A 144,179-nucleotide genomic window follows, 5' to 3' on the forward strand; every position below is an offset into this window, starting at 1 on the left:
GGAACACTCTAACCCCTAACATACTTTTATTTTAATTTTCGTGTATCCATCAACCTATTGTAATGGGAAAAACAGATTTCTTTTAGAAGGAAAAGTCTATATATTTGTGGAAAGTTGAATAGAGGAAGGATTTAGCCAGACCACATCTCTGCTTAACATCATTCATCAACCAAGAAAGTGGTTGAAAGTGTGATGCAAACACCAGCATTAACCAGACAAACACATCTTGGTACTGAGGCCGGACACACACACACACACACACACACACACACATAAAGGGTGAGTGTAGATGGGCACTCCCTGTTAAACACATGGCTTCAGTTTCCCCTCTTTACTGTGTGGCCTGGCTTACATTGAGACCAAAACATTTGAACAGCCAAATATGGAGTTCATTAGGAAGTGTATTATGCTGGCCACCTTCATCCATCCTTCACAGGCTCAGTCTTCAAATATTAAAGGGATCAGCCAAAGCAGGAGGACAGGTTCAAGTTCAAGTCTGTTTTGATGTGAGCAAAATATCAACATGAGGCTCATTCTCAACAACAAGAAATATGAGACTGTGGAAACCAAACAACTAGATGAATTGGAATTCTCCTTCTTTACCAGAATATCTTAATGGGAATCACTGCATACTTCAATGTCTGGACTGAGAAACAGGAGGAAAAAAAAGCACATCCACTATGTCCATATTTGGTCTGGCTAACTTTGTCAATCCTTTCACTGGAGCATATTTCTCCCAACAGCCACTGACCCCTCTATCTGAACTGTGAAGGATAATCCTGACATCTGCTGGAAAGAATGTAGAATGACGCTTAGTGTTAGACAAAGGATCAGGTCATCTGTTTTGTTTTGGTTGTTTCAAATTGTTTTTATTTTTGGTAGATACAAAAAATACCTTTGTGACCAGATAAATATCATACATACAGCATCAAATCATAAAACTAAAGCAGTGTTAAAGAAAGCACAACACCTATTCATAACAGAGCTAGTAACTGTTTCTACTCCTGTTAATACTCAGACAAATCAGTTAAACAATATATCTCATGATATTTCTTACATTTACTAGTAAAAACGGAATTTTTTTTAATAGTGGTTAGACGATGAAACAATGAAGTTATTCAGTCCAACATTTTGAGGGACTTAAAATTTCAACAATTTCTCAACTTCAAACACAAATTGCCACATGCTCATGGAATGCAGTCTAGTGTTAGTCTTTCAATATGGTCTCTAAATCCTAAGGTATCCACAGATGCCCTTTTATATCAGCATTATAACATTTTAGGCAGATAGGCCACCAGCCAAGGCATTGTATTGTATGGCAAAGGACTAGGTGACAGTTTATTAAGACCCCAGTGGGGATTAGACTGGCATAATGTTCTGATCCAGAGAGGACAAGGCTCAGGCTCCCACCCAGCCTGATCTTCAGCTGCTCGCAGGGCAGACTCAAGTAAGGCACTAGTACACAATGCAAACCAGACACTGGCATGAACAGACTGAGGAGATGAAAATTTCCAATATATTACACATTAATATAGTAAAAAATAAAGAATGCTTTTCCGGAATCAGAGTTTTTAGCCATTTCCTTCAAGAGTGGTAGATTAAAATCCTATATCTGAAATAGTGGAAGCTAAACTTTGAATTGCCTTCTTCAGTGTGTGAAAAACTTCAGTGCATTCTGTAAATCCTTGTTTCATTCACAAGCCCAAAGCCAAGTATGATTACACTCCACTCATCTTACAACCAACAACAGTACAGGCTGTCATTATTAATTTGCTAGAATATTCAGTGTATTGTATTGCTATAGACAGCCATTCTAAAGTAAAATGCCTTTACCATTACAGGACATTGACTGGTGGAAAATAACCGTATGTGTGTTTACAGTACAGTGGGCAAAGGAACAAAATCTGGCCAGTGTTCATCGGACAGGAAATAAAACATAACAAGAGAGAACAAACATGACAATGACATAAATACATATTTCTTACACAACTCTGTGTAGGTGAAAGAAGAGGAAGAAACTCTGGTGGTTTTACAGGAAAAGACAAGAACAAGCAGCATGACATATTTGGTCACATAAAGTCCAGATTCTCTGAATAACACACATAACACCTGTCTGCTCTGTAAGAACTACTATTTTCTTTCAAAAATAATTCAAGAATAAATATCTTTCTAGCTAGTGTTGGCCGGTGGATTGTTATTTATTAAGTTTTTCATCATTTTCTCCAATCAGAGCCCCTCGCTGTTTGGCGTCAGGCTGAACAACACAGTTTCATCAGGATCATTAATTTCTAAAGATTTGCTTGTGTACCAGCAAACCCAAAGTTCACATTTTATTAGTAAAATACAAGTGCCTCTCCGCTCTATACTACTCTATTGGTTAGTAGCTTCATTGATATGTATAGACATTGTGGTGCATGCAAGCCAGTTGTGAAATGAGGCATCCCCCTTCTGTCTTTAAATCGACTCTGAGGTTTTTTATATATAGTGTACAGGCTATGGACCCTTAGGTTTGTTCTGCCAATTGCAGAGATAACATCAGCTCATCTCTACTTCTTCTATTTCCTTTAACACTTATAGGACATTCAACAATTATAGAAGATTTCTGCATTCGTAACACCTTCAGTTTGTGATTGTAACAGTCAGCAATGCTCATGATGCAGTAACACTCAAAGCAATGATACATTTATCATACAGCTTTATCATACTGTCTCAACTTGCTTATATTGACAACTGTCACAGCCTTCTTGATATTAAAGTCTGAATTTCGATGTAAATCACTTACAAGTACATACACACATCAGACACACACACATACACGCACACAAATACACAAAAGAGCACAGGCACTTGTTTTTCTCACCAAACAGGCCTGTTTCAAGTGCTGTATATTCCTCGGTTATATGAGAGTAAAGCAGCCAATAGTACATCGGCAAAATCTCCACAGGTCTCATCAGCGCGGTGCATATCCTGCACGCTCAGACAATCATCCCTCGTCTTCCCTCAGTTCGCTGGGTAGGAACTTGTACTGCTGCTGTCGGATCTGAGCCAGCTTCTTCCGGGCTTCCTCCAGCTCTCGCTCCTTTCTCAGCATCTCCTCCTGAGCTGCGATGATCTGAGGAGAAGGAGAACAGCTGACAGAAAAAGTGCCTTCCACTCATTATAATCCTATTCCTGTGGGCAGCGTGACATGAAAAACCCACAGACAAACTGCACAGCTTGTTAACTCCAAGAATGACGCAAAGGAGAATATACACAAATCAGCATCTTGCAGTGGGAAAGAAATGTCTAATGGCATTGGAAACATGTTGAAGGTATGTGAAGGACACATTTAAATGATACATTTTCTATCACTGTCACATTTTTATTATGGTGAAAAGTCTCCATATAGTGCAAGATTTTTTTTGTGGTTCTTTGCTAAAAGTTGTAAACTATATGGTCTCCGATGTTAGGTTTATATGACAATCTAAGTTTTATAGGTATAAGCATATTTTATTTGGATATATTGAACAAGGCCTTTTTCAGAATGGAGAACTCACAGATTAAGATGTGCAATACACTTACAGTCACAGAAAAAATTGGTAAACCATCGAAAGTCACCAAAAACAATGGCTATGCAATCAAGTACTAACTCCTGTGTGTATCATGTGACTAAAACAGACAGAAAAAAAACATGGAATGCCTAAAAGCACTGTTTTTGTCAGTACAGTGTCATAGCTATTGATGCAAGAACTGAAGTGATTTTGGTTATTATCAAGAAAACATGGAAAATGGATAGATATCAGCTCTGAAATTAAACTCTTATGAGATATTTTTATTGTCATCATTACATTCGTCCAAATAAATGTACCTTTAGTTGTACCAGGCATTAAAATGAACAAGAAATGAAAGAAAACAAGGGTGATCTTATAATTTTTTCTGTGACTGTATATTATTATGGTTTAGTGAAGATTCTCTGGACTTCTGAAATCTGTTTACACTTGTTTTTACCACAGGGTGTGACCTACAGCTCTCCCTTGGGGTAGTGACAAAGATACAGATGGATGCTCAAAAGAAAAGCCCACACATGATTTAAAGAGGAAACACACCCACAGTTTTATACAATGTGAAAAGATATCAATACACCACCGACCTTTCAAACAAGGTGGTTTAGACTGAAAAAGGGAGGCTGTTTTCACACAGTCAAATGTCAAAAATCATTTGACTGAAAAGAAAAAAAGCCTGCAATGGAGACTATGAATGTCTGCATGTATACTGGAACATTATAGAGAATAATTATTTTCTTTAGAAAAAAATAAATAGCTGATTAAAAATATTGTCTTTTTAGCAAAAAAACAAACAAAACAAAAAAAAACATGTAAGATAAGAATCAGCTGACTAGATGGGAATAATTTATTTTGTTTGATGAGGATATTTCAGAGCACTTAGCACTTGAGCTTGTTTACAGAGTATTTTTCTTACCTGAGCTATGCCTCCAACAAATTTGGTCTTCACCACAACGCTGTCATCTTCAGTCTTATCAAATGCTGCTTTCTGAGCTGCCTTCACCAGGTTGTCTGATGCTCGCTTCACTGCGTTACCAGCAGCCTTTAGACACACAATATCAAAGTTAGCATGCATTTAAATCCACACGGACACAGTTTCTATGTACTGTATAATGTACATTTTCTATCATTTTTACCTGTAGTCTTCTCATGGCCTCAGAGTCCTGGTCTGCCTTCACCTTGCAGGCCACGAGGAGCTGAGCTGTGGAGGCTGCAACCTGTTTAGCTGAAGAGATGAGCTTCTCTTCACTTGCGTGGCCCTGCACTGAGGCATTCGCTGCCTCACATAGGTTACTGGTGGCTGCGGCTACCATACGTGCCTGTAGTGAGCAACACATTTACAATCAGACATTTTGTTTCATGCGGTTATCAATGTCATACTACCATTTAAAAGTCAAAGTAACTTACAGCTGATATGAGCCCCTGGGACCACTGGCCATCATCTATCGCATTGGCTAGATTGGATCCCACCTGAGACAAACATTCATTTAGAAAACAGTATAATTATATTACATTATTAGTGATTTCTAAGACTCTGAGTGTCTGACTGGGTTCATAGACTGACCTTTCCTTGTGCCACCAGTTCTCTCTGAGCTGCTGATGCCGATTTAACAAGAGCACTAGTTGCTGCAGCGATGGACTTTGCTGCTTCTAAGATCTGTTCCTCAAAATCCAGCGTCTCATCTGCCTGCTGCAAGTAAAATCAGATTTCAGCTTAGATTTATGAGAATTGTACCCTCCATTAAAAACAGATAAAAATTAATCTGCAATAGAAAAGTATATCTAGGGCTACAGCCATGATTTAATGAGGTTATGAGTGCCCCTGCCATCACAAATATTTGATAAAACCCCAAAGTAAGGTCTCTAATTATTCAGTTTCTGGAATTCTATCATTTTATTATCTCTACAATGTTCAGTGACAGTATATATAAATTTTCAAATGTGTCTTGGGTGTTTAATTAAATTTTTAATACACACATCATTCAATAAATCTTGTAGAGAAACACAGAGTCATGCCTTTATTCATTTTCACAACTAAATGAATAAAAAGAAATACAAACACAGAGTACAAATATTTAATCACCCAGTGAAATATCTACTCAGTGCCAGTTTTAATTTTAAAATATTAAAATTTCCAAGAAAAGGTACAAATATAACTTCACAATCCTTTATGTTCACTGTGAGTCTGTATTTAATGCACAATGTTGAACTTAGTCTATAACACAAAGGACAAACAGATTGGCATATAGAGTACCATACCCCATTGCCAAAAAGCTGCACTAAATACCGGTATGAAGATCACAGTGCATCAGTTCAGGGACTGTTACCAAACAGCCCTCTCTGCCTCAGCAACATGTGATTGACCACAGATCTCCATAAACACATAAGGCACACGTGGCTGGAGACAGGGCGGGACACTGTAGGAATATGTTTGATATATAGTTGGACTGAATAACAACCTAATATATCAAACATATCAGACAGAGCCCTGCAGAGAAGGCTTCCAGGTCTACAACGGCTTAGAGAGAGGAGGGGAGGAAGGGAAGCATGCAGGGGTAGGAGAGACCCCCTCTTCTCCAAATAGGGGTGAGGGGACACAGGAGTAGAAAGGATAGGGAGGAAATATGTGGAGAGGAAGGAGAGTCTGGGCTGATTTACACAGTAAATAGTATTTTATCATAGGATCTAGTCTAAACAACACACTGAAACTAGAACGCTATTTAAAAGCCTTGGCCTAATGCCTCTACAAATTAAATTTGGACCTTTATTATCTCTGGTGCAGTGCAATTTTAAAAAATCATATATTACATTTCTCTGAACCTGAGCGAGGGAATTATTTGAATAACTGAGCTCAGAGAAAGAAAGAACGTTCATTTAATAATTACTAGCTAAGCGATAAATTGTGAGTGCAATTTGCCAGAATACATCCTCTTTATGGTCTTTGCTCTTTTGATATTTTCTTATACTCAGCAGCTGTGAAAAGCATAGACAAATGTTTGAAAACAGTTTGGGGAGATTTACGTGATTCTGAAGACAAACTGTCCTCATAGGAGAGAAAAAACTGTAAAAGTCAGGGTCTTCCTCTTTTAAATACTAGCTGGTAAAACTTGCCTCCTATTAGATCACTAGAGGGAGACACTGACATCTAAAAGAGGAAAAGCCTTTGCTCACTAATCCCTTTTCATAAACACAGAGGTCCTCATAAAAGCCGTCTATAGCTGTGGAATTATAGTATGAGACAGAGCATTATACGGTCTTTATTAAAACTAGAGTAACCTAAATATGCTTTCCTTCATATCACACACGCACAAGGTTAAACTGACTATCACTGTGTTTGGGGAGAGGAAAAGAGAAAGGGAAAAGCACTGCAGGCACAGAAGGACGACCACTGGGATCCAACTATCCAGTCTCCAGAGACAGATAAACAAACAACACAGTCATGCAGTAGCACACGACAAACACAACCCTGCACTGCATACAGAACATAAAAGTAATTTCATTTACTAGAAGTGCTATCACTATCATCTCCCATCTTTTGTGTATTTGCTGTGTATAACATGATAAAGATGTTTTGTTTTGCAATACCATAGCACCAGGGAGATGAATAAGTTTATTTTATGCAATGAAACAAAGGAAATAAGTTCAATAAGACAGAGGCCCTCGCATTCAGAAAGGGTCACAACAGTTCATCGCACACTTGAACTCATTCCAACATAAGCTTGAGGACCCAGCAGTGTAATTGCGTCTCCTGGCAACGCAACTCCAAATAATGTCCAAAAGTACCTTTGAAGAAAGTTTTCCAAGCATCATATGTTAGCTCACTGGACCAGCTGTCTGACACATAATAGTTAGTGTAAAAAGAGTTGTTTTTTTTTTTCTTTAATGACACTGAGATAGCAGCTCAGTCACAAGAAAAGATGACTCCACTTCAAAGTCAGTGTCACCTTTTCCTACTTCTCGGCCCACATAGTCTCCCTGCTGATTAATGGCAAAAAGCTGTACGTGGGTTGTGTGGGTGGAAAGGGCTGAGAGGGGCACTTATACCTTGGGCTTTGCTCTGGGTTTCAGCTGCTCTAGTTTCTTGGCTGCAGCTTCAATGGACGCTGCTGCCCCGAGAAGCTCAGTCTCAGCAATGACAGTGGGGTCCTCAGGGTCCACACACTCTGATCCTGAAAGGGATGATCACAAGCCTTTTAAACACAGATTCACATAAGACAACAGTGCTTCAGTAGTTCCACCCATAACAAATTTCATAACAAGTCGACATTATGCTTGAGCAAAATGTTGACACAGTTCATGCAACACAGAAATTCTAAATCTTGACTTAAATCTTACGAGGTTCCTTCATTCAAAAGAAATGTTTGCAGTGAGACTGTAACACCTTACAGTTAAATAAGGTAAGTTAGAAGAAACACACATTTGATGGATCATTGTCTTTTTATAGGTTTTTAAGTGCCTATAAAATGGAGCTGTTTGGGAACAGCTTGGTAAAGCAGATGGAACAATGTTTTCATAGATTATGTTGAGCTCTGGGGAAATCTGTTCTGCACCCCCACCCCCGAGCCGTCTACCCCCTTCTGACTATATGAAAGGTGATCTGGAGGAACAAAACACACCATATCCCACTTACCTCCATCTGAGGCAGCAAGAAAAGCGAGACACAGAGAGAGGGAGAGAGCACATGGGACATTAGAGAAGTGGAGTGGATAGCCCCACTGGGTCTCAGACTATACGCTGAAATCTAATTCTCATCCAAACACAATCTATTACTCCTGTCAGATGCACCAATGAAGCTTCTAGAGGAAACACTCAAGTGCGTTTGTGTCATAACCGCCTAGCAGAGCTTAATTCGGAACAATTTGCACAGCAATCACTCTCTAGTATGATTTCAATATTCTAAAGTGATTTTTATGACCTGTCTTTATTAGGGCCACAGACAGGTTCGGTGGCTTGAGTCAATAACACATAATATTATTCATGCACAAGAGGATTAGGGCTTCTTTGACTAATCTCTACCATCTCCACAATCCTGTCATGGTTTTTCACATTTTAACAAATTGAGTTGGCCCCTATTGGGAATCTCCCTGCTTACGATTTTAAGCTTTTAAGGTTTTACATCACAGAACCTCAAATGCCTCTGTTATTTCAGCATTCACATCTGTTTCCAGCCACTATTGGATGAGCAAGCTTCTATAAAATGTACATCTTCAAATAAAACACCATAATATTGTTTCATAAAGCACTTTAAACACTCAAAAGGCTAAATTTATAACTTCCATATGTATAAAATGTTCCATAAAATCCTAACATCAGATAGATTCTGCGCTTCTAGTGACTTAAGTTCTTCACGCCCGACTCTAGTTTGTGCCTGCCGTGTGTGACAGTGGACATCAGCAGTGTGTGTGTGGTCTCACCTTTCATGGCCTCAGCTGTCTGGACGAGCTCTGTCACACACGCCGCCACATGCTTCGAGTGTACGACCAGCTGCTGCTTCTGCTCCGGTGTGGGCTTCTGAAGCACCTGAACACACAAGAACCCGCCCGAGCACAGGGATGCAGTAAACATAAAGAGTACATTTATACAACAGACGTAAGGAAATGTAATGTGAAGAATAAATAAGAATGTCAAAATATCAGTTATACAAGTATGTAGCAAGTTTTCCCCCACAGAAATTCACATGTACGCACACATTTTAAGAAAAAAGAGCAACACCAGACCACTCATTCACTCTTCATCAGTACTAAATTCAAATAAATACTGTATAGAATGCTTTAAAGACAGCGCAGAACACTTCATGTCATGAACAAAATAGATCCTGACAGTTTACCAATGTGCATCAAATGTAATATGAGTGTTTGGACATATACGTTGTTTTTAGAACTGCCCCAAAATATCTAAGTTTTAGTCATTTATTGCTAAAGAGATGAGTGCAATACTGAAGCACATGATTTGTAAAGATCCAGGACAATTTCTATTGGAGTTACCACCTAAAAATTTTACTTAAACGCAACAATTACTATTTCAAGCGAGAAAATGCATATTATTCAATTGGATTCATGACAAACCACCTACTGTAACCCAGTGGTGCAAAGAAATGTTTGCAAAGAGTGTTGCCAATAGATAGACTAAGTGCTACAGTGAAGAGAAATGACACCACGTTTATGGATATTTGACGGCTTTTAATAAATTACTTGCCCTTCGATCTGAGTGTAAATCATACAAAAAGGGAAACACAAGCTGGATTTGAAGACTTGACTTCTCTCCCTTTTCATGTTTCTTTACTCAGGTCTCTGATTATACCTGAATGTATAATGTTGTAAAATAAAACTGAAATAAACTTAAAAAAATAAATAAATAAATAACAGCAACAAAAATAATTGACTTGGTGGGATTAATGACAATCGATGTGGTAGAAGAGACTGTACTTTTTCCAGTTAGTGTGGTTGAGGTTTTTTTTTTCATATATATTTCTCTCTTACTTAAAAAACTAGCTCTAACTCACAAAGTCGCCTGTAAATAGCCCTCTGTTTGCACCTGTCTTTGTTTTGTTTAATGTCTATGAACTATTCTGTGTTGTCTTGTGTCTATGAACTTGTATGTCTTAAAGCCTATGAATTAGAATGCCAGACGTTTTGTCTTGTATTTTTTGTTACCTCATCACAATGTTTGTCTAGCACTACAAAAAAAATAAAAAAATAAAAAATTGCTATTGAAAAAGCAGGCAAAACACATGAAGCTCTTTCCACCAAAGGTACTTTGGTAGGCTAATATCCTGGCACAATCAACATGATGCACACCTAATTATGCCAAGAAGATCATTAATTAAGCAGCACATTAATTAGAACACTGTTACAAGTCACCTCGCTGTTTACCATTCATTCTACTAACTCTATCAAAGCTGTTATAAAAAATTACCACTAATACAAACATATTCTTTTCATGGGAATTACATCAAGAAGGTTGATGACCCTATATGTATTATTATATTAGGGAGGGTGATGCTACAGTAAGCAGAAGAATAAATCAAAGCAGGACATACTTCTAAAAAATTACAAGATTTAACAAAAAAAAGAAAAAAAACTCCTGTACAACACATGGTTACATCCATCTAAGATCTGTCTGTTGTGTTACAGGACAGACATCAGTCTGATTCTAACCTGCAGAACTTGCTCCAGAAGGTTGATGTATCCGGTGGTGCATTCTGCACCATACTGCATAGCCTTGATTTTCAGTTCCTCAGCCACTTCAGAGTGGTGCGCTGCTTGCTACAATGGAGAGAAAACAATATTGTGAAAAAAAAAATGACAGAAAAATGAGCTTGCACTGGGTTGTTTGAAATCAGTACAAATGTAAAGGTGTTACGTGAGCTTGCCTTGTTTATTACTGACCTAGAAATGATCATTTTCGGTGCAAAATTTGATTAATTGTTTGTAACATTTTTGTTTTCTAAAGGAAACGATAGCAACTTCTTCCTGTTTTAAATATTCTTTTTTTTGTTGAAGGACATCCTGACTGATTTTCCACTGCACTTTGAAAAGCGACTGAGTCACTACCAGTGGGAGCAGCCATAAAGTAGACTGGACTCTAACGTGCTATCAGCTCTCAGCAGGCTGAGCTCACATGTTCCCTGGCAGCCTGGTGCTCTCTGTGTGAGGCCTGTTCTGGCAGGGCGGTGTGGATTAGCACCTTGCAGGTAGTCAGCATATCAGAGATGGCTTTACGGCTCAGGTTGGCAGTGGCGATCACATCCTCCTGCTGAGCGGAGTTGCCCGAAGCCACTGCCTTGGCAGTTGCTATGGTGATGCCCTTTGTCATACGGATGAACTCCTCGGGTGTGGTGGAGTTGTCTGGGATGTCCTTGGACTGGAACACCTGGCATGACAATGACCAGCAGACACAGGTAGTTGGATATATGCATGACCTGAGCTCAAATATGTCAGTGTGGATGGTAAATTGTGTTAGTGAAGAACTGATGGACTGCAGCGGCAGAATAACAGTAAGGTTAAACAATTAAACATCCTGATGTACGTAACAGTCATACAGCCAGTTCAGTAGACTGTGTTGAATTTGGCTTCAGCTGGAGATGGTTAAGTCTACTCTTCAGCTGGAGGTCCTATGATAAGGATTAGCAGTAAATTACAAAAAACAAGCTCTTGAAATCTTCTTCCTTTCTCACTCTCCCCATTCCCCAGACCTTGATAAGAGCTGTGAGAAACCTGCAGGGGATGAGGGAAAGGAGGAGAAAAGAAGCCGGATAGATAATAGAGAAAAAAAGAACAAAAAGCTCCTCTGTTTTGTCCAGAATAACAGACATAGATATCCTTGGCCCTCTTTGAGCCAGCTTTGTGAAGAGGCTGCGTCTCATCAGATGACTCCCACTAGGCCAGAAAGAAGAGGTTTGGCCTGTCAGGTGTTCTTACTGTCAGCTCCTGCTTGATGCACTCAATGGTGGCCTCCAATGCCCTCGTCCCGCGAGTGGCTTCATCCTCCACTGCCTTCACTGTTTTTAGCAGAGACGTCACATTGGTGACCATGACCTGTCAAATAAAGCAAGTAATGATGATGCTCACAATCAAACCAGGAGGTGGAGCCCTTTCTCCTGAGCCACAAAACATCTGATTACAAATACATTTTTGCCTCCTCCTGCACTGGTTCTTCTTCAGGTGAATCATGCTTACGTGTGCCAAAGTACTTATCAAGCTAAAGATACATGAGAAACAGAGGAATGAAGAATTCATTTCCAAATTATTGGAAGATGATTGCTGAGTGGCAATAATACAAGCTTGTAGCTTAGTCTAGTGGCAACGCTGCTACAAGCTATATAATATAGATAAAAAGTAATCCTAAAATGTACTCATGATGAGATTTTTCCTCTCTTTGCTCTCCAAAACATCAAAGTCTAGATTACTGGGTAAGGAATTTGAGCAACATGAACACCAGGAGTTTGAGAGGGTCCCATTAAGAGGTCACCATATGTTAGAGGACCAGGAACAATCTGTCAACATGACTAGGGCCATGGGTGGCCCTAAATCCATTTAGTGGAAAAACACAAAAAACCCTATGCAGCCACATGTAGCAACAATCACTAAGGTTAGAAAGTAGAGCTAATGTAGTCCATCTTCTTTTAAGTTGTTTATAAGGGTTTGTTTTTATCTGTTAGCTCTTCATATCTTATAGCTTTAATATTTTAAGTATAGCTTTAATATAGCTTTAATTTAGTTAGAATTCCAAGATTTCTCTGCAATTTCATACTCTGTAATTTGCAAATTCAACATTTAAGACATCTCAGATGAGATTTTTCACATAACATTTGACATATGAGCACAAATAGACCGATGTTTATTATGTAAACAGATGGTTTTACAAACTAACAGGTAACATGTATGTCATATTCTGACTGATTTGTTCTTTCAAGTGGCTGGTGAGACTGTAGATGTAAATATGTATGTATTTTTCTATTTTTCTGAATAGGACCCCTGTAATTCTGCTAATTCAAGGATGTATTAGATCAATAATACATCACACACAGTGTTGCTGAAATCAGTATAACTAACCAGATATGGCAGTCATTTGTGTGAGCTGTACATATTCCTTTACCTTGGCAGCACCCTTCAGCTGATACATGGACGGGTCATCAGCAGCCTTGCCCGCGGCACATTTGGTTGCACCGATGAGTTCGGCCAGGGCCTTTGCTACATCCCGCACTGCATTTATCAGAACCACCTGAGGAGATAGTGCTGGAATCAATATGGCACAATGGCCAGAGTATAGGTTTATCAGTAATACCCTGGGGAGAGGATTTAACACTGCAGCCCTTATCACACCCACCTAGTCATGATACTTCAGACTTTGTGGAGGGCAGAGATAGAGATATACACACAGGGAGGATGGAGACACTATGTGCATCAGATAATACTGCAATTACACAGAGAATCTAATGCTGGGGAGTACTGAAAGATAAAGGACGTTTATAGCAGATGACTAATTCTAATGAACTGTATAATGATATTAAGTTTTATTAAAGGGTTAAAATTCAATAATAAATTACCAGAGATATAGCAGGAGAAATAACAAATACACAACTATGATGACATATGGCCAAAACATCTGTGGCTGTTTAGGTTAAATGGGTGTATTTTCATCACCTGTGTCTCAGGATCTTCTGAGCCCATACTGGTTGCTCCCAGTTTGACCACCTCCGTGAGCTGGGTGATGGTTTTGGCTGAGGAATGGGCAGCCTGGGCCAGCTTCTCCTGGCTGGATGCAGCTCCAGCAACCAGCAGCTTGGTGTCCTCCACCAGCGCCTTGGCCGTCTTCAAGATGCTCTCCCTAAGGGACGGCACACATTGTGTCACAATCTGCTCCACAGTCAATACTCAAGTACCAGAAATATGAAAGAAAGCTGTTGCTTTTCTAGCAACAGAATGTTTGTTTAGTGGGGACAAGTTCATATTTTCATCCATTATATGAAAAATATCTAAGCTTTTCTGGCAAACTGCCCTTCGTAAGTGAGTCATCAAAAAAGTAGGCTTATATGTAAGTATTTTCAATCAGTACACACATATTAAGGTGGGAAGCTTATCTGTACTCACCTAAAATCTGAGTTCAAGATGTGTACACTTGAACAGGATTAGTAAATCACAGACATTACTGAGCCAAGCACGATCTAGTATTACAACACGTTTACAGGAGTGAGGTGGAAATTGGAAGTCATCAGTACTTATACACTGAAAATAGACTTTTAGGAGAGTAGGAAACCTCTTGTATCTGACAGTTAAGGTTTTGCATTCAAAAATATTTGCATATTTAGAAAATGTGGTGTTTTCAATAAGAGATGTGAATGTCAGTTTAACTATTTTATTGAGGTCATTGAATTTCGTTCTAGAAAAACTATTTTCAAAAAGAAATTATTATTCACATCAGAATATTTTTAATATGGCCTATAACATGACTGGAGGGGATTCTTTTATTAACTGTGTGTTCTGAAAGTCATTGTATATTTTAATACCTTTTCTAAACTGAAAATAAAATAGTTTCAGGTATGTTGCACTTTATGGGGGATTAGAGGTGTTAAATTATTATCTTGCTTGTGGCCGGGTCATTGCACCTGTGGTCGGCAAAAGATTCGTCATTCTCTGGGTTCAGAGTTCCAGCTGAGGCGAACATGATGGTGGTGTCCAGGTCAGTGATGATGCCAGAAACAGCACTGGCTGCTGTGATACATGCCTGGGTGCCTTTGTTCCCCGCCTGCAGTGCTGACAGCACCAAGGACACCTAAAACATGTGAAACACAGATTAAGGGATGCAGAGGTCCCATATTCATCCTGCTGTTAAAGGTGAAAAAAGATCTGCAGTACAAACAGCAGATTCTATAATTTCCAAGAATGAAAGACATTTTCCTCTTTGGAAGAAGAGATGCCTTCATAAAACAGGTTGAACATATTTAGATTAAAGATCTAAATAACCTCAACTAAAGGGTGAAGCTTGGGGTGAGAGGAGAGAGCAGGGTTAAACACACATTAAATCTGAATTTACTACACAATTACATTACATCAGTGACTCTAAATGACTACCTTGAAGACAGTTGTCTACTTGTCTCTCATAAACAAATCAAACACCTTGAGAGCTATTTCTGAATAAGGCACAAATTTCAGGTATCAGCAAGCATGACACCACAAATTATACAAGTTTAATAAGAGTCTTGACTCAAATCATAGTCTCAGGTAAAAAGAATTTTAATGTGTGAGCAGGCAGTGCTAGGTAGTTGCTGCCAGGGTCACAGCAGGGACACATTAGTATTATTATTAGCTTCACAGTATGAGTGCGGTAACAAGAGCCTGTAGTCATGACCTGTATGACCGGTAAGGCAAAACACAATTTATTACTGTATAAAATACCATATATTTACTGTATATTTCACAGAATCCATGCAAGGTTAACAAACAACGAGCTAAAATAAAAGTATGCATACTTGTCAGATTGAGGACAGTAAACAATTAATCACCTATGAACTGCTTCTCCTTAAAGCCTGCAGCTGCAGACATTTATAATAAGTTGTCTTTATTCAAATGGGGACATAGAGTATACAGCGACAGCACTGACTTAATGCATAAAATATATTTTTTATAAAAATGCTAATGCTGAGTTAATGCCCCTACTGAGCTTCAAACGGCAAAGATGGCAAATTATGACAGCAAAATTAGAGTTCACTTGCAATGTCAAGATATTAAAAAAACCTTCCTTCTGCATGATAGTGTGCTAGTTTCAGTCCCTGTAGCTTACCTTCTCTGTGACGGCTCGGGCACACTCAATAAGCTCCCGTTTGGAGAAGCTGTCAGTGGGGCTGAGCTGCAGGGCTCCAGCCTTCTGAACCAGGTAGATACAGCCATGACCCAGCTCCTGCACACGTGTCTTAATCTGGAAACCAACCTGCGAGCAAAACGAGGCATCAACTTACGCTGCATCCATCTTCTCTCTTCTGTACTACACAATCACATTCATGTTCTAAACTGGCATGTCTCTTATCCAGTGGGTGGATGAAAAATGATTTCAAGCACCCTCAGAGAGAGAATGCTGGCACTACACCTTTAATTTCCAGACTGAGATTCATGGGTGGGTGGTACTTCATTATAAGCATCACTATAGGCTTTTAGATTTGTAGAGGCACAATGTCGCTATGGTAACCAGCAGGGTTTTGAGCAGCCTGTTATATACAAGATATTGATAAGAGCTCTGTGCTTATTAGTCCAGTGTTTCCATACATTGCTGTCCTCTGGACTACACAAAAAAATCTGTGTGGATGCAGAGAATGATGGATGCTGCAGGGCTGTATTTCTGTTTGATCTCACACTGTCAGGAGCAGCCTTGAGGAAGGGGCGTCATATCAAAGAACAGAAAACATGCACTTGGATCGGTGTGTGAGTGAATACATCCGGAAGCATTTTTAGTGTAAAATCCAGACCTAGGCAGATATTTCAGTCTGGCATTTCAGGGGCACAAGTGGAAAATGATGTATGCCGTCATCGACTACATCTTTCATAAGAGCCTGTAATTTTCATCCACGTCTTCCAGAGCATGTCCTCTCACCTCCTCTGGCTCTGCAGTAGCTGCAGCAAGGCGACCTTGGTGTGCTAACTGCCCATAGTCCACTGTCACCTGAGACGCAAGGCCACCAAGCTCCTCGGGGCAAGTTACAGACTTGGTCATCTGGCAGCAGAGAGAACACACATCCTCAGTAGAAGCAGCTGACGAATATTGACTTTGTATAATGGCAGTGTAATGGAAAACACACAGATTTTAAAGTGCATTTGTGAGCTCACCATTTCCTGTGCTGTGATAGCAATTGCCTTGGAGAACTTCACCATAGTGGTCTGATAGTCCACAAAGGAGCCCTCAGGTTCTGGTGGTGTTCCGTCATCCAGCTGTGGCGAGGAAAATGTGAATGATTTTTACATCTTTAAACCAGGTACTAACATTTATACAATCATTAAATAGTTGATCAATTTATTATCATCATTTGGATTTTGCATGTGACGATTTGCCCAAATTACTGCTTCCTTTTTATCTTTCTGACAGTCTACTATTAGTGATGTTGTTTTTAATTAAACCCATGAAGAGAAGCTATACAAATCAGTATCACTAGTGTTTCTTATCATGGTTTATAAATTACAGAGAAGACGTTAAATGGAAACAAGCATGTTTTTGCTTGCCAGACTGTCAGCCTTTATATACAGAATGAGCTAAAGGTCAACAGGTTGACAATTTGTCACTGGTTGCTTTATCTTTTCATGCATGTGAAAAAAAGTAACCCCTAACATAGACTACAGCTTGACTAATAACCTGACCATGACAATATATCTGCAAATATCATGCAAATTTAATTACATCAGTGTCTATGCATACAAGAGGGAAACTGCAATAAACTGGAGTATAGAAATACCAACGATATGTGGGAAGAATGTCAGTCTACAGTTACAAATGTTAATAAATCATTAAGAGTTGGGTAGCCAGGATGCTATGGATTCTTTTCTAGAGGTCAGATGGTCCACACTTAGAATGATGAATTGAAGAGTCGAGCTTCACTGGAAAAGAATATACAGTACAATACTGGATACACACCATCTGGCAACCCAAGGTCTTTTTACGGGAAAGACTATATAATTTTTCAACCATTAAACAGCATTTAATGAGCATATGTAAACCCTTTTCACATATGCATAGCTTTGTTCAACGTTTTATATGCTAATGGTGTTTTAATGATGGCTGAAATTCAAAAGTAAAGAGTAAAATACAAGATCTGAGCTAACTGTATACGTCTGAGTGTGCAGATCATCATCAATTATTAACCAAGCTGTCACCACTGTGACATTTCCCCCAGCAGGATGACTGACAACTAACATCACCAGTGGGCTGTGGATTTAAAACTTGTCATCTACCAGACTAATGAGAGTCACTGACATTGACAGAATCTCAGCACACCCAGAGTGGAATTACTCTTAAAAGGAATTGCTCTCTTTGCCTTCCGACAATTAAAGTTAGAGATAGGCGTCACCTGAAATTCTTTTAAACAACCTGTAACGATTTCTCATGAGACGTTATCACATATTCATGTATTCTCTAGCCAGACATGCAGACTGTTATTCACCCTGCCCATGGACTCGGCGATGGACTCCACCATGCCCCCAACCATGCCTCCTTCACTGGCCGCCTCATTCAAAGTCACCATGATGTCGTCTACAGCCTCCTTCATCAGCTGGGACGCTTCAGAGATGGCATCGTGGGTATGGGACGCCTGGGGACACATTTGGCTGATTAATGCCTTTGTGACACTGTCTGAGTCTAGCCAGAAGCAAATTTATCAACTTGACAACATCTCGAGAGTGTCCCTACAGCGGGTAAGTACCCAGTGTCATACAAGAAAACATCACTGGGCCAGATTTTCAAAGTAACAAAAGGTGTTACCTCCTAAATGTCATTGGTTGCAAACTTGAAAGTGGCATGCAAAGCTGTTCAGACAAGCTAATTTATGATAGAAAAGTATGCATACAATATAAATGAGATTAAAAGGTGTGAAAATGGTTTAAAAATGATCAAGAAGAACTTGAAACAAATTTTAGTCTTAATAGAGAGCCATAAAATCTGCTCCATATGAGATACATTATGTGAAAATTATTTATAGCTGGTGAATAAGGAAACTGTGGGAAAATGAAATCATTGCAAAGATGTCTTCCATCTGCTCTGTGGTAAAAAATAGCTTCATCCATTCATATAAATTTAGCTAATAACCACATATCACCTTTGGGTTCCCTCCGCCTTCCTTGGCAGCGTAGAGCATTTGCAATGCAGACTCAGATAAGGTCTTGGTCTGATCCAGGATAGTCATTTGCTGCTGGTGGTCGTGGAGTTTAGAGGCCAGTCCTACTGATGCCACAATGAGTGGATCGAAATAACTGGCCAGCTGGGTCACCTGGGAGAGTGAGTTTAAAAAGATCTGTCTGAGAAACAATTGGATCACAGGATAGAAAACAGACAGAATAGGGTTTTCTTTAGAAATCCAGAGGGGATGAAGGGATATATGATCAGACCAGCACCTTGTGTCCTAGTTGGGCAGCTTCACCTCTGGCTGCCGTGGCGACAGGATCAATCAGATGCCCAATCTCCTGCACAGAGGATGTCAGCTGCTCCTGGAGTGCCTGGTGAGTTACAATGGCAGAGATTTACAGTGTAAGCCACAACAGAGTGGCTACATATCCAATTAAGTTCTTTGCCTTAGACAGAGACAGAGTTGATGGGGTACTTGAACTTACTTCCATAGAGATATCATCTCTGCAGGGCAGGGTTTGCCCAACTGCTGCCAGAGAAGCTTGCTCAATGTCCCGGATACACTTATTGATGTTATCAATGGAGTAATCACACTCCCTCTGTCCAGGTGCCTTGTCCCTGCCACCAGAAATATTGGATAAAAATATAAGTCTGGGTTTTTGTGCAAAATAATTAGCATTTTTTAAACAATGTCCATTCAAATGGGTTCATTCTATAGAAATCAAATGCACTGTTTTCAGCATTCGAGCTGCTTTGTGAATAGAGTGAATGAACTTAGTGAGTGAAGGTGACAAATAATATTAAATAATTTGATGGAGTGCTACTTCACTTTCACATGCCTTTTGATCTCACTATTGCTCTTTCAACAATCTATTACAAGGCAGCAGGAGTTTCAGCAGCTAAAACTAATGTGTCTGTACAGTTATCACAGAATAAGCCTGATGGTTTCAGACCCTCCCCCATCACGACTCTTACTTAGTACTTAAATTAAACACCAACCTGATGGAGGTGATGAGGCTCTTGATAGAATCAGATACCGTTCTGGAGTGACCAGCTAGTATGGACCAAGTTGGAGGATCTTTAGGGTTAAGGACCAGTGAGCGGGCTGTTTCCAAAAGAAAAGTGGAACTATCTAACATTGAGCGGGCAGAGCGAACAATAGGCTCCTGAGCTGCTGAGCCCTGTGGGTAAGAACAAAATTAGCGCAGGTGAAACAACAGCTCAGGTAACCGGCTCAACAGCAAAGACATGGCCACATCAGTATGAAAGAGTTGTTAATATTCCTTGACTACCTTGGAGAGATCAAAGGTGCAATCAAAGGGAGGGATGAGATTAGAAAGGCAGCTTTACAGAGACGCAGGAAGAAACACCTTCAGTCTTTATGATCCGAGCCAAAGCCTCCCTCGACAATTAGATTAACAAGCTGAAGATTAGAGCAGCTGTGCTGAGAGAGAGTGCCGTTAAACACTGCCCTCCAACAGATTACAGCCATAAAGCTTTTAGAGGACTGCATGAGGACTTTTCAGCTCAGATTGAAAAATAAAAATCCATCTTTCTACTTGAGTCATTTTCTTGACATTAGAAGAAAAGGATAAATTGAACCTCAATCCAATTTTCGCTCTGTTGTACAAACCTTACACTGTTTGCTCACAGAAGAAGGGCCTGTTTCAAAGGAAGAGAGTAATAGTTGCAAACATAACTCTTCAGCCCTCTCTGAGGAGTGGCTTTGTGATCTTCTAGATATGAGTCTGTCCGACTTAATAGATGTACCTTAACTTTTAAGTAAAACAAATATATCTATTCATTTGCAGTTATAGAAAAAGAAGAGGAAAAAACCAAATCAGGAACTTAAAACAGACACATAAATACCTCATTGCTGATTTGAGCTGGGATGCTTGCAAACTCAGGGTTGTTGGCAAATGTCGACAAGTTCTCTACAGCCTCAAGAAGTGGGGTTGTAGCGACACGACACCTATTTCTGTTTTCCTCTGAAAAATCACCATCTAGAGCCTGAAATGAGACAATGTTTGCCCATTCTTGTAAACAACTGCTTAAACAGACATTCATTTGTATTGTGCAGACATCCACAGCTTCTCACGAGACGAAATAGATGTTGTAACAAATTTACACTCAACGTTTTGATCAGTTGGGGAGTTGACCTTGATGGTTTTGACGAGGTTGGCAGTGGTGTTGGCCACCTCTTTGGCAGATTGGACAAACTGTCTCCTTGCCACAGGGTTGGATGTTTTAGATGAAGCCAGGCGGCAGGCATTACAGAGCGCAGAGGTGTGCTTAGCTACAATCGTTGCTGCAGACAAGACCTGACACAAGAATCACCAACAAATAGCAAACAGAGTTGTGTAAAAGGAACCAATTTAGTGAGGTGTCTGGATGGATTACTTACAACATACTGGGCAATTTTTCAGATGTAATGATCCATTTAATTGAAGTCACAAGAGATCTGTATACATAATCACAATGTGGCCTCCATATGCTAGGTTCTAATGTTGTGCAGCCCCAAGTGGACCTTCTTACCTGTGAGGGACTACTGGCAGGGTCTACTAAGTTCTGACAAGCCATCTGTATAGCCTGGTTGGCCCGTGCAAACTGGATGGGATCCACCAGCCCCTCGTGGCCTGAGTGACTATTGGGATCAGACACACCTACAAGATAAGAGGCCTACAGGGAAGAAAACAATGCAGAGTTGCAACAATTTATTGGTTTGAAACAGCACATATCTCTAGGTGTCCTGCAAGACTGGATTTGCTGTTACAGTCATGCCAAGATCCCCATATGTAGTAAACATTCTCTGACTCTCTAGTAAATATATAAATGAATAGATATACTCAAAGGTTAACTGCGTATAATAGAACTATATACAAGGAAAAATCTGAAGCTACAATATGTAGCATGAGAAAAAGATGCAATGATTCAATATATTGTGTAAGCAAGGTGATCAATTGCAGGTTTTAAAGTTTAAGTAGTGAAAACATTATATTCAAAACAGCATTTTTGAGAGTACTGATAGTTCCTTGTGTCCCAAGTGCATAACCATTACCTGTCCTGCAGCTTCAGTGAGCCCACATAGGGCTTTGGATGCCACACCTACGCTCTCCCCAAAGGCTGCCACATCACCTGTCTTACAGTGTTGTGAAATGCCAGCCATCGACTCTCCTAATACCTATGGCAAGGGGAAATTGAGAAAACATGAACCAAAATAAGGTCTTCAGCCGCCTGCCACATCAAGTATTTCTGACACTTTAAGTACACAGTGCATACAATTATTTTTGAAAGCCTGTACCTTTGAGTTCTCCATGACGCTCTCGATGCAGTCAAAGTAGGAGAGTTCACTGACAGGCTCGTTAGGATTATCCAAGAGCCCTCGGACAGCCTGTATACACACAAAAGAAGTAAGATGTGGATAATCTGCTAAATCTTCTGCTATAAGAAAATAGTTTTCAGCGTTTTAATTTGATTTACAGAAGCAAAGAATATAAATGTAATTAGCTGACTGGAATATTTTGCTATTAACACATATAAATAACCAAAAAACACATATTGTCATCTATTCAAGTATAACTGATGATAGGTTTGAATTTAATTTCCATCCCCAATGAATGACTCTAGGATTCATGTGGACTTTTGTTTCCCTGATGAAAAAGATACAGGCATGTACAGGCAACAGAAAACAGGCCTGAGGAGAAAGTGGTCTGTGTGTGGTACTGTACAGTGAAAGGACAACTACCTCCAATTCCCTCAAGGCATTGTCACACTCCTTTTGTCCTGCTGCTTGCTGGGTGCAGAGCGTGATCAGCTGGTTAATACTCTCTGTCACCGCCCTGAAACACACAGGCAGCCACACAACCTTTTTAGTTCCCACGTGTCCTCTGTATGCACGCACAGCCTGGCTTCACTCGCACTCACGGATGCTTTTGGCTCCTTGACACAAGCATCCCATTGCCGGCCTCTTACTGCAATAGGCTAACACAGTGCACAGGAGCGCAGAGATTGTCTTGAGTTTGTGTTCAGCCTAGCTGAGCACAGACAGACTCTAGCCAAAGCTTCCATCTTCCTAATTAGACAGAGAGAAGTCAGTCAGCCCCAAAGCCCTGTGGGAGCAGCTGCTTGGCTTCTCTCCACTAGGGGGAGGATACTCCCTCCAGCAACGATGAACAGACACAGTTTAGGAGTGGCATACAGATGCAGTACAGAGATGTTGTGACATTTAAGTGTAAAATCAGATTTTTCATAACTTGCTTCAATTCCAGCCAGGATTCATATTCACTGCAAAAGGGTTCAGTTTACAATCAGATATTCGGTGGCATTCATAAGAAGGAAATAAAGAAAATATCTGATGCACATTTGATTGCTGTCTGCCTCTTATCGCACCTTGCTGCCACAGCTAGTAGATTCTTAGCATTGGCGGCGCCTGGATCCACAGACAGAGACTTGGCAGCCAGCAGCAGTTTGCTGGACGCCATTGAGATGTTCTTCAGATTACCAATGACTTGGATCTGGTCGTCCTTGCTCTGCACAGAAATAGGCAAAATATGGATGAATATGGAGATTATTTACAGCTGTATCCAACATGATCAAAATACACAGACAGATTTTTATTGCACTAACAACACCTGTCAAGGGACTAAAAAAACTGCACCCAATGTGTCCACACCGACTATGTCCCTCTTGTCAATCTCTCACAACCATCTATGAGCCTGATTAACGCCTGGATGTCATGCTACATCAACTAAAATCCCAGATGATCTTTCCAAATTAATGAGCAAAATAACCAGAAGAATAACATCACAAGATCTCATTTCATCTGACTGTGTTGTGTACTCTTGGGGACAATCATGTGCCTAAGTGAATTAGATGAAAAGGTCTAATTAACAAATGACTTAAATAGCTCAGGTACTGAAGTGACATCAAAATCTGAGATAGACCCCCTGACATTTTATGCATTAGCATCTAGTTAGTCATAGGTCTGAATTTTCTTCTCCATGTGTAAAACATTCAAAAACTGGTAGAAATGGGTGATCACTGAATTGTTTCCATGTAGGGGTAGCATGACCATGAAACCTACTTGGGTGTGTCCAGCCATTTCAATGCCAGCATCCAGGAACTCATCAAAGTCTTGGCTGAACTTCCCTGAGGCCGCGGCCAGCTGGCTGCTAGTTCCGCGAGAGGAGTGGACGACCTCGCCTGCAGAGTGGTTGAGCTCAGCTGCTGTGTGGTTCAGATCAGTTTGGGCCTCCTGGAACGTCTTACTGCAGGGAGGAAGCTTCAAAGGCAAGACACATCAATTAGATCCTACAGGAGGATATCAGAAATGAAGTCAAATGGAAATAACCTCCCCTGTTAGAAAAGTTTCAGTGTATAGAAGGAAAGTTGTGTATGAATACATAGACTTAAAACTGGTATTTGTGCAAGTACAAAATTAACAACTTTTGAGACCTTTTTAATTCAGGCAAAAATAACTAATAAAAAGAACAAACAAACAAAAGACAATACTACAACAAAACAAATCAAGACACAAGAAATACAGGAAACCCACCACCCTTGAGTTATTTTTTGGGAGAAAAACTAGTGATTCTTTTCTGATCATGGGACTTTACAAGAATAGACATATTCAGATTTGCCAATTGACCCTAGAGGTCATTTGCATATTACAACCAAACAGGAATTGTTGTATGACAGGAAATGCAGGTAAAACATGACAAAAACTGAACAAAACACAGATATGCTAATTAATTCTGCCACAGATCTAATTTAATGCCTCGCCTCCTACGATTCCAGACCTCGAATATCAAAAACTAAATTTAAAACATTGTAAGAATTCTTAAACATTGAGAAAGACCTGGACAAAAACTTGAATGGGACTCACAATGTCCACCAGCAGTTTCTTGCTGGCTTCTCCAATGCTCCTCAGGGCCATGTCAACATCCTTCTGGCCTGGCAGGCAATTCACACAATTATTCAGGGAGTGCGACACTGCTTTGGCCACCTGAAACACAGCACAATGTTCTGTCAGTGGACTACCATTAGTCATTCTAACAATGTGCTACATAATACAAAGTCCCTGAGCAAAGCTATAAGGGGAAAAACATCTCAAATGCAAATTGGGCTCACAGTGGTGCACAGTAATCCGTGTCACTAATTTATGCTGCTGTCACAGATATATGCCAAACAATATGTTTATCCCCTGAGGGGCTGCAGGAGAGTGAGCAGTTTTACTCTGGCACTCTTGAGAGAGGAATACTAGGCGAGAGACAGAGCAGAGAGAAAATAGCAACACATACAGGGGAGGATTGTTATTGAAAGGAGAAATGTTTACAAATCAGTAGAGGAAAGAGAAGGAGGTAGACAGCACCAATGTGATCTTTACATGAAAATCACTATCTCAGCAATATATATTACCTGTGCCAGTCTCTGCTGACTCTCAGCATCTCCTGGATGAACAAGAGCTTGATGGGCTTCGTGTATCAACATGGCAGAGCCCTCCATGACGCACTGGGCCGAGTCAAGCATTGCAGCTGCAGCTTGGGGCTCCCTGGTGCTGGCGGCCACACCTCGAGCTGCCTGGGCCAATATCCGTAAAGCCTGTGCAGTTTCTCTCGCAGCCACACCTGTTTTAAAGGTGAAACATTCCACAAATGTACAGGAAATTGAGTGGTCACACTTTCCTGCCTTCACTTTGTTTGGTAACAAGTAAGCATGGTTGTGTGTAATGAACTTGACATTTTATTACCCATATGGATTTCAGCTAGCTTTTTTGTATTTGTCCTGTTTAAGCAACAGAATTTGTCAGGCACTGCATTTCCTTTCATTGCTCTTAAAACAGCATTGTGTGAATCAACTGGCAAGAGTTAGCAGTACCACACTGAGAACAAACTGTGATCCTAACGTGCCCTTATTGTTTTAATAAATGAGTTAATATAATAAATATGGCCCCACATGGGAGGTGCCCCTAACTTATTACACATAGAGTTGAGAAGAAAAGCAGCAAATTGCATCAAATTGCGTTAACCAGCCAACTGGAGCCATTTGCTGATGGAATGTTAAATCTTGTGAAAATAAGATTAATGAGTAGCTAGCAGCACCCTGGGCCACAGCATGAAATGCTGCCTGGGAGCATTCATTGTTAGAAACGCTATTGTCTATCTGTCTTCATCTCTCCTCTCCTGAGATCTTCAGTTAAGCAGAATTGATGGTAAATCAGCCAAAGCATGCCATGCTGGATTCAAAGGATTCAGTTTAAAGCCGCAGTGATAGCATAAATAAAGGAGCCATAGTTTCCTCTGCCTGCCTTGTCCTCATATTCCCACTTGGCACAGTTAGAAGAAGGTATTTTTTTCTAGTGAACATTACAGTCAGCAATTCATATACATGTATTACATGGAACTTCTCCTGCACGGTAAGTAATTTAGACAGAGGTAAATAATTTAACTACAGGGCTCCTTAAGCTTTTCAAACATACTTTCTGTGAAGCATAGACTTCTTTTACCTGTATAATGTTCATTTCCCTGTGCAGCACACGTCAGCAATTGTGCCATCGAGGAGCCCACAGCCTTGGAAGTACTGCCTAAATCCTGAGCACACTTCTCCAACTGTGTGAGCAGCAACAACACACAAACAGATTCATATTTTTTTTCTTACAAGCTTTCTAATATCAGCATAAAGATGTATTAGTTGAACTTTAATGTTATACACTGACCGTTTCTCCAGGAAGAGGTTTAAGTTGGTTGTCAATGACAGACATCTTTGCATCTTGAAGTTCACTTTTAAGGGTCTGAACAGTTTTGAGGGCTGAGTCAATTTCTAGAGGACCACAGGCTTCGTGGGCCTTCAAAGAAAACACAGACCTATATTTTACTCACCTTCATCCATCCACCATACAGAACAGTCAGGATGCAATGAAATATGCAGCACTTGATACTTTAAAATGTGATCAAAGCATAGTCTTATGATAAACATTTCACAAGCAATAACAACCCAACTGTATCAGTGAGAGCAATCTTGCTATCTCTCTCAGTGCTGTGTATAGATACCTTCTGGGTGGCTGTCCTAAGCTCTGCCAGGCAGGTAGCCAAGTTTTTGGCACACTGGCCCAGTTGCATAGCGGCTGCCTGGTCAGCCACTGTCGGAACAGCTGACTTTGCAGACGTCACCATCTTGCTTCCAGGCTGAGAGACGGGGACAAAAAACAATAACAAATTCATAAGCACTACAGGAGCAGTTTTTGTGTGTGTTGGATGACAGAGAGTTTAATAGTTGCTGACTATGTAGTGTCCAACCTGTAAGAAGCTTTGACTGGCCATGATAAGGGCACGCTGGGCACCCAGCTCCTCAGGCTGTGCCTGGCTGCTCCTCATGCCCTGCACCAAGTGGGGAATGCTGTCTGCTACTGCCTTCAATCATTAACACATAAACAAATTTTAATATACAGAGCATCAAGATAAAAACTGAAAGGTGTCAAGACTAACAAAGCATAGACATTCTATGTAAATATGCAAGATTACAGTTAGACAGCAATGATGTTTGCTGTAGTAGTTACTATTTAACTTGAGAGTGAGTGATCTTACCTTGCAGCTGTGTACTAACTGTTGGTGAGAAGCAGTATTTTTGTTAGAAGCAGCCGCATTTTGGGCAGCTGCAATGGTCTGAGTCGCAGCAGCCGCTGCCTGCTTAGCTGCTAACTGTTGAAAAAATACAAACAGAAATGACTGAAGCTAGAGTAGTAGACTAGTGTCAGGTTGAGAGTAACGTTCCATTTTGCTCAGTTCAGTTTTATACTGTCACGTTAAGTTTTTGGACAAAGTTCTGTTGATCAAACTAAATGGATCACAAGCCAAACCAAAAATAATGTGTAAGATGAGGAAAAAGGTGAGCTATGCTGCTCATCTCTTTATTTCATGAAATGATCAACACTACTTTCCTCTTGTACTAAAAATATATGGCTTAGGTCACATTAATTCATACTCGCAAGAGTTACTTTGAAGTGTTGACAAGACTGAAAACAGAGGGAAAGACAATCCTTGGTGAATGGATGAGGAGGTGTAAATGAAAAAGAAACACACAATATATTACATGAAGACTGAACCACATAAAGAACTGACATGACAGAGAGGATAACTATTTTCTAAGACTAACCCCAGTACATTCATAAATTACTTTTTTGGTTGTAAATAAAAATAAATGCAAAAACTTGATGACCGCAGGAAAGCTCATCTCCATGAGCCAACAGACAGGTAAGATTAAGACATCTTAAGGCCCTAAATGTGTGTGTAATAACTGCTACGTGCACACTTGCAGATTAATGAAAATTTGATCTTCACTGACTCACACATTTTCTTGATGGAGGCGACCATTAGGACCATTACTGTGACCATCTGATGCATAGATGCAGACTCAGATGTATGTCTGATAACAGGCTGATCCCTGCCGCGGGTAATACATAGTTTATGTGCCTGGGAAATTGAACATTGGGCGCTCCAGAGCAGAGAGGGGCTAGTCATTAGGGGCAAACTGATACCAGAGGCTAGACACAGATCTTTACACTCAGATAGTTCATTCTGAGCACTAATGGGATTTATAGCTCACTGCTACGGGAAAGAGAAATAACACAGACAAATATACTAAATGAACCGTATTGTTCAAATAACTGCTGAGGCATCTTATTAATCGCATTATGGCATGTGTCTCATTTTCCAAATGTCTAGACTCTCCATCATTTAAGTCCATACAAAGGAATGTAAAGCCATGTTTGTATTGCAACATATCTTTCTCATTGATATTTAGGAACATATAGACATACAGCACAAAGATCAAAACAGGCTGACTCCTATGACTCACCTCTAGCCTGTTGACAAGTTTTTTCTTTATTGCATTCTGAGCTGCAGCATTAGTGGCTACACGTAGCCCCTCCGCTGCCTCTCTGAGCCTCTGTTGCTGGTCCTCATTCTCTGGGTAGGCAGCCGCCCCCTGAGGGTAACATACACAGCGATACAAATCCGTGAGATGTGCACAGATATCCATACACATTCACATTTAGCCATAACACATGAAACAGAATATAACAAAAGCAGTCGGATCTCAGTGACGAAAGTTTAACAATTCTGTTTTTACTGGATGTACAATAGATGCAAAGAGGCATTTAGCTCTGTCTGCTTTCTGACAGTTTCCAAGGAAACCGTCAGTCCCAGATTCCCACTTCCTCTTTGATAATAGCAGTGATGTGGTGATTAATGTGTCACAGATCAAAAACATCTAACGAGCCATAAGCAGCATTTCACTTGCCTGTGTATTTCACACTGATAATATCCTGCTCAACAGTGCCAGGGGCTTATTAAGAGTCACTGATGCTGCACCATTTTATTTTGGATGTGAATCGATGCCGGTAGCTACTGCGTGCAATATGCCAAAATGTGTATTTCATCAAATGAAAACAGCTCAGTTCACTTCATTTTCAACAATGCATTTATGTGTTGAAAATGACTTTCCGAGACTGATTACATATAATGAGAAATATATACTTTCATTTTCAATAGAGTACTAATGAAATTATTAACAAAAGCAATAAGATGATGTTATTGAATTGAGGTACTTCAACAGATTATAACCCTTCATTTACATTTTAGTGTGACAGTAGATACTTTTACCTTGGCTGCCTCCACCATTCGAGCCGTTGCATCAGCTAGGAGTTTGGCTGCAGCCAGCAATTTCTTGGAGTTGTCGACATCCACCTCTGCCTCTGCATCAGATCTCATAGCATTGACCAAGTCTGAAGTGGCTTGTGCTAGAACCCTGGCCTGACGAACCATCTCTCCTGTTAAAATATACAGATATACAGCTTGAACAACCCAGTCAAAGCATCACATAAATCTACAAGGCTTGCAGCATAAAGACAAGGTCATGTTAACAGCTGAAATTCACTACAAAGCTGCTTTAACATCCAAGCCATGTCTGTAGGAGAAAAGGGTTAGATCTGGTGTATTTGTATTGGATCCATTTCGACAGGCACAACTTTTTGAAAGTGATGGCTACATTGGTGAAGTGTCATCATTCATTTCAACATCAAAAGTGAGGAAGTGCTTTTTGTGATGAATGCCAAAACAAACTGGGATAAACACAGTGTTTCAAATATCTGTCAGATCACTGCTGCAGAAGTACTATCACACTCTAACAGACTTGAAGTTAAACTTCATCCCGCTTCTTTTTTGAATATGTTTTCTTTTCTTTTCACATTAAATTTTCTTGTTGTCTTGGTTTTATTGTTATATTCGAAATAAAATAATCAGTCAATCAATTAATCAATCAATCAGTCACTTACTTTACTCCTAACAGTGCCTTAGCAGTGTTGGCACATGTGCACAACAGGGGGTGACTAGAATCAAATTTTGTAATCTGACAAAGAATAGAGGAAAAATGCCTTTAATAGTCCCTCACTGGGGAGATTTCATATTTTCACTCACTGAATGTTGCTATTTTGTACAGACTCATAGGACCAAATACACAAACGTGCACAAACAGAACCAATATACATGCATTTAATGTATAGAGAGGTGTCACAGCATAAATACGACAACAGGAGCTCAATCATGGAGTACTTTGGAGATGGCTAAGTATCTGATTTACAAACAAATGTTTATATCATTATATCAGTGTAAAACTCAAGTTCATGTAGCATTGTTGGCTAATTTTCAATGTTACGTACAACCACACATATTCACAAAATGGTAAAAGTTGTGATGCTCTTTTCTGAATGTCTGCAAATGGCCTCATCTGGCAGAATCACATTTACAGCACCTTTACGTATCTAAAGCTAAAGGTTCCTGGTGAATCATCCTCTATAAAGCAAATTAAAGTCTTCGAAATATATGTAACCCACTCACACCTGCTATAAAAAGCTGTGTTTCCCAAACACCCACCTCCAGCTGGAAATAACTCAGAGATGTCTAGAGAAGACAAGACATGGAGCTGCTTTACAACCTACATACATATGGAATCAAGCAATACTCTTGAACTTTTGATCTATGGCTACAGATTTATTTTTTTCAGTGTTGTTATATGGGAGACAAGGAGTTTGTAGTCCCCCAAACTGCCCAGGTCATGTGTTTTCTTTTAAGTTTCAAAGCCTCCTTAACGCTGATTGAGACCAGATTCAAAGCTCTGTTGTGGTTTTGGATGACATGTTTCCTACAACCCCTTGAGAATTGGCTGGGTTTGGAAATTCTTCAGCCTCATGGCTCAAACCATAATAAATAGTCTCAGCTTTGAAAATGTTTCAACAGTGATTTAAAGATAAGTTGAAATGAACACAAATATGAACAATATCGTAGGGTTCTGTGGTGCAGTCCCATCGAGAATGAAGCTCTCAAACAAATGGAACTGATGCATTTTTCAGCAAGACTTCACCCACGGCTGTTACTTACCAGCGTCACCCATGGAAGTGAAAATGTTTTCTGTCACGTTCATGATAGTGTCTGTGGCCTGATCGTATCGTCCGATGGGTTCTCCGCAGCTGGCGTAGTGGCGAACATGCTGCAGCAGGTCGCTGAGGGCCTGGCTCACCACACCAGCTGCTGCCCCGACTTGCTTCAGCAGCTCGCCATCGTCGCTGGCCGAGCGGCAAGATTTAACGCAGGTTTCCACTGAGCGGTCGACCAGCTTCCCGGCCTCGACAAGCTGTTCCTGACACACTGGGGAGCTGATGGTTGGGCTCACCACCTGCACCACGCACAGGTCATTGGCAAAAAAATTAGAAGCATTCTAAGAATTTAGCGTTATTCTGGTATTATAGAGACTACAGCTTCAAATATTATGTTTCACTTTTGTGTTAAAACTACATACTACCAATTATTTACAGATAAAAGGATGTGTTGGAAGTGTCTCATCATGTAGACTGTTATTGCGAATTCACCTCAGTATTTCACTGTTTTTGTTATAAGGTGCTGCTCAACACTCTTTCTGTATGTACATACGTTAAGTGGTTACCTATGATCCCTGATCTACCTAGTTTCAGTGACAGTGTTATTAATTTCATGATATTCTACAGATTTTTTCATTGTTGACTGGAATAACCGATAGCAGCATCAATAAAATAATCCACATACCCAAGACTGGAAATTTTGTCTAATTACTATTATGCCAATTATGCCAAATGTTACTAATTTGCATCATAGATATTGTATGTGCTCTGTTCATGTGCCATGTACAGATTTTTACTAGTTTTTTTTTTTTTTTTACATGAACTCAAGACAGAAGATGATTCCACATAGTTTTCTTCATCCAAATTATACACCTTATATGTAAAATATCAACAAATAATAAGCAAAGTGCATTCTTTGTTAAAAAGAAAAAATCATTTTGACTAAAACAAAGCTCCACTGGTAGGTATAGACTGGATAAATATGTTACTACATGAGCAAGAAAAGTCTCTGTGGAAAACACTGAATACTAACAACTTGAGCATTTTTACCATCAGTCAAAAACAAAAACCTGTTTAATTTGATATATTGCCCTGTCCTCTGTATATATTTAGTTTACTGCAGACTACACGTGACTCTCCTCATAGCTTCCTTCCTTGGTGGTATGTCCTTTCCCTACTTGGCTATTGAGATGAGCGAGATTTAGATCAGTACCTTGGTGCAAGCCACCAGCTGTGAGGTGGACAGGGCACACTGAGTGGCAGCTGCGATCACCCGGTTCTGCAATATGGTGTCCTCAGCCACCTGGGCCACGTTCTTGGCCTTTAGGACCAACATAGCAGCTGCATTGGCCACTGCTTTGGCCAGATTCATCAGGGTGTCCTGCAACATATTAATCAATGTCCTTCACTGAAACACAGCACAGCTGCGCACATGTGACAAAGGGGAAAAAGGTAAAGCCAATGTTTTTAAATCACTTCTTCTGCTAATAATGTGTGAATATTGTATAATTAGTGCACGCCAAATAAGAGTGTTTTTGGCTGCATCCAGTGAGTGATCTGCATGTATTAGAGAAGTATTATCTCAAGGTCAGTAAAACAAAAATGTGAATGAAATACACTGCAAGGCTCCCTCTCTAGGGATTAGTGCTTGAAAGATGAGCAAGGTGGAACGAAGGTTGTGAGAACACAAATAGAAACAGAAGGATATGTATGTAGCAGGAAAATTAAATAAACTGTAAAAAAAAACAAAAAACAAAGGGAGGCAGTACAGATATGCTTGTTTCAATGGATATCTTGAATATTGTGTTGCCATATTACCAAAAGAAAATGTCTTCTGTTACAATCCACATGAAGTAGTAGGCTAATAATAAAGCCTTATGTGATTATATAACTGTGTATTGACATTTAAATGGCGGTCTGAGAATAAATGTGTCTTCCTGTTTGGCCAGCAGTGTCATAGGAACCACGAGTGGGTGGCGTCCAACCTGGAACTTCTCATCGGTCTCGCCCTCCCCCATGTGACGGAGCAGATCCCCGCTGGCCTGTCCGATGCTTCCTGCCGCAGTCAGCACCGTCTGTCTGGGCTGCATGAGGATGACATCACCACATTCATTACTCGGGCCTGGCTTGTTCCCACACAGCCCATCATGAATTAACAAAAACAGACTTTTGGATCAAAACTCAGACCAGAAAATGCTCCTGTAATAGTTCTTCACTGGGACACTGATAAAAATCAAAGCATGCAGTCCAGTACTTTATGTGGCTTTGAGGCTACTGGGACTGCAGTCCAGAATGAAGTCCGAGTCAGTAGAATAATCAGTGGGTGTCTCACCTCAGCGGCTGCAGGCTCAACAGATCTGAGCAGGTCTGACACAGCTCCTGCCAACATTCTGGCAGCACCCATGAGCTTGTGTCCACTGCCCACCTCATCGTCCATTAATGCCGCTAGCAGCTTGACACCCTTGGACATTTCCGTGAGGTTGGAAGAGATGGTAGTGATGGCACAGCCCACTGCTGTGTAGTCAGTTTCCGTGGGCTCACCTGTGGAGGATAGATTGCCATTATTACAAACTGCACCTCTAATATGCATCTCAATTTGTTGTAACGCTGCCACACTGATTTAGTTAATCCCCGGGCCAGATTGCGTGTCATATGCCATAACGCACACAACAGTGTCAGTGTCATAATTAGAGCCTATTTGAAATGGTTCCACCAAGCTAAGCACGTTGATGGGGCAAGTGGCCGTGAAAAGGAAAAAACTTTGTCTTCCATGGTGAGGGGAGAATAAGAGCAACCAAACAGATGGCAAGGTAAGATTAAAACCCTGCAAAACGCTGGCAGGAACTTGACTGGCATATTGCCAAGTGATACAGGGGACTTGAAGAGACTCCACTCTGCCAATCAGATAAGCTTCAGGACAAGAAATTCAACATGTATTTATCAGAAGAAATATTTATCAGGGAAAAATGGAGAATGCATTCTTGTTAAGAACACTCAGAGCCTTACATGACTGAGTGCTTTGCAGCAGCTTGGAAAACAGTTTTATTGATTTGGATCTTGGGGTTACAAAAATGAGCAGATGAGCAATATTTTTTACATCACTTAATTTTGTTGTCCGGTACAAATATCACAAACCAAAATTCTGATGCTGAAATACATAAAAACTGAAAATGATAGCGTGTTCCATTGTGGTGGTTTGGCATCCTCACCTGCAGTGAGATTGACCACAGATGCAGTTCCAGCAGTGATGGCATCAACCTGAGAGTGGATTTCATGTTTGGATTCATCCACTTTGTTCTGAACCCAAACTCTGGAAGCCTTTCAGCGGAGGAGGAAAAGGAGAGCTTTCATCGCAGTGGGTGATTTTCAGATCATATAAACTTTCTAGATCAGGATTAAAGGACTAAGGCTGTAAAACACCTACGGCTTCAGAAACATTCAAATATTAAATACAACCTCTATATTTACAATCACTTCTACATCCTAATTATATTTGAGGAATGAGGAATGTGATGGACTAGTGTGACGAGAATGCTTGATTCTTTATTAGCTGTCTGTAATATCAGTAGGAATAAATTCAGGAGTGGAAGTGGAACACAAGGAGCTGAATATAAATGAAGGGATGTGTAGGGGCTCCACTACCCACACTACATCTATCAGAAAATATCTTTCAAAACTGTGCACAAAGTAGATGCTGTACTCACTAAGTCATGGCCCAGTGGAGGCAAATTATCAACATATCCCAGGTCAGTCTGGGCCTGCTGCACAGCCTGCATGCTGCTGTTGATGGTCCCCATCAGGGCCTGCTGAGCCAGACTCTGACAACACAAACATACACACACACACGTAAGTGACTAAGCAGAGGCAATTTAAATACACAGAATGTATTGTATGTGCAAAAGAGTGATGCGCTTGCAGTGTTTATACACCACTGGAGACAGATGGGCTTTTAGAGTGAGTATGAGGGACTTCTCATTTTGTATCTCACTCACAGGCCACATCATATCATTTATTGTGGTTAGCAATTGACAGCAGAGACCGTCAGCAATATTTCAAACACAGCATAACAGATATAAATAAGACATGTGAGGAAAACATACCTGAACAATGGTTGAAACTGAGCTTAATTTGCTTCCCACTGAATATTTTTCATGTTAAATGTTGGAGATTAGAGTTGCACAAAAATTGTCTAGAATAACTTGCAACTAAAAATACTCACAAGTGGGGGCATGTGTCCTCGGTGCATTTGCCCTGTAGTTATTTGCTGCTGAGCGGAGGGCATAGTACCCATGTTGAAGGTGTCTGGACCACCGATGGACCCTGATCGAATGATGCCTGGCAGAGCTACTGAGCCATGCTCCACACGACCTACTCGGTTGAACTGCTGCTGCAAAATTGTGGACCTTCAAAGAGAAAGTAGAGGTAGTACATGCTCGACGACACACACACACACACACACACACACTCTATAGGAATCACAGGATGCATGATTGTGAGTCTATGTGGCTTATGATGGTGAACCACAGATAGTAACTGAAAATAAAACACTGGCCTATATCTGTTAATCAAAAGTTGGTGCATGCAACTGTGTAATTATATTTCTTTCATATCACTTATGTGTGGATTGTTAAATTATGATAGCTGTTTTGGATAATTAAGTACCTGATTAAAATAACAAAAAAACACGATATTATAATTAAAACAATTATCCTCCTAACAACTGTTCCCACTGTGGATAGACATTGTAAGAAATAATATTCTACAGAAAAATATCTGATTTCCTGCCCAGCTCAACAGATGCTCCTGACTCTATTGGTTAATTATGGCTTGTTTGGAGAGGCAGCAATTATGTTTTTGTGCTGAGAACCACAACATGGGTGAATTGGCCCGTAAGCAGCAGGGATATGATGCCCCGTTCTGCCAGAGAGTAGTTTCATTAAGAGCCATGTGGATTATCAGTGACAACAAATTTCCAATCTCTGTGTGATAGAACCACGGTCTATAAGCGTTACCTTAATTTCAATCAGTCAGTAAACCACACAGGAAAACAGGAAAGACAGCAACCAACTGGGAGATACAAAAAAATCTGAATAAAACAGCTCCCAGTAAGATGATATCTCACCTGGCGTGATATCTTAACTTCCAAATAATACAGCCATGTCTTGCTAAATACGATAATAATTAAGTGTTTTCACCAAAAGGGATTTTTGTTAGGTTTGCAAAAAACAGAAAATGTACACAAAAGCACTTCTGAAGCAAAGGACGTTAATGGTCTTCTAAATTTCAAAGTGCTGTTTTGTGTTGAATTTCCCTGTTATTGGTGTAATGTGTTGTGCAGGAAAAAATGAAATTACATGCACAATTAGACAGTGGGGTTTGAGATTCACAGAGAACAACTGGGCAAATTTAGAACTGTCAGCGATGCAGAGCACATAGCAGAACACAGACAACCCAGGGGAAAGCGCATGAGTGCTCCTCACTTCTTTGGGGAGACTGATTCCTCCAGCATGGTGGATTCTTCATCTCCCTCAAGGCCAAAACGATCCTTACTCTGCTTCTGTAGACAACAAGAACAACAGATATGACAGAGACCAAACTATGCAAAATGGACTGAGATATACATTGCAATACTTCAGTGTTCACATTTGATTTGGAGTGACTTGCCTTCTTAAGAATGATGTCGATATATCCAGCAATAAGCTGGGATATCTGCTCTCCTTCTGTAGTCTGAACAGAGTAATAACTCTCCTGGTATTCCCCGAAATCCTGTTTTATTGAAGACAGCAGAGATACAGGGTGAACTAAGTGTCATTTAAGTCCTAGTATTTTACCTTCTGTCTAGCACTGCGAACATATTCTACACCTAATAAGAGCCTGGCAGTCTGCTCACAGATGAAAAAAAATTGCCTTATACTGTGGGTTGTGGTTTTGAATAAACTTGGCAAAGTCTTCATCATTTCTACTATTAATGAAAAGAAAAATCGACCGTCTAATATGGCACTCCAGACTTCTCCACAGAGCTGATTAAATATCCGTTGTAGTGAATCTCAAAACAGCAGTGTGCAAATTATAGATAAACATTGAATATTTTTTTAATTTATATCAATGTTGGCAAATACACCTTGGAGTATTCTTCAAAAAATTAACATAATCTATTAGTCTTTAAATGAAGCACTCCTTTCCAATATGGGAAGAAAACAGTTGCCAACTGCCGGTGAAGAAAATTGAAAAAGCTTTCAAATAAATAATACATCTAAATACTGCACATTCTTCCCCCGGCATCTATTGTTAATCCACATGAAATAGCTGGCTAGCATGCTGAAAACATCCAATATTGCAGTCAGAGGCCTCAATAATTTTTAGGATGCTGTTTGCATTAGAGACTAAAAACTGGGGGAAAGATTAAATATGTGATTTAGAGTTTGGTGAATCCCACTGTGAGCAGAACAGCTGAATATGTGCACAGGATTTGGAGTGTATAACATCTGACTCTATAATTAGGGCTCAGGTCTTGGGGGGAGTCAGGCAGTACCAGAGTGAAGCTTTTGGGGGAGGCAGCCCATCTCTTCACTGTAGTCAGAGGCCACTCCTGCACCACATCCTTGGTCTTCTCATCCACTCGCATCACTGACTCTTTAGTTATCCCAAGCAGCCGTGGAACCAACTTATTTTTACCCTTCATCTTTTCCTGTCAAATAGGAAAACATCAGACAATATTTATGCACTAAACACCTACACGCATGATTCATTCAAGATGCCATTTGGTTGAGCCAGTCTGCCGGTGCTGTCGTAATATACATGCTGTATCTGTGTCTGTTTGAAGCCCCAGCAGGAGAAGGAAAAGGGCAGCTGTGAACTGACCCTGCAGAGTTCAGCCTTGTTTAACTGCTGCTTTATTGAGCAGGGTCTCCCCAGGCTTTAGTCACTGTCAGCACACCAGCGTGGTGCTTCCACCAGCGCTCTGCCTGACCAGCTCCAGTGCCCTCCACTCACTGCCCACTGAAAATCTATTACAGCTCACTTCAGAGGCTGAGCCCACACTTGGCTACTCTCCAGGGGTGCAGATGATGACACAAAAATTAGAGGTTTGTTGAGATGGGGGAGTAAATGTGTACATTTCATGTCTCCGGGCTATTGTTTTTTTTTGTTTGTTTTTTATCAGTGGGTCATAAAGGAAAGATCTGGAAATAGAACAAAGGCCAAGGAGTAGAACTGTTTCAAGGCTCAGAGCTCTTAAACACAAGGACAGATAACATTATAACAGTGATAATGACAGGTTGTCACAAAGGTTTATTAAAAACCTCCATTGTTTTAGGTTAGGTTACTTAAGTGTCATTAATATCCAAGCAGGAAGTTTGATTTTTTAATCTGAAGTGGGTAAAGAATTTAACCTTGTTTAGGGCTTGGGAAAACCTACTTGTGCAACGCATGACAATGAAACCTCGGCGACAGACACGTAAACACACGCACAATTGCAGAATGCAGTGTTTTATATCTGGGGATTTCACAGCAATTTTGGGTCTGACAACCAAGAACCTGTGGTTATTTTGGACTGATAGATGAAAAACAGAAGGATACAAGAAGCTGTCAGAATTCCACAAAGCTAGGTTTGTGCTTTTGCCTCTGCTAACAACGAGAGTAAAGTGCAGCTGGAGTGAATTATTTAACAGAGTCTTGAAATCTCCATCACTATATTTCCTCATCGAACACAGACAGAGCTTGCACTTGTAGATGCACATGCTTTCTTGCACACAGATAATCTGAAACCTTCTATCTGCTTTAACTATTGGGCCAAACATTCCATTTATCATCCATTAAGACCCCCACCTTCACCACGCTTCCCGGCAGTTTGTAACGAAATGGGCTGCTGTCAGAGAGCTTTTATAATACCTGCCTGTGCGACTTCATCCCATTCACATGCTGCACTTCCTTCCCACTTTTCTGTTCACCAAACCAGAACAGAACAGAATTGCTATTGTCACAAGTATTTTGCAGCACTGAATGCGCGACTGAACGGCTAACACACTTTCACTCTAAACTGCAGATTTGTTGTGATAATGAGTTTTGGTGTTTTCAGCAAGCTTTTATAACTGCTTGACAGTGCATAGCATATCAAACAGCTTTGTAATTACAGCTGCCATTCATTAGTACAGCAGCATTATGTGCCTGTCTGCTATAAGCAGAGGTCTCATTACATACAGTAGATATTGTTCAAGAATTATTCAAAATATTCAGATTTGGCCATCTTTTAAAAAAAAAAAAACTCTTTACGCTCAATAAGTTTGCCATCAACAGAGGTGCAATGTAAATAAATATAAATACTGATCGTGTATTTAAGTAGTTTTTTTCAGTTATCTTTTCCCTACATTTTAACACAAATATCAGTACTTACATCTTACATTTTCAAACAGGCTTGTTACTTTGGTTTTAATGTATCTGAATGGAGTTATTAATTATTTTCTATTTTGCATCACAGCATCTGATTTCAACAGTAAGACGTAGATAAAACAACCCCTCACACATGATGCACAACAAACAGCACTGGTAGAACACATATGAGTAGAGAAAAGGTGCCATAATGAGAACTATTCTATTTGCAACAATAAGATGTACTTTCAAATTTTACTTTTTGAGTACTTTTGAAAGCTTGATCTTTTACATTTTCACTGAACTAAAGAAGTTGAATCAGCTGAATGTAAATCAGCGCTTGGAGTTGTACCAGTGTATTTTTTAAACAAGTATCTTCTAAAGAATGTGTGTACTTTCCCCACATCTGATAACAGTTCCTCATTATGTATTAAAGAGCTGCATTACTGCACACATCGAAACACACAAACAAAGCAAAAGAATCACTGCACTTACTTTTACCAGGAAGAATGACACACCATACGTCTGAAGGGACCTGGCAAGTTTCACATACTTTACTTTTGCCTCGATTTCTGTCATCTCTCCACATGTTTTATGGTCCTGGACAAAGACAAGAAGTGACACCATCAGTACATCTGTAAGTGTACTTGAAATGCAAAGTTTGTATTTTGTCAATTTACGTTTCAACACAGAGCAAATTGCTATAATCCTCCTGGGCTTCCCACAGTTTCAAACACATTATCTATTTTAAAATGCAACATTGCAGCAATGGAATGTACATACTTGGAATATTTTCTTCTCGGACCCTCTCTGCTTGATGTACTCTTTAGGTAGGAACTCCTTCAGGCTACGGAGATAAATGACATTTTTACATGGTTACACTTTTGTGCTACAGGCATTTCCTTTTCTATTAACATACCTCAACATATGAGGTAATTCTTGCCCTACTGCCTACATATCAGAAAACAGTTGTAACAGCTGACATCACCCCTGAGTTTTCCATTGGAGGAAATCCCTAAAGTAAAGGCCAGCTAAAGTGAAGCAGGAAGAAGTAACCGCTGTACATACACAGCTGTAAACTCAACACATGAAAGTGTATACTGTGGTTGTTATTGTGGGTTTAATGTGTGTTTTTGATAAGAAAAGCTTACTCCAGAAACCCGGGCTTGTGCTTGTGCTCCACGTGGGGTCCGAATTGGATCTGAGCCTGGATCCCTGCAAACTCACAGGCCTTATCAAAGGAGACTGGGTGGGATCCATTCAGTATATCATCCCTAGCCTGGAGGAGAGATGAGCAGAACAGAAGAAAGGATGAGTGAGAGGTAGATAGTGGCATTCCAGGAAATGGATAAAACTACAAAGGCATGAGTAGTATCCAAAATTCACCCAACAGAGCTCCGTAATGAGCACTTCATTGTGTGCTTTGAAAGCAGTGTGGTTTCCGAAAGGATGCCTTCTAAGCGAATGACTAAGTGTATTTCCAAATGAGGGACATCATAACTGAGACTCATCCACACAGGGGAGCCAAATAAGATTTGTTTGTGACAGTAAAAGCCCTTCTAGACTATTTCAGATGTAACAGCTTCAGCAATTTGTGTTATTAAAAAATATTACAGAAATGTATCAGCCTTTCACAATATTCCATTTGCATTAAAGAATAGCATTCAATATGTTCAAAAAAATGTAATGACAGGATATTTTCCACCGGGTAAAAAAAAAAAAGGTTTATGGCTGATTAGTGCTGCTGAGACATCACTTATGTTTCAATGCAACTTGAGCCAGGCTGTCTACATTATCGTCACCATTTAGGTAGATGGAAAGAGAGAAGCCTTTGTTGACATCTTTCAAATGGTTGTCAGTGTGTGCTGTTTTCTCCAGGGGGCAGTCAGCTCTGCCTCTGTCTCTGCCTCCTTTCACTCCCTCTTTCTAGTTCACTGCTGCAAAATTAATGGCTCCAAAGATGGGAGGCATCGCTGACAGTGAGAAAGGCTCCATCAGTAATTTTAGCATTAGCATAACAGTGTACAGTGTGGACTCTGCTCACTCTTACGTCCCATTAAATCAATGAAAAAACTAAGAAAGAGCTTACGGCTATAACGAGGACAACAATCTCCTCCACTCACAATCAAGTCCCTTCCCCAGTGCAATTCATAGTGGAGTACATAAGCTCTTACTGAACACAAGAAGACACTCTAAAATTAGCCCTCACACATGCCATTCACCCTGGTACACACTATTCAACAGACTGTACTATTGTGAAGGAAGATGTTAGAAATACTGTACCAGGGGAACTAGAGCTGATCTCTATAGTAAATACACTGACTACATATTGAGTAAATGTTGTATGGTTTTCTAACCATCCAAATTAGGTTTGCATTATGTTTACATTGCAGAGAACAGTGCATGGCCACAGTATATATGCCTTGTACTAGGATATAATGTAACAACTAGTGTATAACATGCACAATTATATCCTATTGCTAGGATTTTAGGTCTTTATTATGACAGATTAGGATTATTTGACAGGTCATTGAAGTCAGACCTGAATTCCCCATAGTGGGCAAGTAATACAAGCACTGGTTAGAGCCATGTGAGTGGAAGTGAAGCACAAAACATCAGAAGCTGTGACACATACAGCCTGGGGCCATAGCGCTAAGGTCAACTAGTCCAGCATGGCCCAGCAGAGAACAGGGTATAATACAGCCATAAAAAATAAACGCTGACATAAGGATCCACTAAAGAAAGTAAATGTACACAGGGTAGAGGCCAGCTGTTTGCCAATAAATCACTGTAAAAGAAAATTAATGTTCCAAGATTTGTGCAAAACACAGCAATACTGTAAATTGCGGGTATATTAGTTTAATTTGGTTAGCAGCTGTACTAGTCTGGGTTCAAATCTGTCCTTATTCCTTTAAGCTTTAAAAATGTAGTAGTCTAACAGAACTAATAATTGTTTATACATATTAAATTCTGCAATGCACACTGTGTCCCTGGATAATGTAACATTGGAGATTATCTATAATTCTTCATCTGTTCCTTCTTGGGAATATGACTTTCCCTGTTATAAATAGCACAAATCAACTTCAATGCACTAAAAAGTCAAAGCAAAAGAGAAGCACACAGAGTGATACTATTGCTATGGAGGTTTATCCTGTTCTTAGCACAAATACATGACAGAATGGGAGTGGTCGAGTAGTAAAAGAGATTAGTCAGTCACTGGCAGAGCTCCCATTATGTGTTTGTGTGTGTGTGTGTGTGTGTGCGTGTGTGTGTGTGTGTGTGTGTGTGTGTGTGTGCGTGTGTGTGTGTGTGTGTGTGTGTGTGTTCGTGTGGGCAGGTTTAAAATCATAGAGGCTTCAAATCATTAATAAACATATGAGCTCATAGTTGAGTTGGAAGATTCTCTGTCAAAGAAACGCCAGCAATTATGTCATCACAAGCAAAGTCTCAATTTACCGACTTCATTCAGCTGAGTGTTTAAGAATTACAGGACTTGTTGATGGGGGGTGGGGGTGGGGGGGTAAATGATGAAGGATGTAAGAGAGGTTAAAGGAGGCAGCAGAAAACTGTGAGAAAAGACTGTGGAAGGAAAGCCTGGAGTATGTTCCACTCTGCTAGAGATCTCTTTTCTGGCTCTTCTGGCCTTTTTAACACAATGACAAATTAGAGCCACTGCCATGTGAGGAGCCTCTGTGATCTGCCTGTGTAATAACCCCTGTGTGTGAGAGCGGAAAAGAGGGAAAGATAGACTGGGAAAGGCAACACAGAGGCAAAGGGAGGCGGGGGCAGGAGGGAGGAGGCAGGGCTGTTATTGTGAAAGGAAATATGAGTCTGTGTTGTGAGGAGAGAATGATATGCACAGTGCTGTAATGTGTGGCAGGGTAAGAGGGTGGGGATGTGTGTGATTATGTCAGAAAGTGTAGGAGATGGAGAGGGAGTGGAGACAGATTGGAAGGGAAGGAAACAGAGGATAAGAAAAAGAGAAGCAACTAGAATTACCCCCTTGAGGGTGTACATTTTCAAGTTACAGTTTGCATACATGTCTGATACTCATATAATGTATGTAGTGATAATAAAAGGTAATGAGTGTATTTTTATGCAAAATGGAGATGAATAATTTCCAGGAAGAAGCATGTTGTTTTCACCTAGAGGTTATTTTTACAGAGGTGTGCGCTGTTGAATAATGGAGGAAAAAGTGTTTTTGCAGAACAGGATGGTGTCATAGCGAAGCTGATGTTTGATCTCATGGAAACGAAATGTCATTGTCTGTTATACAGATGCAGGAATTTTTGTCATAAGCATAAGAATTATTGACTTATGGTGAAAAATATTTTGTGAGGCTCCATCGACCATGATATTTGACATTTCACCAGCAAACTCTAGTTAATTAATCCTTAATTCTAAGTGAGCATTGAGCCAGATTTGAAGAAATCTTGTCTGGATGTTCCTGAGATATAGTGTTCAAGAAAATGGATGAATGGTGAAAACATCATAAACACAGATAAACAAGTTGGAATAAGTTACAAGGAATAAGATGTTTTTAAGCTTTGTAACCCATTAAGACCCAGTGCTACTTTTGTGGAATCTCCCAAATGATTTTTTTTAATATTCTTAACCTTCCATAACTGATTTATCACCATTTATTAAAATATTATGTTCTGTATTTTGCATTTTTTAAAATATAAATCAGGTATTTTCATATATATATATATATATATATATATATATATATATAATATTTTTTTTTTTTTCCTTTCTTTTTTCTCTTTTTTTTTTTCTTTTCTTTTTTTTATGGGCTCAGCTGGCTGACAGGCAGCTGTCTGTACCGATAAGGCAGCAGCCGACACCAACTGTACTCCCAGTCATCATTGCCCATTTTTCTAACACCTTTGCTTGTGTATCTTCTTTTATTTGGACATTTTACCAGGGAGTATCTCACACTACTTTTTTTTTTTTTTTTTTTTTCCCTGCTTGTCTTGTCCAGCGTTCTAACAGCAGAATGGTAGTCTGGTTCCTTTTGGTGCTGAACAAATTTGCTTTGCCAAGGGTAACTTCATAAAGTATATGAAGCGCCCTTTGATATTCTACTGTGTTTATTATGAGTTTTGTTGAACCACATTTTGATGCTGGACCTGACATGGGGGGTGGGGGTGGGGGCGTAGAAGAAGGGGAGGTATTTTCCCATATTTAATGTATTGATCATGTAGATGTCCATAAAAGCTCAGATTAAAGTTGATGGTTATTATATGAAAAACAGAGAAAACTTTCTTTTTTAGTAAAATAAATTATTAACTGAACATAAACCCAGTGTGTTCATCCACTGTCATTGATCCAACTCCATGGGTTTTACTGGTGAATCAATGTTGTAGAAGATGACAGTGTTTCCATGTTCACTACAGAGCCTCTGAGAGTCCAAATGGGTCATATCTGATGACCATGAAAAGATGACAAACTGTATTTACATGTATTGATAGGATTAGTGGATCAACAGGTATTAAACAGTTTAGATCAGTGGATGGTTTTGGTCACCCGTGGATGTTTGGGGCTTTATGGGTTAAACAGTTATTTATTAGGAAAACTGGATTATAAAGTGCAAACCACCCACACATGGACAGTGGGAACACATTTTAAATGTGCTATCCACCAGTGAATGAAGTGGGAATGTGACATTGAATGTATCAATAGGAGAAGTGTTAGTGTGTGAAAATTTCATTCACATCACATGACAGAATTAGCCGATGCATTTTTAGATAAGAAAAATAGCAGATGATAGATAATATATTATCTGCCTCTCTGGCTGTGGGAGCTCTGATGTAGAGACAAATATATATCACATAGCATATACAGTATCTGGCTATTGATAAATTCATTTTTAAGAATCTTTTTATGTTAAAAAGTAGGTTTTGTCAGGTCCAAGATGTGACATAAAAGTCAACCAAGTGGTTAATAAAGACCTGACCTGCTACAACTGAGTTCCATTACTATTGAATTACTGTCATATCATTATTGAGAATTATTTTGTTTCATGATAAAAAAAAAAAAAAAAAACACAAAACAAAACAAAAACCCAGACACTATTTCATGTAATGGTTTGACTGGCTTTATGGGTAAGTTGGGCTGTGACAGCAAAAATCTGGTGCCTAGGTCACCACCTTTCTCCTCCACTTTTTGCTGCCCAAGCATATATGTGTGTAATTGGTTTACCTGAACATAGAGCAAGTTTAGCTGGACAGGGTCCCTGGAGTCCACATTCTGGTCTGAATAGAAGAACTTGCGTCTGAGCAGCAGGGTCTCACTTTCCTCCACTCCCTGTTCTCTGAATGTCCTGCTGTGGTCCAGCCAGTTCACTGTCCAATCAACACACACACAGTGTTAAAAAAAAATGCACAAGAAAAAAGGCATTCAGCTTACATAGAAGTAACCATGGGAGGAGAGTGATGGTGGAAATAATAGACATTTCAGAAATAGTAGGTGGACCAGAATGGAAAGACAATCTACTAAATTTATCAGGGTAAGTGAAAAGCTTGACAGGGCAGTGCATGAACATTCATTTGCATTATTTTCTGCTGAGATGAAAACTAATTCTCAACCAAAGTTGGAGGGTGATTTATGTATTTGCATGTTTAAAAATGTAATTGGTGTCCTCTGGGCAAAAGATAACAGTGGTAATTTCATTAAGCTTTGATATAGCCATGGAGCAAATTACTCTTGAGTGATAGAGAACATGTCCAGATCATGGTTTCGAGCCAGGTTCAGTAATGTAAAAATAAGAAATGGGCTTAAAGCCATCAAGATAGAGAAGAAACTTCTGAAGCCCTTTGTTACTTAAACTTACAGTCGTCATCTGTGTGAAGTTTAGCTTTGAGCTTTTCCATCTTCCTCTCATCTCGCAGCAGCAGCGTTCTGTCTTTCTTTAATGTTCCCATCCCTTCCTCCTTCTTGTCCTCTGTCACCTCTTGAATGAGCGAGTACTCCTCATAGTTAGTGATTCCTGAAAAGAGTACAAGTTAGCCCGGGGATTCTCAGGGATGGAGACGCCTCAAACAACCTGATAACATACTGTCACGATAGAAAAGAAGTGTCTCTTCAATTCTCTCTCACTCTCTACTTATCGTTTTCTCTCTGCTTTGAAACAGCAGCAGGAGGAAAGTTGGTACAGTGCCAGCAAACTAAAATAGGAGCTGAGGCAGAAAAGAAGCCAAGCAGAAAGACCTACTTTAAACAAACATTTTCCAATAAAGCTATCTGCCAGACACACATCCCTCTTCTCTTCACCCAATGGAGCTTGATAGCTGCCTATTATAATTGAAATATACAGCTTAGGAAACACCTATGTGACCAGCAAGGTTTAGGCCCTTGAGAAGAAAACACTTCAGTATTTATTAGAAACAAGCTTGTTTGAGTTTAATAAATCATGTCCTTCGTTTTGTGCTTCAAACAAAAAGTTATTAGGGCTTTATCAAGTGTTCATTACTGTTCCTAAGTACTTAACAAATGCTGCTGTTGAAATGTGAATTCAATTGCATATAATAACACGGAGACAAATGCAGCGCTACGCCTCAGACTAAAAATAAAACCGAGGATGAATAATTCAAGGCTTGTATGATGGGCTGACAGATTCATATTAGCGGTTCTGCGAGACAATCACTTACCTATTCTACTGCATATGGTGACAAGCAGCTCTCCGACCGTTTTTGAGTCATCCACCATTATGGTCTTAATGGCACCATCCAGCATTTTAATCTTTTGTGGCCTTTGCTTTTTCTTATACTCCAAAACATCCTGAATAGCAGGAGAGGAAGCAGAGTGACACCCTCAACACAACTGACGGCTCCTGACAGGGAAATACACAGCTTCCAGCATGCAAAGAGGCACAAATAAGTCAGGTCACACCAGAAAATCTAAATCACTTTAGGAGATGACAAGTGACACTGACAGCTCCCCATCCAAAGACCATATGACATAATCTTACTCCATTTCGTAGCATGTAGTAATCCAGGGTTCTTCCAGACTCCAGCCAGATTCCCTTCCTGGGATCATCGTCAGATAGGAAGAGGCCATAATCTGAGGCTGAAAAGAGAGGCACGCATTTATAATAGTACATTAGATACATGGATGGATGGATGCATAATTAGATCCATAGATACAAACATAGTTAGATATATAGATACATAGATATGTAGATACATAGATATGTAGATACACAGATATATAGATACATAGATATGTAGATACATAGATATGTAGATACACAGATATATAGATATGTAGATACATAGATATGTAGATACACAGATATATAGATTCATAGATATATAGATACATAGATAGATCCACAATTAGATCCACAGATGCATAATTGGATCCATAGATCCATAGATACACAGATACGTAGATCATAGATATACAGATACATACATAGTTGGATATGTAGCTCCGTAGATATATAGATCCATGGATAGATACACAAATAGATCCACAGATTCATAATTGGTTCCATAGATCCATGTAGATACATGGATACGTAGATACATAATTAGATCCATAGATTCGTAGATACATAGATAGATACGTAGATCATAGATTTATAGATCTATACATAATTAGATACATAGATAGATATATACTTCCATAGATACATAGATAGATGCATAATTAGATCCATAGATACAGATAGGTATGTAAATCATAGATATATAGATACACACATAGTTAGATATATAGTTCCATAGATAGATAGACAGATAATTAGATGCATAATTAGATCCATAGATCCACAGATAGATACTTAGATCATAGATATATAGATCTATAGATACATACATAGTTAGATATGTGGATCCATAGATCCACAGATAGATAGATACATAATTAGAGCCATAGATATACAGATAGAGACGTAGATCATAGATATATAGATCTATAGATACATAATTAGATCCATAGATACGTAGATAAATAGAACCATAGATACCTTGTCCTGTCTGGGCCTCTGGGACTCTTTCTCTGATTATCCTGCAGGCATCATACACAGGCGTAGATGGTTCAAACTGCATTGTCTTCACCACATTGCACTGGCGAACACATATCTTTAGGGAAAGGGCCACCATCTTGCTGGGGATTCTAATGGCCTCACTGACCTACACACCTAGAAAACACATGGGGTAGAACGTATATTAAGTCATAGTGCTGGTCATAATGGCCGGAATCAACAGTGCATTATTAAAATGTCCCCTCATAAAACAATCATGCCTGAAAGTGTGAAGACGAAGTCTCTGAGGCAGAACCCAACACCACCAGGCACAGAACAAATCATCACAATTATCTCCTTGGGGATGTTTTTACCTGTGAAACTGAAAGCGAGCTGTGGTGTTCGCCTACCTCAGCAACTCCTCATTCTTCCCTGCTGTTCTGATATTAAAAGGTTATGCATTTGGAGAGTCTCTGATTGCAGCATGTGTAGAATTAGCTGAACCAACATAAGAGACACAACCTTTCAGCAAAACGAAGAAAAAAAGAATAAGTCTCTATAATCGGAAGAAATAACAGGAGCCGAGTCAAAAAACATAAACGACATTCCACTGCTGTATCATTATTCACTCTTCTCGCGGCTTGCACTCACTCACAGATGGAGATTTTACTGGGAGACAAATTTACGATAAAAAAGGAAACAGAAAAAAGAAAGAGAGTGAAACTGCAGAGAGTTTCTCTACTACCTTGACCCTGGTTTCAACGAGGACAGCGATGAGCATGATGAATAGGAACATGTATAAAACAGATACTAGACTAGTAATATATATATGTAAGAGTGTATCTGCGAATATAAATAATTCTTTTTTGCAGCAGAAAAATGGTTCGGCTTAAAGTAGATTCAAAATTCAGCAGGAATATATATTGCAAATTCTCCTTTAACACCAGAAGAATTTTAGTATTTTTCACCCCGGTTGACTATAAAGGCAAAAGTTCACATCTTCACACTGACACGATTCAGATCTCAGCCACAATTGGAAACAAAGGGTTTTTTTGTACTCAGAATTCACAGCTCATCCACAGGCCCCACTGAGCCAGAGCACAGAAAGTTGGAGAAGTTCATTTTCTGTAATGATGGAGTTGTGACGGAGGCTGCTTGTGACTGTGGCTCTGTCGCTGCTGTGGCTTCTTCTCCAATAGCCCCTCTTCTTCCCTGAGTTTTTCTTCGCACAAAGTGGGAAAGACAAGCACAAAGAAGAAGGGGTAATGGCGCTGCATGAGTTCTCCTCTATACAGACTGTGAAGAAGCCCCACCGAGTTTTTGTCATCCAGCTCTTCCTCTGATAATCTTTTTCAGACAAGCAGCTTGAGACCCCAAACTGACAGCACAGCAGGCCAGGACTGGTATGTATGCAGGATGACAATATAGATACACAGACAATACCTTCCCACATACTTCATACAGAAAGCATGCAGATGAAATGCATATATACTGTGCAAGCTAGCTGCAGATAGTTTAGCTGCCATCTTATGCAAAAGACTGCAGTTTCGTGTGAAAACTAAAGCATATCGGAGAAAATGGGTGTAAAATTGCAGAAGGTCCACTCACTGCTAAAGCAACAATCACTTTACTTCAGAGGTCTCAAACATGCAGCCTGGGGGCCAAATCAGACCTGCCAAAGGGTCCAGTCTGGCCCCTGGGATAAATTTGTGAAATGCAAAAATTACACTGAAGATATAAATCAATTTATTTCAGGTTCCACATACAGACCAATTTAATCTCAAGTGGGTCGGATCAGTAAAATACTACCATAATAACCTATAAATACTCATAACTCCAAATTTTTCTCTTTGTAAATGTGAACATTTTCATGTCATTTTACTGTATTTACACTAAAACAAACTATCATTTCACAAAAATGCAAATAACCTGAACACATATGAACATTTTGAAATGTCTGAAGTGCAAGATTACCAATATTCTGCCTGTTATTAAATGTTTTGTGTATTTGTAGATCCACTGTGATCTGTAAATTGTAATTTACATGTGTAAGTGATGAACTGAGACATAATATTGTTAAAATAGCACTTAATTTTCTTAAGAAATTTCAGTTTGTTCATGCTATTTACATTGTTTTAAAGGATAGTTGGTAGATGTAAACATTTTTATTAATAATTTTACTTTTTTCGCTCCACAACATAGACAAAAGTTTGGAGTTGACATTATTTCTATATTATTATGTTATTATTTCACTGGTCCAGCCCAGTTCAGATCAAATTTGGCTTAATGTGGCCCCTGAACTAAAATAAGTTTGACACCCCAGCTTTACTTGCTGTCATTGTGAGCAGTGTCAGTCACTTCAGAAAGCAAGCAGAAACCACATGATGAAACCGAGAGGATAATGATAATCCCTGATTTTACACAAGTGCAAGACCACATTTTTCACTACAATCCTCTTGCAAACACTCCAATGCTGCCAGCTCCTCATTAACTCTGTTTTCAAGTATGGATGGATCTTTAGGAGTGATGAGAAACAACACGTGATTCTGGGTTGAATCTTATCTATTTTATAACCCTTTCTACAAGACCAGGTAGACGTAAAAATGTAATTTCAAAACATTATCTCCCATGACAATTGGTAATCCATCAATACCGTATCCTGTATTGAATTAGATTTGTATACTACTCTTGGAATTAAGATGTGAAAATGGCCAAAGAGCAGCTTGCTGGGTCGTCTAAACGTGGACAATTCAATAGAGAGCAGTGAAGGCCGGAGCCATCTGGAGAGGACATAGCTCTTAATGATTGACTGTAATACCAGCAGGAGTGCAGAGCCTGAGAGCAACAACTGCTCCGATTGCTGCATCAGTCTGTCTCACAACAAGCGCAAAGACGGTTGTAAAGGAAACGTAAACAGTGTTGGTCCAGGCTTCAGTGGTTTGTTTGGATTAGCATTTCATATCTAGAAATTTGAAGCATTGTATACGAGATGAGAGAATAACATTTAATACAATACAGTTTATGGGCTGCTTTAAGTGTTTTATCCACGTGTTTTTCTGCTCTATTATGCGGAAAACAGGGATAAAGAAGATGATGAGCACACCCAAAGCCATTAGTTCTTATAAAAGCATAAAGTACGCTCAAGACATGAAGACGTAATGCAGTAGCACAAGCCTACGAGCCCTTTCAGCTGCTGCTTGTTCAGTTCCACAATCACACAGCAATTACTACATATGTCAGCCACACAGCAGAGACAGCCACATGCAATTTATGTCAGATGTGACGATTGCATACTGTTGGCTGTTAAATCAATTCATGCCTTATATTTTATATAACTTATGCACTTAAGGAAAAGCTGAGGATGCAGAAAAAACAGCAAGTACAAAAAAAGCTAAAGAATTATATATTAATTATGATGACTTCTTATCCAAATTTAATCTCAGAAATAGAAACCAACAAAACCAGCTGAAGTGAAACCACAACGTATATATCTGTAATGTATCTAATTTGTGTAGCATCAGCTCTGAACTGTCCCTACAGCCTGCATAAATTTCAAGGTCAGTACATGAACTAAGATAATAGAAACACTAGAAAAGCTTCAAAGAAATTGTAACAGTAATGCAGATGCAAACATCATGCAGCACTCTCCACTCGCAGCATTTACTGAGAGGATAAAAACAGCCACTTTGGATAATAGGTAAATAATTGTGGCGACTACAAAGCATGAACAACTATTGTAAAAGGATGAAATGAGATTTTAACAAGCTATGATAGAACTGAAAATCACACAAAAGCTGAAATAAAATAGACAGTAAAGCAACGGGAATAGGATGGAGACTTCATGAACCACAAATACATCGAATGAGAATTTACTATACCATATTACCTCCAGTATTGAGGACTATTATTGTTGTGTAATTTAAACATGTAATATGTCAATTGCATTGAGTGGAGGGCTGAAAGTAATTCCAACCTCAGCAGTTCTCAGGATTGTTGAGAGCAGCAGGATTAAAGCATGTGTGTATGAGGTTATGCTAATGAGCTAAACTGCTCCACCATCATCACCACCACCCACCCCTACCCCCACCTCCCACCACTCTCTTCTTTACATCCTGCACTGACACTCTAAACTCAGCATCAGCCTTTCATCCCTGTCTGACTGAAAGCAAGGTCAGTTTCCTGCAGGTCCATACTGTGTCTCACGAGACCATTAAGAGTTTTCCTGGAACACAAACAGCCCAATTGGTAGGGTCACAAAGCAGCAAACAAGGGCTGCAAAATAATGTTGTTGCTTCGACCATATGTGAAACTAAATCCAATATCCCTGCAGCCAAGACATGTCAAGGTCAGGTGTGTTTTTCATGACAGATGTGGATGTTGCTCCTTCATTTAATGATCGCTCGCTAATCATTTTGAGTGCTTCATACGGTATCCTAATTTGAACACAACAGGAAGGCATTTATCAATCATCATAAATGAATATTTGTTATGAGAACGAGGCATACTTGATTTACAGCAAATTTATTGAAAAATTATTATGTGCCGATTTCATAGCTCGGGGCTGTAATCTGAGCAGCACTTGGGACCACATAGACATCATTCAGTCCGCTTGCCTTTATCATATTAATAACATGAGGAGAATATGATTATGGCAAACTGATTTGCAATATGAAATGCTGGTAGGGTGTCAAAAGAATAATACACGGAGCAGGTTTATTCTTTTAGCAGGCTCAGTGTGTGTTGAAATACACTTGCCACAGTACAACTAATTATCACTTCTTTTCAATTTAAAATGTGCTACTCATGTTCTGTGACATTTAATTTTTTTTGCCAAACTGCCTCTTTTATGCCTTGCAGAGACTTTATTCTTTTTTTTTTTTTTCCAGGTGTCCTTGTGCTAATTTTCATGCAGGGAACAGTACTGAATCTGAATCTAACTGAATACAGTCCCGAAAATTAATAAATTAAAAGCTTTCACCTCCAGCCTTATCACTTCCTCCATACGTTTTACAAATTAATTAATCATAGCTCTGCAGGACACGGCAGTGACTGAGCAGCGTTACAAAGCCAAAGTGACCTGTGCTATTTTAAGTTCACCAGGATTACTAAGAACAAGCTGTCATATTACAAGTAGCTGGTTGGTCACAGATGGTTATTGATTGCGGTGATAAAAAAAAAAAAAAAGATTAAACCCATGCTTTAAATTCAGATCCACTCATAGCTGCACTGACTGATTTTTTTTTTTACTATTACTTAAAAGTGAACCCTGCTGCTATAACCCAGCCTTACTACTATAGGCTGTGCTCCTGGGCTACACACTGTGCTCTAATGTAATTTGAGGGTACAGATACTGACAGAAATTATGAATCTTGCCCTTGTCGCAGGGAAAGAGAGAGAGAGAGAGAGAGAGAGAGAGAGAGAGAGAGAGAGAGAGAGAGAGAGAGAGAGAGAGAGAGAGAGAGAGAGAGAGAGAGAGAGAGAGAGAGAGAGAGAGAGAGAGAGAGAGAGAGAGAGAGAGAGAGAGAGAGAGAGAGAGAGAGAGAGAGAGAGAGAGAGAGAGAGAGAGAGAGAGCAGCTCCTCTTACACTAAAAATATCCAACGAAGCAGAGCGTCCTTCAGCAGCACTGATTCACAAGGATACAGATGAGTATCAGCATCATAAATGTGTTTCTTTCTAATCTGTAAAGACAATATTCACTTACTGATCCTTTGAAAGAAATGTTTCATATTTCTTAGGTCTTCTGGGTGGGGCAACATGTCAGACGGTAAGCTGAGCATGTGAAATGAGACATGTGGGATGCTCACTAAGATGAATGGTTCTTTTTCTGGAATATTATCCGTTTAGCCTCAGTGATAGTCTATACATGTGTCATATAGAAGTGTTTGAGATTGCAACCATCCCTCATCTCATTTAGAGATTTGAATAATGTACTTTCTAATAGATTGAGGCAGAAACAGCAACTAGAGGAGGGGAGCTCCACCCAGCAGCTGCAGTCTGTCTACTAAGTCAAGTCCTTCAGTCAGTCTGTCCTCCAGTCATTCAGTGTAGTGTGTGTGAGCTGACCCTCCATCTCAGGAAGTCACTTAGCAGGAGCAGTTAATGGGCGGTTCACACAGATCCTATTCTATGAGGTGAGCTGTTATTTTCCTCACTTATTAACATTGCGAAGACCACATTTTCAGTTTTTCATGACAGCACGAATACATAACAGGTGTTTGTCAAGTGGCCTCAACCAATCAATCCACACAGGTTTGCCTATTATGTGCAGGTTACTGCATACCATATGGAGGGTTTTGAGCACAAAATACAACCGTATGTTCAATCTGGGAAACATTTTCTTGCACACAATTACATCCTAAATTTAATTTTATACCAGCGAAAAAATGTGTTTGTGTTTTTCAAAGCCTATCTAATTCATTTGTGCTGAGATACATAAATGAACTTAAGCACAGAGGCAAACAGCCTTAGAAGAGCAAAAAAACTAAAGAAAAGCTTTGTTGCCCCTCTGTTCTCATACCAACCAACTGCACAACAAACTCTGCAGTATCATTAGCTCTTTGCTGAATAAAGTATATATGAAGTTCTGCTTCTTACTGTAAAATAATGAACTAAAATTGTTTATATTTGCATGTGAATGCTGTGAACAGAATACAACTGTAGTCAATTATTCACTGGTTTTGCCAATCACCATAACCTTGATAAGAGTACGATGCCAATTAATCACAGAAACAACAAATATCAAATTCTGGGGTAATTTTAATGTTTGACCCTGGGCTTCATTTTAAATCCGTTAATGTGTGGAAAAATTCAAATAATGTAACAACGCATTGCATTTTAGTGTGTTCAACATCAATGTTTTCCACTGTCAGCACAGGGAGTCATTCTAATGCAGTACACAACCAACCAAAAATCTAAACCTCTCCGCTATACCCAAATGTTTTTCCAGCCATGTCGATCGAGCCTGTAAGGAGAGTCACTGTAAAAACCCTTCTGTTTCTGCTCTCTCCTGCACTACACATGACTGCAGGACCATGTGCCAAGCAGTAATACAGTCTGACATAATTCAAATGCTATTTTATTAAATGTAGACCGACAGGCACGGGGAGATTAAGGAGTATTCAGAAAAGATTGCACAGATGTGACAGTAATTAGTGTAAGGATATGTAAGTATAAGGCAGAGCCAGCTCCCTGAAATTATTGCATCATAATTACAAAGGTCACTTAAGATGCCAAGCCTTACTCTGTTCTCTGGATCTCCAATGTGAATGTGAATGTCCTCATACAACTGAATTACATCAAACTGGTACCTGCTCTCTTCGTGAAAAGGAGTCCTTTCCAAGTGCGGTCTGCTAAATATAAATTACCATAAAACAGTCTGGGCACAGTGTGTAAAATGAACAACACAATCTTTTATTGAGGGCTTATAATAATGCAAATAATGTGGGAGTTAGCCTGTGAAATTGTAGCACAAGCAAAAACAGTACAATAGGTAGAGGGTGAGGTGAACGTGGGAGTTTGGATGCATAAACACACACACACACACGCACACACACACACACACACACACACACACACACGCAGACTAAAACCCAAGAGACTTTGGCTTAAATATTCAGAACGGATCATCCTGCGTTTGGCTGCGAGCATGAGTATTAGACGACACTCTGACACCTCTGGCTCCCACCAATGGTATATTGTGCTAACAGTGTCATGTCCTGTAACTCAGGTGACTCCAATCTCATGTCTGTGCCGCCTCCCCAGCACTGAGCCTCTCATACTTCAGTAGCTGACTGCCTCCTACCACTTGCATGCTGATTACAGTATCAAGAGCAGCGGAATGGAACATACACTGGCTTCACTCCAAATTGTGATACACTGAGGGGCTCTATCAGCATTTTATATCCTCTGGCATGCTGTAAAGGGAAGAAATCTGACGTTTAGTTTTACTGTTGTAGCTCTTTAAGCAAAATCAAACATTTAGCAAAGAGCACCATATGCACTTACAAGAAGACTCTACTCGTTTCTTATGTTATTATGTGAAATATTAGCAAGCATAGAGGAGCGTTATGAGGTGACACTTACCATCATGGTAACCTGACCCTACCAAAGCTGTCGTTGTAACAATAAATTCCCTTGTTGATGGTGACTGAAACCACGGTGTTGTATGTGGGGAGGTTCAGGGAGAGGCCATGTTTTCGGCCCATTGTTTCCAGATCAGTGACTCTGCCCACAGTTGCCATGGCTGCTGCTGCTGTGCCCACCTTTTCCGGGACATATAAGGCTGAACAGCAGAAGAATCAGCAGCAGCCACCACATCTCTCAGGTCTACAGCTACAAGCACTTCTAGGGTCTTCTAAATGTTGATTATATTTATAAGCGATTTCAGAATCCTAGCTATGATCACCTTTTAAATTCCAAGCGTACGAGGTTAAACAAAGCTTTAAAGGCGATAAGACACACGACTATGGAGACCCAGTTTTGTTCAGAAAGGCTTTTCAGTTATCCTGTCACAAGTACATGGATAGGTTCAGCAGAGAAAAGAGATTGAGGGTGTTGACTTTGATTCACTTTGATAGAGCGTGTGTGAAAAATGAAAATACCTCTCTGTGTAAGTGCCACTTCTTTTTCGCTCCTTTGTTGAGGTTTCTGCAGAGAAACATAATGCAACATTGTGCATTGAAAGGCACACCAAGAGATGGCCTGTGATACCTTTTATTATGATGCCAATCCCAAAAGTGAACAAGATGTACAAGTTAAAAGACAGGCAAATGATCTACAGAGTACACTTAAGCAAGATCATTTCCCCTACACTCAATTAGCCAAACAGCTTTCTGGAGTATGTCCCCACCTAAGATGATGAATGAGTGTCTGACATCTAGAATGAACAATAAATGCTGAAAGCAAACTTTGCTAGGCCAAGGCAAATGAAAAACCCCATTATTCAGTTAACTAGGGAGTACATTCCAAGCACTGTATCATTGTGCGACTCCATGCAGCTTTGTTTTTCTCTCAGCGAGGACTAAAAGCACCGGAGAATCAAATGTTTAAATTGGCTGGAGAAGGTGTATACAAAAACTTTCCCTCAGACTGTAAAATACTGTCCACTTTGCGGAGTTCTTCAAGCAAGGCGCTGTGCAAGATGCCTGCTGACAAATGAGGAGGCTTTTCTCAAGAATGTTTCAAAACAATTGTGTTTTCTGTAATCTCCTGCTACACTGGTCCAACTATGTAAGAACTATGTAAAATAAATGCATTTCTTAAGTTTGGGAGTGTCTTTTGAGACAGGAACTGAACAAATCATGGTTTCATTGAACTAAACATTGTGAGTGTGGATCTGCAAAGGGATGACACTTTTTTTTTATCTGAAAGAATTCTCAAATATTGAGAGAGACCTTCAAAGAAAATAGACAGTATAGAATTCATGTTTTGTTTATGATCTAGATCATTATTTTTGTATATTGCAAATATGGGAACATGCCTCCAGCAGCCATTTTCTATTCGTCTCATTGGAATAACATCTTAAACTATGCTCAAGTGTTTGCAATCACAAGAAACAAACATCAGTGGCTTTAAACTGCTTCATAAACATCTGGTCAACCAACCACAAACCCACCCTCAGCATGGACAGCCCCTGCACATTGTGAAACAGGGTCGACAAGAACCATGCTGAATTCTCTCTCTTCCCTTTTTTTTTTTTTTTTTTTGCATGCTTCCAGGGTAAAGCCTTAGGGACCGAAGGGAAACACAGCAATACACCTCTGAGCACATATCGCTGCTGGACATATATTGGAATGGAGGAGCCACATGATTGGAGCTTTAACGGATGCTGCCATGCTTAGTTAAGGATTCATAGACTCACTATTTCATGCTCCACATCTGCAGGTTACCATGGCAACCATAGTTTTTGGGCAAATCCCAGGTCAGGTGACTCCTGTCGGCTCCAAATAGAAAATGGGGCCTTTTTTTTAATGCAATGCAGTTGACAAAAGAAACCAATGAAGTGTTTCTTCAGACACTCACACAAGTTTCTTCAGTAGCTCTCACAAAGGCTGTCACAGTTACAGATCAGTTGAAATGCGCCTGACGTTTACTCCAAGTCGATTTTTGGTTACATGTTTTCTTATGAGGCTAGTCAGCAGCAACTCAGCAGTAAATGCTCAAGGATTTAAAGTAAATGTTTTACAACTGAAAATACAAAATAAAACACAGCACAAACAGAGGGGACTATATGCAAGACCAACATTATTATTATTGCTGAATCACATCATTTGTGACTCAGCAAAATATAGCATATCTACAAAAACAAAGGTAACAAATGTGAGCCTTAATTATAGAGTTCACGCATGCTACATCAGTAGAAGCTGAGGCCATTTCACACCGTTTCATTGTGCTGCTTCAGTAAGAAGGCCAAGACAACAAAAACTCATCTGTGCTTCATTTGTAAAGCATTGTTTATGCTTCAAAAACAGTAAATTATGGAAAGCACGATTTGCTGTTTGCTGTCTGAAACGCAATAAGTGAATCAGAAAGTTAGAAAGGAATAGTTGTATACAGGTAGGGCTTTGCAATTACAGTGTGGTCATTATGACAGCATGGGTGCAGTTGACTACCCCAGTGTGGGTTTCATACAAACAGAAACAGCAGGAACCGATCATTAGGAGCAGGCGTCTGCAGGGCCAGGTCCTAGTAGCTCGGCTGGAGCCTGTGTGAGAGGTTCTCAATCTCACTGGGGAAGTCCAGAGGAACACGCCAGAGGCCGAGTGCTCCCCAGTCCCCCTCTCTTTAACCTGATTACTGTAATGAGCTTAGAGACTGTTGAATGCACAACATCTAACTGGATTCAGACAAACACGCTGCATTCACTTGCTCACTGACCCTCCGTGGCAGATGAATACAAGGCGCATCATCAGGCTCTAACGCTGCATGGCTAGATGGCTCATTGGCCCTAGAAATCATTAAAGTAATGGATGAGAACAGGAAATTTTAATTTGTTCTAAGGTGAAGCAAGTTTAAGGAGAAGCTCAATGCAAAGTTGGAAAAATGCCATGCAAATTATGCAAGCGAAAAGTATACTGTACAGTGTATGCCTGGGAGAAACTTAAGCACAAGGTCACTTACTGTGTCATCATTTTACAGTAAACACTTTTGACCTTCACGCCTGCATCATTACACAATGTACTCAAGCAATTAATTTTACTATGTCCTCTTTAATACAGGTAAGAAGTAAGTAAACCACAGTGTGTTCACCTTTTATCATGTATGTACACAAATTCTGATACCATACTATATATCACAACTATTATCATCTTAGTCAAATTCCTTCAAAAGTATCCATTTCATCAGCGATACTGTTAATAGATCAAATGAGTAACTGGATGCTTGCAAACATCCACAAAAACAAAGTAACTAATTCATGTACACGGCATTATATTTAGCTTAAATACACTTCAACACGAGCAACATTTGCAGAATTTCCTTAGTACGACACAGCACTGACTGTCTATTATCTCCTATCTAACAGAGGCGGTCTGACATTTACAATAATGTGCATCCACAGGCATCCTATCAGACTGGTGCGGCGCCTGCTGCTCGAGTTCAGAGGGTACATGTAACATTGAGTAACAGAGAACTCCAGGTACAGTTCTAATTTATGATGAATAGATCCATCCAAGTATATTTACTATTGAGGTACTGACTGAACAAGAGGTTGACCGATTGTGTTTTCTTTTTTCTTTTAAAGTCATATAATAATGAAGGAAAAAGCAGAAAAATATAATAGTGATTAACTGGACAATTATTATTGCCACCATTTTCCCAAAAGATGAAAATACATTATGGATGTGTGAAATTACTGTCCCCGACTTCATTAGAAATTGCTGAACTAAAAATCTAAATCAAAGTAATAAATACATGTAAATAAATCTGAATAACTGAACATTGAACTCAAAGTACCCAATTATCGTAACAGTCATTGTACATAGCAGCTTAAAAAAATCCATTCCATAAACCCATGAATTTTCAGTATGAATCTTTTAAATTAAACAGTGCAACCAGACAAACAGCTTGATGAGTTCAGCTGAAAATTACTGACCCTAGGAAAGTCATATTTCCTATAAAACTATCTGTAGTTTCATTACCAGAAAACCAAATTAAATGTGGAGATTTAATATTTAATCACAATACTTCAACAAAATCTCATGAATATATCACAACAAAGAAGGAAAGTCATTTTATCAACCACAACACCTTTGCAAAAGTTACAAATAACAGGCATGACCTTTAAAATCAGTAGTTTTTTCAACAGTACAACTGTAACTAAACCTACTACTAAAATAATGAATAACCAATTTGAACATCTGGGTAAGATAGATGGCAAGGTGACTGAAACAAACTCTACAAGGGCAGTTTTTTTTTCCTTCCTGCAATAATAGTGTAACTAAGTCTGTTGAACGGCCTGTCATTTGGTGAAGGACAAGATAACGTAAGGACATTTCTGTTCTGTTCTCAAAACAAAACTGTGAGAGCATCCTTTCCTTAAATAAAATAAATTGTATGGCAAATGCTATGCTATTAAAAATCCTATGTGAAAGAGCAATAATTCAAAGCAAGAGCCCAGTGAGGCTCATAGGGGTATGTAATGATATATGAGGTCCCTGAAGGGGCTATCGGGGGAAAATGGGGTTTGACTGATGCAAACAAGCAACAAGAGAATTTGTTACTGTCTCCCATTTGGAGAAAAAAAATCTGCAAATCTTGCACCAGTAGCAAGACCCGCTGCTCCCTTAAAAATTACCATGGGCTAATTTACCGCTCTGCAATTTAGAGAAACAGTAGTTCTATGCTAAGCTCTTTTAAAATTGCAAAAACACTACATTCATTATTTGTTGGCTAGCATGTTAATCTGATATTGAACTACAGAACACTCTGTGATCCCTGAAACTCAAGCCCATTTGGAAAAAGAACAGCTTTCGATGTGTTGGTTGTCTTAAAAATCTACTTAGTGATAAGTAAAGGGCATATGTTGGGAATCTGTTCACTCAAATAGCTTCCCAGATGCATGGTATAGACTCCACAAAACAATGATGTTTGCAGAAAAAAATACATTCTTTTCCAGAGATCTTGACAATAATGAAGGACCATTTCCAGCCCATTTATATTTTACGTCACTATTTCCACTTGTATTCTTTTAGTTAACTTAATTGAATAAGTTAGTATCTACTAGAGCTACACAATATATTGTTTGAGCTTCGTTATCGCAATGTATGTGTGTGCAACAGTCACATCGCAGGTCTTGCGATGGAGGTGGCAAATGAACTCAATGTGTTCTCATCTAATTGCAAGGGTACCTGACACACACTGCACGCAGTGATCTACCAATCGCAATCGTTCTTAATCAGTTTGGAGTGAGTCGCTGGTAACAACATTGAAAAATGAGCAACGAATAAAGGAAAATCACCATAAAAGAAGACTTCATGCAAAAAAGAAAAGCACCGTCAGTTATCTGGAATTATTTCAGCTACAAGAAGGATGATATTGAAACACGTGTTCTGTGTCAACAGTGCCTTGCAATTGTTGCCACAATGAGAGGTGACACAACGAATTTGTTTGACCATTTACGTCGGCACCACACAGTTATTATATCCTCCTCAGTATTTTTTCGTATCGCAATATATATCGCAGTGTTAAAAAAAAATTGCAATGTCAATTTCTTCCAATATTGTGCAGCCCTAGTATCTACGTTGAAACACAATAAGCTCACTGCATCAATAATGATTCAAGTTTAAGACAACTCTTTTGGCCAAAGAATGAAAATAAAACATCTACCTCAGTCTCTTTTACTTTGCTTTCTGTCCACAGGAAAAACAAAACAAAACATCATTTCTAAGACAACACAGCATTGCAAAATCACTCAAAGCCTCATATCACTCTACACATCTCAGTTCGCTTTTTGGAATTATTTTACCCTGGAAAAAGGAAACAAATTACAGAAGTTCAGGTATAAGTCTTATCACTTTGTGCATGCTGTACCGAAAATGCAGGATAAAATGAAACATTTAATGGACAAAATTAATTCTGGCTACTCTTGTTTTGCTTTACATGTCTGGGATGTTTTTGTGTCTTACATAAGGTATGTTTTTAAGAGACCATCCAGAGTAAACAGAGCACGCATTCTTCAGATCACTGAATGTGACTTTGATGTTGAGGATTACAAAAGTCCCTTTCATAGCACATTCGCATCATCTGCTCCTGATTTCCGGCTATGGCATGTTAATTGTTCGCTCAGCTAAAAAGACTTTCCTATAACACACACAACAAAAGAGCATTTACACATTATGATGCTATTTCATACAGCCTAATAACAAAACACATCAGCATAATGACACGTTGTACATTTTCTGTGGTTGATTGTGACAGTCAGTGTACCAGGGGTCATTCTTTGGGTTGTGTATTGCTAATCACTGTCAGCTACGAGTGACCCAACTGCTGTATAACTCAGCAATTTGCTGTGAAGTGTCATGGTTTCTGAGACTCCCTAATTGCCTTGGTGAATTCTGCCATCATAGCACACAACTCATTAATGCTGACACAGACTTGTAATTAGTTAAGTGGGGGCATCCAGCCTGTTAATAACTTGAATACTCATTATTTCTGCTTTTCAGTTAGTATGATAATATTTCAAGTCTAAACACAAAACATACACAAAATGTATTTTATCAATAGAGCGTGTGTTAATTGTTATTGGTTGGTGTTTTATTGTGAATTAATGACTGCTCTAATTAATGGATTGGAAAAAAATGTGACGTCACCCACTGGTTCCTCAACTGCTATTTCGAAGCTAGTTCTGCACAACTGAACCGTCACTATGTTGGCTGTCTGGAGCCAGAAGTGACCATATTTGGACAAAGGGGGTTGGACTACAGGAGCCTAATGGGCCAGAGGGCAGTTAATGCTAGAGGTTAGCTTATAGATGCTGTAAAATGGCAAACGTCATCAAGTATTGTGTAACAAAGTGATTTTACAGTCTTGTTAGCAGAACCTATTAACCACAACTACACGTGAGCCATGTCATGAAAAAGGTGTTTAAGTAAATAAACTGAAACTCTGAAAATCCCACTTACAAAGCCAGACATGGCAGATATTAAAGGCTTACATTTGAGATCTGATTAATGAAGTATGTAAAGATGGACCATCAGATCACTTATCACAGGTTCCCAATAAAACGAATGAGACCGAAATGATGGAAATTATTAACTTAACATTTTTAAAGAAAATTTCAATGTAAGGCTTTTCCAGTCAGGGATTTTTCTAGTCAACCCCAGTGACTGTTAGTGCTGTTACAACTTCAATTTACTTCCACACTGGCTTCATTTTGGAGCTGAGGTCCTTGCCCCTTGGTATAACTACACAGGGCTTTATTTAGGGCTGCACCGATATATCGACCGGTCATCAGTATCAGCCAATATTTGCTGATATCATTCAATATCATTACCGGCCTACAAAATATCTTTTCACCTATAACAGCTGAAGATATCTGTATGTTTGAATCTGTGGTCTTTACACTTTATACATGGAAAAATAGTCAGTTTTAATGAAGATTTCTTTGTTGAGGGGGATAAATATCAACAAGTAACACTGGTATCGGCATCGTCTGTTGGCCAGGATGTCACCTTAAATATCAGCATCGACAAGAATTTTGCAATCAGTGCATCTCAAGGTTTTGTTGCTAGTATCAGAGATCAGAAAACGATGGAACCTCCGAGGGGATAATAGGGGAACAAATCTGATTGCGAGTGACAAAAATACCAGTGGAACATAAAACAAAGAAAGGAAAAAGTCTTAATAATGTTTTTCAGTTTGCTCAATATATGTCCACATCAAATAAGCAACAGCAAAGGAGAGTACACATCCATGGGATGACTTCACAGAATCTTATTTTGAGGGTGTGCTCAAAAATAATAAGACATTACATCAGTGGTTTGCAGTTGGCAATATTTTTAAGCGTATTAGAGTGACATCTCAAAAGAATACTTGGTGCAAAGGGATAAAACAAAAACAAGTGAAATTCAGATGCAATTAAAAACTCTACAAACCCAGGACATCAAAGCAGTGATTATTACAGTATCTCAGCTTAACAGCTTCCTGGCCTACACTATTTATTCACATTTCAGTGGATGTGCTCATTAAATATTTTGATCTACTCTGAAGAAAATATGGCCATTATCAATGTATCATGTCATCTACCTACCTTTCCCCTCTTGGGGATCTATAAAGTGTGGAATTAATAGAATAGCCCAGACCCCACTATGATGCTTTATCCTTATTGAACAAAAAAAATACTTAGGAAGTCAAACAAAATTATGCCCATATGTATCAGTTTATCTATTTATTCACAAAAAAAGCCTGGTTTCTTTTATCAGCTGGATAAAACATGACCTATATGAGGGTATGAGTTGTTGGTCATATGCTTCAGCCATATATATATATATATATATATATATATATATATATATATATATATATATATATACACACACATATATATATATATATATTTAGGGCTATATTCAATGTATACATGGAAAAAGGGTTATAAGTGTCATAAAAGCTTGGATGATCTGCAATTTTTACAACTAAATTCAGACAAAACTGAAGTTACCACATTGGCCTTGGCCTCCAGTACTACAATGACGTACCTTGGAGATATTTCTGACCAGAGTATGTCCTTTAACTCACAGATAAATCAAGTCTGAATGACTACCTTCTTTCACCTGTGTAATATTGTCAAAGACTGGAACATGCATTTGTTACTTGTAAGCTAGACTACTGTAATTCTTTACTATCAAGATGTCCCAAAATCTTCCTGTAAAGCCTCCAGTTAATCCAAAACGCTGCACTGACAGTACCGACAGGAACCAGCAAGAGCAAGATCGTATTTCTCCCACATTAGCCGCTCTTCATGGCTTGCTGTAAAATCCAGAATAGAATTTAAAATCCATCTTCTTACATACAAAGCCCTTTATGTCCAAGCTCCATCACATCTTAAAGCCCCTCATGCTGCCATAATGACCAAGCTCCAGTGAATCTTTAAGACCTCATAGTACCATATGATCCCAATAGAACACTTTGCTCTCAGAATGCAGAGTTACTTATGCTACCTAGACTTTCCAAAAGTAAAATGGGAAACCTTTATCAAACTCCTCTCCTGTGGAACCAGCTCCAGTTTGGGAGACAGACAGACACTCTACTTTTAGGATTAGACTTAATCTTTCTTTTCTGATTGATAGTTTACAGTTAGCTCCTCTCTTTCACTCTCCATGAATGGACATTTTAGTTCCCTTCGTTGTACATTTTCCTCTGTTTTCTCACTCCCTGTACATTTCAGCGGTATCTCTGGTTCTTGTATGTTTCTAATGTGTGTGATTACTGGCCCCAGCAACCAGCTCAGTATTTGACTTTATTTATCTGTTGCTTCCCTTTGCTTTTCTTTTCCCTCTTCACCCTCCACTCACCCCAACTGGCCGAGGCAGATGGCCATCCACCTGAGCCTGAAGTTTCTTCCCATTAAAAAGGGAGTTTTTGAGAGCCAAGTGCTTGGTCAAGGGGATTTGGTAAGCTTCTCTCTATAATACTTTAAGCTCTTGCCCTTACGATGTAAAGTGTTATGAGTTTTGATATAATTTGGCTTCATTTTAAATAAAACTCAACAGAAGAGGAGGATGTCTTGTACAACTTCGGAAACTTGAAACTCCAAGACAATAATAACTGCAGCTTTTTCTGTCATGACTCAAAGAGAAAAAGACAAAACTTTTACAGCATTTGAAAGCTAGAAGAGGGAAACATCATTTTCAGTATCCTTACAGCTTAAAAGCATTTCAGTGCATTTGCCCCAGTTAAATGAATGAAAAAATAAAACTATAGTGTTGACACTCATGATTTAATGTTCTGCTAGCAGTGCAGTGAAGGATGAGACAGGTCAAATCAAGCATTATGAAAAATTATGACCAGGGCATTTGGGCCTCAGCATTTCCATACTAATAACACTTCCAGTAACACAGTGACAACCATTGGAGTGTGAGGAGATATACAATGTGAAGCTTTTTTTTTTTTTTTTTTTTTTTAAACACAAAACTATGTTTATTCAAAGACCTTTTCGGCAACATGAAGAAAACACCAAAAATATAACATACATATGATAAAATGCATTTTAAATGGTTAAATTATTTGAAATATGTCACAGTGACAATTAAGACCTGCCTATTACTTGCCATTGCACCAGTGATAGAAAAGACAGGCAGACAAACTGCAGAAACTGGATGAGCACATGGGTATGAAGGCAGGCAAGCAATGAATTGTGCCCTCCTCTGTTCTATAATAACTGGACAACCCATCCATTTCATTGCCGCCTCTCCACAGATCTCTGACAGAGCTGGTATCATCCGATTCACTGGCAGAGATGTGTGGGAGAGAGAAGAACCTGCCAACCTCCACATCCAGCTCGGGTTAACAAGACCAAAAGTTACGCTCCAAAGATCTGTAGCGAAATAGAGAAAGCCCAGGGTACAGAGCACCATACTCTGCTCTCTCTTAAACTTCTGCATCTAATTGTGAGGCTGAGCACACAGCTGTGACACTCCAGTTGGATACAGATTCTTTAATCTCTTCCTTTATATGCCATCGTCATGTAATCTCCATCTAGCTACCCAGGGAGCAGCCAGAGAGGCAGGAAATGAAATCAATGCTCTGTTTCTTCACTGGGTGTTACTTCATTAGCATGGGCACTACAGATGTAGCAGTAAATCTGATTTATGAGAGGGCGATAGCGAAAGCACCACAGACAGACGGAGGGATTCATAACAGGAGATGATAGGGACAACCAATGTCCTGTGTTCCACCAGATCTTACCAATGTTAAACAGGGCAAAAGAAAAGAACAATTTCCTCAAATGCACAGCATATTTTCTTTGCTGTGGCAACTTAACATTTGGAAGCATGTTGTGAAATATTTCTATCCAATTTCCAAGCTCATAACTGATTTTCAGGTGCACAGTATTGTGACAAGAAATGAAGTAATCTGACAATCTATTAATGTAAACAGAAAAGGCAGGTAAAGTGACTGATTATCACAAGGAAGGCAAACATTACACCAACCTTAATTAGAATTTCAGTTGATTTCACTCTTCATTAAATCTGTACTGTTTTAACACTCTCTCTACATATACATACACACTTATATATATATATATATATATATATATATATATATATATATATATATATATATATATATATATATATATATATATATTGCATAATACTACCAGTGAATTGCACTATGCATGTTGGAGACAATGCCTTAAATTAGCCCAAGCAAGTTAAGGAAACTGGGTTTAATTGGGTTCACTGTTAATCTTCACTACATTCTTTGTCACAATGTTAAGCTGAGAGCTTAGGACTTCAGGCAGGTTTGACATTTAACAATGTTAGGCACTAGTGCACACCACTCTTATCCTACACCATAGAACAGAAAAGGTTCTGTACCTTAATTTCTATCCAACATTTCAAAATAGACTTGAAATGTAAAATGAATATAAATAAAACTGTTTATCATACAGCTGATATATATAGACAAATCATCTCACATTTATATAAATTAACCTTTTAACTGTAAGAAACCACAGTCCAAAGGATGAACAAATGCAGTATACTTAAGCTCAAGTTTAAAACATTTTTAATGGCAACAAGAATTTCTTACATGTACAAATATAAGTTATAATTAACAACAAAAAAATGTTGCATGTGGAAGTTACATTACAGAAAGATGCACAATAGTCCAAAACTAAACAAACAGATTTAATTGGATGCATCTGCTATCCATGCATCATAATCTGTCCATGCCATTCTCTCTATTCCAAAATCGGATCGGTTCATTATTATGTACAAGTGAATGTTGGGCCAAAATTTTAAGAAGTTCTATCAAACAGTTCCTAAATTATGTGGTTAATGTAAAACAATCAAACCTTTATATAGAGCTGTGTCTAAAAAAGAACAAGGACAAATTCATCTGAGAGTTCACGCCACAGAAATCAAATACTGTGACTGATCAGTCTGCTTGCATTATCAGGATACAAAGAATTGGTATGCATTATCAGTTACACAGAACTGCTTTGGTATATGTCCTATCAGCCGTGCACATATGTCTGTGAATGCGTGGAATAGGCTTCATATCCTCATCAGCAGAAAGTTCTGCTGTGCTTTGAGGTTCAGTAATACTTGATCAATATGGGAGCTTTACAACTGAAAAACCATTCGATACTGAAAACACCAACACTACCGCCACACTGATGAGAAACGTGGTTACATTAATAACACTGTTACTAGATGCCACACTATTGCCCAACGCGGCTCATTCGTTAGCTGTCACAATAAGTACACAAAGCACAGCTGCATTGAATATGTTAGTTTTTTAACATGTTAAATATTTACAGTTACAAATCAATGCGTTAATTAAAAGAAAACATCATATTTATTTTGTTCTAATACGTTCTATGTGGAATGTCAACATAGTACACAACTATGTAACTTGAAGGAAGAAATAACATCAGCTAAGACATCATTATATTTAAGATCTAAATATTGTGCATTGATGAAAAGACGTCAGTCATCCTCCTCCATTGAACATTTCTTTCATTAGTGGGAAAGGCAGCTATGTGGGGTACATCTGGGCACCAGCTGTGGCTGCACTACAGCCTTTCAAGGTCAGTAGGTTAAGAACCTTCTGGAATGACGACATCTAATCCTGAGGTAGCTATGGAGATGTTATGGAAAAGCAAAGGGCAGGGGCTAAGGAGCTGGTGGCTCATAGAGAACCATTGATATACCCACCCCTCCACATTTCTGAAAAACAGAGATTCCAAATGATTAGTTATGCACTCCCATGGGATGGAGAAACTAAGAAGGGGGATGTGTAATTCAATTAGTCCCAGGGTTCTGCACCAAAGGGAAGCAGACAGATCTATCTCACTGAGACATCCAGGATGTGCAGGCGTGGTGTATGTAGGAGATACTGGTAGCACAACGCTGTTACGTGGTTGGTATTCTTACTCACTGCTGAAAATAAATAAAGCCAAGAGTGTATTGTCCTGCAACACAGAGCAGGTTCTCCTAAAATACATTTAATTTATAAGAAGTATCTCACAAAAGCTGCTTGAATGAGATGGGTTTGCAGGCTGAGGCTAGCAAAGCACAAAGTATCGTTGTACATACACGACAAGCTAGCCAAATTCTGAGCAATGTCTCTGAGGTTGTGCCATGTGTCAAGGATGCTGTCTCCCACTGAAGTTGCATACAGACCGCCCTTTCAGAGCACAGCTTCCTCCGCTGTCTCTTTGTCCCTCCTCCCAGTGGGGAATTTATAAAGCTTCACACTGCCTCGCTCCATGAGATTCCTGTAATTTATGACAGCCTTTTCCCAGGCATAGAGAAATCAAATCAAACTGTAAATATAGTGCATGTTTCCCAGTATGAGCTCTTCACATGAACTGTAGATCACAAATAACTGCCAGAGTTCCTGACAGTCATTAAATAACAGTATCAATAATCCCACATGTGGCAGCACTACATTTGATTTTGGATTATGAAAAGGGCATAAAGCATGGATAATGAATGACACACACAAAACAAATCAGAGGAAATGAGAAATTACCAGAGGCACCGTGCCGCACATCAGCCACTTCATGTTGTTTTCATAAGCTCGACAGTCTTGGTCATTAGTACTAGGGTGAGCTCTGACCCCGGATTGGCACATGCTCCATCCTCGTCATCCTGGCGTTGCGAGGACGTCATCTCATGGGTACGTATCTGTCTTAGTAGGGGTAGCATGTTCACTGCAGGTGGGCAGCCACCCACCACAGGCAGCAGGTCCATCCATCTCCTGTCTGAGGAAACTGAAAACTTGATGCTCAGGGATGCTAACAGCTGCCATATAGTGGACTGAACAGATGGTAGCGGCAGCACGAAATTAACACCGTATCACTTTTAACGTACACACAGCATTACCATTAGGGCGAAGAAAAGATATATGCCCGCAAATTAAGCACTTGTGTATTATTAGATCTTGAAATGTACTGTAAAATGTGCCTTATATTGTTCATTGCTGTTTGGCTGTTTTTGTTGGCATTATATATTCTCTTAGAAATATTTGGAACAGCCAAATGCACCCCTGGCAATTTGTTCACATTTTCAATATGAGAAAATGTTTTGATGTTTGCTTGATGAAAAAGACCCCTGCTTACTAAATAAGCATGATCACAATAAATTACCTGATGTAGGTTTATTCTGATTGATGCTCAGCACAGGAATGAGAGAGCAGGGAACATGAAGGGTATGCACTGCAGAATGGTGCAGAATTGGCTCCTTAGAACCTATAAAAACTGGATTGTTTTGTGTCGTACTATATGATGGAAAGCGAGTTATAAGAAAGACAGGTGATGGGAGATAAAATGTTTTGTCCCATCTATGCTAGGTCTACAAGTCATGGTCAAATGACACGGTGTGGTGGCTACTGTGTCTGCACAGTGTCCTCAGCAATCCAAATCAGCATCCCCCTTCACCTATTCCTACAGCATTGACAGAAATATGACAGTATTTCAAGGGGATGTTAGCTCCTCTACCAAGATGCCAGAGGCACTGGAGCCACTGTTGTCAAAACTGAAAATGCTCAGTGCTCTTCATCGAAGCATGTGATGATGTGCTTTGAGATACGAAGTGATGCTCATACTATACTTCATGCCAAATTTGACTCTACGCTTACATATTTCTGCACTTCATGGTTAACCTTAAATGTGCATAAAATAGCCTTTTCCAATCACGCCGGAATGTAGCATAAAGATGTCAAGTCACCACCACTATAAGGGCTACTTCATGTTAAAGATGCATTTTTGTTCAGCTTTGTGTCTATCTTTACAGTAAAACACATTACTGGTATGTCACGAAAAATCTAAGCTATTGCTACGTCTAAAGAGCTACGTCTTTATCCAATTACTATTGCATGCCTCTACTAGCGGACGAGCTCTGCTTTTAAAAAATGAAAATGAAAAACTCTTAACATTTGAGTGCTGCAGAAGCGGTCTATCAGCATGCAAGCACATTCATAGCGCACTCAGTAGATAGAAAAGATGCCTTATTTAGAGCATTTTTAAGTCGATATCTCATCTTGCAAAAAGCACAGGCTATTCATGTTGTGTTGTAACTAGGACGACATCAACAAAATAATGACCACTTGTTTGGATAGACCACCAACTTCTACAGTATGACTCAGAGCTGTGGGTTAATCTCAACAATGTTTCTATAAATAACGCAGTAATTGCGCTCAATAACAGAACAGTTTTACTGTACGATGTAGATTAATCCGCTGTCACAACAGAATAGCCATAGGGAAGAAATTAGAGACCACAACAGAAGGGAAAGTGTCAAATAGTTAAGTACACATGATACCATATGAGAAGCTATTTCTGTTGAATCTACCAGCAGCTTCTATAGCCTGGAGTCTCTTTCATCCTCTCGCTGTAGAGGTCAGGTGTATGGTTCTGTGTAATGCAATGACTGCCAGAAGATACCGAACACGCATGCCAACTGCTGTGTATGTCTGCACGCTAAACCTTAAACTAATCATTTTTAAACTGTATTTATGCATGAAGTCACACAGGGGAAATGCTTTTGAGAGTTACATCCATCTTTTCAGCATGTTACTCTAATCCAGCATTAGATATCTTGTAATATCGCTGAGAGGTTCTCTTGTGCAGTGGCAACAAAAGGCACGAAACATGCAGACAAGAGATGACATTTGAACCTGCTTCATGCCGATGTCGATTTCATTCTTTGGCTGCTGGTACAGTTACAGGAAATTGAACGCTAACTCAATCAGTTCACATCGGTTGTGATTTGCCAAATATTGCGTGTTCTAAAACAAATCAATATTTATCGGCTGTGTTATCAGTTCAGTGCTTAGAACAAAAGCTTACTGCCAAACAAGGTTACACTATGACACATCAGGGTTTTGCATTGTTAATACCTGCCTTGAATTAAAATCTGCTCCTTTGCTAATGATTTTGTGCCATCAGGCCAGGTGACCTTATTCCCACAGGGACCGTTTAGAATTTATGTTCCACTTGACCCAGAAAATCAACATCACAAGTAAGGCTGTGAGAATGCATTTATAAGGTCAGAAGGACGCAACAGTCAGAAAATTAACAGATGTTAGATAATGTTTCCACTGGCTATACATTATTGCCAAGGGGGTTATATGAGCGCTCCAGTCTGTGTGTCGGTCTGTTTGTCTGTTGCAGCACTAACTGCATTAAACTCAGTAGAAGGGACATGGGCCACCATTATCAGTTTTTAAGGAGAACAATCAACACGACCAAAAGGTGGGTGTGTTTATTACTTTCTTTAGCATTACTGGGTCCCAGGATCACTTGCAACTTAAAATATTAAAAATAAAATGAAGTAATTACCAAATGACAAATTACAAATAAGCCCTTTGTTTGTTGGTAACAGTAAGTTGCACTAACCAGTGGAACATAAACTGACAAACAGTCATAATTTGTGGTTTAATAATATTGTGTAATGAAAAGAAGAGTGACCTACTGCCTTTGGACGAGGTTAATGCTCTCTGATGGGGCTTTTCCACTGGAATAGATTTGGTTCTTGCAGAAGTTCCCTCCTTCCAGCTCAATTGTAAATAAACTTAAGGTAATCCTTACATTTATTTCCCCTATTTTAAGTGTGTTTATGATGTGCTTTTCAATTCAATTGAAAACATCAAGCTTTTGCTACATTCTAGCTTTTCTTTTAACTCAGTAAATGACTAAATCACCACCACACACAGGTTTTTTTTTTTAGTATTTATGACACATTCTTAGCAGTAAATGTATTAATGAATAATGTATTGTTAATGTCACCTCCATCCTCTCTTTCTAACCCGTAGTATAATACACATCCACAATAGTTTTGATTCCAACTGAGGATGAACATTCCAGGTTACAAACCAATTTATTTTTGGTCAGAAGGTTCAGAATGGATCAATATTAGGTTCGTGAACCGTAACGTCATCCATTTGAGGTTGTAGACAAGGTCTATGAGTGCATTTATAGCTGTACAAGTCACAAACGTTTTAAGTATTCACATGCTACAGACTAAGGCCTGGAAAATATATCAAATTACTTCAATTATTAAAGGTTTTGCTTTGTGAAACCAGATTTTTCCTAAATTGCAAACTCACGAGCATTCCTTTGGAGTACTTTCTTGTTCAGCAAAAATTCAACATACAGCCTGTTTAGTTCTTGTTATAAATTAATTGAGAATGGGGTTCTCATATGTTATATATGGTGTTTAGTTTTAGAAAAAAATTACAAGGTAATTTTTTAATGATTGCAACAATAATTTCAAAATTTAGACCTAGTTTAATGTAAATAAACAAGTTAATTAGTCCAAGCACACTGGGATGTTTTTAGTTGGAGGTGCAGTTTACACCTTCGTAAGACTATAATATGTACTATATCTGGACTTTTCTAGGTCTTTCATGGGAAATATTCCCTATAAGCATGATCAAAATGCAGAATTCAGTGTAGGAGAGGATTCTATGGGGATTATCTCTGGAAATCATACCACAAACTCCTGACTCAACTTTATCATTCCATCTCCAAAAACAGAGCAATGAATGTAATTCAAGCTATTGCCTTCCACTGCAGGTAACCAGAGAGTTCCTCTGCCCTTAACACAAGGTCAATGCACTGCTGATGAGCTGAATGCCCAAGGCTAACGTAACACAATCACTTATACAGTGCAGCTTCCAGCTGCTAAATGCACTTCAGCCATACCAATATGAAATCATTTCAGCAAGAGTGTGTATGAACAGTCCACAGTTCTGTGAGACTCAAGGTGCTGACACAACATAGCCATAAGCCAGGAGAGAGAAAGATACAGTACACTGAAAGAAAGAGAAAGATACATACACAGAGAGGAGGGAGAGAGAGAAGGAGAGTTCTCGCTCGGTCAGCAACCCTCACAGCCTGCAGAGGATCAGAGCAGAGGATAGCAGTAATTTCAGCGTTGCTCTTCAGACAGGAGAGTCCTCTCCCTTGGGCAGTCACAAAAACAGCCTGACAGCTGCTGTACACACAAAGGACCTGACGGCCCTCAATTAACCTTGATGTGAAACTACAGCCTTGTCAATTCTCCCTGAACCAAGATCAACGATGCCATTCAACAGCAATATCATTTTGTTTACTTTATCTGTCTGTTATCCCATTTAGATTCTGTCCCCACACAGCTAGTCTTTACACCTTCTGTCTGAAATGGGGTCAACCTCTCAACCCCAGGACATTTCCCATCACTGGCAATTTACACACTGGAATTAACCTTTGATTTTTGTCAGAAACTGAAAAAAATCTTTCACCGCTTTTAAAAACATTACCACCGTGTCATCAAGTGATTAATGTCCTAACTGTACTGTAGAGAAGGACCCCTACCACTCAGCTGTATTTGGCTGTGATGTATCATTGATGCAGATCGATGGGAAGAGGCTCGATCACGAGGATCCCTGCTCCACTGTCATTGACCTCTGGCTCCTGTGGCGTTCCTGAGAGACCCCCTGCCAGTGGAAAACACTCCCAGTATGCTCATGAAAGGGGCAAAGCCATCCAATGTCTGCAAAAATACATTCCTAATGTCTTTTCTTTTGCAGGCCACAAAACTAGAGCACAATCAAAACAAGTAAATGTGTTTGCTCCTAAACTGCAGTACATTTTATAAAAGGAGTAACTTCTTTACTTTCTAGCACACAGTGTAAAACAATCATTCAAAGGACACGGTGAATTCACATGACTCCAAAGCTGCGGTCTTGTTTTGAGCAGAACTTGAAATACAGTTCTCAACAAAGAAACAGCTTCTGGCAGTCTATGCTCTAAACATTAGTACCTACAATAGTATAAAAAGAAACAGGGCAGGTTACAACAAGGTGACTATTCACTGGACACAAGCAGCTTTTATAAGTGAACAAACACCATTTAGCAATAAACTCTGTTCAATGGATTTTTGACCATGAGGACCAAAGACAACAGTGTGCACTGCAAAAATATAGCTGAGGACCATTTGTGAATCCTAAAAGTAATGATTAAAGAAAGTGGTATGAATGACATATCAGAGACAAAAGAGCATTAGTTCAAGCACTCTCCCCTTTTAAGCAGAGGCTATGTATCCCATGATCTTTAGCACAGGTATCACATGATCTTTACCAGTGATAATCAGTTGGCCTCAGGCAGTGGGTCATGTTCCTGATCATTCCAGTGGCTATGTACAAAACCAAGACCTAGATTTTCCTTAAATCTTCACCACTTAAAAAAAAAAACAAAGTGTGTTGTTACCATCTATTCCCTGATGGGTAAACCAAGTCTTAATAAAATATTTGCACCATTCAAGCAACTGAAAAATACTTAAAATTTCAGCACAGTCATTTTTTTCATCCAACAGAATCCCGGTGTTGTCTGTCTTAAAGGGGTCATATTTTGCTAAACCCACTTTTATTAGTCTTTGGTACATTTATTTGTGTATTTGGGGACCCTAATAGTTCAAAAAGTTTGAATTTGAACCCTCCAGGTGCTGCAAAGCTATCTTTATATTCATTCCGGCAAAAATAGAATGGATTTCTATAACTCGTTTCAATTCCTTCTTAATTTGTTACGTTCACAACTAGCTAAGTCACGACATTTGCACATATAAGGTCAAGACTTCCGACGAACATTTCTCCGAGTACGCCATAATTGTTTGTCGGCAGCAGCGGTTGTAGTAAAAACTGAAAACATGTCCAACTACCTAAAATGTTCAGTGGTTGGTTGTATTAATGAACTCAAGTGGCTGAACGGGACAGAGCACGCAATCAACAACCCAGAAAGGGGTGGGGTCATGTGCATTTAAAGGGCCAGCGCTCAAAACGACCTTTTTCGTGTCATTACTCAAAAATAGGGTTGCAGATGGGCCTGTAGAATTTTATTAATGAAGAATTCAGATCCAAGCATAGCATCTACAGTTTATGTAGCCCACAGGGAAATGTTTTAAAATACATAATTCCATTTAAAAAAAGCAAAATATCACTCCTTTAAATTACATTCCATACTGGCCAACTCCAGAAAAATGCAGCTGTATGGAAGTGCATTCAGTTTAAAGTGCATGTATTTTTAGTGAACTCCAGGAATTTATATTTATATATTAAAGCACCCAGGAAGTCTAAGATAAGTAGACAGCTATTTACTTCAGTTGACAGCTAGGTCTCTGGGAACCCTCCGCTCACACGTCTTTTTATGCCACTAACCCAATTTGAGACCTTCACTGTGTGCATGACAGTGCAGTCAAACCTGTCGACTGCAAGCTTAAAGTGGCATTTCATTTGACCCGTTGATGAGAAGTGCCACAGGCTGTGCCGCTGCTTCTGACCTGAACCGCACCACGCCGGCATCTACTGACCTACTTCTGGAGTCTGCTTATGCACCACTAGGACAGCAGCCTGTTTTAGACCATTTGTACAATAAATACTTAGCATGTACTGTATTAGCCAGCTCTGAAGGCATCACATTCAGTATATTATCAGATAATCTCTTGTTTCTTTGTTTCACTTTATACTAAATTATAATAATGAAAGATGCGGAGTCCTGCATGATGGATTTTATAGCGTCTGTCTGGCCACTAATGGGAAAAAAGGACATAAATCTAGTGTAAAAAGAATTACATAAAAGAGCAACACATGACATGATCAACAACTTAAGGACCTGTGGAAGTACAGATGCTGAACTTATTGGTATAATGGCAAATTATCATTTCAAGCGTGAACTACAATCTGTAATCACAACTGAAATCAAGCTCACTTCATATCTTAACACGTACTGGGAATGTAGTCAAGTGTTTGCTCATGGAAAAAATATTCCATCTGCATTATAGCTCTCATATACTGACCACCTGCCACATTCATTTGTTGAGAAAAACACATATTATGAATTCAGACTGAAATAGTGGTTGGGGAGTGAATGGCACCCAGCGTATGTATACTTCCAGCTCTGTAGGACAAGATTTGGACTTGAGCCAAGCCCAAAAGAGACTGTGATCAGAGAGACAGCGGCGAGAAAATGCATAGAAGAGATCTGTTTCACTGGCAAACATGAAACACAAAGACTGGGTCACAGTGACAGCATGGGGTGTGTTTTAGTTTCCACCTCCTACACATTCATGCATTAAATATGGTTCAACAATCACACTCTCCGATGACTCTCAAAACCCTTACTTCCCACCCTCCAACTGAACATTTCCTGGGGAATTCCGACCAGGAATGTATTCTTGATGACAGAGCAACTGTAACAGCTGAGAGGAAAATCACTTTCTAATGAACAACATGCAGTTGAGGCTTTAAACTGACTATTCTGAAGATTCTGCAGATCAAAACACTTGTTCAGCAATGAATTACTTTACTATTGTTTTTTTCTTTTTTTTTTTCTTTTTTTTATTGGAACAGTCTGCATTTCTGTCTGGATTGCAGCATTTCAGTGAACAATGCCTAAAAGCATTTCATGAGAGCATGCAGTGTATTTTAAAGCCACGTTTAAGTCCCATGATCCCCAGTAAATTAGAGCTCAGAGTTGGACTAAAGTTTCTGTAGCAGAGATACCCTTAACTGCTTCCCATAAGACAGAATCACTGTGGTAATGGCCCTTTCAGTAGCTGGCCATGAATGGGAAAAGGCATAGTTTAAGTAGCACTTTGTTTTAATTACCCCTGCAAAGTGGAATTATAGTGTGCAATATTTTACAATACAATACAATACAATATATGGGGGGAATGCAGAATATTTACGCTATCCTCCAATTTCTACATTTTGTTTAATATTTCACACTTAAAATGTCTAAGATTTCTTACGCCACAGCCTTATAAAATGGAAAACACTGCTTTTAACCTTTGGGTCTTGTCAATAGCATCTAGTGTTTTGTTTGAGGGAACAGTAAGCCTTTATCAGTTGTTGCCGGCAGATGTATGCTGCATGTGAGCTTGTGACATTGGTGGTGCTGTGATCTAATTATATCTGTGTACTGTGCCCTCAGAAAGTATACAGCACTCACTGCAGATATGCTCTGATTGGGAAGGTACTATGTTCTGTATTTAACATGTGCTAGCAAATAGTATCAACCCACAAGTGTTGCATACCTCTGCCCCAGTACCACTGTAGCTATTCCATGTGTATCTGTATAAAATGAGATATTTGTATGCATAACAGCGCTGCACAGATTGTTCATCTATATACATACAAACAAACAAATATAAGCAGACACAATGAGCAAGTCTGTTGTGGCTATTCAAAACATGCATAAATCCTACGGACAATCCAGCTCAATTCCATTATATAAAAAGGTATTTACAATAACACTTAAAGCTTTTCCGGCACTGTGTAATCTCAAGATTATTTCCCCCTAGCGCATTTTACCAATCTGCCATTTAACAAATCCTTTTTATGGACATTAAAACTAATGCACATGTGATCCCAGTTAAAATATAGAAAAAAAATCTAAAAATAACACAAAGTTTCTTTCATCTTTAGCCTCAAACACATCACAGACTGGAGTGAAGCTACAAAACTGACATTAAATGTTATTATTCTTATATTTCTGTTGAAGTACAGCGGTATGCTGACTAGGTATTCCATCACTCATTACACAAACAATGCTAAAACATAAGTGCTGATTCCCGACACCTTCAACTGTCAACACCCAGCATATTTAAGTTACAGACATTGAATGCATCCTGTATGGGAGGCATTTTAAGAGACACTGAACAGCCATGATGCAGCCATGTTACATGAATTCCTTTTTATGAGTCATGCAAAAAATAAACATCCTATGTAAATCTTATACAAATTAAGCAACACAAAACATCTGTTTTGCATCTGTGCTACTTCACTACTGATGAGCATATGCCATTTCCTTTAGCTCCTCTGATGCATTACAGCACCATGAGGGGGTGAATTTTTAGCATGGGTATTCCCAATTGGCACATAGCCCCCAGCACCATCACTATCACCGGTGTCTTACTGTATAAATCTTTACGAGATGACAGCTGTCTGCATCATGCTCATACAGCTTGACCTTTGTATCCATCAGACAGGTAAAACATCTTTCTCCAGTTTGAGTCTGAAAATCCTGTCACGGAAGTATCCTTGAACTGACCCACAGTATCCAAGATGCCTCTCATAGTAGATGCTCAGCTGCTGTACTGTGGAAGGGTGGAGTAAAACAGCCGGTCATAGCAGCCCAAGCTACTTGAGGATGCATTTTCAGTAGATGTAGCTGTGATCCCAACTACCAGTCACTTTTTTTTTAGATTAAGTTCAATTCTGTATGAGTGAAACAACCACATCATGGGCTTCACAGGCCATAATATACCTCCTCACACACCACATAGGTTGAGCGTCATATGGTACTAAAAGAAAACCTCATGTTTGATCAGAGGATGCTCATTCTGCCTGTGCCATATAGAGAAACTTCCATAACCAGGTGAGGCTGAAGTTCACCTCACATTTATTCTAATGTCATATATAATATTCACTGGAAAGCGTGCCTCTTTTAACAAAGTTGACCAAACTGGCTATAACACACAATGTCTCCCTTTCCTCCCTACATTTTTGTCAGCCTATTCTAAGTCATCACCACTTATATTTCTGCAATCTCACACTGGCAATGTCAGCTTTGATGCTGAGCCGATCCAGATAACATTCAGGTCAAGTCCAAGTTACTGTACAGGCACATTTCTTTGCAGAGTATCAAGGATGCTTGCGTTAGTTGCCTATTCATCCTACTTCAAGGCACCAAATTCGGCAAGTCTAAATATTTAACATGCAGCAACAACACCAAACAAGTAGGTCAATGAAATATTCATCTTATTACCTCTGATCTGTCAATGTCAAGAACAGTCAGTCACATATTAGGCGAAGAAACAGATCTGACAGGCTTGGATTAACGCGCAGGATGAAGCGAATCGATTGGTGTTGAATCCGAGGATGAAGAAGGAGACGGTGAGGTGGAGTACATCCCACTGATCAGGAGCAATAACAACAAAAAATAAAGGCTGTAAATGTGAAATGTTTGCAGCGCTTGTGCTGAGCCAACATCGAAGCGGTCCGCCTCCCTGTGTGCGTTCAGCCCGTTTGGGAGGATCAGCACCTTGAGCAACAACGGCCAGGCTTTAAAAGACACAGTGGAACAGCTGTAAAAAAAAAAAAAAAAAAAAAAAAAAAAAGACAAAAAAAAAAGAAAAGAAACATGAAAGCCCAATCCTACCTGATGTCTGGTCGTTAATGCATGCGAGCTGACTTGGATGTAGGCTAGGCGACACACACATACACACACACACGCACACACACACACATACACAGCAAGCGGGTCAGCTCAGCTCTGCTGCCTCCTCCACGGCACCAAGCCCCTCCTCGTTTATCGTACAGTGGAGAGAGAGATGAAAAAAAAAAAAAAAAAAAAAAAAAGACCACATATCTATGCGCCGAAAAGAAGGAAGCAACGTCACACTCACCCATGGATCTCCGATGTTCATAGAAATTGAGCTAGAATTTAAAATAATAATAATAATAATCATAATATTAATAAAAAAGAAAGTATGTGCAAGAAGAGCTTTTTCCTACAAATGGAAGATCAGTCCATTCATTCATCCTGCATTTTACGCACGCTAGGTTTACGTGTACGACTTTTATTTTGAAAATATGCTTTAATTCTGTACGCACAAGTGGGCTACACCTGCCAAAAGCATTTCACCAAACCAACCATCAAGCCTGGATAGTCTTGCTTGCTTTCCTTTTTCCACTCTTGACAAAAAATCAATCGCACAAGGAAGATGATTGTTAAACTGAACGCGTCTGATCCACACTAGAACACCCTCCATTCCAATTCAGTGTCATCTGGAAAATCTGTAATCGGTGGTTTTTGATAGAATACGTGGTGGTCAAAGACTGATTTTGCAATCTGAATTAATTCATAAAGCTTAACTTAATCCATCAGGCTGCGTAACAGTCTAATATTAAAATATAGTTTCTCATTTTATTTTGGTATGGTGCAAATTTGTCTTATTAATCTACATTTTAATATATTAAACCAAATAGAGTAATGCTTTTTAAATGTGCATATACTGCCCCCCAATGGAAATTTGGTGTGTAAGCATCCATGTAAAGAGAGACACAGGAAGGAGGGGGTTTGCATGATTTAATTACATGTAATTTAACTCCAGTTTAAGTATGAGTAGATTGTCACACTCTTGTTTTGCATTTCTAATAAAATCCAACTTTTACCTATTATATTAGGTATTAAACAGGGGTAAGATTTGCTCCTCTAATCTCTATACTGTCCTCCAAATTCAGTGTGCCCATGTCCTTGACTCACGCTTGAATTACTGATGTGATTCGTCTATTTTGGGAAGCAGTTCCTCTTATAAGGACACTTTTCCTCATATACTATTAGCACTGGTATCATTATGTGTCTCTGTGTCTTGGTTACACATGGTAGCCAAGTTTCTCCACTTGAACTTTGGCCTGTCCACAGAAAAGCTTTTAACAGCATACATCAGTTTTCCCTCATCACCTTCAATATGAGAAGCTGAAAGAAAACAGAGGGACAAAAGTATAAGTATCAGTTCTTGTCATGTCAGCATCCTACATATGAAAAAAAAAAAAAAAAAAACATAGCAGAGGTTTCAATAGGGGCTTGATTTTGACAGTGGCCCCACTTGAATCTGAGTTAAATTTACTGGGACTCATGTACATTATAAGTCAAGTGGAAGCTAATTAATAGAGGCCTGAGCTGAAAACACAAAAACAACTTTCTGATATGCATTTGTGTTTATCATTTATGAAAAATCTGACTCTTCCTACCACAAGAGGGTAGCACTGATTTAATGACTGAATACTTGCATGATTAAAAGAGCAATGTTCAGTGTAATATCAAAACATTAGTCTTTATATTGAATTAATCTTAATGAATTTCACTGCACTAATCATCTATGATCATCTTTACACATTCCTACATTGTTAAATCCAAAATAATTGTGCAAACTTTTTTTAAAATCTTAAAACACTAATGACCTACGGTGTCTCTTGCGGGTAAACAACATTAAAACCGGCAAACACAGGGAAGAAAAAAATTTGAATAAATAAGTAGAGAAAATGTAGATGCTTCTAAGAGCACCGTATTGTGCACCCCTTTGAGGCCATGATTTGTGAAAGTGGGCTGTATAAATCAAAATTAAATTAAATGAACTGAACCAATAGATTCTGGTTTTACATCAAAATAGTGAGAGGATATGATACTTTGAAAAAAGGGTTGATTGTTGGGGAATGACAGATAACAAGTGTAGGGTGTACCCGGCCTTGATGGTAGCCAGGATAGGCTCTAGCACCCCCAAGACAAAGTGTTTCAAAAGATAATAATAATAATAATAATAATAATAATAATAATAATAATAATAATAATACATTTATTTATTTATCATTAATACATTTATAAAGCACTTTTCATTCAGAAGAATCTCAAAGTGCTACAGAGAGAGGACAGTTCAATAAAAAATAAAATACTGTATCAGGAATAAAAGACTTAAGTCAGGGGTGTCAAACTCATTTTAGTTCAGGGGCCGCATTCAACCCAATATGATCTCCAGTGGGCTGGACCAGTAAAATAATAACAGTGAAAAAAGTAAAATTATATTATGATCAGGTTTACATCTACAAAGTTTCCTTAAAAGTCTGAATAACATGAACAACCTGAATTGTCTTCAGAAAAACAAGTGCAATTTTAATAATATTCTGCCTCGGTTTATCAGTTTATCATTTACACGTGCATTAAAATTGCACAGAACATTTAGTAACAGGCAGAATATTGGTCAAATTGCATTTACTTTTTGTAAGACATTTTTGTTTGTTCATATTTATTCAGGTTATTCACATTTTTTGTAAAAGTATAGTTTGGTAATGTAAACATTTTCATGTAATTTTACTGTTTTACACCAAAAAAAAAAGAAAGAATTTGGGGTTGTTATTTATAGGTTAAAATGATCATATTTTAGTGGTCTGACCCACTTGAGATCTAATTAGACTGTATGTGTCTGTATGTGGAACCTGAATTAAAATGATTTTGACACCACTGATTGTAAATATCTTTAGTGTAATTTTTGCATTTCACAAATCCATCCTGTGGGCCAGATTGGACCCTTTGGCGGGCCGGATTTGGCCTCCAGGCCACATGTTTGACACCTGTGACTTAAGTGAATAAAACAAAGCATCATAATGGGCCATAAAAAGCTTGTGTAAACAGGAATGTTTTTAGCCCCTTTTTGAAGGAGTCCAGTGACTGAGGAGCTCTGAGGTGGTCAGGGAGGGAGTTCCAGATATGGGGCCGGCAGAGGAGAAGGCCCGGTCTCCCATGGTCTGTTCTGGGGATGGGAGGAGGTTGGTGCTGTGGGGCTGGAGACTACAGGTGGAAGTGTGAGGGGTGAGGAGGTCCTTGAGGTACTTGGGGGCATTTCTATGGCTGCAACTGAAGTGAAATGAATGAATGAATGATTGTTGGGGCATGGATGACAGGAGATTTGAAGATTTCTCAGCTTGTTTTAGTGGGAAAAGTGAATAAAGTGTCATCTGTATTGTGATCTATGGAACAGACATCAGTAATTTAGTCTGTCAGTGCCAAGAGTCCCTCAACAATTACAAAGAGGGATATTCTAGTAGCGTTGCAGTGTGTAAACTCCTGAAAGACGAATGCACATTTGAGGGTTCACTGGTGCAAAAACAGTAGATGTGATTTTCAGAGATGTGGAAGAAAAATGATGTAGTTAGATGACTCAGCCTTCAGCAAACTCCTCGACAAGTGGGCATGTACAGCAAGAGGAAGCCACAGACGTGAATGCACGGCCCCCACAGTGAGGCGACCCGGTGAATTTGTTCAAATGTGGGACACATTTTGCTTGAGTTTGGGCCCAACTGTCCTTTTACAGGGAAGGTTACTGCAAATCAGAGTTGTGAATGTTCACCTTTATCCCTCTATTCTGACAGGAATGGTCTCTACCAGGATGACAGTGCCATTAAGAAGTGAGGGGTTTCTGAATGGTTGAAAGAAAATCATCAAAACACCAAATCAGTGAATGTCTTTTAGAAGAATTGGGGGAAGAATGGAGCATCGCTGCACACAGAATTATTACAAAAGCACTCTGAAACTGTTCTGTGGACACATAGAGGTCCAACACCTCACTGAGAAACTTTATGCACGTTTTTTATCCTGAATTTGTCAGTATTCTGTATTTGTTTACACACATTCATTAAACAGTTATTGGAATAGCTGCAGCACACTGATGGTATTTCTATATAAAGATATTTAAATTAGAAGAAGTGTTTGTTTACCCCCACAAGTTTCAGTATATTTCCAAGATAACAAGAATATCCAAGGGACGTATAATATAATAATACAAAAAATTTATTTAGAATATCCAGCTGCTGCAATAAAAATGTGTACAGGATGTGCTTTTTCAACCATAAATAAAGCCACAGACCACAGTGTTTCCAAACAGTACTAGTCCTCATATTTACTACAACAGCACAGGAAGTTCAACAGCAAGTAATTAGCACTTGTATCCACTGATAAACATTGCAGATAGAGCCCTGGGTGACCCGTGTCTCTCTTAAACTCTAGCTTTATTCCTTGAAGTTTTGCCATCAAAGGTTGGTGGCATTTCAAGTGTTGTATAATTACTTAGAAATATCTTATCACATCACCTTGTTTATGTTCATGGGACAAGGTCGTAGAAGGCATCTAATTTAAGCAAAAGGAAAAACCAACAACTGGAGTATATAAGCCTGACATTTGTTTAGAAACAGCAGTTCATTTCAAACTATTAGGCTTATCGTTCTGAACTGTGCAGCGGTTACTACAGGGTCACTGTGCTCTGTTGTGGTTTGGGTATATCCATGGGAACAAAGGGCTAAGGAGAGAGGGAGGACCCTGTTTGAGCAGTGCAAGGGGCGTGTGTGATTCACTGGGTTCCTCCCTCATTTAACTGCCTGCGTCTCACAAACAGCCACAGATGTGCTGGTACTGACAAGAGACAACTTCCATCTGCTGTCAAGGGAGCCTTTGAGATTTCAGACAGCATTCACCTTAAAACTGGAGCCATCTTTCTATCATCTCCAGGACAATCTTTGTGGATAATCCACATATATAAGGTAAGTATTAATGATAGGAGTTGTCTTAATTTTCATTTTCTTGACTTTTTTGTGTATTGTTGATTTTGCAGCAACTTTATAATGTATCTTTTAAAACTTTGCAGAGCTTTCACGTTTCTACCAGTGCTCCCATGTGGGTAGTGGAGAAGATCCGCGTGTCAGTGGAAAGATCTAATATGCCTATTCCATCAGAAGAATTTAGACTCAAAATCGGTGGCATCTTTTTTGGAGAAAAAGCCGACAAACCCAAAAGGATTTCCCTCTGTCCCAATGTCATCACTCCTGATAACATCCCAGAATTCTGCATCCCCCCAACAATCCCATCCCTTCAAGAGATGAAGAACATGGATCGAGCTGTGCGCCTCATTCGGGTGTCTCACTGTGAAAGCTCAGAAATAGAGTTGACACGTCATGAGCCACTTAACACACACATCATCCAGGTTGAGAGTGTAGATGAAAGCCCCTGTGATGGTTGCAGCGATGAGGAAACCACCAACGCAGACCCCCAGAGCCAGGCTGCCTTGTCCCTTCCACATCTTGCCAAAGCTCAGACCTGCTATGGCTTTTGCACCTTACTGGAGAGTCCGCACACCAGGAGGAAGGAGTCACTCTTCCATTCTGATGCCGGCTCTTCTCCTCTGCTGCTGCCCCGGAGTCGGTCCAGCGTGTGCTCAAAAGTCTCCCCCTCCACTTCACCTTCCTCTTCCCCGTCCTCCTTCAGCCTTAACGCCCTGTCTTCCAGGCTTTCCCCAAGAGGCTACACTCTGAACTGGCAGGCCACACTGGACAGTGATACAACTTCCTCTACTGAATCCTCCCCTTTCAGCTCGCCTCTGCTGACCAGGTGTCCTGCCAAGTCTTCCCTCTTCAAAGCATTGAGCCATGAACTGCTCTTGTCAAGGAACATGAGGAAGGCAATGGTGTCCAGGAACAATTCCCTGTCCACGGATGAGGGCAGCTCCACAGACAACAGCCCCAATATCATGAGGAGGGCGTCAGAGGTGTTAGCTGAAGGCCTCCCCAGCAGTTACACCTTAGCCCCCCCAACAATCTTCCCCATGGACTTCACCCTGCACAGAGAGAGGGTAATGAAGGAAAGAATGGTACCCATAGGAAAAGATGGAAGCCTGAGACTCTCTGCAGAGTATTGTCCAGATAACCAAAGACTACGGGTTCGACTGATCAGCGCTGAGGGGCTTTATCCTCTCTCCGTAGACCCCAAGATTATTAACTGCAGTGTCAGCCTCTCTCTGGTTCCTGGAAAAGTCCAGAAGCAGCGCAGTACTGTCATCAGAAAGAGCCGCAATCCAATCTTCAATGAGGATTTCTTCTTTGATGGTATCTCAGAGGAAGATCTCAGTCAGCGCTCTCTGCGCTTTAAAGTGGTGAACAAAATGTCCACCCTGAAAAGAGACTATCTCCTGGGTGATTGTGATCTGCTTCTGTCTAGCATTGTGACATTATAAACCCAAGTACTTCCTTTTCTGTTTATTTATCTAGTGAATTATTTATTTTCCTTTTGTATTGTAAAGCAACCTTTTTTATTGATTAAATTATGGAAAATAATGAAGCTTGTTTGTCTTTTATGAACTTCATCTGAGTTTCAATCATGTTTGCACACATTTACAGCAACAGTTCTGTCCTTTTATGGTTTACAATTTTGCGTATAAACTTACTAATAAGGCAATCTACTTTTGTTTGTTGCTTAAAAATACCAAAAAGTCATATGATTAATTCAGTCTTTTCTTCTCTTGTGTTGTGGCTGCTGCATCAGCTGAGATGAGACAACCATCGTCTCATATTTCTCCTAAGCCTGTTGTTTTCATCCTGACCTTTACAATGATTAAAAATATCACGAGAAACCAGAAACCTTAGAGGGGAGTTTTCACTGTTGACTATGCATCATTTTAATCAGTGCAGAAAAAAAGCTTTATCTGCTGTTTTACCAGAATACAGAACATTTATTGTTATAGTTCATGAAGCAAATTAGGGCACTCCAAAAGTTAAGTAGCATTTTTAATAAAACAAGACAATATTAATGACCGTATATAAGCGGAATAAGAAAATAGTTTATTTTCAAGATAGATAATGTTCTAATATAGTAATGTTTTCTCTTTTCTATATACACTCATACCTTTTAGAAATTATGAATCAGAATAACTATTATGTTCGATTGGTTAAAAGAATGCTGTAATATTAATCATCTCTGCAGGTGAAACGCTTAAAATAAAATACAACTTACTAAGTGACTGTGATTGAAACAGTTTGACATCTTTTTAGACAACCACAGAGCCAAACTCCATGCAATACACATACATGTTTACCCAACTGAACAGTCCAGTGGCTCTTAATGTAGAATCCGGGTGAGCATATCCTGCTTCTTTCAGCAATAAAGCTCAGGCTTAAAAGCACCGTCTGCCACTATAGCTCCTAGTTAAAGATTAATAGGTTTCTCGGGACTCTGATAGGAGACGGCTGATGGTTATGCAGTATATGACAAACAACTTACAACCTCATGTGTAGAATTAGAAAGTGCTCACAAATACATATATGTATAAACTACTATGACTAAAGCAATTAATACAACGAAATTGGCTTTATGTGAAGATGCATGCTTTGTAGTGTAAATATTCCACTAGATTTTCCAGTTTGGATTGAGCGACCGAGAAAAGCCTCTGGACAAATATAGCCCATGAATCACTTTCTGTATAAACTATAGATTCAACACAAAGGCACTGAAATCCCCTCACTATTTTCACAATACGTAGCTTAACACAGTTGCTTTTGTGTTACTGAAATACATAGGCACATCTCCTCTGTGACAAAGACTCCTATAAACATCCCAGGCAGACAATCTGCATGTTTCAACAATATCTCTATGCACAGGATGTGATTCCAGATCCTGTGAGGAGACTGATATTGTTGGACACTTTTGTGCATGGTGTTGACTCAGCTGTGAAATACACTGTAATAAATAAGAATTATCAGTGATTCCCCATGCTCGATGGTCAACAGCTAATGGAGGGATTTCCACTAAACCATGTTCATTCAAAAGAGAAAAGCTCCAGTTTTATATGAAGCACTGGTTTGACAAAAAGCATTAAGACTTTGATTCATGACGGTGCCTCCCATATACATCTCCTCTCAAGGGGTTTCAGTAAAAGCATTCAGTGAAGCTATATTCACTTGAAATGGGCACATCACTGTGTCTATTCAATACATTTTTATATTTGCCAAGTGGTTTTGAGGATGTGCTCTCACGGAAAAAAAATATTAGACCACCCCTTGTTTACTTCAATTTTTTGTCCATTTTAATGCCTGGTACAACTAAAGGGACATTTGTTTGGATCAACAATAATAATAATAACATAAAATAAATAAAATGATATAAAATAATAATAAAAACAAAAATAGCTCATAAGAGTTTAATTTAAGAGCAGATATCTAGACATTTTCTATGATTTTTTGATAATAACCAAAATCTCTTAAGTTGTTATGTCAATAGCTATGTTATTGTACTGCCAAAAACAGTGCTTTTAGGCATTCCATGTTTTCTTTTCTGTCTGTTTAGTACTTGATTGCATAACCATTGTTTTTGATGACTTTTGATGGTCTAATAATTTTAATAACTGTATAAAAGGCAGTGCAAACAGTACAGTTAGACAGAAATACAAAAATGTTAGCTGTTAGCACAAATAGGTGCGGTGTTTCATACTTTTATCTGATTACTAGGACTGATTGCGTATTATCTGTAGGAAACATCTGTCTCCCTGAGAGCTGCGCATCATGAATGTAAATGCGCAAGAGGGGAAGTGCACTGGGTTAATCTCAAGACTTTGCCTTCGGTTGCCTGGTTACTTTCATTCTCCAGGATGCCTTTGCCCAGCTAATGCACATTTACAATTTCAAAGTAATGAACTGGAATTGACAACACTGCTTAGAAATGATCATGCATGTTTCAATGTTATGAATGTTCTCTCGTAGTGTTTTGCATAAACCACTCGCTGTTCTCTCGTTTGTTGAGTGGGAAAATAAAGTGTTTTTGTACCAACTATCCCCTTCCTCTACCATATCTCACTTCACTGTTTTAAAGAGTCCTACGTAAATGGCTCAATTTGAACAAGTTTCCTTATCTTATTTTTTGTTTTACCAGGCTCTTAAATAGTGCCAAAACATATAACAAGCAACTTAAAATGTCACTTTAAACATGTTTGACCTATGGGGTCACCATTGGATCCTTCATGTTCTCAGGGTAAGAAGTGTTCAGAATACAGAGCAACAAATGTTACAAAAAAAACACACCCAAAAAAAAAAAAACATCTGATGTAATGTTTTGCATTTTAATGCACTTTATCAAATGTGAAATGGTGCTCGAATGTTCTCACAGAAAAGTCATCTGTTGTCCATAAAACTGTAGATGCTTCATAACTAATGATTGCACAAGCTAGATGTTGGATTTATTGTCCGCCGTTTTGGGGAACATAAATATCAATCTTTAATTTTCTACGAACCACTGATTAGTAAAACATGCACAGCACAAATAAATCATACATGAGCCTGACTCTGACTCAAATGCCAAATCTGATCTTCAGCTGAAGTGCAACTAAAGCCTTTTTAAATCAGATTACCTAATTAAATGGAGTCAAAATATTCCATGATGTCAGTAGTGATGTTGTAATTGTGTGACCACTGTTTCTGGGACATGACATCACTTTTTTTATGGCCTTTCCCTCAGACTGGTAAACATTTCCTTCTGGATAGCAGAAGCACAGATAAGCCTATACAATATGCTTTAGCTGCGTAATTGCTTCAAGTAAAGACAAATAATTTGAGCTGAAATCAAATATGAGATTGAACATGACAAACATAATCACATTGCAATATTGTTGATGATCTAAACTTGCTGGAGTCTTCAGTGTTTGATAAGGTAACCCACTGTGAAATAAAAGTAAAGCTCGATTTAATTGTAAAATCCTCTTCTTGAAAACTCTGACTGGCTTTTGCAGGGAAGAATATGATGACTTTGTGTTGATATAATTTGTTGACTGGAAAAAGGACTTTACGGCTTAATGACTATTTGATCTGACTGAACATATCCCTCCTTATCGACATTTCCAGCGGCACACAAACCACTCAGGTCTCTTCTGCACTCGGTTCTGTCAGTTGCAGCATATATTGAACAATGACACAATACAAACCTGATGAAACTGCCCACCATATTGTTATCTGTATAGACATTCAAAATGAAAGATAAGGCCCAGAACAAATCATGTCGTATCTGCACGTAGCAGACTCATCACTTAACCTGTACACCTGCTCTGTGTTACACCACCCACTCAGTCACCTCGGGCTCTGTATGGAGCTGAGTCCAAGCGTGACCTGCTCGGTACATAACAACCAAACATACTGCTGGTTGGACTTCCTCACATCTGATAGGACTTATATAAACAGAACCAAAGAGTCTGAACTCATTCAACCCTGCTCAGTTTGGTAGGTCCTGACACTTCAGATGAAGCCTTGAGGGTGTTAAGAAATTAATCACAGGCATCAGATTTGGGTTACGTCTTACCCCGGCAGGACGTCAGCAAAAGCAAATAAAAATGCATCATCATGTCTTGTGTAAGATCAGTAGTGTATGCTCATTTCTCCGTTGTCCCCTGTAATATACCCAACACACTCAGAAACAGGCACATGTAAATGGGATGCTTAATTGCATTAGGAAAATCAGCACAGGACTTACACAATATTGTCTGCAGCCTTTACACGGTTAGGCAAACAGTCTGGCACAGCACACGTCTGTTTGCCTGTGTCATGTGACTGCTGGATTAGACTCTGGGTTATGGATGAGTAAGATTTATTCCATTAATGACAACTTCAGAGGTTACTTTTAATACAGGCTTTACACAATGCACCACAAATGATAAAATGTTAAAATAAAATAAAAAGAGGAAGTTCCTCTCCAGTTCTTTATAAATAAAAATTGTAATTACAGCATAATTGTAGGTTCAAAATAAACAAGCAGTGTATGATTAGACGCTTTGGACAGATGACACTGTCTTCCTGCTTTTCTTTCTGTGTTTTTCCTCCTCCAATAGCACCTTCCACTCCCATGGCAACGAGGCCCAGCTCCAGGGGAAACCATGGAGATCCTGCCTTTCATGTGTGAGATGCTTTTATTTCGGGACATAAGTTGATAGAGGCTGTCCCTATCTGTTTGATTTAGATGCGTCTCAGCCTCGGTCATAGAGCTGCTTGCATGCAAAACCAACTGTCAATAGATCCTGCCGTGCATGTAGATGAAGTGGGTGGGGGGGGGGGCAAAGTATGGCTTACGCAGCTTCGATTCTTAACATCACATACATTTTCATATATTACTGCACTATTTTAAGTATTTGGAACAAGTGCAAAATTAAGATGATGATTAAATAGATGTCAGATGCAGGAGACCTGTGACAAGAACAAATGGTGAGGAGATATTTCATTGTGGGAAATGGATGCTTTTTTATTGTATTTTACATATACAGCCACTAGCCAGTAAGGTCTGCCTGGCCAATCCACCTGTAGTGTGATGCCTGATCAGGTTCCCTGAGAGGGAGAGTCATTGAGACACATCTAGGTCTGTCCGTGTCATTTTAACTGTCCTACTTACTGTACTATGATCTACTTATACAACCAACATTCAGCCCACAGAGGAGTTTCACATTTCCTACTCCCCTGACTTTGATTGTCCTTGGCTGCGAGATAAAAGTTGTCAACTGTAGATCCATTTGTTTATTTAACAAAAGCTCATTTATGGTCTACTGTAACTTCTGTCAACCTAATTAACACATTTTACGGGAAAAGTCCAATGTCATTGTACTTCAACAAACACAAGCACCAACAATAATGTCTGATTATCACATTCAGCTAACCAACTCAAATATATGACACATGGGCAGATCTACTGGGATTTTCCCAAATGAACAATGCCAGTAAAGCTTTATTATGATGTCAACATACTGTACTATCTTGAATATGTTACTCTTTTTGGGGACACAAAGACTCCATGTATTCATTTCCCTCTGAAATATGGACATGGTGTATCATCATATGATCTATAAAAGGCTGTAAATGTACCAATGTACCAGGGATAATAGATAACAAATGGCCACAGCCTTGAGTCACATTAATTGATTTGAGGGCAAACATGAAGCTAGGTGATGACTCTGTGTTTGCTAATCTGGCTGACTGGGCAACCGTTTATACTGAGTAAATTGTAGTGGTTAGATGTTTTCTCAGTCTATATATATATATATATATATATATATATATATATATATATATATATATATATATATATCACATTTAAGAAAATAGTTTGCCTTGGAAAAAAACAGCAAAGTTTAAACATGAAACATTCATACTTCAGGCTCTGAGACTGCTGTTCTAAGGTAGCATGAGCCTCATTTTTTCCAAGGTAGACTATAACTGAAATGTTCCCAGTTTCAGGAGCATTGGCTGTGCACCGATACTGAATCAGTGATTTGTTGTAAGCAAGGTGTTGTTACTTTTAAAACTACACAGACTCCGATATCTCAAGGCAGGTTATAAAACAAAGTTAAAGGCTTAAAGGTAGCTTTGCCACTGAAATCCAAGCGCTATTTCAATTAGGCGTCTCCTGACAGGAATCTTACCCTGAGGGACCAATAAAATAACATCTTTACACTCTAAATCTTCTATACTGCATTATAAAGCAAAAATAAGTATTGTTTTTAAGAGCATAACATTTTATATCTAATTTGTATGCGTTGGACTTCACTTCAGTGTTTTTATAGATTCTACATCTATTGTCAAAACTGAACATGTCTTTATTGTTAACAGTCTTTATTGTTTTATTATATCAGGAGAAGGAACTACAAAACTGCATTAAAAAGTAATAGTATATTTGCATTGTTAACTAAATGTATTCTATAGGCAATTAAAATACTTTACAATCACTAAATACAGTGGCCTGACCATCACATATTTTGATATAAAATAAACAATGGGAATGCTTTTGTAAAAAATAGATATAGGAAATATCTTGGCGCTCCATTAACACATCAAAACTTAAATTATTAAGAGAAAACACCATTTGTAAGGGCAGAGTGTTGTTGGACATAATAATAAATTAATAATTTGTTCATTTGTCACACCTCTGTTAATAGTATGGATTAGCTGTAATATTTGTAAAGTGATTTATTTTAGTAAAAAAAAAAAAAGGCAACTTGATTGCTCTGATGAAGCAGGGAACGTTTTAATTGTAACAAACACTTACTTAACATTAATTTAGTTAGGATGGAATTTTATCTAATATTTCTAACCAATAACAAAGTAGTGGAGGGGCGGACCAGATGACATTTAAAGCAGCTGCAATGTTCCACAATCCTTGTTCACCACTATCTCTATGATGGGCTGAAGAATGACTTACCGTTTATTTTGCTGCACTGTCATTGATATACTTTAAAGAGTGTTTTTATTCATTTCATCAACCAGTGAACAGCCCTCTGGATGCTTAGTGAATCACTAATGCCTCGCTTATCCATACCTTAATTGATTTAATTGGTGGATTACAGCCTGTGGTTTCTCTCAGGGCTGTGGTGCATGTTGGGCATCCGTTGCATTATGCAGAGATTTGAAAGTGAGTGTTTCAAAGGCCACACAGCTCAGATCTCAGCGGGGCATATGTTTCTCACCATGTGAGGTTGCATGTGTTGGTACACATGTCAGTGCTGCAGTGCAGAAGGAGAGTGGGTGTTTGTTTGTGTGTACCATTCATACATGTGGTGCGTGGGTTTCAAGGTGAGTGGTCATGGTTAAAGCGGTTTATGAACATGGGCAATTATCACCTTTAATGCTTGTGTCTCTGACTTGTATACATGGACAGGTGGTTGGTGGAGTGTTAGTTTTACTTCTGAAATAATTTGACACATCACAGAGCACTCACCACTGATATCTGTTCAGATGGAAACATCTTTTACAGTTTTATGAACAGCATCATCAGATAACGTAGTTCTGCTGGTTTGATGTGTGAGGATGCTGATGTTATGCAGCTCAGAGCACACCAGTATATTTGATGAGTGCGAGATGACTAATACCGTTTCATTAATATGTATATATTAAACACTTTCCCCCATGTATCTACCTCAGAACCACACGCAAACTGTGTTTTAGGACAACAAAACTGAGATCTGTCCTAAAGTGGAGAGTTTTAAAATCCCTGTGAAAACTGACAGTTTATGAAGCATTAATGTCCCTTTACACATGCCCATTTTTGCTTTGTGTAATGAGGATGCTTATGTATATGTCTATGCCTGAAACAACAACAATAACTCAATAACTCTTTTTGTAATACTTAGCCCTTGCAGTCAGAGTGGAGCAGTTTGTATGTTTTAACTGATCTGATCAGTGATCAGATTCTGTCAGATTCAACCTGGACACAGTTCTTCAACTCTCTTCCTTATTTTAACTCGGATGCTTTTAAAGTGGTTTCTCTTTTCCACAGCTGCACGAAACCATGGCCGGTCATCTATATTTATATTTAGTCTTTTGGATCGAGTGAGGAGATCAGCAGGAGGAAGGTGTCATCTTCCCCCTGATTTCAGCTCCTCCAGCTTTTACTTGGCATTGCTGCTCAACTTCATGACAGACTGAAATCTCTGAGACCAGTATTAACTGATTTTTATTTTTAAATGGAGGGATTAAAAAACCCATTTAGAAAAATATCTGTATTAGTGTGGACAAGACATTGATGTAATAATTCTTCAGATTAGAAATGGTTTAAAAAGGCCACTATAAATGATATACATTAAGATTAAGGCATAGTTGTCACTTTTTAATTCTTTTTTCCCGATGTAGTCAATATCATATCCACAGATATTGATAATGCTTTGGACTTTGAGCATTCCAGTATATATCATATGCAATCTGAAGTAGGGAATGAAGGCTTTTTCACAGCCTGATAAGAAATACCCCTGCTGTTTGTCATAAATCTCATCATTTCTTGGGTTTTTTTCAGATGCCAACAGCTTACAGAATAGTGGTGATGTTGCATGAATGTGAGGATCAGTGTGTTATGGTACAAAGAGAAAAGAAGCACAAAAATGAAATAAAAAAAACAGGCTCAAAGTGAATGTATGTTTGTTTTGGACCAGACAAATGAAACCTGCAAACCTAAATCAAAGACATCGTGGCATCATCTGTGAAGCCTGAGTGTTTGAGCTCAGGCATTCTCTCATATAAGACATCCTGGTAAAGCTCCTGCAGGTGGCATTTTGTGCAAAAAAAAAAGTCAGTTTGGTTTTACTCCATGTGCATGCCAGGTTGAATGAATGTGCGCTTTCATACTTGCACAAATGCATATTGGACTCAGTATAGAATTTCAAGCGGTCTGATTGGTGTTTTCCATTTAAAACACACCCACTGAGTGGCCTCCCCATTCTCCCACTGTCATAGTTTCCATGTCCGGTTTCAGCAAAGTCAAAGTGTAGCCTCAGGCATTATGGCCTTTATTAGGTTCAAAAAGGAAATGACCTGCATCTTTGCCACGCACACAAGACATTTCCTTTTAGGCTAAGAGAATCTGTATGTAAAGTATTTCGCTCAGAATAGCAAATTGCCACTGCTTGACTCACAATGTTCCATTTGCTGAATGCAGCCTGGCTTATGTTGTATGATGTGTATTATGTGAGTACATTTACTTGAATGAGTGCAATGGCCAAGTTTTGAGAACCATTACTACTCTAAATAATGTTTTTTTAAATATAGTTTCCAGATTTGAATACATATATAGTAAGACTTTGATGGAAATACTTGAATTATATGTATATTTTACTTCTCTCAGAGTGGAACCTCCCATAAAAACCATTATGAGCAGGTTGCTTGTACTACATCAGCTTGGCATGTGCTGCCATCTGGTGGTGATAGAAGCTCAAATCAGCCTAATCAGAAAACAAGTGCATCTCAGGAGAAATAAATGGATATTTAATGTAAATGTATGTAAAAAATTAAACATATTACAATGCGTCTTAATGTTATTTGTTTTCACCTCACACTATACTGAATTTTGTGTTCACTTTTACACATAACACAATCCTGTTAAGCATAGATTTGTTCATGAACTACTTAATGCCACAAATGTAAACATGTAAGTGGCAGACAACCATCAGCATGAAATATATCAGTAAGGCAGAAATCTGTATTATGAGGCATGAAAACTAATAAAAGAAAAAGGAATAATGTGTTAGTTGACTTAATTGATTTAATTTAAAATTCTGACTTCTTCTGACCCACAGTTATTTAAACATATTTACAAAACAACATGAAGTGTGATCCCAGAAAAGAGACACTTGTTTACAACCAATCACAGGGACTGGGCTCATGAATGTTAGGATACACAGTGTGAGACCCTTTCTCTCACCATGCTATTTTTAGTAGACACCAATGCCTTCCGGCAAAAATCACATGAATATGGATAGTGTGCTCGGCTGTACAGAGTAGTTTGCGGCAAGAGAGCAATGATTCAGACAGACAGGCTGCATGTACTCTGTGTGTGTTCAATAAATACTGGACCAGTGTTGGACTATGATTTTTTTTTCTTTAGCAATAAAATAAATAAGAATTATTGGACAATGATTGTATTTTTTTTTATTTCTGCTTCACTATAAAACCACAATTCATTTCACTTTTACTTTTCACATGCCACTAAATAACATGTAATTATTTGAATATTAATAATAGACCTATTTTACTCATGGTTCAAGCTGTTTTATCATGTGATGTTGGCTTACCAAACTATTTATTTCTTAAGACAAGTTAAAAATGAAAATCACATAAAACAGCAGCTTCTTTACCTGGTGCCATATTAAGGTGTGCAGCTTGGTGTAATATTTTTATCCCCCTCTCATGCACATATTCTTGTGATCACAGGAGCTTGAAAAAAACAGACAAAGACCACACAATGAAAGTAATAGATTCATGACGCACAAATGAAACACTCATTTGCTTTTAATGTAAAATTTAATTATAGAAATCTTCAAAACATAACAGTGTTGACTGATTTATACCTCAAAATATTACCACTGAGTCATAATTAATACACTGCTTGCTTTTTTTTTCTGTATCAGTAACTCAATTATACATTACTCATATAAATAGCAGAGTACTTGACGTTGTACACTGCACTGGTCCTGTAGTTTACTTACCATCACTCTTGTGCCGGCTAGAATGGTCTAGCTCCCTGTCCTTGACCTCAGCATACTTTGCAAGTCAATATTATTCAAAGGCTGTCTATGGATATGCCTTTAAATAGGCCAATTTAGGCTTGGAGCACATGCATCTTGGAAGGCAGGTTTATTTTGGTGTAACTCAATTTTTCTCAAGTCTCCTTGGCCGTCGGGATATATCCTTGAGAAAGAGGCCACAGGCATCTGTACTTTTCTAAACATCTAAAATCAAGCAGCACAGCAGAAAAGCTAGAGTCTACCTTTAATTGATTACCAGTCCTGCAAGTTTACCGTCGTCCAGCAGAGAGTGCACTGACTCTGTACTGGACTGCTTCACCCCGAGCGCTGGCTGAGACTACAGAGACACATGCTATATTTAACACGTTTGTAGGTCCAATATCTAAATGAAAGTTTTTGTGTTATTTGTATTTGGAGCAAATGTGACATTGAAAGTCTAATTCTATGCAGTTTGCTGTTCACTGTGTCTACTTTTTCACACCTACATGAGTCAAATGACTTTATTTTCACAGCAAATGTATAAGATTCATTTGTCCCCCTGTGTGAACCTAGTGATTTTCTTTCAGTTTTGGTTAATAATGTTCCCACTTATTACTGCCACACCTTAAATAGAACAGTAATGTGTCTCCAAACCTCAACATTCCAGTTTTCTGTTCTGCCATATTCTCGCCATCTTTTTCTCCCTTCCCCTGTCCAGTATTCATATTTCTTATTCTTATCTCCTTCATTCTTATCTGTCTTGTTCTTTTCAACTGTTCTCTCCCTGTAGAGTGGTCTTGTTCTACTCACTTGCAGATGATGTGGTTTGGAGGTCTGGAGCTGATGCAAAGTGACGTGTCTCCCCATCACAGGAGTAGAGCTGAGGCTGGGCCTCACTTCCCCCCGCACTGGGCTGTTTTTGTTCGCCGCAGCTCATGCGAATAATTTGCCGGGATGCAGTGGAGGGCTGTCACAAGGACTTGGCTCAAGGGGTGTGGGAAAATAGCAGAAGCGTCTTCCATGCTCAAACCCTGTCTTAATGATGGGCATTAAATATGAACATCTTCTTTGTGTAAGCGATGCATTAGGCGTCTTACACATCCCTCTTCATGCTTTTGCTTTTTCTTTCTTTTGGTCCTGTCTTTCCCTCACTAATTCTCTGCAGTCTTGTCTAGAGTCTTGTTTGAGAATCAGTTGAATAATCCGACTGACAAGCAGCCTTTAGGTCATGGCATCTCTGTTCAGAAAATATTCTCAATTCTTTGTGAAAGCATCTCACAAACACAGCTCTGTGTGACCGAGCTAATGTTCCTCAATGAATGCAACTGAAATGACTAGAGAGAGGCTTTATTTTTGACACTCTTTCCTATTCTCTTTATCTCGTTGAAGGCTTTTAATTTGATTGCCTGATGAATTCTATTGTACTGTAACTCTGTCATGTTTCCTGGGTAAATAAAGCAATCCCATCTTCTTCTACCACACAGTAGGACCAGACTGAATGATAAATTAACAGGCAGAAAGCTCCTTCATACCTTACTGATCAGAGGCTCAGGTCCCAGTTCAGTTGAACAAGCCTATGTAGAATTGGTACATTGACAGTTACAGATAAAGAGATCTCAGGGAACTAAGGAAGAAAACACAGTACCCTCCCTTAAAATAGACCTCCCTGGGTATTGAAGCAAAGGACAGAGTGACATTGTGAATGCTAACATCTGTGCAGAACCTTGCAGTACCAAATGCCCCAACCCTAAGTTTGAGCAGACTCTACCGTCATCCTCCAAGGAGCAGCCATTTTGGAAGGCTCTCCCGGCACAGATGTTGCATATTAAAATGTAGGGCTGTTTTAGCAGAGGAAATGCTGTGGAGAGAGGGGGCTGCTCCTCTGTGGGCCTCACCTGTGCCTTCATCCGAGAAGCCAATCCAAGAGAGGGTACTGTCTAACCAACCAAAAACAAAGTGACATTCAAGATAAAGTCACCCTGTCGCCTCTTTGACCCTGGGAGGCTGTGGATGTGGACAAATTACTTCACACATGAACATACTTTGTTTACAACAGAAACAACTGAATTAAATGCAAATTTCAAGACAAAATGCCATTATGATAAAATATGCACTGATATACACTGCCCGTATGTTTTGCTGCAGTCTATTGTTGGAAATGTTGAGAAAAAAGACTCAGTGCAGAGGATTCATGTTAGAATCACTGCTCTAACCCTGCCTGACCAGAACTTAAACAGACAGTGAGTGTTTGTCCACTAGTACAGCCTGTGTCTAACAATGAAATGAACATTGTCCACAAGATGGAGATATTCACCAGTTTAATCTTGAGCCTCCACCTGGCTCCACATGAAACAGACAGACAGAGAAGAGAGATAGAGCCCAAGTGAGGAAGAGACACAGAGGGAGAGAGACGCACTACATGGTTGTGTGTGACAGATTGTGTTTGTATGAGGCAGTACGCGATGCCCGTATAATGTTTGAGTGCCTCTTTGTTTATGTGTACAGTACGTTCCTGAGTGGGTGTGTGTTTTTGTATAGTGTAGCACTTGCTGGCTGAGGTGCTGAGGGGGCAGAGTGTGCTAACACAGAGGTTGCGAGTGGTCCCTGAGCTTATTGGCGGGAGTCCCAGGGGCCCAGAGCAGAGAAGAGGTCAAAGGAGGTCGGCAGTCCTGTGTGTTGTCGGGGCCCCGCGGCCCCTGCGTGTGCTGGGGAGGGTTCAGGTGTGTGTCGACCTCTTGCTCCATCGGTCTGTAAGTAAAGAGACCGGGGTCTGCTGCTCTTATCCAGGAGGCAAGCTGCTGCTGCAGGAGGCCTGACCTGGACCTATGGAAGCCTTTATCTTCTCCATCCCACTGCTAGACCAAACTATAGCGCCTGTGGGTTCAGCAGATTCAGACACCGTTGATAATAGCCATCAAAACCTAAACAAATGCATGCATGAGAGACACTAATACAAAATATTATGTGTCAAGGCTGATATGGAGAAAAAAAAGTTGTAATCTTAGTTGATAGTTTCTACATTTTGAGACAAAGTTCTAAAAATCCACTGAAACAATTTTCCAGGGAACTGAAAATGTATTGAAAACAGTTTGAAATTAAAGATTAATTTTGTAAGCAAAAATGACACAAAATGTGATTTCAGATATTCAAATGTAAGAATTATTAACATATAAACTAATATCATTACATTTGATAGACATCTGACTGCATGAATTTCACCTTCTGCTTGGTGGGCCATTGAAATAATTTCTTATATTTTAATCTTTAAAATAATCAATGGCAACAAAATCCTCATTAGTTGTAACACATAACTGATCACTTACTTGTTATAAAGAAACATATAGACAAGCTTCATTACTCCACAATATTGCTAAGTTCTTTAAATTGGAAGCAAACAAACTCTTTTTTGTAGTACATTTGGATGTACTATGGTGAAAATAGTGCCCCCATTTAAAAAATAAAAGAAAGAATGAATGTTCAAAAAAAAAAAAAACCAATCAAATTCATTCTTTTCACTGAACAATAATCTCAAAAACATCATTAAAGAGACGGGCTTGATCGCCAAGAATATCTTTGCAAAAAAAAAAAAGGCTATTTCTCTCATGCAGCATAATGATGAAAAGCCAGCATAATGATGCTACAACTGTGCTACTGCATTTTCCTTTATGCAGAGAGCAATCATATTTTCCCCTTTCTGTCATTGTGTCTTTATATGAGTCATTCAAGGATGCCAACTAGCTAATCCAGAGAACTGTCATAATAGCTTCTGTGGACAGTTGAGTGCACATACCTTATCCATGGGTGCATTAATTAAGATGGTTGCTTGAAACCACTAGCAATTAATGTAGTGTATCAACAAGCACAGGGCACCACAATAGTGAACGGTAGCCAAATGGTTTTACTGCTATGGCACCTGGTCCTCAATAGGCATTGTTTGGCTACCTTTTGTGCCCATGTAGTGTGACATATTGCCCTCAAGCATTGACCATCTGACCAGGGTTTTAAACACTAGGCTAATAATAGGAAAAGAAGTCAAGACAAGGAATCCTAGTAATTATGCCCCACTGCGGGACATGATGGGTGAAGAGAGAAAAAGGGCTAAGGGAGAGAAGACAAAGGAAAGAAAAATACAACACAACTGAGAGCATCAATCGAGTCGCAGCTCAAGAAAGTACCACTTTTCTGATGCAAGAAGATGACAGTCAGAACAATTAGTGGTAGGTTAGACTTAGAGGTTAGAGAGGCAAGGACGGACCAAGTCCCTGCCCGAACAGGATCAACAAACCTCTGCATGATGTGTGAGAGCCGGGGCTTGTGGTCAGTGCTTACAAGCGTACATTCTTAAATCAGGCATAAAACGTGTTAGGCCATTTCCAGGATCTGAAGCCAAGGTCTTGGCAAGAGTCTGTGTCTCTGGGTTCCACAGACCTGCCCTTGAACTCAGTTCCTAGGGAATAGACTCATTCTCTCTTGAAAAGTAGAGAAAGGAAGCTATTATCTGACACAGCCTGTGGAGGAGACACTGGGTGATGATAGAGAACTCGCAAAAATGAGGCCGAAGCAGACCACAAGACCAAAGTTTGTTTGTGCAGTGACTTTCATATTGTTTGTGTTTGTGTCCGTGTGTGCTCTGTTGTGCATGTGAATTTGTGTATGTGTGCTTAATTTGCAGTATCACAGTGTATGTGAGCCCCTCACTGTGAGCAAAGGAAGGATGCAATTTACATTTTTGTGCACATGTACAGGAGCAGCAACAAATAAAAACCCGTGCCTAAAAATAAAATGACTTGAGAATTAATTAAAGTCAGAGAGTGTGCAGCAACAAACAGATGTGTCCTATTTAGGGCTAATATCAACTTTAGCTAACTAGTGTAGGGAACTTGTGATTGATGGCGTCTGTCACTGTTACAGCTCCAACATGCCTTAATCCTATCCAGCGGTTGCACAGCACCCAGATACACAATGCCTGATCTTTTATTCCTTTATTCAAATCCCATCGATTGAATAGAGTGATCAGAGGCGTTGCCCTCTCTGGAAGAGCTTAATCTCTCCCTGACACATGGAAGACTTGCTGGACTTTGATGATGCAGCCGCATATCCTTTTGGGCTTTCAAACAACTCTGCGTGCGCTGCTACCTCCGTCAGCTGTCTGGAGAACAATCATTCAGTACAAAGCACTGTCAAGGCTTCAGCAAGCAGAAGCTTCACCCCGCCAGCCTCTAATTCACCCCCCTGCTCCTCACCCGGCTGCAATGCACTGTGGGATTGGATAACCAAATCCCAGATGCAATTAGTGGTGCTTTCAGAGGCCATGGTTTAAGCAATATGCAGGAATATTCCATTGTGCCCCTGTGCACTGGTTATGGGCAAATTGGAGTTTCATCAGATCTGCTGTACTAAAGACATTTACAAAAAGCTAAAATCGTGGTGGACAATTCAATTTGTTGCACTCATAGTACTAAACAAGAGCAGTCCAGAGGATTTTTAATTGATGTGTCTATTGTTTCTTTGTACTCACTACGGATAACATAATTACCCTCTTTATTATCCCTCTGCTCTTATGTTAAACAGCTGCACTTATCGGAGCCAATGCAAATGCTTGCACAGCTCGCTGCAGTTGTTCTCTTGATGTTCTATGGCATGGGCCTCTTGCATCTATGTATGTTTTATGGTGTCTTAAAGCATTCATCTTGAAAGAGTTAGTCGGGGCACAATGACATTCGGTCGATACCGAACAAACAGACGATGATATATTTATCCCTCAAATAATCCTCAGGTCTGACTACTTCTCCATTAAAATGATAGATTTGACTTGAATAACACCCACACAGCAACGGATGTCAGAGCAGAAAAATGAGCCCGTGTTGTCACAGCAGGGATAGAATGTCATCTGTGTATCAAATGTGATCATCTTCATGGGCTTGGGGTGTGTGTGGAGCAGTATGTGCCGTCTGGTAATGTCTTGTGACAGCCACACAGAGCCCATCCCTCACGGTGTGCCCAGATCTACCTGGGAAATGACCATCGCAATCCGACCAGGCCTGTCATCTACTGCATGTCAATGTAAGGCAGTCTCATATGGTCAGAAAGACTGCATCTGTAAACAAACACACAAAAAAAGCAGGCCTATGTACAGTGTGCGCTCACAAAAACAAGCAAAAACATCTGTGCAAGCACATGCACACAAACACAACCATGCAAAAATATACACAGAATAAAATAGACAGTTGCATAGATGCAGAGTACAATAACAAAATCTCCTCCTTAATATTTACCTCTAAGTAAAGGTGGTTGGGAGGATATCAGAGTTACAGGTATGTGCCATTTCTCTGCATTAGAAAAAGTAAGAGTCTGCTGTTAAATTAATGTATTTTGGTAAACAACAGGGGGAAACAAACAAATAAATCCACCCAAGAAAATATTAAAATGCTTAAGGTTCCGTGTGTTATTTAGTCCAATACAGTACAGTCATGATAGACTGGTTTATGATATTTGATTACCCTGAGATTCATGTTGAGTGTTTGTTGATTGCTTATTTTCGTGGCAATTTCAGCAGCCACGTGGCTCAGGGCAGTAATTTGTCAAAAATGCATTTGAACAATAAACCACTTATTTACAGACTGGAGAAGGTGTCTGACAGCGCAGCACATAGTGTGGAATAGAAAAAAAGACATATATTTTTGCCACATAATTCATGTATCGAGCAACTGTTATAATAATTTACAAGAGAAAATCTACAAATCCTTTTTCCTGTTATGCATAAGGAATTCTCACTTTGCTTCCTCAACTGAAGGCTTTTTGTCCAGGTTTTTAATTTTCTTCCAGCAAGGTTTATTTTCTGATAGTCCATCTCTGAAGGGTCTTGATTTTTCCAGCGACAAAAGAATGTTCTTGGGCTATTAAAAAAACAACAAAGGCCATTTTGCTTTTCCTCCCCCAACAAATGACATAAAGTTGCAAGTGCAAAAATTCACATTTATTTTTGTGTTTGCATTTTGCAATGCTGATCATATTTAAACAGGGCTTTGAACAATCTGCACTTTTTTTCTGTCAAATAACTTTTGAGTATTGTGTTGGATCATGCGAAACTAAACCCCATCCTATGATTGTGTGCTGTCTACTTGGGTTGAGGAGCTTTACAAAATAAACTAGCTCCTTTTGGGTGCATTAGAAGACAGAAACAGTGCTGACTTGCACACTTTTGAAGAGAATTCTACATTTGTATGGCTGAATCGATACAATTAAAATTGCCTTTTTGCGTTAAGCAGTTCGCCTTCCAACTCAAAGTGGGGACCTCAGCAAAGTTGTTGTTTTCTCAGTCTACACCATTTACCTCAATTCTATCATCACTGACAACCTGCTTGCAAACTTCAAGGCCAAGTGTGCATAAAACAAATCATTTCAGAGTGTCAGCAGATAATGTGAGGTAGTGATGCAAATCTGTTTACCACTTTTCTTCCAATACATTAAAGGTGCTTTTGTGTTGTGCGCTTTGACGGCATGTCATAGAGTAAAGAGAATGTGTGTGTGATGTGTGTGTGTGTGTGTGTGTGTGTTTGTGTGTGTGTGTGTGTGTGTGTGTGAGAGACAGGAAGGTAGAGAGAGTGATTAAGTGGCTGCTTGTTTATATGCATTTTCTTTAAGTGTGAGCAAGTGGATTTTCAAGAAGCATCTGTTTCAGTGTTTTTGAAGTTTATCTATATGATGTCTAAGATTTTGAAGTGAATATGGGGACTAATTACCATTTATTATTATTATTATTTATTTATTTATTTATTTATTTTTTGCATTGAACTAAACCATTTAAACCATTTACCATTTTAACATGTCCGTAACAAATGCTAAATGTTCCATCAAAAGAGGCTTTGTCACTGGTGTTGGCTTCACTTATCCACTTCAGACTATTTTTTACAGTATATGCAGTGGGCGATGTCAGCCTGGATCTTTTCATTCTGTCTACGATCTAAGTTCAGACAACAAAGGAAAGTTGTAACACGCCTGACTTGTGGTGCAGCGTCTCTTGCTGACAGTGTTTATCTTTCCGAGCCTTGGTTCACCCTCATGTTCAGCAGCTGCTCTTTAATTATGATTAGGCTGTTCACACTTCTCAACCTCCTCATCGCTCAATTACAGCACAATATTGATTTGTTCCTGGAAAAACCATCAAGGATGCACAGCCAGGAAATCACTGATATGCTCCCTAATATGATAATGTGTTTTAATCCAACGTCACATTAAAATGCCATCTTACACCGCTATTAGTCACCAAATTAATGATCAGAATTAACCAGTGTGGCAGTTGTAACGAGACTGGCCCTTGATCCCCTGTTGTTGGTCATTCTGCTCTAAAACTTTGTCCTCACATCTAATGAACTCATTTTTATAAAATAGAACTCACAGTAAAACAACAATTTATCATCACACATAACAAAGGTTTGTTTGTGCTCTTTTGTTCTTAAAAGTTAAATACTGTCCCTGAGGTGCATGTATAAATAGGATCCTATGTGGAGTATTCTGCATTTGTAGTCACTCGGTTATAGATGGTATCTGCAGCGTGGCACCTAAACTTGAGTACATCATACAGTACAGAGGGAGCACACAGACTCGCAGGCTAGCCTGGTCACAGAATGAGAGCATGTGGCAGTGTCAGCAGCCTAGTGCGGCGTGGCCAGGTTTCCTGGGGCGAGGGCTGTGCTGTGCTCCATACGGAGGGCCTGAGCTGGGAGCCCGGGGGCCATGCAGTCCCAGGTCAGCAGATGGGCCTGTGATTATTATTTCCAGGCCTGTCTTACCTGACCACTTCCTCACTCCGTGAACAGCTGTTTCACTCGCTTCACTGAGATGCTACATGAACAGCCATTTTTCTTCTGTTCTTTACTTTGTACATAGTATAAATCTTTACTGTGACCCTGCTCTGGGCTCCATCCACCTGTGTCTTACCTCGGGCAAAAGCTCCCCTGGAGGATTGTTTTTCTTTTTTTGTCTTGGTCTTTACCAGCCTCGGAAAAAAGACTATTAAGATTGTTTTCCAAACAATGGAAGTGAGTAAAAGCCCCTTATCTATTTGAAGCTTCGAAGCGATACTGCAAAATAAATGACATGCAGATTAATAATATTTCATTACCTTGGACTAAACACAGGAACGAACACTGAACCTGTATAGTCACAATCATGTGAAGTTTAACTCATAAAGTATTTTGTTGTTTACTCCTGACGTGTGTGAGATAGATGTACATTATAATATTTACAATAGCATTGACGTATCGTAAGATGTAAGAACATGCCATTTCTCTTAGACTTTGTCAGATTTAGCAATCACGGTTTGCAGACTATGGTGCTTTTGGATGAATACCCTCTTTAGTCAACCAATTCATCACACTGCAGGGAATATTGTTGTACAGCACCTGGTGTTCAGACTATTTCTGTGTTCTAAACACTGTTGGTACAAACCATTTGTTCTCCATCCAACAATGCTTGCAAAGCCTCATTACTGCTCCATTATTCTTAGGGGATTTCGCACCATCTTAAATATAATTGTTATAAAGAAATTATAAGGTACAAAAAGATAATTCACTTTCACCATTATTTAACAACTAGGTGCTGTGTGGAATTGTAATCTTTTTTTTTTTTTAACAAAGAGTGGGGGACAGCTACACAGGCAAAGGATCTGCAGCTTGAAATATTTTCTGAACTCTGAGCAAAGTGTAATATTGGACATCTCAGGCTTTGGTTCAATATACCAACAGCTACAAACAGCCTTTGGTCTGAGAGAACAACATCAAAAGTAATATCTTCGTTGCACTGTAATCCAAGAGAGAATTATTGTTCCAGAGAACAAATGGTTTTAGTAAGTAGTTTAACTCCAACAAAAACAAACTGGAGGGAAACATTTAACCAGGAACACAAAGAGAAGTGCTGAAGCAGTTTTAAGCCCTTCAAATCATTCAACATAGATTCAAGCACTGAATGAAAGAGCAGAATCTGGCTTATTTATTGATGAAAATGAAATAGCTGAGAAAGGGAATTTCTTTGAAATGCGCAACATAAAATAATAGGTTTTCTCAACTGTATACTGGGAATCCAAAGGAGTTGGGGGAGGAGGCAGAGCGCATTTTGACTACACTAACTGTCTGCACTATGATGAAAAAACCCTCCTCGTTACAAAGATAGGGAATACACCTGTAAGGTCAGGTGGCCAGCTTTCAACAGTGCAGGCCCCAACCACTGAGCTGTTGATCAGACACCTCTTTTCACACAGCTGGTGCATTTAGATTCCCAGCCCCTCCCTCAAATCCCACAGTGTGCTCTCAAGGAAATGTGTGGAAATGAATTATGGAAATTTCTGATGGGAAACTTGGTGCATTAGTGTTTCATTTAGCTCGCTCGTATCCTGAAGCACTGCTCCAACCTACGAGGGACAGAGCTGGAAATATAACTCTCAGCGGCAGGGAAGCCCACAGGGGTGCGTCTCCCAGTCAGGGCACGGGCCAGTCGATTTATCTGCCAGTGGCCTGGGCCTGTCTGATACAAGCTCTCTCACAGGTGGATTTATCACCGTTGCCTGGAGCTGCAGGCCTACAAACTCAATACAGGCCTCTATTTTTTATACTGGCTAAGCACAGCAACCTCTGCTAACTCTCCTCAACCTCTGAATCTCAGGGTGTACTCACTCAGACATGTTTTATTTGTGTCACTGTTCCATTTCGAAGGTACTGGAGGAACTTATAAGGAGAAAAATATTGTTCCTCAGACATGCATTTCATAAATCTGCTTACTTATATGGTTATAGCACTTTACGCGGCTGCAAATAGATTTGACTAAAGGGACAAAATAGGACTCTATTGTTATGATGAAACTTATAGCTCTCCTACTGAACATCTGATTTAGTTGTCATTTATGTGTGTATTTAAGTAAAAGAGGAAATTATGCCATGCCATTAAACCTCATACTAACAAATCCCATTGAAATATATAATTTTACAAAGCATTTTAATTGATTTGAGCAATATCAGTATCTGAATTTTTCAGATTTTGACCAAAATATGTACTTTTCTTATATTTCCTTGACATTTGATGTAGGATTTATAACCAAACCATAGGAATCACATTACTGTATATATTGATGTTTTTCTTGTTCCACTACTATAATGCAAAATGCTTATACATTCTCTATAATGGGATCAACACAAATGAGGATTGAATGATTCTTTTATTAATTCACTATGCAACAAATAGACAAATAAACATCTAATTTCGACTGGTTACTCTGTGCAAGCCGAATGTAATGATTTCAGTACTTGGAATTCCATTCGTTTTTTTTTTTGTTTGTTTGTTTTGTTTTTGACCACTTTTACAGAATCCTCTACAGAGTCATGTTTTTATAAGAAGATGTCTATTTTGTTTGTATGTCACTTGCCCAGAGGGATGTACAGTATATGTTTGTTGTGTGGCTCTCTTCCTGCCATTAGTATCCTGCTCTCTGCTGACAGTTGGTGGCAGTAATGTGCTGATAACAATGGACAGTTTATTAAGAATTCTTAACTACAAATGTTTGTTTACATGAAAAGTGTCCCACAAATAACATTATATTTCTGGTGGAGACTGACAGTATTATCTTGACTCATTAAACATAATGAAATCACAATACTGACGCTGCGGCTGCATTTGCAATGACAACACAAACTACAATCTTGTTTATTATTACTGTACTTGAAATTGCTGAAAAAAAACCGACAGGATTTTATCAATATTCATAGGTTTTGTTCATTAATGTGTAGATCGATGTATGTGTTAGTCTGTGTTTTATGTTGTAAGCGCACACAAAATAAGTGACATTTTATACAGTTACTGCTGACATTTATCCCCTAACAGTATCTATTAATATTACCAAACAGTTTAAGAAGAGTGTTTCTAATTGTCTACAGTCTGAAGGTAAAAAGACCCAGTGCAACAGTATTTGAGTTGTAATTTGGATATTTGGGTCAGAGTTAAAGTAGGATGCATTTCTGACACATTTACTTGATTTAATGTTAATATATGTAATGTATACACTTTTTATGTCAACTGTGTCATACTATACCGCACTGTGTTCTACATGACATGTTTAGTTTTTGCATTAGCGTGTGAGAAATAGAACTTATAGCACATACTATCATACACAGAGGGAGAATTTCTATAGAGACTGAGGGAAGCATGTACTGTAAGTTTGAAGTGAAGACAGCTCTCTGGCTTTTCAAAAGGCATTACCATACACCAGGGCCCTGCTGTGCCACTTACAGTAGCGCTTTAAAGTTTGTGAGGGAATTTTCCCTTTTTCTGCAAAACATATGAACAAAAATATGATCAATTTGTCACGCGTGTCCTAAAATTAGATGAAGGAAATTCAATACAACAGGACAAAAACAATAAATGTGTTCAATTTATTGCAAAAGTATGTGAATGCATTTTTTTGTCATCGCACTTTTGCAGCACAGTGTTTCAGTTAAATGTTATCTGTGGTTAGTTCTTCTATTCATGTCCTTTTTGGTTCAGGTTCTTTCACATCATTTTAGGATTTTGACTCAGCCATGACAAAACAACACCTGTTTTAATATTCTCTCAATACAGGGATTCCGAAACGGTTTCAGCGTGAAACTCAAAAATGAGATAAAGGTTGTGTCCTCAGCTGGGATGCAAATAATACAAAATAACAAAACAAGATGTAATCAAATCAATAGTACAAAATTACAACATGATTTTCATCTTTTGCATTGCTCTTGTATTGTTGATATCATCATCATCTTTTTTTTAAAAATGATTTTATTTAAATTTTTTCAATCCACAAAACCAAGACATATACTTTGAATGAAACCAAACAATCACAAAATCAACTTGAGACACTCAAACATAAAAGATGACAAAACAAACCCCAATAAATAAATAAATCCACAATAACAACACACCACAACATCATCATCATCTTGACATCATTTATTTTGGTTTTGTCACTATGCATCTTTTACATTTTTTTTTTTTTTGTTTTGTTTTCTCTTGTTACGTCTTTTACATCTGAGGCCTTTCCTCTACATTTCTCAAGGTTTTATAAAAGTACAGTTTATTCAAAAACTTCTAGAGAACACATTTCTTCTATCTTAATTAAGCAAATGAATTTAAATATCATGCCATTCTTTTAATCATTTTTACTCTGTTGGCAAACCAATAAAAAAAGGTTCAATGATCAATTGTGAAACCCAAACCCTATATTTAGTAAATGCAGCCTATGAAGAATGACTTGTATCAATAAGGTCATCTTGCTTCCATCTGTTCAATTTCAGTTCTCAAATAAATACTTTTGAATTTTCTTGCTGAATTTTCTAGAAAGAGTCAGAATTCATCATCAGTAATAGTCAACCCTTCTGTTGTAGAGGCAGCATACAGTATACGGTCATATCATAGTACGACCACCACCAGAAGAAATATCATTTTGAGAGTGAATGCCCAGATTTCTTCATCATCATCAACATCATCTAAAAATGAACTGATAATCTAAAGGTTCCCATACATGTACTGTGCACTACTTAAACTTGGATTTGATAGAATAAATCACTATCAGTTTCTAAATTACTCTCTCTCTCGCTCTCCTCTCTCTCTCCTCTCTCTCTCTCTCTCTCTCTCTCTCTCTCTCTCTCTCTCTCTCCTCTCTCTCTCTCTCTCTCTCTCTCTCTCATTATCTAATTTAAGACCTGCATGAAAATCTCTCATATTTATGCAGGGAAAAAAGTCCAAAGTCTAAATGGTTCACAAACTTTCAAGTACCTCTGTATGTAAGTGGAATACAGGAGAGGAGAGAATTAATTTTCCACAGGTGTGAGTTTTCCCAGAGAGGTTTGGAAATGTAAGACTGCATAGAAGGTGTGTGAGAAGTGTGAGAGAGACCTCTGCACACAGCTTACTCTAAGGCATCACTTTTATATATGTTTTTCAGCATCAGTGAACACCGTGTCAAAAAGACATTTTTCAGAAAAAATGTTTCCGTCCTTTTCACTTCTATTTTTAGTCATCATTGTGTTGTGGTCCAACAAGTAGTAGTATGAAGGTATATTTACATATGGTAGTGTATCATTGGGATGTAGTCACAAATTCATTCTGAGGTGCTATTTACAAGTGATATATGAGAACTTTTCTTGTATTTCAAGAATCAAAACAATTCAGAATTGGTTGAGACCTGTTTTAGGAGATAGTCTGCTGTAATTCTAATGAGTTTTTAACTAAAATATTGAATAATTTATTAAGCCTATACATTTCAGAATATGTTAACATTCTGTTTCATAAAGCTGGTGACACTGACTGATTCATCATATTTATGCAGGTCATCCCCACAGTTCTCTGAAGTTACAAGCATTTCCTGAATCCAACATGACAGACTCGCACAAGCTCATTGTACAAAAAAAAAAAAAAAAAATGTTGGAGCCAAGTTTAGTTACAAATATGGAGATGAACTTGCATACAGCCTGATGTCTGCAAGACATTTGGGATCTTTCATAAATTCCCCCAGTTACAGTGCACTGTGTATACAGTAAAACACCTTTAACATTTTTCAGTTTTGTAATTAACGACGTGTTTTTGAAAACAGTCATTAACTGATCAACTTATAGGAAATCACTATAGGGAAGGTTGTACCATGGTGAAAAGTCCTTGGAAAAAACATTGGGATTTTTTTTTTTTCCGAGGGAAAAGGGTACCTTCACTCCCCATGTTTAAATTACACTATATATTCATCTCTTTTGAGCATTTAAATTTTTTCCTGCAGCACTGTCCATTACAATTATTTTATGGACTTTTCATTGTTATATTATTACCCAGTGAGGGCAGGACCTCTCCTTCTGCAGTAAAACTTCAAAGGTCAAAATCGATTGCTGTGGTGTTAAATCAAGCTGCATAACTAGTAAAAAAAAATAAAATCTTTATGGCTATGCCAGTTATTCATTTTCTCATTTTTCAAGGGGCGTCAATAAAAAGGCACTGAGTCATAACCTTGACCTTACTCACTTTGATACTGTGCAGGTGAATAATGCACACCGTATAGTTATTTAGGAGTTCTGAAACTTTAGAATTTGTGTTCATTGGAGCTTTTACAGCAGTGCTATATTCCCAACTGTTCATATAAATGCACCGTCAGCTTGATTCTGATAACAAATATCTGTTTTCAGAAACACATTGTAGCAGCCAACTGGTCCCCATGTAGGAGGCAAACCCTTCGGCCAGCGGCAAGCTGGTCCCAGCCTGCTGGCAGCAGCAACAGCGTGCCCACTTCATGCTTGAGCCACACCTCCACTCATAGTCCGTCACGCCAGCCTGCAGTGCATACCTGGCAAACGCCGCAGCGGCTTGCCAAGGAAGATTTATACCTGGTGTTTGACCTACTTGAGTTTGCATCTATATTAGTGAAGGAAAGGGCTTGGTTATGGGGGAGAGAAAGGTCACAGAGATCCCAGGTCTTCCTCTGATGCATCAGGATGATGGAACTGGCTAATTTAATGAGCAACAGTTGTCCCCTTGGCCGCTACAGATGGTGCACTGCAGCGCAGCTCAAAGCCGTCTGGAAACATAGCCTTCACAGCACACATATCATCCCCCAACAAAGGCAGTAATGGGTAGAAACAGGTAGAAAATAAATTACTCCAAATTGGTTCCAAACTGGAAATAATGCACTGTGTTTTATTTTTTATTTCACTTTCCAAATCAATATATAAAAAACTCATTATCTTCAAAAACAAAACCTTGCAAAACATCTGCCTCTGTTTCAAATTCTTGTGTTATTAATATTACTGCCAATTTCCCTTTTTTACATTTTTGGCACACGGGCCTCATTAGGTAGCTTTGAGGAGAAAATAAAAAGAACAAAAAAGAATCACACATTGGCGACACTCATGCCCTGAACTAAATTGTTATTGTTCATGATGCATTCTGCCTACCTGAGAAAAACTACAAATTAAAGTCAAGTTATTAACAATGAACTGAAAAAAAAAAATACAATTTCAGTCTTACCTGTAGCCTTCAATAAACTAACAGGCACAATTCTTATCTCCACACAAAAGTTACCACTCAAACAAATTATGATCGGTTTAGACAGCGCAACTGATCATCAAACCAAAAGTCTTTTTTTGCAGCAGGCTGGTACCATCATACAAAGAAAAGCACAGGTATTATATTAATAAAAGTGTAGTTTTCAGTCGAGTGTAAGTCAAGAAACACAAACACAGTCAACACAAACACGATATTTAGTAAATCTAAAGAATTTGGGGACTACATTACATTATAGGTACAATTACAAAAGTTATTGGTTACTCTGTTACTTAATGATTTACTAGTGTTTATAGATTATTTAAAGCCATTCATGAGTAATTTAATACTTCTATTTCAGGCTACAAAAATATTTGATTTATCCAATTAGGAAAAAATATCTTCAGAAAATGTTTACTCATCTGCCTTCTGGAATGAACAGCCAAAACCATTTTGAAATTCAATTTAATAACAAAAAAATCAACAACTGTAACAGCAAAATACTTGTAGTTTATCTGACTGTTACATGAAACAAATACAATTGTGTATTAGTTTGTGGCTGACTTCTGAATGACTTATAAACAATTTGTGGCTGTTGGCCTGATGATAAAATTAGCAATATCTGTGATTGAATCAAATATGCGATTCTGAAACCTGGCAACTCCAAATACAGTCTCATGAATTCATTATAAATGATCAATAAATGATTACTGGTTTATTAATTGCTAATACATTGTTAAATCATATTTAAAAATATATATTTCTGACCTTCATAACTGATGCTTTATTCTACTGTAGAATTTGTTTAAGTTTACTTATTTAATACAACTGCATAACATATAAGACCTTTGAGTTGGGATTTTTCTTCATTTTAAGATACTTTTCCTCCTCACCTTATCACTGTTGCATTAATCCTCACTGAAAACTTAATGACAGAATGTTTTTTAAAATAGTTTTACCTGTCACAACAACATATTTTCCCACTGGTAACATATATACACCACAGGTAAGTCACCTGGCACTAAACCTAAAATAATTTGATGTCTGTGGAATGAGACGCAAGAGAAATGTTGGAGCACTGGGTAATTTGCATGATAGAATAACCTTCTTTGTGTTTGGAAGGAAAAAAACAGCTAATGTATTCAGTGTATTTGTGGTCATGCTCCTCAGTTTTTTATCACCTAGAGACTAGCATTAAATCACCTCACTTGGGGAATGAGTCGCAGGAAAGGGAAAAAAAATGAAGCAGCTTCTGGATCTAATGAATTCCTGGGAGAATAAACACGCCTTTGAATAAAGCCCTAATCACGAATTAAGTGGTTGTTGCCATCATACCTTTGTAGAACATACCCACAGACACGGACCTGTGAATGTGTGTGTTCAAATTATTTCCTTAGCTCCGGCAACAATGAAAAAAGATAAGAGGTAAGCTACCCAGTCCTCAGCCAGTCCGTGTTTAAAGATAGGGCAGGGCTCATTTCCAAACTAATCCCTTGTTTCAATCCCTGCTTCATTTGCTCTGTGCAGACCGCAGCTTCAAGGGTCAAACTGGAATAACAGGGAAGCTGTCCATGCTGTACGAAGGTCACCTTTGGCTTTCTCTCTTTGCAGTTTGGATCCTCCAAATAAGCTTTGTGATGTAGCATTATGATAAATTACCTGATATACAGTATGAAAATATACAAGTCACAAAGGGGCTCACTACAAACCACATGTTCATAACCAAGTTTTTTTTCCTGTATCAGAATTGGCCTACAGACTTTCCTCATTGAACAAGGTAGAGCCACTGGCAGAACAAAGACTGGGCTAAGTTTTTCTCAGTGAATAATCCCACTGAGCCTTCTTTGAAGGAGTTCTTACACCAGGAAGGTGGATAGGGCAGATTTTAATCAATACAGGAAAACAAGGAGCTCAGGGGACGTGAGGAGCCTACCAGTCAGGATGAAGATTAAACACCTCTGTCTAAAACACACTCAGCTCATGTCAGAAAGCCCGGGTAACTTCAAATCCATCTATCAAAATGGTATCAAACTGTGTTTTTCTAACAAAGCAATGTTATATGACATGTATTCTCCCCTACAGCTGTAGGTGAGCAAGTGGATCATAAATCATAGCAGACAAAGCTCAGCTTGACCTCTAAACGGTTGTATATCAGGCTATTCTGATTCAGTGAGGATGTCTTTTGGCCTCAATAGGTACACTTACTTTATTTGAGCTTTGAACAATGCAGACATAATCCCAGAGGGCTGATTCTGCATAACAAACAATCTCTAGTTTTGTCCAATAGCACAGCCCTCCGTATACTTCTCAGGCCAACATGAAAAGTGAGACGATGCTGTACCATTTAACACATATCGAATCTAAAAGCAACAGTGCCATTTTTTTTCTCCTCTATTTTTTAAAGAGCTTGTGACTGGGCAATAAATACAGGGCTTCAATAAAATATTTCTTGCCTACATAGACGGCTTGTGTTATGCCAAAGACTGTAAAAGAAAGCATAAAAAACATTTCCTAGGGAATATAAGAATATCTCCTATGCAGTGATGGAGGTCACTGTTTTGAAGGACTCCGCACAAATGCACAATGTTTTTCTTTTGTGTTAATTAAGCCCTCCCAGTTATGCTGGCTCCAAGGCTGGTTTTTCTGTGAAATAAAGTCTTTGATTAAAAGATCCAGCGCTCATGAGAAGGCCTATGTCTGATGAAGCCCCCCTCCCCCCCCAGCTCTCTAAATGTAACCCCTTTTCACCTCTTTCTCAAAGAGATCAAGAAAAAAGAACAGAGTTGCCTGAAGAGGCCGTGTTGCTCATTTCATAAGCCGCCTCACCACTTTGACTCATTTAACCAGATGAAAGACAGTAATTTAATATTTGAACCCATGGCCATTGCAGCTGAACAACATAAGAACATTTTCAGAGATAACTTGAAGTTTTATGAGATGCAATGCGTAAGAGCACAATAACTGTGAAAAGAATACAGTACAATAAGAGAAGCAAATGCTGTCACAGACCCCTCTAATGCTGGGAAGACTCGGGCCTCTTCTTAGAACTGTGGGTCACAGTCAGAGGGCCCGGCTGAATAATTGATCAATGAATGTGCAGTGAAAACAGAAACACAGCTTAGCACTATATTTCCCCTCTCTCCCCTGTAATGTGCATTGAATCTCACAGATCCATCAGCTACATGCAAAGCTCTGCTGAGCTGAAAGGCCTCCAAGTTCACTTCAATATTCAGCATCCCCCTAAGATTATGAATTATTGAGCTAAAAGTATGTTCCATATATGGACATGTGCTGTAGCTTGCTCTAGACGGTGCCCACTCTGTAGACGTGTGGGAGATCTGTGTTTGTGTGAAACAGTGGCCAGACGAGAACGATTCAAGCCACGAACAGTCACAACAGAGCATGAGGAGGCTAAACCTTCATTGTTTACCGGAGAATTATTGTAGTGTCAATGATTACAGTTTCACAATGTGATCAGGCATGAGAAAGTACTCCACCTACCAACTTATTTAATTAGGTAAGCAGTTTCCAGTGCAGTATATTCATGAGTAGACTATTAATTGTTTCCTCTGCACCTTGGCAAAGTTGTGGGCTCGTGAGCCTGTGTTCTCATTGGGGCTGAGAGGGAAAGGTGTTTAGTTTTAGCTGCCATCTGCTGACAGCTTGCACAGCCAGCTTCGGTCCAATCATCCTCTCTGATGGTATGAATTGTGCCCAGGCCTCTGATGAAGAGTTGGGGTTCGTTTTTCTTGGCTTGAGTGGAGGAGGAAACAGATGATACAATTAATTATCAATAGGTCCCTCAGTAAATCAAAGCCATTTTGGCAGCTCATGACAAAAAACCCACTGAACTGCCTGAGAGTCTTCGCCATCTCTTCATTGCCCATTCTCAACAACTGCTCTCTGGCCGCCTGCCTCCAGTACAATCCACAAGGTGTTTGAATAGATTGTTCAAATATTTTCACTGTTGATTCTTTCTCTCTTGTTTTGAATATGAAGGCAGGTTTCTCTGTGGAAGAGTGGAGAACCACTTGAGTGAGTGCATTCAGTTCTCCTGCCCATCACCCAGGCTCTAATGAGCATTGGCTGTGGCCGAGGCAGGAAGGCAGGGAGGCTGATAGTAGCTCATTATCTCCCTGCTCATGCCGGCCTCTGTATTTTTATTTGTGGTGAGCCTCTTCTATCCTTATTGTAGGGTAAACATTTACCCAGTGGAGACAGGCCTTGACCATTAGACACTGGGGAGCTGTGGTAATGGAAAGTGGACCCACTGGAGTTCAGCCCACTACCCTCTTTAACAGAATAACTCACTCACGCTCACTTTGGCGTGAGCCTTTTATTGGAATTTACAACTGTCAAGGGAGTATTCCTCTGCAGAGGTTGAACTATGGCTCTGGCCTTACAAAGCAAAGGCCATTAAGCAGGGTTTTTACAAGCCTAAGAAAGCTAGGCTGTCTTCATGGACAGGCCATGAATTTTAAAACTGCCAAAAGAATTTGTTCTCTGCGTTGTTAAACACAAAACAGCACTCACCTTTGACACAGTAGTGTTGGTGGCCATTAGTAATGACATTATGTTTCTTTTATTGTGAAGCAGATCCCCTGAGTATGCTTCGTGAACAGTCCTGTTGAAAGGAAACACCAAAGAAAACAGCGAGGTAATTTAAAAATGGCTGGGCTGTATGCGTAACTATTTGTGTTCAGTGGTATTAGGTGCTTCTCCCGTGGTTTAAGACAATGTAAGTGTGCTGCTAACTGGTGAGCAAGTGACCATTTTACCGTCAAAGACTGTGTTTTCATCAGCTCCCCTGCTGTGTGTTGGAAAAGCAACATATGTGATAGTGATGGAGTGTGTGCAGTCCTTCATCCTTATATTAGGGACTCCAGGGGGAGGAGTGGGGTGAGCTCTCTAGGGTAAGAGGGGCTCATTAGGCAGCCACTGCCTCCCCATAACCCAGCTGGGTCTGAGTGCCAGCAGACTGGGCAGCCATCTCTCTCTTCATCTCTCTCCTCTCCCCCATGTTACACACACTGAACTGCCTTTCTTTTCAAATTCACAGCTGATTGTGCAAACAGTTTGGACAATAGTGGCTTAATAATTTATTGAATGGTTTTTATGGAGGAGAAGGACAAATAAAAACAAAATATGTTTTTATTTTACCTTGAAATGTATGATTTAAAGCTCTAGCTCAGAGGGTTTGGTTTTATTAAAATCTTGTGTGGAGTATGATGTTTCTTTTCCCCACTTCACATGCAGTACATTGAAGCTTTCTTATCCAGGGCAAGAATAGGTAATGACTGCTCAAAGAGCTTCTCAGAAAGTCACTGGTCACATGCTTGTTAGTGTTCTGATGAGCCACTTTGCCTCCCTTCATGTTCTAGTAATTATACACTCAATTAGCAGCCTCTTTGTGTCAGTTGCCTTAAAGCTAATATTTTATTATTGATGCACTTGCTATTAAGGCTTAGGTACACTATATTACAGAACTTCTTTGTGCTGAGAGATTCAAGTCAATTAGAGACAATGCTCTGAGTTGGACGTTTTAGATCAGGAAGACTGTCCTTCAACCAGGAGGTCTTAGTTCAGGCCCCCATGACAGAATGCATTCATCCTTTTGAAGTGTCCTTGAGCAAGTTGAAATCTCCACCAGCCCCTTCTGTTGCTGACCCTAAACCTTGACCACTCTGCAGGGGGTAAGCAGGTGAACAGATGAACTCACTTTAGACAAAGATTGCTGAATATCATAACACGATACAATAGAAACTTAGCGAACAGATGTAAAAACAGTAAAAAAAAAAAAAAAAAAAAAAAAAAACACTGTTATTTCATTTGCAGCCTTCAAAGAAAAAACTTAACCAGGAATTATGCTTTATGCAGCAGTGATAATGCTAGAGGGGTCTGCTCAAATTACTGCCTTCCACTTTCCAAGGCTGTGGACAGCCTGTCTTCAAATTAAGGCTGCTAAGCGGGAGAGTCAAATTGGAATTCCGATTCTATTAAGAAGTCATGCCCAGCAGCAAATAATGCCAAATGGGCCCAGTGCAATGGGAAAGAAGACCATTATAGAGCAAAAATATTAAAGCTCTGCTATTTGCTGAAGATAAACTTAGCATATGTCTCCCAGTGCTGTCTGGCCAGGGCCTGCAACAATAAAGACATCTTTTTTTGAAACTTGATTAAAAAGACACGTTGAGATCAAAGTCAAACAGATCCAAAGCATTGCAGATGTGATGAAATCTTTAACCGCGAGAAAGAATAATATATTTCTGTGATAATGGCTGTGCAACATGAAACAATGCATACAGTCTGTTTCAGCAGTTTTATAATTAACAAGGTTCTGCTTGGGAAATGTGGCCAGTTGTTGTATTTAAGTAAAGTGGATACTAGACACCATATTGTTGAGGTAATATTGCATTGTATTGTATTTTCACAAAGAAGTCATCATCTTACCACCTGTGAAGAGATGTCCAAGCATCCCAGTGTGTCTATTATGTTCCCTATATGCAGCTCTTGTCTGTCGATTTCTCATTTAAAGCTGTTTGGCTCTTGACAGTTCATCAGGTTCTCATCTCCGGGCAAGGGATGAGCCATCATCAGACCACATCAGGCATGGAGAGGCAATCACAGCTTGGCCTTTTTTAGTCATGGTGTGTTCTCCCAATGACAAGCCCACTGGCTGTGTGTTGGTTCTGGTTGCGTTTGTCTGCCTGCCGCTACAGTGGAACTTCTCAGAGGTACACAGATAGAGACAAGGGTGGAGACAGACGTAGACTCAGACACATCAGGGTCATCCATCTGTAACAGTAACCAAGCAGTGTATCACAGCAGCCCACTACCCTATCAGCCTGCACCATGCTGAGAGATATACCTGAGTACTGTCACAGTGTCCATGATGCGGCCCGGCACCGGGACCCACAGATGGCTCATTCTGAGAAGACACTGACTGGTCTATCATTGCCTTGTCAGAGCGATATGCTACTCTACAGCTCCAGTTTATTGCGCCACAGATCTGTTCAATCATGTAGAGAGCTGCAAAGATGCACAGGATGGCTAATCATATGGCCTGTGAATGTGTGGGATGCAGGGGATGATGAATGATTTATACTGTGACACAATGTTTCTGCAGGCATTTTCCCTCCTAAACACATTTGCTTGTTCCAGATAACTGTTGTCATATAAAACCCATTCCATATACATTTATAACTTGTGGTACAAAGAGGAAAATGGGAGGTAATAGACCTGCTAAAGAAAGAATGAGTGAGTGTCATAGCAATGAATTTAATTATACCCTATCATTTACAATCAACACCTATATTTGCACAGGTGTCTCTGCTGTACTTGAACCCAAATAAATAACAGAAGTAAGTCCCCTATTGCTTATATATAATGTATGTTACTGATTCACAATGTCCATGTGTAAGAAACTGTTTGCATGCACTGGATTCTGTTTGTGTACCAATGCATGCGCCATAACTGGATTAAAATGTTAAACTTCGATTAGTTCACTGTTTAGGGTCCATTTAAGATGCCCACTGATACCCTTTGATACACTTCATCATCTGTAAAGTCTCAAAAACATAGTTGATATAAGCACATTCAATGGCAAGGAGTGTTACTATGACCACAAGGATTAGAATTTCTTTTCCCTGTAATAAAGGAGCTGAATCAAATAGGGAGGCTGTAGCTGGCGGCTACATCTTTCTGCTGGCAGACCGTTCTATCTGGGCACCACAGGTGTAAGGAATGTTCTTTTAACTGGCTTATTCATGGCATCAGGGATATACATTTGCAGGGTATAAAAGGTCTGCGTAAACAGCTAAATCCAAGTAAGATTTTTAGCAGACCATGGCCAACAGCCAGGTTACCCTGTGCATGTAAACATGATGTTAAAGTTGGAAGTCAGTGTGTTGAATGTGCTGTATTTAACAGGACCAACTGTACGAGGGGATGATGTTTTACCTGATCAGGCAGTTGAAAAGGGCAAAGCGGCTGAGATGAAAATCATAAATGCTTGCTTGTAAACTCAATGTGATCCTGCTAAATTAGAGGAAACATTTAAAACATTTAAAAGGTGTGCATTCCTGAACCTGTTGCTACACCATCTCTGAGCAACCTATGGATTTAACATTATAGGTCTTTTCTCTACACACTCACTGGGCTTTTTCCCTCTTTTTTTCACTATAATCTTTGGTGAAGCAGTTATGTTAAAAGGTCATGGATTGGCAATTTTATTCCAAGACAGTATACTTTTTTGGAGTTTCATTAAATAATTTTATTAAGTAAGCAAATATTTAGAGGAAAGGAAGAGTTATTAATTTGTTAAACAATTTTTCTGCATATGCACACCGCAGCTTAAATTATACATGTTGCTTTCATAAATAGAAATCCAAATTATACGATAATGAATCATCAGTGGTGTTACAGAGCATTTTCTCACATATACAGACTGTCTGACATTTTCTTTATTATCTTAATGTTATTGCGTATTTAATGCCTTTAAATACATCCTATCAAAATCTTTAATTGGACACATAACTTGTCACATAACATGGCTGTCACTGTACATCCCCTCCCTCTCATTACATTCCCAAGCTTTCAGAAGCCAACAAAGGTAACTAAATAAACTCAGACACTAAACAGTATCATTTTGAAGCAGAGAGACAGTTCCAAACAGAGTTCCACTTTCAGAAGCCACCCATTACTTGTAGAGTGACTTCTTTGTGTAGCTACCTGGGCTCCGGGTTTATTTTTACCCTCCCTACGTCCCTCCTCATTCTTTAGCAGCTTCAGGAGATGGCGTTAGTTTGGCTTCATCTCTGACAAAAGATAAATGAGCTCTGGGTCTGTGGTGATCCACTATGGCTGCCAGGGGGTTCCAAAATAGCAAACTATTTTTCATATGGAGCGAAGTGATATGGAGTGCAATGCAGCAGGCGCTAACATTTACCATATCATAGTATGCGGGAATACATTTCATTCTTTTTTTTTTTCCCCTTCTTACTTTTACTTTCAACTTTCTGTTTTTGTTGGAGGGGTGAGAGCTGTGGCAATTAAAATTGATCAAGTATGCGTTATGAAGAAGCTTACATCAGGATTTTACACAGACAGTGGTTATAAAAAGGAAAAGCATTACTAAAAGAAAAAAATTAAGTGATTATCTAGTTATAAGTGATTCGGCATTGTTTAACGTATACTTAAATATATATTTCAAATATAAAAAGCCATTCTTTCCTCTGGTCTCAGCATTCATGTGATATTCTTTTTCTCCTACTCTTGTAACAATGTGTAGTAATTAGGGTGGATTTGCAGAGCAGCGCAGTTGCTTTGATAGAATCTCAAAATTGGTCATTAATCACCTTCTCACCACAAGGCAGAAAAACAACAGTGATGTGTTTTCACAGGGAAAAAATGTCCTGTGTCAACAGGAGATCCACCAGCGCTTGCTATCAGCTGAAAGAAACTTTCCCATTTAAATGAGGAGCTACAGAGCTTCCGAGGCTCTTTGAAGAGATGTGCTTGGCACAAACAAGAGCGGCAGCCTCTCCTGTGTTTCTAACAGCCGAAACATCGCTGACACCTGATGGGTGATCAAACACAAGCCATCTCTCCCTGAATCCTCATGGGGGCTCATCTTTGTACTCCTCTCGCTACAGATAAATCTGCAGACCACGCTGCTGGGACACCCCTCCACTCAATATTTACTAAAGGCTCGATCACCTGACTGGATGCACTGTATTTGTAAAGGCAAATATATTTGTTGGTTTTGCAGCATTTGCACTCTGACAACAAGCCTGTCAGTGCTTTGGATGTAAAGCCACCCACATTGTTTCAAGTCCCACTATGGATTTTCCCTGCCTAATAATCTGAAGGGATGAGTTGCTAGCTAAATCACCTCTGGGCAGAAACAAGCCTGGATGCCTCATGGGAACAGAGAGGGTTTGTAGGATGAACTAGTAGTGGTCTTCACAGAGAGGTCAAAGTTATTCCTGCTGGTGGTACTTAAGTTTTCCTTCCTCATCCATGTCTCAGTCCTCCTCCTTAATGATCCTTTCTCCGTGTGGCACATGCATACTCGTTATAGCTGTATTAGCATGAGCATTACAGATCAGATGAAGTCAGGCTGGCCACACAGGAGATGAGCTCTGCGAGGGCCTTTCCTTGTCACTGAGGTGAGATGATTTATGATTTATTTTCCAATAACTCCCAGCCTGCTCTGTGCTCTGGGCCCTCCTGTCAACAAATGCTGGGCACAACTATCCCCTACACTTTCCCTCACACATCCACCGAGGAAGCTTTTCCACTGCTTCCTTCCTGTATTGAGCCAAATTGGGAAGGGCTTCCACAGTTATTAATACAGCTTATTTGTACACGTGCATGTCTAGTAATTGGAACAAGGGATGGGATGGTGGCGAGATTAAAAAGCCATGAATGACAGAGCTCCAGTGGTGTTGGATTCAGTTGGAGGCTGGCAGGCGCCGCACACCTGGGCCTCCAGGCAGATGGTGAGGGCTGAGGGTTACGTAACACCAGGCTAAGCCATATGTCTCCCAACCACACAGAACCTTTAGGAAGCCCATAGTTCGCCTCTGAATGCAGTCCATGTGAGACAAGAGGGCAAATGTGTTTTGCTCCCTGATCCCAGACCAGGTGTTGAGTGAGTTACCTCTCTCTGCTTCTGTTGTGAACATTGGCAGCAAAACAGCTAATAATTGGAAAGAGGTGTACAATAAAAATAATGATCATGACTAGAATGGATTGTATGAAGTCCTATGTCCATGGCACTGTGGAATTGTAAATTGTGTTTGAAACAGTGTCTCAGAACTGAATCTATAATTGTTTAGATAAAGCACATATTTGTGGCAATTGATCTGGGCAATAGTTCTGTGTAGGATTATTTCAAACTGAGTGAAGCAAAAAGAAAGGCTTAAAAGGTTTGTTTGAGAAAAAAAAAAAAAAAAACCTTAAGCAATCTCCTGGCTTCTTTGCACCTTATTCTCAACTAATTATCCATGGTAGATTTCCTCATTGTGATACAACTGCTTGACAATACAAGGCTTAAAAATACAAATGCAGAGGCAACTATACTATAACTCACACACAAATACTTTCAGAGTGACATTCGAGACATTGTGGAATAGTTATAATGCTGAGATGAGGCATCCAGAGGAGATTAGCGAGCTAAATGGGAAACAATAGACGTTGCAGCGGGACAGGAGGATATGATTCTTCATTGTGTTAATCACAGCGGAACAGCTCTGTCGTCTTCACCAAACAATGCTATGGTGATGCTAATGGCACTGCCAACCATGACTAAGAGTGCACTCCAAATGATTGATAGCCAGAATTATATCAAGGTGACTTTCAGTCAGCTTCATCAGGTTGTTTAGTTTGATCGATAATAACCAACACATCTTAACATAGACATGCCTGCCACACAAACTCATTTATCACATTGGAGTCATTATCCTACTATTTAATTGTAATTTAACATAGAAAAATATTTCTATATATTATCCTGCCCCTGTCAGCTGTATCGTCTCAAAACAGTTCTTACAATGTCAGTGATTTTCAACTCCAAACTTTATTCATTTAACACCTTTCCAAAACAGGTTTATAAAGTGAAGGTAAAACTCAAATCTTGAAAATAAAATAAAGATCAATAGCACATCTAATAAAACAACACATACCATAAGTTATGGCCATAAAAACAGATAAGGATAAAGGAGCAAAAACAATTTATGGGAAGTGCAGGCAGGTAAGACACAAAGGCTAATGATGTTCATTTTGTCTTCTGTTTATGTAATTATACTTTTCTTTTTTCTTTTGCTCAGACAAGGTATAGTTTGCAAAAGAAAAAAAAGAAAAGTATAAGGTAAGATACAAGCATCACAGGATAGATAGATTATTATAAAAGTGTGTTTTATTACGATTCTTAAACCAGGAAGTCATCCTAGTCTTCCTAATCTCCTCTGGAAGGTTCTTCCATAAATCTGAGGCCCTGGTGGTGAGCGCTCTCTCACCTTTGCTTTTTAATCTGGAACTGGAACCAGTAAGAGAGCGGCATATGAGGACCTCGGGGCACTCCCCATATGTAGTGGGGTTGAAAAAGTCAGAAGTATAGCTTTGAGCCAAGTGGTTCAGGACTTTAGAAGAAATCATTTTAGAATCTTTAATAAGCTCTTATGGCGTTGTAATGTTTCAAACATTTTCTACTGTAAAGTAACTTTCTTTTGGTGCTTAAACATACTTTAATATTCTGTTTTTCTCCAGTGCTGTAATGTGTCATGAGTATTCCCAGTCTGGTGTCTAAGGCTGGTCACATCACCTCTTAATGTGGATGTATGAGCAGGTCAGGCCAGCTGCAGAGAAGAGAGCAATGTCTCTGTCCACTTGGCCCACTGCCCCTGCCTTTGCAGACAGCGCAGTGTGCCCACAGGCTACAACAACAACACACAAAGAGTGCCCCATGTGCTACATCACAAATGAAAGATCAAACATCAATGTTCACCATAGGCTCACAGAGCAAGCTGTTAATCACAGTGAATTTAATGTGTTCCAGTTGAGAGATCATCCCACGAGTACTCCAGTTAAACTGTGTGTTTTAAGGGAAGGGTTTTTCTTGTTTTTTAAATGTTGTCATATAATAGTGCACATGCTATTTCACCACCATAGTAGAACAGGATGAAATGGCACATAATAGCGCTTTTTGATGTTGTCTGACACCTCCCTGTATTATATCAAAGTTACACAGGGAACTTTCCGGTTAATAGAGGAAAAAAAAAGTCCCTGTACTGTGGTTGCATTCATATAATACAAAAATATCATTTTACATTTTCAAAGAAACAGCAGGTTTTCATGCAAAAACCTAATACATCTCATCACCATGGGTTGAACCTCCGCCCTCGCCAACATGCCCACAACGGAGAGTTCAGATATCAAATTTGAAAAGACAGGGCAAATCCCAGAACGTGGCAACAAATAGCCCAATGGCAGTGACTCACCTCTTTGAGAGGCTTATGCAAACCCAGGGGGAAGGTGATGGATTTTTTCCCTTACCTACAGTGAGCGGAGCAGATGCTGGAGAAAGATTCTGGACGTCACAAGAAGTAAAATATGAGTGTGTGTACGGGTGTGTGAGTGTGTGCACATGAAACACTAGTTCACAGAGTTCTGGAGTCTCAATAACTTCTGAAATACTTAGAGGGTAAAAAAAGGATGAGGAGAAAAGATTACACACCTTTGTGGCATGAGTAGCTTTTCACTAGGAAGGCCCAGACGCCTCAAGTTTGCATACAGTTGAAATAAACCGATTCTTTTACTTAAAACTAGCAAATAATAATGTTTGTCTTGGCATTTTACAGAAAAATGTGAAAAAAGAAAGAAAATAAATTATGAGAATGTCAAATTGTGATAAAATTACACTAATAAACTCATTTGTTTCTGTTCATTGCTTGTCTGTGTGCATTATGTGTAAATAATTTCAGCCTTTGCAAATCAAATTAGATTGTGTTTTCCTGTAATCAAATAATGATTTTTTTTTTTTTTCTGTTAAAACTAATGCATGTTTTACAAGGCATAACAGCTTGCTCAATTAATTATTGCTGCTGATGCTCTAACTAGTCACTTTGCAACCAGATCACCCACCCTGAGAATATTTCTATTTTAAATATACTGTTGATTTACTCATTGTGAATGCATTACTTAAATATGTTTTGTCTTGGCCCAGAAGTTGAAGTGAGCTTGATTAACTCACTCTGTCCTGCCTGCATTCTGTTTTGTAAAACACTTAACTTTTCTATTCATATCTAACAATTTTTCAGCTCTGTTAATGCAGGCATTGTTTATTCTGAAAAGGTCATTAGAGTTGTGAGGAGAAGCGGGCTGTGTAGAAATGATTTGATTGAGGTAGTGGAGGTAGCTCTGGCACAGTGAGTTATGGACACCCAACAGAGAGGAGCCTCTTCATTAGTGGAGTGATTAAAATTGATGGGAACCTATGGAGCTCCAGCTCCCCTGAACTCCCTGGAGCATAGCTCTCATTCTGCGCTCATTTATTTGGGACTTTGTGTTGATCAATAAAAGGTGCCTGCTGCTCGCTATGGGGTCTGGCTAGGGAAAAAACCTACCTTGGAAAAAGAGAAGAGACTTGTTTTGTTGTTGAAGACAAACATTACTGTGAACAATTCAGGCTTTAGAAAACCTTGGGGAAAACGACAGCTTTGGCTGTTGTCTCTATGTAATTTTCTTTACAGGCTGTCTATTTTAGTCTTGTTGAATTTTAAGGCTGTTGTTTTGCAGCCCACACTATTTTCAAAATATAGTTTGAAAAATTCAAAGTTTGGTCACGCTTTAACCTAAAGAAAGACATTTTAAAGATTAAGACACTGTGATGGATTCAGAAATCATACATAATTTATGAGTTTTCTGTTGAATTACAGCCTGCACCAAAAAGCAGACTCTGACTGCTCTGTATGGATATGATAATGATAATGCTCTTCATAAAGGGTGTGACAATGTTTGGAAGGATCATGACTTGAAACTCAGTGCACAGTCTTTTTGGTATGATGGAGGTGTTTTAAGTCTCTGAATAGGAGAAATGCACCCTAAAATCCAATTCTTTGATTTATTTCGTAGTCCATTATAATGACTTTACAAGATAAAACCAGCGCACTATCAATATTATGACAATTTTCTCATCTTGATTTAAGGCATATTAATTAAAATTTGTGTAGCCTTTGTGAACAGACTAATACTCTTGAAACCATGTTGCTTAAAGAAACAGGAATTAATTTATGTGTGTTGGATCAAAGCCAGATAATGGGCAGAGATGCTGAACAGAGTCCAGACTCTCTTTGTTTGTGTCCAGCTCTGCTCATTAGAGTGGTGCTGTGCAGCTCATGGCCCATTGCTCCCCACCGCTATGCTGGGCCCTGCCTAAACAAACAGAGATGATGTGAATCACATGTCAGCTGATTGCAAGAAATAAGAATGTCTGCACAGCTCAGGGTTTGCATCATAATATGAGATATAAGAGGTCAGTTACTGGAAAAATACCATCTAATAAAAAAAACACACACCATGTCCTTGTTGAATATGCAAATCAATATAATATAATTAATTGTAGTTATTAAAAGATAAATTTTGACTGTCTCATTTAGTTCGATGTGTTAATTAGAATTAGTCATGCACAGATTTGGTAACAGTATCAGAGGCTGATGCTGACCTTGTGAGATGTATTGGTTATTAGCTCTGGATAAGAGTTATCAAAAACAGACACCCTAAGTCACTGATATCACAATGCTGCAACAACGCAATTTAATCAATAAATTATTTGTTTAATTTTTAACCCAGAAAATATCCAAGGCAATGATTGATCTCCACTGTGAAGTGATTTCAGTGAGTTTTTATTGAGAGTAGAAGATGGAAAAGAAAAAATCTGATTATCACTGTTCATAATTTGTGGAAGGTCACTGTCATTTAATTGATAACATCGTCTACTTCTACTTACATATCACACCACATACAGTATGATCTTTTAGACCTGTTAAGTGTTGTAAATTGTAGATTAATTATAAAAGGTCTGATGAATATTATTTTAAGTGGCAATCTAAAATGAACAAAGAAAAAAAGACTATAGTCATTAAACATATGCTATATACAGTATATATATTCATGAGATATATAATAACAATACAAAGCAAAAAAATATTCAGGATACAGACTATCACAATCATTTCCACAACCATCCTCTGTAAATTATCTAAACTTCTACAGAACCTGCTGTGGCGATTCATGTTTTGATATTAAAGTAATAACATCACATCTGTTCATTATTTATATACAGAAATGTCCAATATCACGTAGTTTTCAAACAATCACATTCGTCATTTAATCACAAATACATGTGATCATTATTTCTTAAATTATTGATGTATTTTTCAGTTCTCCTCAATCTCCATTACTGATATTGATATAAGCCTGAAAATGCAACTGCAGTATATGCTGGGCTCTAGAGTTATTGCAAATCTCCATGGACCCTTAGGTAGTGCAAATTCCAAAAACTATTTTATGATATGCTCATACAGCTCCAGAATTTCTCTTTATATATGAAGTATATGCTCCAAAAGAAAAAAACTTTTAATCTTAGTGTTTCTGTGAGCTTACACTTGGTATAATCTTACATTGCCTTTGACAGGGAAGGAGGGTAATACACCAAATAAATTAAAGATGGGCGGGCATCCTATTAATATATTCAGCTTTACAGCATTGATGGAAATAACAAGGATAATTAATTTCTTAAAAATAACAAACCTGGTAATTCATCATTCATCAGCTTCATCAAATTATTCAATTTTAGAGCACTTCCAATTTCTGTGTTTTATGGAGGGTCTGTTCTGTTTCTGGGAGGTGATGAAATACTGTTATTAATGTACTAACACATACAAATATTATAAATAAATAACTTTCCCCCAAACTTTTATCCACAAATGGGGAATATTATTATTCCAGATGTTTCAGCTGGGAAGGCAGTGGATAGGGAAGGATACTTTATGGCTGATAATTAAACTTTGGTTGTATTAAAGTTAGTTTTGTGGCAAGTAGATACCCTCTGAAGGGATTTCAGCTTGGTCTGAGTGTTTTTAAGTATGCTTGCGACCTTTGATTGTGCATATCGGTCCTATAACTAATGAGGAGATTGGATGCAAACCATGTATGTTTTTTTTTTTTTTAAGGATACTTTTTTCCCGGAGTGCATGTAGTGATAGCTGGAGATTTAAGCATATGGTGAAAATGTTAATTTCACATATAATATGTACACACAGTAAGATCTGGTAGCAAATGATGAAATAAACATTCGCTGCTCAAACGCTTGCTAAATTGTGAACAATACATTTAAAGTGAATTAAAATGACTTCTTTTGACTTGAGCCCTGTGAATCCTCTGTGTGGACATTGCACCCTCCCTAGCCCAGTGGATCCAGAGAGAGGCAGGCTTTGAGGAAAGTCTTTTTGTGTTAAAGCCTTTGAATATCTATTCTTTATGATCTCTATTCCCTCTGCTGAAGTTCAGAGTGTGCGTGAGCGGAGGAAGGGGAAGGGTGGAATCATAACACTGATGATGAGATGACACCGAACATACTTTGGAGAGCATTTTTGATTCTTTACACATTTTCCTAAACTCAGACAAATATATCCAGAAGCTATCACTGTATTCCATAAGCTGGTTCGATGAATAATGGTTGTTATGACAGGGAGCCATGTCAATCAGACATGATAGCTTGAAGAAGTAAAATAAACATGAAACAAGGCAAATAAAAAGAGAGTTATATAAAGCTCTCCTTGATGTTCAGCATCGTACCTCTTTACCCCTAGTGTGTCTGTTCTATAATGGCACAAAGTAGGAATGGGTTGGTGCTGTCTTTTTCATCTCTCTGCCTTTTGTTAGTATGTTGAGAGGCAAAGAGAGAGGGAGAGTGAGGAAGGAGGAAGAAGAGGAGGGTGCTGGGGATTGGACCCAGTCCCTGCACACCCAATTAAAGGAATCTTCTGCTCAAAGACACAGTCTGGCAACATGTGTTCTGACATTTGTCTTCCTGAGTGTTGTGATTTACGGTACCATGGAGCTAAAGGCTAAATTAGCAGCCGCCCAACATCAGAGACCGCACAGTAATGTCGGATGGGCGAGGATTGTCAGATAGAATCAGGCAGCCAGTGTGCGGCTGTCTTGTTTTCATCATAACATGCAACAGTAAAGGCTAGCGACCATGATACTTTGTTGACTGACTCGTCAAAATAGCATTTGCTGAAATGTAATATCAGCAAACTATATTCTTTAGAATTGTTATAAACCCTGAATCATATATTTATGAGATAAAAAAAGATGCAAGATTCAAGAGGTTTTATTGTCGTGCTTACGGGATGAAACATGGCAGTTACACTGTACAATGAAATCCTTGTTTTCCTTCTCTCCTTCTACAGTAGAATAAAGGCAAAAAAAAAACAAACCAAAACAAAAAAAACAAATAGAAATAAGTGAGTTTACATTTAAAAAGACAGTGTATTAACAGTAACTGAGAAAAAATACAGGAAGTTATTATATACACGTCAGTCACATTATCTTTACAATACAAAAAAAAAGGTCGAGTAGCATTTACATACTTTTAAATGTCTAATTCTCGTACTGCTGTGCCATAATTCCAGCATTTTTCACTAATAACAGAATTATTTATGGTATGTTAGGTACTGTGGCATGTGGTTTTGTTTGGCTGTTCAATCATCTGTGCTGTAGATGACCTATGTAGTGTTGCTTTTGATGTGTATTTGGTCCTCTGCCCTATGGTCTTGTCCTGGATGATTTTTTTCTCTCCTCTGAACCTTTAAAACATAAACTCTAATCGTGTTCCTCCTTCCCCAGACACAGCTTTGATCTCTTCCTGTGGGACCTGTTTGTGCCACACAGGATTCTCTGATAAGCCTCAGAACAGGCTGCAATTACACTACTAATTACACACGTATAAAACCTTGACCTTGCACTTGCTTTACCTGCCTCTGTGCCTCTTTTCATAATCTAGCTTCTGTTCAGATTTTCCACACCCTCAACAGGGATGCGCAAATTGGTGAGGACAAATAAAAACAGAGAAGAAGCCACACGGTAAACGCACAGGCCAGGGTAGTTGATGCGGGTTCGGGATGTGCCATCCCAGCAGCCGATGTAGAGGTGTGATCGCACAAGGTGAGTGGATGCTGGAGGAGAAGGCTGCCTTGCGGTCAGCAGGGAGTCAGCGGGCCTCAGGGAAAAGCTCTTAACTTCTGTCAGGCACAAATAACCACGCCATTTTTCACCTCCTGATTTTTAACTGAGAAAATCATTCCAGTCCCCAGTCATATGAACTCTCCACACATGCCATGAGTCAATTTTAGCCCTGACAGGAAGAAGTTCACCCTAATCTGTTTTACTTTGCTGCCATAAGACCTTTCTCCGTATCTTTTTTTAAAAAAAAAATATATTATAGTGTAATATGTTCAGTTAAACAATCATTTAAACAATTTGTGTATCTAATGAATGCAGTCAACGTGGCGTGACGACTCTGAACGTGCCCAGGAAACCACAGCATAGTCTATTAAACAAAACATTACAAATTCTCTGTCGTCTACATGTATTTCATTCAATCCTTACTGTGAAAATAGTACTAAAATTATTCAACCATGTGAAATGCAAAAACGTTATCAAGAATCAGTGTGAATCTCAATTATTATTGCAGCTTTTGATGTGGGAAAAGCAGAACAGAAGCTCCATTAACACTCTGTTTCCAACACCCTTGCTAATATGACCCTGAAAAAATGAAAAGAATGTTAGATTGAAATTGTGAATTACATTCAATCATATTAATGAACTCCTTCTTGGATGCAAAAAAGCCGCTGTTAAAAACCCCAGGCTGAGTGTAGACACACAGGAGAAAATTACTGTGGTCAAGCGGCTGCTAGGTGGTGCTATTGTTAGTAGTGTTTTTAAGGGAGAGACTACTGTACATGCATGCCTCTGATGTACTACTGCAGGTCCATGTGCATTTACCAAAAGACGTCTAAAACTACTCCTCTTTACCTTGCATTTAAATTTCTAGATTTTCATGGATTATCTGCACTTACTGTTAATTATCCAGCACTTGCAATGTTTGCTGAAATAGCAGCAATGACTTTTCAGCTGCCTCCCAGGTCTGCACCCGCAAGGCTCTGATTCTTAAAGTGAAAATATATAAGAGCGGGTGCCCCCGTACTCGAGTATGTTGCCATACATCACATCATTTAACACTTTGAACTGTCAAAAATGTGTCACTCAGTCTCTCTCTTGATACCTTCATCTGTCAGACTGAAATCATAAATACAATCATTTCCCCAATGTTGGCTCTTTATTCTGTCAACCGTTTCAAAATGTGACTGTGCCTCTTCATTTCCGACGCATGAATAAGTGAAAGGCCATTAATATGTCTCTTTCATTACACTCTGCACTGCATGAGCATGTGAAGAACTGCGTGTTTGCTGGGCTTGGGTTCTGATGTCCGATTTGTAAGGCAACAAAGCTATGTCACCAAGTCCACATAAAAAAAAGAGCATCATTCAGAGAATTCATACAGAATGATGCATTTTTCATATATGATTGCAGCACATGAAGGACACTACATGTATTACAGTAAATTTCATAGTGTGCTAAAAAAAATATTTGCACTCTTCTGAATTAATTACAATACGGACTAGCAAACACAGCTGGAAACATTAGTTCTGAAGCAAAATAATAATTATAAAATTAAAAAAACATAGCCTTAAAAGAACTTTCTGGGTTCTACTTGATTTTTAACCTGAATCAATATTTCCCTACAAATACATGACCATACTTGTATTCGTGGCCGAGCTGGTCAAATCTATTGTCTGTGTGTTTTGTCTAAAGATCACCTTATCCTTTGACAGACACATTTTTTCTTCCTTTCCATCGCCACTCCCAAGACAAGATAGAGGGGAAACTCATCAGTCTCCTTGGCTGTTGTCTGATAAACTTTTTATTTGAAGGGTGTCCTGTCTGGTGTCTCTGGTGTCTTCCTCCAATGCACTCCTGATTTGAAATATAGCCTTACATAATGAGGGAGAAAAATAGAGCGGTGTTGCACCCCTGAGCCGGTGTCAGCTTAATCAATCATTTTTAAACACAGGCAGGCAGGCTTAGTCTACTCGCTTCACATCCGCCGCATCCTTCCCCTGCTCAACAATGTGACAGCAGCATAATTCATTTTAACTCAAAAATTAAACCAGCAGCATCAAACTTGTCCTTGCATCCTTTTGGTTTAAATACAGGGCAGTGTGTTGGTCTATTTGTGTATCCATACTACAACCTATATTGTGAAATAAATCCTTCTTTTTATTTAATCAAATGCATACATACACATAGTAACTACTGGGTGCACACTGAATTATAACTGTGAGTTTGCATTTGTTTTTGAATTTTACTTTGATTTAGTCTCTTCTGCATTAATGCTGAACATGCAACAGGCGCATAATGCTAGCTTAGAGTTCACACGGTCAAATCTGAGTGGGTCAGAAGGTCAGGGAAATTTGGAGGAGCTGAAGATGAGCAGAAGGAATGGAACTTGGCCTCTTTGCTTGGCAGTGAGAGATTCCTTCTGGCTTTCTGTCAAAAAGTCGACGTTCATCGCAGCACAGCTCCAAAAGTTATATCATGCACATATTGGTGAGTATGTGCAAATATCATAGGGAGGGAAGATTCCCTGTGACTAATACAATGTAGAGATGCCACCTGTTTAATACTTTTTGGAGGAATACGTATATTAACACATAAAATATCTCCCTTGATGGTCTTCAGATTTCTAGTATTACTCCCACTCATCGGTTAATTTGGATAATAGTAATTTATTCAACAGTAACACTATTTATAACAAATTTATTCTACTTCTTTCATCCTGTGTTTCAATCAGGCTGACATTTACCTTAATGTAAATCACATTGTTTGTTTAATGAAGAGCATTAATCCAGCTTTTTAAACAAACAAATAAAGGTCGACACCAATTACCAAAGCTACATTTAAAGCGATGGGAGCCCTTGAAACTGAAAAAAAAAAGACCTTTCGGAAATATTATATGATGTTAGTTTTATCAAAATGCAACTACATCGGTAAGACAGGATTCTGCAACTATACACAGACATGGGCTGGTTTTTATTTTACTGTTGCTATGGGATGAGGATTCAGTGAAAGATAAAGTTATAGCTGCATAGTTTGGTTCATGATACATAACCATATTCATATTAACCCTTTCATGGATAGTGGTCACTACAGTGGACAGCTGTTCTCTTGTATTTTTATAGATTTTGTTGTTTTAGTTCCATATCAGCCAACACAGAGGACACTTATGCATCATCCCATCCACTGTAATTCATACCATTACTGTAAGTTTGCTGTTCTAGATAAACCTGATCTGCAGTAACATGTTTGACATTTAAAAAAAAAAAAAAAAAAAAAAAAATTGCTGATAGTTATTAGACTGTAATTAACAGTTTTTTTTTGTTTGTTTGTTTTTTTTTTACAAAAAGGCTGTTAAAATGTGAGAAAACATCAGATTAGCAGCATTAAACATGTTTTTATTTCATAATTTTCACACAATATATCACTGAACGAATGGTGTCCAGCTGAGTGGACATTTTTGTAACTCCATGAAAAATAGGTTCATAATTTTTTCTTCTTTTTTTTTCATGCGTAAAAAGGAATAAAAACACTCAGGAAAAAAAAAAAAAAAAACTTCATTAATGTTCTCATAATTCATGCCTGAAAGGGTTAATCATTAGAATGTTTTTGCTAAATTGTGGTCTTCAGTTTAGATCAGGGGTGTCAAACATATGGCCCGGGGACCAAAACCAGGCCGTCAAAGATTCCAATCCGGCCCACAGGACGAATTTGCAAAATGAAAAAAATTGCACTGAAGATATTAACAGTCAAGGGTGTTAAAGTGCATTATGAAAATATTTACATTTACAAACTATCTTCACAATAAAATGTGAATAACCTGAACAAATATGAACCTGAAATTTTTTAAGAAAAAAAACCCTAAAATTTTAACAACATTATAGATTCACTGTGGTCTGTACATTGTGCTAATAATAATATCGTTGAAGCTCCACATACTTTTCTTAACCCTTTGTAAGGCAATCATAGAAATACTCTGAAATTAAAAAAATTAACCTCAGTGTGTTATTGGACAACATAATGAGACTTTACTACTTTTGTGAAATTTTTCTAAATTGTTTAATTTTATGTAGAAAATCAAGGTTAATGAAATTACCATATTTTGTTCCTTACCATAAGTGGCAAAATTAATAAATAAATAAAAAGTATCTTACTATAATGCATATTCTGTGTCCGTCCGGCATCCATCCCATCCGTGTCCGATCGATGTTGCAGCACAGGAGGGCGTTTGTACGGGTTTTCCTCAGCCTTCACAGGCCCGATCACCGCCAAGCTTGCCAAATGAATAGAAACATCACCTGACTATGTACTAGGCACAGTTTTATGTCCGTATTCAAATGTTGTGAGGTATGCTGGCCGATTTTAGCCTCTCATGCTATCGTACATTGGCACAACGAGTACCATGCCACTAGTATATATAAAAATACAAGAAAAACATGTATTTTAGAACATTAGAATATCACTTTTAGAGCATTCCAACAGCATGAGTGCTGATCCAGACAACTGCCAACATCCACAGTCTCCCTTTGAACATCATTCCTTACATTAGTACCATTACTTCATGGTACCTAACAAAGCAGGTACACTCACTGTTCATGCAGAGGTGGACCTTACAGACCCTGTAGACCACATTGGACCTGAAATTGTTTCCTCACCATCCTCACTGTAATTGTTGCTGTCATTGTCTTGTAGTGTGTGCAGAAATTACCAAAAATAGTCACTTGCCTGATAAAGGGTTAAGTAACATCAGGTTGTACATGGTTGTTCAGGTTATTTATATTTTCACACTAAAACAAAATGAAAAATCTGGATTATTATGTAAAGGTTATTATGTCTATTATTTTACTGGTCTGGCCCACTTGAGATTACATTGGGCTGAATGTGGCCCCTGAAGTAAAATGAGTTTGACAGCCCTGGTTTAGACTGACCTTTACTAAATGTAAGAGAGAGGTCACCAATTCATTGCAGAGTTAATATAATTTACACCCACTATCACTGCCAATGGACAATGGAGAATCTCCAGTTATCTTATTAGTATGTGTATCTTTGGACTGTGGGAGGTGAATGGAGCCCCCACAGGAAACCCAAACAGTTACAACAAGAACATGCAAACTCCACGTCTGACAACCTCAGTTAACCCATAAAAACCCAGAGCTACTTTTGTGTTAGTTCCCAAATTAATTTTTCTGTCTGTTTGACCTATCTTAAGTGATTCATCACCCTTTATCATAATATTATCCTTCCCATTTTGCATTTTTTTTCAGTGGACATCAGGTATTTTCCAATATTTATTTTACTAATCATGTGCTTTAATCATCATGCTGAGATTACATTTGAGGGTTATCATACCAAAAACAGAGAAAACTTGAGAAAAAGTGACTTTTTCAGCAAAAATATATCATTAACTGAACATAAAGCAAGTGTCTCCACTCACTGTCATTGATCCAACTCCATGGGTTTTACTGGTGAATCAATGTTGTAGAAGATGACGGTGTTTCCACGTTCACTACAGAGCCTCTGAACGTCCAAATGGGTCATATCTGTTGACCATGAAAAGATGACAAACTGCATTTTCCACCAATTATTTACATGTATTGATAGGATTAGTGGTTCTAAAGTTATTAAACATTTTAGATCAGTAGATGCTTTTGGTCACTGGTGTATATTTGGGTCTTTATAGGTTAAAGCAGTGGTTCCCAACCTTTTTTGGCTCACGACCCCATTTTAACATCACAAATTTCTGCCGACCCCAGACATTTAAAATGGAGACTTTTTTTTTTTTGCTAAAATTAATTTGTTTATGATCATGTAATAGTTTGATATACTAAGTTGCAAATAAACATTAATTTTTGATGACATTTAGTCTATATAATGTATATTATTATGGATGGAGGCAGAAAAGCCAGGTTGAGATTACTGCACAAAATGAGAATTTTTCAGTCAGTCCAGTTTGGATTTACAAGGCTGACTATTAATACTGAACAAAGAATAACTCAATCTATGAAATATGAAGGAGCTGCAGCATCTTAAACTGACCACAATGAACATTTGAAAGATAAACAGTACCACAGTGCTTCAGTTTCAGCTTCAGAGTTTGTCATGTCTTTTATGTATTGGGATTTTCTCTCTATGAGTGAGTTTCTTTTGCTTTTTTTTTTTTTTTTTTTAACCCTGTAAAGCCTGAACAATTAAATCATTGACAGAAAATTCCAGTTCTTTGAAGCTGGAGCCTTTATTGGTCCTTCTGAAAAACCAAACAAATTTTTTTTCAAATATCAATTTCCATGTATGAGATTAAATTTTGTATCATTTGATACATCATGTCTCAATGCTCAAATATTATTATTTTTGAACAAACAAAACATAATACATGAAAAGCACTTGGAGAGTGCAGACCTCCGCCAAGACAGATCTGCCACCCCCCCACCCCCCACCCTCCCCGATCACCACCAAAATTTAATCATTTCTTCCTTGTGCCAGTATCAACATTTCCTGAGAATTTCCTGGAAATCCGTCCATAACTTTTTGAGTTATCTTGCTAACAAACAAACAAACAAACAAACAAACAAACAAACATGCAAACAAACAAACAAACACGCAAACAAACATCCAAACAAACATGCAAACATGCAAACACACAAAGCAAAGTGATTACAATACCTTCAGGTGGAGGTAATAATAACACAAACATGTCTAACAAATTGGTAGTTCCTTCTCAAAATTTGCAAAGATCTGCCTCCTTCAATAATAACAATCTTGTAGTGTCACTGGAAAGGCCTCTGGTGAATGAATTCCTCCCCCTGGTGGATTATTGCATGTATCTAATTGTATACATAAGGTTTTTCAAGAAAAAAAATATCACACTGATCATGTAGGGGGCTTCAAAACTCACGTATCAAATATGATATGTTTGGTGTTATAGGGTACATTTTTATCAATTACTAGAAATATCAGGTGACCCCATTTGAATTCCAGGTGACCCCACAAGGGGTCTCGACCCCAAGGTTGAAAAACACTGGGTTAAATGTATCTGAGCCTGAAACCTGTGTGAAGTGGCAGCGCTAACCACTGTACTACCAAGCTGCATCCCATTTCCATGCATTTCATTTCAGGACACATTCCTACCATTTTAATTTCAGATTTCTCTCTCTCAGTGGGTCAGACGTTTACATAGACTGTTAATACTTCGTGCCATTGCCTGTGAATCCTGTGAATAACTTTAATTAAACACATGGGTTAGCCTTCCACGAGTTTTTCACAACACTCTGCATGAATTTTGGCCCAGTCCTCCTGGCAGAACTCATGCATCTGAGTCAGGTTTGTAAACCAATTGGCGGACCTGCTTTGTCACTTCAGCCGACAAATGCTCTTTTGGATTAAGTTCAGGGGCTTGTGATTGATGTGCGCTCCAAAATGTATACTTTGTTAGACTTAAGCTATTGTTGCTGTTATAAAAGAGTGCTTGGGATCATAGTCCTGCTCAATGATCCCTTTGTGCCCAACCTTTGGCTGATGTTTTCAGATGCCATATCCCTGTAATTCTCCTTCTTCATGATAGCATCAGTGCATCAGTCCCTCAGAACACAATAATGTCATTATTGTGCTTCACACTTTAGATGATGCTCTGAGTTTTACCCTCCTTTCTCAGTTGATTATTATAGCCAAACAATTCTGGTTATATCTCATCTGACCACAGAACATGCCCCCAAAAGGTCAGATTTGTGTCACGGTGCTCATTTGGAAACTTTACCCTTGCTTTTTTTGTGTTTTAGGAATAGTGTCTCCTCCTTGGGGAAAAGTCTTTCAGGTTATGATGATACAGCACTCTCTTTACTGTGGAAAGAGATATTTTTGTACCAGTTACCTCCAACATCTTTACCAGTAAGACTGCTGTCCTGGGATGCTTTTGACCCTGTCCCAACAAAATGGGGGTCAGTACATGTCCTTCACAAACAATTTGTTGGTTGTGTGGTCCCGTGATGATTAGTAATTATTATTTTTTTGTCACAGCTCATTTCTTTCGATTTTCCCATGATGACAAGAAAAACGACACTGGGTCTTGATAGGAGCCCTAAAATACAACCATGGGAGGACTGCACCCTCAGTTGGCAACTAATACTGACAGCAGCCAATTTTAAGTTCCTGAAGTCATGGCATCAATTTCCAGAAGCTTCCACACTGATTTAAGACATGTGAAAGTAGGGTACGGAAACATTTGACCCTCTGAGAATATTAAAAAATAAATACAAGCTTAAATTGAATAAAGATAAATAAAATTGTGAAATATGATAAAATATTTGTACTAAGAAATATATATTGAAATGAAATCTAATTTAGATCCTCTTGATATAATATATTAAATGATATTAAATAAAAGGAATTGTGTTGTTTGTATTTGAAGGCAGACATAGCAGTTTCACTTCTATCAGTTAAACCTCAAAGACCAGAGAAGTCATCAGTGACCACAAAGCATCTATTGATCTAATAGCTTTAACAACTTTTGACACACTAAACACTATTATGCAACATAATCAATACATTGAAATAATTTGGTTAAAATCCATCTTTTCAGCAGCAGCAGACATGACCCATTTGGATGTTCAGAGGCTCCGTGGTGAACATGGAAACACTTTCATCTTCTGCACCAATAAAACACATGTAATAAAAATGACAGTGATTATAGACAACTGTTTTTATGTTCAGTTCAGGATATATTTTACATTAAATCTCACTTTTTTTGATATAACATTTGTACTTACTCTGAGCTTTTATTAACAAATACATGGTCAGAAATTAAATATAAGAAAACATCTGATTTTCAATGGAAATTTTTTGGAAAGGTTTTATTAGAATAAATAGTGGCAAATTACTAAAGAAAGGTTAATATTAGGGGGTCTTTAGGGTTAATCACTAATGTGCATGAAAAGCCAAATATCAGAGACAAGCCTACACCTTCTTATTTAAAAAATAATACTAAAAACAATAAACAACAGCTTTATATATGTTATACTGAAGTCTCTGATCCTGATTGGACATGCCATTTCACATGTTGTTGCCATTGCAAAACCTCCAACAGTCCAATGTTATGATGACTCTTCCATTACTGATCTATCAGCAGTCTGGCTCTTTACTACCAGGACCATGTCAAAGTCCACGTGTACGGCTTCCAGAGGCGGAGTTCTTCTTCGCTGCTTGGCCGCTGATCACATGTAGAAAGCATGGTGTTTGTAATTGCTGCGCAAGAAGCGCGCATGGATGCCGGATTCCAGTGTGACGTTTGATGTCAGTCGTACAAGACAGTGTTAAAAGCTTATTCTCTCAATGTGCTGTCAGTCTCACGTTATCAGGCAGAACGAAGACACACGGGTTATTCTGTAAGTAAAAGGAAAAGTCTAATCAGCTCCAGCAGAGTATTGAAAGGTAAGATAAGATAAGATGAGATGAGATGTACCTTGACTGATCCCCAGAGGAGAAATGTGAACTGACACAGCAATAACAAAATAGGAGCAGCATAGGCATAAGAGATGTAATAAAAATCAATAAAACAGAAGAAATTAAATAGAGCTAACAAAAATACAATAAAATAATATGAAACCGTGGATCTGTCTTGTATTTAACATGTGTTTGAGATTTTAACTGTGAGTCTATACAGTTATCAGTGCAGTGGAGGGTGGAGGGACTGGGTGTTATGTATCTGATGGCTGATGGCATCAAAGAGTGGAAACGCAGTCTGCTCCTCCCACAGGAGATGATGATGATGATGATGATGATGATGATGATGATGATGATGATGATGATTATAATCATGAAGTGAGTTTTATAATCCAGTTTAACTTCTAAAAAAGCATGCTGTTTTATTTTTGGCTGAGTAATAGTCATTACAGCACTACAGGAAATGAACCTGCAGTGATAACAGCCAATAAATAATTCCTGTACAATCGCAGCTGTTGACCATAAACTAAACACTGGTAATGATCATATTAATGAGATGCAAGACTTTATGATGATAAGGGGAAAGAGTCCATGTTCATGTGGGAATGATGTACAGATTGCAGTCAAAACAAATAATAACACACTTAAAAACTCCAGTTTTACATAGGTTTACCCTATTATCACCACTTCAATAGGCTTTTAAAACGGATAAGATTGTGTACATGATGCAACTACATGTCATGAGGTTGCATTTTGACCATTTAGGCCAGTTTTCTGTGAAATTCAGGAGAATTCTATACATTATATTTACATGATATCCACACTTGTGGGCAAGACAATACGTAGGTGTAGAGAATGGTTCTGCAAGGTAACACATTATAGTAATATTGCCATTCCCATGTAAAACTGCGCAGGGTCGATCCGCATGGATTACTTTCAGGCCTACATCTATTCTTCGGCTATTGACAACCTCTCCCTTTTCAGTTTGCATGACTGGAGCTCTCACTAGCGCTGCTAGTGGACAATCAGACCTACACACCCACCTCCAGACACACTCGCATTTCTCATTTCTTACTTCTAGTCTAAATTAGATAGCAAGAGGTAGTGTCGGAGCTCACAGACCGCATAGAATTAGTTTAAGTACTAGCGGTAGTTAAACAGTAAAGCTGAAATTCAACATGGAGTCCCCTCCAGATCCAGCGAGCGACCCGGGCAACAGCGCCTCGGAGCCGGCTACCCCGGTCAGGGAAACCCCGGTAAACCTGGAGACGCTCCGGAAAGCGGACCATCCAGCCCCGGTACGAAGGCAGACCTGCTCCAGCACCAATAGAGGTAAGCGGACCGGATTTCGCCTTAAAATATGGAAGAATTACAGACTGATCGAGGACATTTTTCAAAAAAATCAAAGTTAAAATGAATTAAATCGGTTCCCTATAAATAACTGCACTCTATGTAAATTCAGCCCCGCGCGCAGACGTGGGTTTTTATTTAGTATCTCGGTGGGTTTTATCCATTCGGTTGTAATTAGGAGCTCGGTCTGTGTTGCTGGTGTTTAGGCTTCACTGACAGCTCAAATCATAGGGGGGTGATACGGTCACAGATGTCACATTTACTCTGTCTGCGGGATAAATCAATTACCCAGCAACTTCAAATGAAGCAACTGCAGCCTCACCTAATGTCCCAGAGGCCAACCTGCACACAGACGCCTTATTGTCAAAGTGTCAAAAGTGAACTTTTGGAAACTGTGGGCTAGTTTATCGATTGGTCCCGTTCTCCTTTGTAGGGACGTGTCCTC

The 144,179-nt window shown here is 39.0% G+C and overlaps 3 protein-coding genes and 1 long non-coding RNA gene across 11 annotated transcripts in view; 2 read left to right on the forward strand and 2 right to left on the reverse strand.

Moving 5' to 3' along the window:
* Positions 1–848: 848 nt before the first annotated feature.
* Positions 849–81,140, reverse strand: tln2b (talin 2b). Of its 7 annotated transcripts, XM_030136374.1 has the most exons (59): positions 80,999–81,140; positions 80,606–80,753; positions 48,632–48,805; positions 47,630–47,727; positions 47,310–47,439; positions 46,493–46,648; positions 45,862–46,004; positions 40,809–40,936; positions 40,441–40,504; positions 40,153–40,257; positions 37,823–37,978; positions 36,955–37,056; positions 36,771–36,847; positions 35,510–35,693; positions 34,995–35,108; positions 34,500–34,608; positions 33,623–33,831; positions 33,276–33,374; positions 32,504–32,671; positions 31,295–31,589; positions 29,522–29,688; positions 28,716–28,844; positions 27,446–27,559; positions 27,158–27,271; positions 26,912–27,046; positions 26,578–26,706; positions 26,368–26,470; positions 25,281–25,489; positions 24,748–24,867; positions 23,947–24,144; positions 23,253–23,392; positions 22,609–22,702; positions 22,165–22,254; positions 21,922–22,044; positions 21,399–21,542; positions 20,999–21,184; positions 20,733–20,873; positions 19,863–20,044; positions 19,349–19,481; positions 19,133–19,234; positions 18,838–19,008; positions 18,187–18,333; positions 16,862–16,963; positions 16,629–16,748; positions 15,825–15,971; positions 14,650–14,816; positions 13,688–13,871; positions 13,140–13,265; positions 11,963–12,079; positions 11,229–11,414; positions 10,700–10,807; positions 8,957–9,062; positions 8,173–8,178; positions 7,587–7,711; positions 5,107–5,232; positions 4,950–5,012; positions 4,679–4,861; positions 4,459–4,584; positions 2,984–3,112 (listed from the first exon to the last, which is right to left on the reverse strand). In XM_030136374.1, the coding sequence occupies exons 3-59, from the start codon at positions 48,765–48,767 to the stop codon at positions 2,984–2,986; spliced, it is 7,665 nt and encodes a 2,554-aa protein (XP_029992234.1). In that variant the 5' UTR covers positions 48,768–48,805; positions 80,606–80,753; positions 80,999–81,140. The 7 variants fall into 7 exon arrangements, with proteins under 7 accessions (XP_029992237.1, XP_029992235.1, XP_029992236.1 ...); XM_030136371.1 differs by lacking the exon at positions 80,606–80,753; XM_030136373.1 differs by lacking the exon at positions 80,999–81,140 and having other exon boundaries at positions 80,606–80,885.
* A 4,656-nt stretch (positions 81,141–85,796) lies between these two features.
* On the forward strand, positions 85,797–87,455 carry c2cd4a (C2 calcium dependent domain containing 4A). The gene is made up of 2 exons (XM_030136832.1): positions 85,797–85,929; positions 86,034–87,455. The coding sequence occupies exon 2, from the start codon at positions 86,061–86,063 to the stop codon at positions 87,393–87,395; it is 1,335 nt and encodes a 444-aa protein (XP_029992692.1). The 5' UTR covers positions 85,797–85,929; positions 86,034–86,060; the 3' UTR covers positions 87,396–87,455.
* A 54,501-nt stretch (positions 87,456–141,956) lies between these two features.
* The window catches only part of LOC115421505 (uncharacterized), a 5,022-nt gene continuing 2,799 nt past the window's right edge, over positions 141,957–144,179 (reverse strand). The window contains exon 2 of the long non-coding RNA XR_003935690.1: positions 141,957–142,324. This is a non-coding gene — a long non-coding RNA (uncharacterized LOC115421505). The remainder of the gene's footprint in view (positions 142,325–144,179) is intronic.
* The window catches only part of roraa (RAR-related orphan receptor A, paralog a), a 186,796-nt gene continuing 186,015 nt past the window's right edge, over positions 143,399–144,179 (forward strand). For both annotated transcript variants that reach the window (XM_030137423.1, XM_030137424.1), the window contains exon 1: positions 143,399–143,716. In XM_030137423.1, coding sequence (XP_029993283.1) covers positions 143,563–143,716 — 154 coding nt within the window. In that variant the 5' untranslated portion in view covers positions 143,399–143,562. The remainder of the gene's footprint in view (positions 143,717–144,179) is intronic.

This window comes from Sphaeramia orbicularis, chromosome 6 (assembly GCF_902148855.1).
Source record: "Sphaeramia orbicularis chromosome 6, fSphaOr1.1, whole genome shotgun sequence".
NCBI lineage: Eukaryota > Metazoa > Chordata > Actinopteri > Kurtiformes > Apogonidae > Sphaeramia > Sphaeramia orbicularis.

What these genes read in the sequence shown, in the direction of transcription:
- tln2b (XM_030136375.1), bottom strand. Translation starts at nt 48,767, where the DNA reads ATGGTGGCCCTTTCCCTAAAGATATGTGTTCGCCAGTGCAATGTGGTG. An exon ending in TCACTGAAGCTGCAGGACAG is followed by an intron (nt 21,543 to 21,921) that starts GTAATGGTTATG and finishes TCTTCCCTGTAG; the next exon opens with GCCTCTTATCTTGTAGGTGT. An exon ending in TCGCCGAGTCCATGGGCAGG is followed by an intron (nt 16,964 to 18,186) that starts GTGAATAACAGT and finishes TCCTCGCCACAG; the next exon opens with CTGGATGACGGAACACCACC.
- c2cd4a (XM_030136832.1), top strand. Translation starts at nt 86,061, where the DNA reads ATGTGGGTAGTGGAGAAGATCCGCGTGTCAGTGGAAAGATCTAATATG.